The 107,978-nt window shown below is 37.8% G+C and overlaps 3 protein-coding genes across 7 annotated transcripts; all 3 read left to right on the plus strand.

Moving 5' to 3' along the window:
- The first annotated feature begins 2,732 nt into the window (after window positions 1-2,732).
- On the plus strand, window positions 2,733-41,038 carry FSD1L (fibronectin type III and SPRY domain containing 1 like). Of its 4 annotated transcripts, none has more exons than XM_039350436.1 (14): window positions 2,733-2,901; window positions 9,970-10,065; window positions 12,539-12,670; window positions 16,903-17,004; window positions 20,940-20,962; window positions 23,747-23,868; window positions 25,220-25,429; window positions 25,802-25,900; window positions 27,547-27,676; window positions 29,842-29,874; window positions 32,772-32,869; window positions 33,763-34,014; window positions 35,490-35,578; window positions 38,122-41,038. In XM_039350436.1, the coding sequence occupies exons 1-14, from the start codon at window positions 2,887-2,889 to the stop codon at window positions 38,242-38,244; spliced, it is 1,524 nt and encodes a 507-aa protein (XP_039206370.1). In that variant the 5' UTR covers window positions 2,733-2,886; the 3' UTR covers window positions 38,245-41,038. The 4 variants fall into 4 exon arrangements, with proteins under 4 accessions (XP_039206370.1, XP_039206371.1, XP_039206372.1 ...); XM_039350435.1 differs by having other exon boundaries at window positions 2,735-2,901; window positions 32,769-32,869; XM_039350437.1 differs by lacking the exon at window positions 29,842-29,874 and having other exon boundaries at window positions 32,769-32,869.
- Window positions 41,039-44,046: 3,008 nt separating this feature from the next.
- FKTN (fukutin) lies at window positions 44,047-65,069 on the plus strand. 2 transcript variants are annotated; one of them, XM_039350440.1, is made up of 10 exons: window positions 44,047-44,122; window positions 47,667-47,858; window positions 48,118-48,177; window positions 49,228-49,431; window positions 50,359-50,636; window positions 52,796-52,928; window positions 54,945-55,074; window positions 58,429-58,562; window positions 60,146-60,276; window positions 62,391-65,069. In XM_039350440.1, exons 2-10 carry the CDS (start codon window positions 47,754-47,756, stop codon window positions 62,602-62,604), a joined length of 1,389 nt encoding a protein of 462 aa, XP_039206374.1. In that variant the 5' UTR covers window positions 44,047-44,122; window positions 47,667-47,753; the 3' UTR covers window positions 62,605-65,069. The 2 variants fall into 2 exon arrangements, with proteins under 2 accessions (XP_039206374.1, XP_039206375.1); XM_039350441.1 differs by lacking the exon at window positions 44,047-44,122 and adding an exon at window positions 44,298-44,420.
- A 23,047-nt stretch (window positions 65,070-88,116) lies between these two features.
- TAL2 (TAL bHLH transcription factor 2) lies at window positions 88,117-99,458 on the plus strand. Its single transcript, XM_039350444.1, has 2 exons — window positions 88,117-88,242; window positions 97,666-99,458. The coding sequence occupies exon 2, from the start codon at window positions 97,683-97,685 to the stop codon at window positions 98,034-98,036; it is 354 nt and encodes a 117-aa protein (XP_039206378.1). The 5' UTR covers window positions 88,117-88,242; window positions 97,666-97,682; the 3' UTR covers window positions 98,037-99,458.
- The last annotated feature ends 8,520 nt before the right edge of the window (window positions 99,459-107,978 follow it).

Genomic DNA, 107,978 nt, shown 5'->3' on the forward strand with positions numbered 1-107,978 from the left:
ATGCTTTTTCTATTCTTGATTCTGGTAGCCTCCCTTGGGGTTTTAAGTCCATAGGGTCCCCCTTCGGGAATTTGATTTCTGTCGTCCTCCAATTTACCCAGGGGTTCCATTTTTTCAACCATTCCATCCCTAGAATCATTGGGCATTCCATACCTGGGGTCACCACAAACGTTAAGTCCTCTTCATGGTTGCCCAGGGAGAGATGTATTGGCAAAGTGGCTAGGGTAGCTGGCACCCCCCCTGCTATGGATCCATCTAGCTGGCCAAATGAGATTGGTTGTTCCAGTCTCCTGGATGGGATGCCCAGATTCCCCACTAGTGTTGGGCTAATGAGGCAGCGGGTACAGCCAGAGTCTATTAAGGCTTTCACCTTCACAGCTTCGGGCATGGGGGGGATTAATATAGTCACTGTTTTGAAGATGGGTGTGATGCATCCACTTACCAGGGGTTCGCCCTCCGAGCTGTCATCTGAGGCATCCACCGGCCCTGTGGTGTAGGCTGGAGTCCTTTCCCTTTGGTGAGCAGAGGTGGGGGTTTCTGCAATTTCCATCATTCTCATGGCCGTTTCTTTTGGCTTAGCTGAATACTTTCCGGGTTTGTTGATTGGGGATCTGTCTGGGTTGTGCTGGGGGGCCTTTGAGCGGCATTCTACAGCTCGATGCCCTTCTCTTCCGCACTTGAAACATCTCATTTGCTTCTTGGCTGTATCCGATGATTTCACCGGTTGGTGTGTCAGCTCAGGCGGGGGGCGGCTCCATTGTTTTCCTCGGCGGTGCCTCTTCAATATGTCGATCTCTGCTTCCTCTGCCAAGACGTACCATTCCTCAAGTCGATGTGGGTCCCCTCGGGGCAGGCAAGCATCATATAGATCATAGTTTAGTCCGTCTTTGAAATGGCCAAGGAGGATGTCTTCTGGCCAATTCAGTTTGCTGGCAATGGCCCGGAATTCTTGTGTATACTCAGCCACTGGGCGTTTGCCCTGCCTCATCGTTGTTATTTTTTCACGGGCTTTGCGATCAGCCAGGGGGTCTTCAAATCGTCTTCTCAAAGAGGACATGAAACGGTTGAAGTTACTGAGTTCTGGGGCATTGGAGTCATGCAAGTTCACTACCCAATCCGCAGCTGGTCCATCCAGGGCAGATTGCACGATCCGGATGCGGGCTTTGTCGCTGGGAATGTCCTGCCCATATTCCTCCATGTAGCTGAGGACTTGGGTTAGGAAAAATCCCAAGCGTGTTGGCTCCCCTTTGAATTTCACTTCCAACGGTGGACGTCTTGGAATGGATCGGTGCCTCTGTTGTGGGTGGTAGTGCCTTCCGTCCAGATTGCCATCTGTGGTCCGGTAGGGGGTGGGAGCTCCTGGATCAGTAGATGTCCCTGGGGTTGCAGGTTCCACGTTCCCCTCGGTGTCTCTCCCTTTGCGGCTCCAGGAACTGGGGCAGCCGTAGGGTTCAGTATTCTCCTCTCCTAGGGAGCTGAGAGTTCTCTTCATCAGGTCAATAGCTTTCTCTAGGATCCAGTCTGAGTACGGTGCCCAGCTTCCTCCCTCTTCACTTGCGTGCAGGGATTTCTCCATCTCCTGCTTCCATTCTGGTTGCTTGGTCCCCCGTCTCAGGGTCACCTTTCTTGATTCCTTTCCCCACTCACTTTTCTTTCCAACGCCCATCGACCAGCGAGGCTTGTGGTCCTGTGTCTCCACCACTTCTTCTCCTGAGGAATCTGGCCTCTCGGATCCCAACATCTGGCAAGGTTCCAACTGGGTCAGCGGCTCTCTTTCCAGGGAGTTTTCCCCCTCTTTTGCTCCATTGTCTGACATGGTAAATTTTTGCAAAATCCCCCGGCAAGGGTCTTCCTTCCAGGTGGATTAATTTTGCAAGTCCTGTCTAATGTGAGGACCCACCCCACTTTGCATCTTAAGAAGACAGAACTCTTGGAATAATTCTTCCAACAGGAATCCTTTATTAAGAGAAAATGGTTGCAGGCATGCTAGACAGGACTTGGGGTTCAAGCTCTCCCATTCAAGGTTTTAAGGGGTTCCCCAGTAGTCCCACCCAATCAACCCCCCTTCCAGTGATAGTTTCAAGTATCACAATTCCATCCCCTTTCTTCTTCCGTCTGGATGGAGACTTCAGATAACTACATGAAAGGCAATTACTCTTCTTTGATATGTTAAAGCTTAGAGGCCACAATAAACACACATTCAGTCCTTTGAAGTGTGCTGAAGGAAGTGAGGGCCATAAAGCCCCTTTGCTCTCCCCCTTTTCTCCCTCTTATGGCAGAATCCAGAGAAGGCAGAATTGGGAGTTTCTATGTTTGATAATTAAAGATGAAATATAATTGGATTCTGACACAGCCTTAGGCAACACGATCAACGTCTAGTCTGGCTGTGAAAACATTTATCACGCAACGCTGCAAAACAACCGCCTTGCAAACATCCTGGTGCTACAGTCCATTTGGCCAGAGGCAAACGGACACGCCTGGCAGCGCGCATCGGGTGTGTCCCCCTTTTGCACCGCCAGTCAGGTTAGCCGACCCCATCTCTCTTCGCCTGTCTGGAGCCCCGCCCGGGCAGCAGAGACTAGAAGTCCACGGGCTGCGCTCGACCGACTCAATCACGCAGGCTCACTAGAGGCCCCGGGGAAAGCCAGCCAGACTCAGCGCGCATGCTCAACACCGGAATCAAGCAAGGCGGGGTGGGGGTGAGGGAAGGAGGCAGGGCTTGGCTGCTGCTGCTGCTGCCGCTGCTGCTGCTGCTGCCGCTGCTGCTCCAGTGCCGGGCTTGGAGAGTGGCGGCCGTTTGATTGGTGGGAGGGTCTGCGCTGCGACGCTTCCCCTCAGCCGTCGCTCCCTCCCTTCCTCATTCACCTGCCAGGAACCGGTCTCGCCATGGAGGTGCAGAAAGTAAGTGTGTGTGGGGGGAAACCGAAGAGCGGTAGGTGTGTGTGTGTGGGGTGTGTGTGCTAAGGATCCCGCTTTAGCCTCCCTTTGGCCCGCCGGAGGACAGGGAAAAAAGCGGGGCCCGGGAGGAGGAGGAGGCCGAGAAGTGGATCATCGAGTCGAGTGGGCCTCACCCCTACGAAGGAAAGTCCTAACCATCCGAGCGTCTCGAGCAGCGTCTCGCGGCTGCTCCCTCCCAGCCCTTCCCTCTTTATTCGTTGGCCGGCGCGAGGCGACCCTCGCGGGTGACCCCTACCTGGCGAGCAGTTGATACCCCTGGAGAGAGAGTGTGTGAGTGTGTGTGTGTGTGCGTGTGTGGCGGACGCCGTTCACGGTCATTTCTCTCTCCCCCCCCCCCCCGGCGACTGAGATGCCCGCGCCTTAGAGCGCCTGGAGGACTCAATGCAATGAGACCTCGCCTTTGGAGAGCTTTTTTTTTTTTTTTTGAGGGGGGGGGAATTAGGAAACCCCGAAGCGGTTGCTTTTCTGACTGCAGAGTCAGAAAACTGGGGTTAGTGTAAGTTAGACTGCAACTCCCATTTATCCCAAAGCATGACACTGCTTTCTCCCGTCTGGGAGGGTTAGATTGTAAGTCTGCTTTCTGGGCGTGAGCCATTCACTAGTTTCCCTGGTGACAAGGGGTGATGGTGGACTTTGGATCCAACTGCTTCATGGGAAAGATCATGTGGGAAAAGGGCGCCTGGGAGCTGCGGGTTCCCTTTTAAAAAATAAGTTCCTCAAAACAGTGTGATTACTGGGTGACCTGCCAACCTTTTTCTTGCCTTTCTTCCCTTTCCAAATAGGTAAGTGGGAGATGGGTAAGATGAAAAAAGCTTTCCTTAAGTAAACTGTGTGTGTGTGTGGGGGGGAGAGGAAATAAAAATTATTTATAATCAAAGATATTCCAATAAAACCAGAACGGCTTCCTCCAATTCTACATTGCCGGACAGCAGTAGTGCTAATAGGATGTACAAGATGTTTGTAAAGCTGGCTAGCATACAGTTAAGTCCCAAAGGCATTTATTTGCACATAAATCACAATACAATTAAAAGAACTTTTATTTATTGCACTTGTATTCTCCCTATAGGAATTCCATTTCCATCCTTCAATCTCATAAAAGCTGATGTTGTAATTTAGGTAGGGGATGGTCCTAACTGAATAGTAACAAACTTGAATATTTGAAGTATTGCCTAGTCATAATTTGACACTGTGAAATTGGAGACACGTGGAACAAAACAGAAGGGAAAAAATGTTTTGCATGCAAATTCTATCACTCAAGTGCATTTGTAATATAAGCCTATTGCTTAAGAATATTCTAGTTGTTTGCAGTCTCAAACAAGACTTTTAGGTAAGGTGAAACCCAAATGGAACTTTTACATTTTAAACGTTGTGAACTCTTAGATATGATTTTTAAAATACTTAGTGAAATATTGTTTTAATTTTGAAGAAAGAAAAAATGAACAATTATTTTTCTATTTGTTCTTTTACAATACAATATGAACAATTTTCATGCGTAGTAAATTCATTAGAATGGATGGGACTTTCCCTGAAAAAGAGGAAATCCTTAAAAATCCAGCTGTTTAGTTATGGATTTGTCATCCTGTATTCATTTTTTAGTGTATGAGTGTCCTGGAACTTATTAATAGTATTAAAATTAATTTATAAACTACTTTGCTAATTTTGTCTCTCACGACCTGATATGAACTGGGAATTGGAATGGGTTTCATTATACTAGACACTACATATATTGAAGTATCAAGTTTTAGATGCTTTGTATCTAAATAGCATAATATAAGGAAATAGCATACAGGTTTTTTTCTTGATGATGACTGCTCCTATAGTGTAAATGGGTGTGTAAAAAAGGTTAAAAATTGTAAATCACCTTACAAACTATTCATTTGACTACTTGAAGTGACTTACGACCATTTTTCACACTTATGACCATTGCAGCAGCCTCATATTCACATGATCAAAATTTGGATACTTAGCAATGAACTTGTATTTATGACAGTTGCAATGTCCCTGGGTCATGTGATCACCATTTGTAATCTTCTGACAAGCAAAGTCAATGGGAAAGCCAGATGCACCTAACAACCATGTTACCATACTAACTTCACAACTACAGTGACTCACTTAACAATGTGGCAAGAAACATCATAAAATGGGTCAAAACCCACTTAGCAACTCTCTCACTTAGCAAAAGAAGTTTTAGGCTCGATTATGTAAGTTGAGAACTACCTGTATTATCTTCAGTGGCAGCAAAAAATATAATTCTGTAACATTAGCATCTGATGGCATTTTCTTCCTTTTAATGATTTTTTAAAAATGCCATTCACTACAATTTAAAATTGCCTGTTAATTTAAATAAAGTCTTAACAGCTGCTATATGCAGAAATCATTCCTTTTCTTAACAATATGCAGATGTTGCTTTTAAAAGTAATATTTTTGTTAATCAGCTTGGAATTCTTCCCAGTGTTTTTTTAAAATCTTGATTAAGATTTCTGTCATAATGTATGTCTGGAAATTTTTCAGGGTTTTGTTTTGTTCATTAGTGGAACTACACATAATTATTGCTCATCGTGATTAGCAAAATCTAGGCAAAATGATAATTTTGATTTGTCCATTAATTGCAACACTTCCTTTTTTATTCCTCCAACTGTTCAAACTTTTGTGGGTTTCAGCTTAGTATCTTTTAAATTAATTAAAACAATGCTGATCCCATTAGCAAAATAATGTTGGATTAGCTGGATAATTGAGGTCATTGCAAAGTATCTGTGTTTAGGTTCACACTATGGATTTAAAATATTGATGATGATTGCTTTGTAACCTATATAATGCGTAATTTGGGAATTACATCTGGGATATACAATAATATTAACTTTAAATAACTGCCTTCATTTGATAAACTTCAGTTTCTAGTCTAAAGAATAGTTTTTAAACTTTCATAGTGAGATAGTTGATAAGTGAAAATAACACACATTCACAACTTAAGAAAGACTATGGTGGATATTTTTAGCACATTTCAATGGAAACTTTTATCTTCAGATTACGTAGATTCTGCCTTTCTATCAAGAAAGTGTGAGTTCTAGTCCACCTTAGCCATGAAAGTATCTGGGTGACCTTGGGCCAGTCACACATACACAACTGACTTCACAGGGTTGTTGTGAGGGGAAAAAAGAAGACTGAAGATACGTTAGATATGTTTGGCACCTTGTGTTATTTGTAAAATAACAGTGGGATACAAATAAAGAAATTCTTTTCTACGTTGTAAGAACTGTAATCAAAATGAAAGTCTATAAATGTTTATTGGATCTAAAGTATAACCAAAGACCATTAGCCATTCTATTCACCTAGAGCAGTGATGGTGAACCTTTTAGAACCAAGTGCCCAAACTGTAACCCAAAACCCACTTATGTATCGTTGGGTGACAGGTGAGCGTGGCCCATTGAGTGGGCATGGCCCACTGGGTGGGCGTGGCTGCTGTGGTAACGGCAGACTGGGTGGGACTAAAAAGTTCAATCAATCAATTCCAATTTTGCGAAATCTTTCCTCCCCCCCCCCCGCAAGGTTGAAATTGATTGATTGAACTTTTTTTTTTTTTTTTTTTTTTGCACATGGCAGCGGAGGCCTAAAGTGAAAAGGTTTTAAAACCCAGCTGAAGGCCTAGGACTGGGGCAACGGCTCGCGTGCTCACAGAGAGGGCTCTGCATGCAGGTTCGCCACCACGGACCTAGAGTCTGGTAATAAAAACAGCATGTCAGCTGAAGTTGAGACAATATGATCTCTATGACATAAGTAGCAAACGTTATATAAAGTTTGAAACTGAACAGAATGTGAAAGTGTAGTACACTCTAAGTTCAGGGCTAATTAAATGTAGCAGAGGCTAAAAGTATGGCATTTTTTTAAAAAAGTATCATTACTCTATTTATTAGAATGCTAGGCTTATAATTAATTTTAAAGCAATAATGTTTCAAACAGGGATGCTACAGTAAATTCACAGCGGTGCCATAGGATATTTAGTTACTTTATAATCAGAACTGTTAACTGAGTTTTCTGTGGTGCCCCAGAGCACTGCCATGCACAGTAGGGAACTGCTAGGGGCATAATCCTAGAAAATTTTTGGAATCTCTGCAATAGAGTGAAAATCTCTTTATCCTTTGCAAACTATTTTTAGTTGTGATAGCAATACAGCAAACCTAATGATTTGGTAGCATCCTTCTTCTGCCAGAGATGATAATGTATAGTGTATACCTTAATATGAACAAGTGGGATGCTAGCACATATCTCTGATGTATCTCTGTCTCTTCCTGGGTCCGTATTAGATAAATTACCTTAGACTATGATAGGCTTTAAGGAGATCATTTTAAGACGTGGTTGGTCAAGAAGGTCAATCTTCTATACATGGACATTGTTACATGTTTTGTTCTGTTTTTAACTAATCCATCAACATGGTTTTCAAATGCATGACATATAATTTACCAATTAAATGGGATGATAATATGGTGACTCTATCTTACAATGTTTGTATCACAACAGGTCTTGCTTCAGACTAACTGTTTGGTCTGAGTTAATAGTATCCACTACCATTCAGTATTAATCGCATTAGTATCCATCATGGTTCCAGATATAATACCATAGAGCAGAAAGTCATATTATCTTTGTGACATTTCTATCAATTGGAATCAAAGGATCTTGTCTATTTCAGTTTCTCCCTTATAAGGCTGATACTATCATCTCCTTGTGTTCCCTTTATTGAAGATAAACTTTATTGATAGTTCTCAATTTACAATTGGTTCCTTAGTGACTGTTCAGAATTAAGATGGTATTTACAACCCAATTTCAAAGTTACAATGTCAGCATATTTTGGCTGCTTGGCTCACCTTTATGGTTGTTTGCAGTGTCCTGCAGTCATGCGACCATGATTTTTAACATTTTTTTATTGGTTTCTAGGATTTATTTCCAGTTTCAAAGAAAAAAAGTGCCCATGGGGTAAAATTTATATGCTTAATCACCATGGCAGTCACTTAATGACTCCTTCAAAAGCAACTGCAATGATTTACGACTGTAATTCTGGGCTCAGTTATGATTGAAAGTTGAGGACAACTTGTATTTCTTTTTTAACACTTTCCCCATTATATCAGTAATTCCATTCTTCATGTTCAGATATCCTATGTTTACTGAGAGGCAGTGTTTTAGTATCATAGCCATTTGTCAAAGGAGGCAAATAAATAACTGTGGACCATTTACTAGGTTAGCCTTTAAGGGTTTAACACCTTTAAGATCTCTAATCCACTTTAATTAAATTCTGTTTGTGTCTAATGTCAAATCAGTTTGGACCAACTGAGCATTATTTGAAGTTTTAATAATACAAATTGTCTTCAATGAAAGATGTCAAAGTAATGTTCCAGATTTGGTACAGTATGCCCAAGCCTCTTGTATGTTTTTGCTTAACAGACATTCTTGTAGCTGAGTAAGATAAAATTCTTTGCCATAAAATAAAGCTGGCTTGTAGATGAATTTTAGGGCATAATCCATATCTAGATAAGATCGGCACAGGGCATGAACAAGTCAGTATTAAGTTGCTCATAATCATTACAGTATCTTGTAAAGCAGCTTTCCCCAATGTAACACTTCTGTTATTACTGGAATTCTAATTGCCATGGCCAAAGCAGTTCTAACATTGGAAAAGAAAACTACTGTATAACTGTCAGAATTAATACATGTTTAGAGTCTGCTTGAATTTGCAGGTCCCCTACATAATGCAGTAATGAGAAAAAGAGCAGAAATTTCCTGTCTGTTTAATTTTTCAGTAATGAAGAATTTATAGGACATATTTACAAAAATAATTTGAAATAAAATATTGAATCAGATTGGAAATGCAGGCAGCCTGAAAACCTGAAAATTGCATATAATTGCTACAAATTGTATAGAATTTGAGCGTATGAGACTCGCTCCATTTTGCTTGCAAGTGTCTCTTGGAGGTTTTTCCCCACTTTGGACAACAACGGCCAATGGATAGACTTCAGTAACTTTTCAGATTCAAAGTAAATGTTATTTTAGTGAATAAATATTTAGAAATAACTTTCTAAAGTTGGCCTGAATTGTCTTTAGTAAATTTGAATGGAGTGACATTTTAGATTGTTGTGACATTTAGCAAAGGAAAATATTAATGTGGACTTAAGTTGTATATAATGTTGAAAATAAATATATTTCATAATGATGAATACATAATAAAGAGCACATGGTATACCTATCGCGTATTAAGTAGATTATAAAAGAAAAAAAATTCTCTGTTGATTTGTTCTTGCCTGTTTAGTATGGATTAAGTACTCTGCCAATTATATTTGTTATTATTGTGTGTTTCATTTTACACACGGAGACACTTTTATCATTTCCTTCATGCCTCACATTCACTTTGAGCAATTTGATGCCCTGCTCTCTTTATCACTAGTGTAGATACCATAATATTTCTTATCAGGATCATCTTTGCATATGCTCAGACCACAAAGTTAAGTTGGTAGTACAAGTGTTGCTAGACTGCCTATTATCTCTTGCTTGATATTGTAGTCTTATTGAACAATTGATTTGCAAATATCATGATCAGTAGTTGCAAGTTCACTGGACTGAAACATCCAAAAGTTATAGCTATGACAATTAGAAACTAGTGGGTCTGCTTTACAACTAAGCCCAGGCTGTATACCATTACATACCTGTCTTCAAAAGGCTGTCTTGTTTCAAGCCTTCCCATCTATCTGTATACAGAATCTTGTTATATTTTGCAACATTTTGCAACATCCCTTGTCAGGTTTGACTTATTATGTGGACTTCTGCTATGCTACAAATGTTACCACTTGTGTGTTTTTAAATCTCTTTTAATCAATTGTACATCTCATCTTTGTTTTCTTTCTTCCCTTCTTTGATCTATGTCCCCTTACATAAATAATTATGAAAATATTGTCTACTTGTTGAATTTGTTCTTCTGATTCTAACAAAATGAACCTACATATTTTGACGAATGCATTCTGTTTTTAGGAAGCGTTGCAAAGAATTATCTCCACATTGGCACATAAAAATGATGAAATCCAGAACTTTATTGAAACTTTAAATCACATTTTGGAAGGAGTACAGGTATGTTAGATCCTTGTAAACTGATTGATGTTTCTGAAATAATATAAGTAAATGAGCAATCCTGACCACTCCAGCAAGGAAAAAGCAGTGGGAGTTCTAATTGAAAAATATTTTTTAAAAATAAATAGGTGATGGTGAACCACCCCTTCTCCTTGTAGGCAAGGCTTGACTGAGATGGAAGGGAGTTGTTTGGAAAACTTAAAGAGTGGGGACACTAATTCCTAAACCCTTGGGTCTTTAAAAATTATGTACATTCATACATTTTATGTGAATAATACATAAAGAAGAAAAATATTTTGTCATGGAAATTTGTGAAATCAAGAAGCAATGTAACCATATCCCTAAACAGCATGTTCAGATGCTTTATAAAACATTGTTACCTGGATTTTTGCCATTTTCCTCATTCCCAAAGGTGACTGGGATTATGGCTAAGTTGAAATTGCTAGTAGAAGTGAAGTGGTATTCAGCCTGTCCTTCAGCAACTGTTATTTTGTTATTCTGGGCATTGAGAAGAATGCAGTACCATTAAGCAAAGGAAGTTTCTAGTACAGTAGTGGCATCAACTATATTATTTCTTTTCTACTAATTCATCACATTTTCATATTGGACATGAGAGTTAAGGTTCCTCTTAAATATCTGGCATAGAAGTATAGCAGGTTAACAGGGGTAATGAAATTTCACCTTTGTAAGGCTAGCCAACTTATTTCTGTGGTTGATATAGTGCAGTGGTTTTCAACCTTTTTAATGCCGCGACCCCCAACCGGTCGTAAGTCAGACTACTCAACCAGTCGTAAGTCGAGGACTACTCAACTGGTGCAGCACCGTTTGCAGAATGGGACTTTTGGTGGGCTCAGCAGGGCAGAGACAGCCTGGACAATTTCTATTGGCTTTTGAAAGCCAATAGAATTAGACTCTATTCAAGTGGGTCTATTCTATTGGCTTTCAAAAGCCAATAGAATAAAAGGGAGTAGCACAGCTAAGGAAAAGGGGGAAAAAATGGCAGACTGCGTTGTTTGGCGACCCCCGTGAAATGGTTGTTCGACCCCAAATGGGGTCCCGACCCACAGGTTGAGAACCACTGATATAGTGCAAGTAAACATTTGCCTCATACATCATGCAAAAGAACAACGGTCTTGTGGAGACAAGATTGAGGTGTGTACCTTTGCTGCTAGTCCACTGATTTATCTGCTGGGAATGTGACAAATTCTATTTGTATGTATTTAGTATAGAAAGCCAGTAGTCTAACAGAGAGGCCAGATAACATTTCGTTAATTCTTTATGTCTATGTTATAAATAAAAACTAATTACAATTAATTGCAGAAGTTGATTTATGAATCTTATATGGCTAACTGATCTCTGTGTCATGAAGTCAAAATTTCCATAGGTGCTAATTATCATTTGATCTCTGATACTGAAATAATTATTTCAGATGGCAAGAGTGTAGAATAACCCCCTATACACACACACACACACACACACACACACACACACACCTGTATTATCTGACAGAACCTCCATTGCTGAACTGATGGTACTCCCTCCTTCCACAGTTTTCAAAATATTGGTAGCAACTAATTTGTCTGGCATTCCACTGCTAAATCATAACAAGTCTATACAGATAGCAATTGTTTATATACTGAGACTTGGTCATGTAGGGAGAACAAATCTTGTGATACTTTGCCACAGGCATAGCAAAACCTTGCAAGAGTTGGGATTTATTGCCCTGGTTGATCCGTAGCTGCCTGGTAATGCATATAATAGTAGCAGCAAGACTAGTCCTCTGCTTTAGGCATGGATTTTAGTGAAGATTGTATATTTTGACAATACTGTTAGGTGAATTGCATTAGAACCATATTACTTGAGTAATTTTTGTAAATATTGTTGGAGAAACTGACTTGATATACATATTTTTTATTTATTATAAAAATGATGAGGTATCTGTTCAATATTAGTCAGTTCTGTGTAGTACCATGATGAAGCTTATAAACTGGGATGAAGTGATTTTTTGTGGCCTATCCAAACATTCCTTGAAGATCAGGATTTATAAATTAAATTCATAATTGACATATTTAAAATATTCTTAACTTTCTTAAATTTCTTAGATATTTATAACACTTGAACTATGCCTGTATTTTCCCTAGTTATAACTGCATAAATAAATACCCCTCCTACAAAATGTAGCAGAAGCACTAATTTCTTTTAAAGTGGGTGCTAAACAATTAATTTGCTAAATTGATTGATGGCTTGCATAGGAGATTCATGTCTTACATCTGATAAGGATGATTAAAGCAGTAAGTCAAGCCTTATGGATATGGCTAATAAACATGTGAATGTTAATACATAATATTAACTTTACTATTATGTTTAGTAAGTGCAGTATATCATTAAACTATGTTACTTTTATTTGCAATTTGTGTTGAATAAGTATATAAAAGAGCACAGATGTTTTTAAAGCATTAAAATCATTTTACAGACTAATTCTTCCAGTGTTATTTCTGAGTTGGAAGAGGAATTTGATGGCTTATACTCAATACTTGATGAAATGAAGGAGATCATGACAACTAACATCAAGCAAGAACAAGCACATAAAATCCAGGAACTTCAGGTAATTATTTATATAATAAATTCACAGAACATTTTCTTAAATTCTTCTAGGAGAATTTTAGTGATTAAAAGAAATAGTCTATTTCCTAAATATTTCTTTTTTTTTTTTTAAATTTTGACCAACAAGACAAAACAGAACAAAGGAAAACATAACACACATACACATACAATATATATACTCCTCCTTTTTTTTACAGCAATTACGTAACGGTAATCTAATATTTACATTTCCCCCTTATTCTTTTTTAGAATATTTGTCCTTATGGCCCCGTTATTTCTTATTTACATTTTTCTTCCTTCATGTTCTACTTCTTACTAAGAATAATTCATATTATTATTATTATACATTATTATACACATATTTTCACTTTTGACTTTTCCATATTTATTCTCCTCTATTATTTCTAGTCTCCAACCAGACATACAACTTGTTCCATACTATATAATACTCTGTGTCTTCCTTTTCTTTTATCTCTTTTGTTAATTTGTCCATCTTAGCACAGTCCAGGATTTTTCTTATTACTTCTTCCTCTGATGGTATATTCTCATTTTTCCAGCACTGTGCATATGCTATTCTTGCTGCTGTTATTATATGTAAAATTAAGTACCATATTTCTTTACTATATTTTCTATTTAAAATATCCAACAAAAAGATCTCTGGTTTCCAGTCTACGGGTTGGTCTATCACCTAAATATTTCTATGTATGAGTGCAATCCTAACTCTCTGCCACCTAATCTCAGAGGGTTAAATTATATTGTTTGGGAAAATAAAATTTTAATTAGGTTATGTGTACAAAAAACTTCAAGAAATAAAAAACCTGGGCGTTTTAAAGTGTTAAAGCAATTTAGTGGCTTAGTGGCTATCTGGATTGGATAGTTTCTCTTTAGAAATGTTTAGTGGTGTAATGGACTAGTTTCTGTAATATTTAGTCTCTGTGTTTGGATATTTGAATACAGAATTATTTTTAATGATTAATAGTTTTGAATTTTTTGTTGTAATATTTAAGTGAAGGGTGAGGAGGATTTATATTAAATGGAAAGGAGGATTATATACATATGCTGCTAGGTATATATGTTAATATTTACTGAGCTTGTTGGTTAATAAGGGGAGTTAAAGACCTAGAGATGGATTTATGAAAATGGGGTGAGGTATGGAATGAAAAGGTATCTGGTTGTACTTTAAGAGACTGATAAATTGTTAACGTTGACTATGCTTGCTGGGGAAGGGGGAGTTTCTTTTTCTTACTATTTGGGGGGATTTTTTTCCCCACATTTAGTCATGGTGGTATGTATGGTTTGTGTGTGAGAGAGTGCATTAGGTGTCTTAGTTTTATCTGTTTAGTATAGTTCTTAATAAAATTATTGAAAACAAAAGATGAAACACTTGTCTTGGGTAAAATCTATTGTTCCTCTTAGCGATATCTTTGTCAGTCCACAAAATAATTTTGAGTGTTACTAAAAATGCCATATGCCACCTGTGTGTTCTGGCAGTATATGAAAGTCAGTTTGTGAGACCTTTCAACGGAATCTTAGCGTTTCTAATTAAATGTTTCTTTTTTTAAATATAAATTTTATTAGTTTTAATAGGGTTAGGGATAAAATGGGGTCGGGATTAGGATTGGGGTTGGGGTTGGGGTTTTCCAAGGTAACATTTTCAATATTTAGCAAAGAGCATATTATCTGGGTACATGTATTTAACTAAGAATAATAGATGTAGTTAATTATTATAAACAGTGTTAATTAATCATTCATTAGCCTTCTTACTAATATATATTCAAAATTACATGTCACATTCCTTTCTCTCTGACTTGTTTTTCTAGCTATTGATACTAAGTAAATGTTTCTAAAGGCAACATTTACAGGTTGTCCTCACCTAACAACTATAATTGGGGCTAGAATTTCTATTGCTAAGTAATATGATTGTAACGCGTGGTATTATTGTACATGACCACAATGCTTAGCAGTGGCAGTCATATCAGCCCCCATTGTTGCCCTTAAGTGAGGATCATAGGTTTTTAAGTGAGGACCTCCTTGTAATTTCTTGCTGGCTTCCAAAAAGCAAAGTCAGCTGGGAAGCCAGCCAGAGGTCACAAATTCTGGGCTGCTTACAAGCAGATTGGCAGGCAGGTAAATGGTTGCTATAGGCAGGGGGTGGCTGCTGTCGAGTAAAGGGGTGGTGGTGGTGGTGCTACTTGTTCAGCATAATCATAATTTTGAATGGTTGCTGAATTAGTGTTCATTAACTGAGAACCACCTATTATTTCTACAATATTTCCACTTATTGTTGAACTCAAAAGGAAGATTGAAAATAGCTGAGATTCTGGATTGGTCTTCCTGCATGTAACACCATAGCAAAATCAATTGCATTGTAACTTTTAGTGTACTCAATTATATAATGAAATAAAAAGACTGAAATAATAGATTTATAACCCAAAAGAAGTCTTAAGGATACAGTACTGGAAACCTGTTTTATTGAAGCTATATTGAGCACTGAACTCTTTAATATTGCATGGCTAAAGTGTCATTTGGCAGATGATATCCTCCAAAGCTTAGCAGTAGTATACAGCCACTGCATGCAGGACAACATAAGAGAGTGGAAACATTAATGCAGTAAGACTCAAGAAACTTAAGAAGACATGTTCTAAACATTGCAAAGGCATATCTAGCCTATATTTGGAATGATTTTATTAATTAGCCAGTTTAGACCAGTTAAGACCAATGAATAGTTGTCTGTGACTTAATGTCTTAAATGCTAGGAAGAATTATAATGATCATCAGCATTTCTATGCTAGACTAAATTGTTCATTCAGAAATGGAGAATATTTCCTCCTCCCCCCGCCAAAACTCCCACCACCAACCCTATGTGCTGCCTTGCTAAGTGATTTATCAGGAATGTTTTTATACCTATGATTCTATTGTGAGGTTTGGAAGGGAGGTTGTATAGATTATCAGCAATAGAAAAGTTTGAGATTGTTCCTCTAAGATAGAGGAAAATATTTTTGTTATTATTTTTTGAGATAGTTCAAGTATCAAATTGTTTTGGAAAAAGATGACATATAATTTCCCCTGTTTTCAGGCTTCAGACTGAACTATAAACAGGAGAATTCCTGACAATGGTTGAAAAAAACTGTTACGTTATATTTATGTATTTGTTAAGTTTATGTGCTGCCTATCTTGCAATAGGACGATTTCAGGCAGCTTACAATAATAAAAAGGTAGAAAAATGAAAGGAGTGTAAACAAGAACAGAAATAGAATAATAGAACAATAAAATAAACAATGACAAAGGAACACAATGAGAATAATACATCAATATGGTAACCAAAAGGGTGGGGAGTGGGGGGGGGGAGTTGGAGTCTGCCATCAATCTATCAGCCACCTCCAGTGTGGAACTTCCCCATTTGGTCCCCAGGCCAACCAGAGAGCCAGGTATTCATGTTATATGTCTGTTATAAAGCTTTCTTATAGTCCTAATTGTTTTAAATAGTTACTATTATTTGATCACATTTACGTATCATAAAGAAACTAAAATCAGTGATTAAATTTAAGATTAGACAAGTACAGTTTCCACATTAGTAAAGTTGTCTGCTGGGAATTTGGAATAGCCATATGGAGTTGAATTAAAAGCTGCTTGCTTTGTCATAATCTTCTGAATGATTTTTATGTTAGAGGAGAAGACAAATCTTTACCTAAGTTCTGGACTAGAATTTTTATTTGGTAAGTTAAATGAAATTTACAGTAGCAGTCCCATAGGATTGAATGATAGTAAACGTATGTTCTTTATGTTGCCTTGATTATTTGGGAAATAAATTGCTAGAAGAAAATAATGTAAAGAAGATTTGTATATTACAGGAGGATTTTTTTTTTAGTGTTTGGACAAATACAGTGAAAAAAGATATGGCAAATGTGATAAAGGAAGTTTACCTATATTTGATATTTACAAATATATGCTTTTCCATTTAGGCCAGTTTTGTTTTTGGTTGATAACAAATCCCCACAGACCTGACATATGACAAAGCTGCTTAAACCTTTATCTCTACTACGAAGCTTTTATAACTCCCTGAGTTTTTCTTTATACAAAATAATCAACCTTGGGTTATTTAATAAAAGCCTATGCTTTATCACTGGACTGAAGACCTCTTTATTCTTCTGAATAAACAAATTTGGAAAAAAAGGAGTGAACCAGATATGAAATATGTTCATGAGCAGGTTTCCGTATTGTTTTCTTTCTTAGAATCAGCTTAGTCAATGTAGTAGTGCCCTGGAGAACTCTGAAGAATTGCTGGAGTTTGCTGCACGATCCTTGGATATAAAGGAGTCTGAAGAATTTTCAAAGGTATATAACAGTGATGGCGAACCTTTTAGAGACCGAGTGCCCAAACTGCAACCCAAAACCCACTTATGTATCATCTGGTGCTGGGTGGGTGTGGCCAATTGGGTGGGCATGGCTGCAGTGCTAACGGCAGACTGGGTGGGACTAAAAAGTTCAATCAATTCCAACTTTTTTTCCCCGCGAGAAGTTGAAATTGATTGATTGATTCTTTTTTTTTTTTTTTTTTTTTGCACACGGGGGTGGAGGCCTAAAGCGAAAAGGTTTTATAAAACCCAGCTGAAGGCCTAGGACTGGGGCGACGGCGCACGCGTGCCACAGGTTTGCCACAAGTAATAATAATATAATAATAATAATAATAATAGTAGTAAAGTTGGAAGAGACCTTGGAGGTCATCTAGTCCAACCCCCTGCTCGGGCAGGAAACCCTACACCATTTCGGACAAATGGCTGTCCAGTCTCTTCTTAAAAACTTCCAGTGTTGGAGCATTTACTGCTTCTGGAGGCAAGCTGTTCCACTGATTAATTGTTCTCACTGTCAGGAAGTTTCTCCTTAGTTCTAGGTTGCTTCTCTCCTTGATTAGTTTCCACCCGTTGCTTCTTGTCCTGCCTTCAGGTGCTTTGGAAAATAGCTTAATTCCCTTTCTTTATGCCAGAAATGAACAAAATATAGATTAAAAAACTATATAATATTATTTTTCTGCAGTTCAGTAATGTATAATAAAATTTTGTGGAAGAACTAGCATCTTTTAAAACATTTCATTCTTATGTATTTCAAGGGAATATATTTAAACTTACTCATGAGAAAGAATTCATAAAATGATGGGATTTGAAATCCCAGATTTATTTCATATATGTAATAAAAGAATATAACTTTAAATTTTAAAAATGATGAATTAGTTTGTTTTGTTTTAGTAAAAATACCATACAGTTTAGAAAGTTTAAAATATGTAAACCTGCATAATTATAATAAATTTCTGGATAGAACTAACCTTGTTTGTGCCGGTACTTACAATAATGCAAATACTATGCATTTTTGAATCCAAAGGAATGAGATTAGCAGTATTATTCATTTATGAAAGCATATATTTACAGCTCAATGGGCAAATCTACAAACTAGGAGTAAAATGCAAAGAATAATTTATTTTTGGATAATCAATTTATCTTGGCAATATAGGAGACTGCCACATTTAATTTTTTGGCTTTCTCTTATTAACTTTTCAGTGCTTTTGTATTTTCATCTTATTTATATTTAACAGAGCTGAATCAGCTCTCAATCCTGTATTTGTACTTTTCTTATCATTTCTTTGCATATATTGAATGCTCTCGACTAAGGCAAGCAAGAATGTATTAAAATGAATAATTAAAATAATTCTGAATCAATCAAAATACTAACCTTGGTATCTGATTTTCTTCTGTTGTGGGAAAAGAGATCTATAAGTCTAAAATGTGAGTTATTTTCCTGTAAGTTAAATGAAAAACAAAGATGTAATAGTAAAATTTACTTTATCAAGCTCCATATGTTATCTTTTTGTTCTCTATAACAACTCATTCTTTCTTTCTTTAAAATTCCATATTACTCATATAATTTTCTCCCAGATTGTAACAACTTTCCAGCTGCCTGATTACAGTATTTCCCCACCCCTACTCTCATGCCTGACAACAAAACATGATTGTTACATTCTGTTTGTTATCCCTTATTTTCTTGCCAAACAGCTTTAGATCTAAAGAATATAGATCTGTAAATTTTTGAATGCATGTTGAAATGTTGCCATTTAAGCACTTTCTTTATTGATGAACCTTTGGCTGAACTTAGCCCAGTGGTACCTGTCAGTTAATAGGCACTTTGCTTGGCTTCCAAATAATATGAAACCTTTTTGAAGGAGCAAAATCTTTATCTCTGTTGTTTTTGTAGTTAATATCTGGCATGAAACTTAATTTCATAGTTCTGTTGTGTTAATTTTTATTGCTACTCTTCAGCTTTGTCAGAAATGATTGATGTTAATGACATTACCATGAAATTTGTAGCCATTGTACATACAGTTACCTGCTGAAGTAGCAGTATATGTATTGCGTATCATTTTTCTTCTAGCTAAAGACACTGAGTAAACCAATTTTTAGGTCCATCTTCTATTAAATATTGATTTAGTAAGGAAGCTTAAATTGGGGGATGAGGAGAGATGGTGTTGTCCTATCAAAAAAGAACTTCATAAAATAATTATTTTAGTTGGAAACATAAGAAGAAAATAGTGCACAAGCATTTACGAATCAGGCAATGGTGCCACTGACAGCACTGACTCTAAGAGAGAAAGTATGTACATTGCTTAGTGCACTTGTGGCAGGTACAGGTAGTTCTTGACTTACAACAGTTCATTTACTGACCATTCAAAGTTATAATGACACTGAAAAAAGTAACTTATGACCATTTTCACACTTGCATCTTCATGGTCACGTGATCAAAATTCAGATGCTTTGGCAACTAGCATGTATTTTTAACAGTTGCAGTGTCCTGGGGTCATGTGATCCCCTTTTGTGACCTTCTGACAAGCAAAGTCAATGGGGAAGCCAGGTTCACTTAAAAACTGTTTTAACTAAATTAACAACTGCAGTGATGCACTTAATAATTGTGGCAAGAAAGATTATAAAATGGGGCAAAATTCACTTAACTCTTTCGCTTAGCCACAGAAATTTGGGGGTCAATTGTGATCATAAGTCGAAAGCTACCTGTACAGGAAAATTAAGATGTGCATATGAGATCCATAGGAACTAGCATTTTTTATTCAAACTATTTCAGGTTCCCAACTTTCGAGTATGTGTAAAAACAGCCAAGTTGAGCATCTGATTAAAAGTGATTTTGTTTTCCATATTAGTTGTTTAGTGAATATGGATGTTCTGTCAAATATCCAGAGAGGAAATTACTGATTGTAGCAATTTTTTTTCTCCTTATATTGAATTGTTCTCCTGTAAGAATATGCACTTGTGTAAAATCTACATAGAATTATTACCTGAGAATTTTTCCACAAGCAACTTCTAAGGAGAATTATAGGTTAACAAAAAAAGAATCAGAAATTCTTTAAATTTTAAATTCAACTTTAAATTTTATAGGTCTAAATTTTAAGGTTTTTACTCCCAATTTTCTGTTCTACTTTCTGTTCTACTGTTTCAAAAGATAATACTTATCTCACAACCGGAATATGTTAATAATATATTGTTTTCTGTCCAACACTAAGTAATAATATTGTTTGAGTTGCAGAATATATTTTGATTGTGCAGATAAAAAAATTTAAGTATATATGTAGCTACCCTATATAAGTGGCATTCACACAACTCTCTAGCCCAGTAATTTGCATTCATTAGGCTGCACAGAGTCTGGAAAAGATACTTGTACAAAGCACCTCTTTCCAAATAACCGAAGCAGCTCCATTGTTTTTTAGGCTTACACAGGTGCTTCAGAAACTGCTGCAGTAGATCTTTTGCTGTGATGCACAGACCTATGGAATTGGTTGAGGGCAGTTTCCAAAAAGCCACAGAAGCTTGAAAAAATACAGAGTTGCTTTATTCAAAATGGAGTGCTTAGTACATGTTCCTGCATGTTACCTCTTTTGAAATATTTGCACAGCCCTAACACTAGTTGATAACTATTGTGCCCAAGAAATCAGCAAGAATCTCTTGGATGTTCCTGAGTTGGGCGATTCCCCTTAATATCCCAGACATTTGATGGCATATTATGTACAATTATTTGTGGGTACTTTCAATGGCTTTGTTGCTTATTACTGAATGTCTAATTTGAATTAACAAAGGCTTATGATGCACAACCTTCAATTATAACCTTCCGATTGACCTTGTGAATCATTCACTAACTCTTTCTTGCATGTTACTGCAGATGAAACTTGCATGAAACCATTAACTACCTTCTCTCTCTTCTTCCTGATGCACCTCAAGGCTGCCAGACAGATCAAGGATAGGTACAGTACAAACTCATTTGATTCTGTTTGTAATTATTCTTAATTAGAGTTGAGAATTCTAGAAGCAGGTCATTTTTCTGATGTGATTTGTGCAACCAAAAGATTATGCTTTGCATGGTGACAAGATGCATTGCTCTGTTTGGCCTTATGTTTCCCTATGCCTGTGGTGTGTGTTAACTTTCACATTTAAACAGAAATGTGATTAGGATAATAATCATTTTTTCCTATGTTCCCATCTCAGGATAAATTTAAAATTTAGTTGGAGGTTCTGACAGATGATCTCAAGGTGTTTGTTTCCATGATGCTAGATATAAATATTGTAATTTGTTAGGGTTCTTCGGTGTGACCTGGAAAGCTGAATTTTGATATGGAACATATTTCAAAATAATCAGATTGCTAGAAAAGGTTTCAGGTAGTGTTTTTCTACATCTGCTCTTTATATTTGTACTTCATATGGGTGAGGAGATTATTTTTTATATATACAATATTTGGAATTTTAAATCAGTTCAGGTTATGGAACGCTGAGGTTAAAAATGAAGTGTCCATATCTACTACACAAATCAAGACAGGTTTATTTCTTAATAAGTGAGCATAGAGCAAATTAAACTCATAAAATGGGTGTTGGTCTGTGTTATGTTTAGATAACAAGAATCTGGATAACTAGAAATACCATCTTCCAATTATTTTTTATACTTGTGTTTTTAAACTTTGCCCACATATAGCTTTCTTTTTAAAATATCTTATGGGACATCCTTAATAAAAGAACAAGACTTTAAAATTAAGAGTATTACACCCCAAAAGGAAATGTAACAAACCTAAAGAAACATAAAATAAATATCTGTTAAGTGCCTAGTCTTATCAACCTAGGGTTTCTAAGTCCAACTGAAACCAATTATGAAGATGCTTGCCCTTGCAATAAATGTCCCTTTTGAGACATATTTGCATATTTGTGTGTAGACCTGTGTATGAACATATATTAATGATATATACAGTTGCATAGCATTTCTGCAGTCCTAATTAAAATATTTGTGTTCTTTTTCATGTGTCTGTACACAAGCCTTAGAAAAGAAGTTTTAAGGAGTTAGCTTAGTAAAGTGATTCTGGAAACAGTGGCATTCTTTTTTCAATTATGTGCAGAATAGTACACAATTGCTGTAATTGTGCAAGTTCCAAATCATTTTTTTCTATCCAGAAAAAGTTGTTCTAACTTTTAATTCATCTGTAATCAAAGTATAGTATAATAATTTGACCTTTCTTTATAGCTTTTGGGTACCTGTTTCAGTACTCATCATACTTTCCTGTTCTGTATTTTTAAACCTGTGACATAATTTTCTAAAATAGATTTAGCATGCCCTAAATAAGACTTAAGTAGGAACTGAGGTCTCACTCTGTAATTTCCCAGCCATGTAATACGTCCAAAATAGATTTTACAAACCTAATGTCATTTTGATATTCCACAATGCCTGTATTACACTCACTTTGTTAATTATTTTGATCTACTGGAGGGGGGTTGGGTAATAATAATTCATTGGAGCCTGCAAAGCTCTCACCCAGAGTGAGATATGATGATTTTAATATTTTTATTTTGATTGGTTCCTCAGTCCCTTGCATCACATCCTAAACTCTTCCAGATAGTTTCTCATCTTCTTAAGTATGTTAAGGACTGGCATTAACCATCCCCTTCCACTGACGGGCATTGGAAATTAACTTTATGTGAATGGAACCATGCCCATAGATTTTAATTGACTTTCTTGCTTAGTACATTTATAAAAACAAGGGAGAAATAATTTTTTGTTATAAAAGCACTTGATCCTTAATATACAATACAGATATTGTAGTTATAAGTACTGTATTTAAGTCACTGCAAATTATAAATAAATAATTTAGAATAAAAATATTTTCACTATAAGCTTTAAGCATTTCCCGTGTGACTAAATCACTTTTGCTACCTAGACAGTTTGTTTATAATATATTAGGCAGTTTGTAGATTATTTATTAAACAAATTTATGTAGTTGGCTAACTCAAACATAGGTGACTCAGGACTGTTTAGAACAGACATGTCAAACTCATGACGTCATGGAACTTTGTTCCCATTGTCGGCAATGGGGTGGGCGCGGTTTTGTCGTGACATGTCCAGCCTACGGACCAGCAGTTTTTCACCCCTGGTTTAGAAGATTTAAAAAATTTAAAAGATCCACCATATAATAAAACCATTAACACACACACACCAGCCCCCGTGGCAGCAACAATATAATTAAATCAGCCATTTGATCAGCTCCATTTCCATTTGTGATCTCCAGGCCCGCTGACAAATCTACATTATTAGGCTCCTTCAGCAGAGTGGGGGTCAACTGTAACTTGGAGGGAATGATGTTCCATAAAGAATTTTTAAATGGTATATGCAATTAACATTGAAAAAACTGAATTTTATACTGTCAGTGAATCATTTATGAAACAATTGCTCTTATGCTCATGATGCCAGTTACTTAGTATACAGTATATGGAAAAGCACATTATTTATCAATTAAGTTTTATTTATTACTTGCACTAGGTACAGGATTGCTAAAAGTTACCAAAAATATTCTACTAACTTGTCATAGTCTCTTGTCTGCCTTTAAAACTGTTCAGTAAGAGTGACTCAGAGAATGTGCTACTACCTGTAGTTTAGCACGCTTCTAGATTTCAGTGTGTTGACTAAAATATTTTCCAAGTAGTTTGCATCTTATAGAACATTAAATATTATCAGAAGTTTAAAAGTCTGTCTCTCTAATTCCTAACTTTAGAGTCACAATGGCTCCAGCATTCCGTTTGTCTTTGAAACCTAGAGTGAGTGACAATATGACACACTTGATGGTGGATTTTTCTCAGGAGAGACGAATGCTTCAGGCACTAAAGTTCTTGCCAGGTAAAAAATAGAATGTGATTTTCAGGAATGAGTTACATATAACTCTTCTTCCTCTGTAAATAAATATAATAAAGTGTTTCTTTTTTCCATAGTTTGTTTTGGAATATATCTTTAAAGTGAGGGAAATAGGGAAGTAAAGAGGTTTATAACTGCATATTGCAGTGTAGGTTGTGTTTTATAGTTTTTAAAATGCCTATTGATATAGTACCAGAGTTTATCTACACTAGTTAGCAAAGACTAAATGGCAGTGGGAATTAAACAGTCTATGATGCATTCTAGGAGATGGAAGTATTACCAAATAGATACATGAAAAATCACAACTTTATCTATTAACTTATGGTATCTAATTCCAGTAAGCTTTGCTTTAAAAGATTTTGTTTTTCACTTTTGGATAGTCAGTTTACCAAGTAGCATTTTTGTGGCATCTGTATGTTCACAAAAAAGTTGATTGAAAATTATAAGGATATTAAACCTGATATTATATTGTGGATGAATCTTTTAGCCTGGTAGTATAAAGCACCCAAATATTTAGGCAATTCTAAGCATTCAGATAACTGTAATTTTAATTCAGCACTATGAACAGTGGAATGTAAATGAACTAAGGCACAGGTGACTGCAATTTTGAAAGTTATGTTGAATGACTCACTGGAATTTCAATCCAGAATTGTCCAAAGGTTATTGGCGTGTACATTTAATTGCCATTAATGGCTGCTGCTTCTCATATTTCTTTCCACTCTATCATACTCACACAAATAATGCCAGACTTCTTCTTTCTATTTGTGACATAAAAGTACAAAACTTCAACCACTATTAATGGGTGCCTATTTTACTGGAAGCATTCACGGTATTCACTTTGCTTGGAAGATCCTTCATCTTTCTCAAGCAATCAAAGATGATGTTTAGCACTGGTGTTCAAAAACATCTATAGTTGAGAATCTGCAAGGATTGGATCTTGTTTCTCCAACAAAATGGAGTGCGAGAAGCATTTGAATCAAATTGAGGTTCCTTTTAGATTCAAGTGAGAAGCGAGCATTGCAGACTGAGGAATGGTTCATATTCAAATTTGCTGTGTAAACATCAGTGGTTTAGGGCTGGGTTCACCCCCATGGTTTATAAACCAAACCATAAACCATGATTTACAGTCTGTGGTTCAGAAAACATAATAAGCTAAAAGTAGAAAATCTACCTTGTAGCTTAGTTTCATGTTTGAAGCCAGTCATTTTGTCTAAATATATTTCAGTAGGTCTGTTAATGATCAAGTCTATATTCCTCTATCTGAATTTTCCTAAAGCATAGTTTAGAGGTAGAACTCTACTTTATCAGTGTTTTCTTTGCTTATATTATTTAACAGTTCCCAGAGCTCCAGAAATTATTTTAACAGACTGTCTGGTAGCTGACAACGCCGTAACAGTAGCGTGGCAAATGCCCGAAGAAGACAACAAAATCGATCACTATATACTTGAATTTAGAAAAACCAATTTTGATGGTCTTCCTCGCATAAAAGATGAGAGATGTTGGGAATCTATAGACTACATTAAGGGCACTGAATATACATTATCAGGTAATTATCTTTTTGTTTCCTCTTCAGATTATCTTGAGTTTTACTAGTCCTCAACTTATGACCATAACTGAGCCCAAAATTTCTCTTGCTAAGTGAGACATTTGTTAAGTGAATTTTGCCCCATTTCACCATCTTTCTTGCTACAGTTGTAAGTGAAATTACTGCAGTTGTTAAGTTAGTAATACAATTGTTAAGTGAACCTGGCTTCCCCATTGACTTTGCTTGTCAGAAAGCCTCAAACGGTGAAATATGTCCACTTCCACCGTTATAGTCAGTCGCCAAGCATCAGAATTTTGATCTTTCTTATGCCGCTAACTCTTTTTTATCATAAAATCTTGTGTGCCTCAAGGTTTTTTCTACTTCTTCTTCTAGGACTAAGATTCGATTCAAAATACATGAACTTTCGTGTCCGAGCTTGCAACAAGGCTGTGGCTGGGGATTATTCGGATCCTGTGACTTTAGAGACAAAAGGTAAAATTGCCCCCCTAAAATTAGCTTCATATATTCTCTCAAATATTGGTCAGATATGAGCTTGACTATAAAAGAACTATCTTTGGCAGTACCTTTGTCTCCATTTGATGTAACCTAGCATTTGAGTTACAGCCTTGATGCTGGACAGTATGCTTCATCAGAATTTGCAGATTCCATATACGTGAAAAGATCTACAAATAGGAGCAATTCTGCCTTAACTAGCGTTGACGTTTAAGTTTAAGAAAAGCTTGTAAATCTGGAGAAACTGAAAATACTAAGAACGTCATTTGAACCCTTTTGCTAATATCAGTTTTAATATAAGGTATTATCAGTTGACTACATATAAGAGCCGTGGTAGCACAGTGGTTAGAAAACAGTATTGCTGACTGCCGAGTCTCACCTGCTTAAGATTGACTCAGCCTTCCATCCTTTGAAAGTCGGTAAAATGAGGACCCAGATTGTTGGGGGTCATATGCTGACTCTGTAAACCACTTAGAGAGGGCTGTAAAGCACTATGAAGCAGTTTATAATCTAAGTGTTATTGCTATTGCTGCATGTTCTTTGTATAAGAAAAAATATGTGAAGCTTTTAATAGCAATTATCATTGCCACAGCATGTGCAAAAATGTTCTGAATATTATTTCTGGGATTGAAAGCCTAGGATTATTTAAGGATAACTGATCTTAAGTGTTGCTTTAAAAAGAATTTGGCTGGGGTGTGTGCATTGTGTCTATACACACATATGGTAGAATTCATTGCAGTAAGATTAGAACCTAAAGTGCTTTAGAGTGCTGCTTTTCAGCTTTACATCTACTAACTTTGAACCATTTATGGAAGATGAATTAATAATATTTTATTTATGTTACTTTTAATGGAGTGAATCATCACTTAGAATAATCTTCAAATTTAGCATTATGCAAATGTCTTGTTTTTCTAGAGTTTCTTCTTTTCTAGAGAATGTTCAAAGTTTTTCATTAAAATAAGAAATACCTGTATAATGCACTCTAATGTAATACAATATTATATTACATAATTTCTAATAAGACAAGTACAACAAAGTAGCCTAAGGTATGCCATTTTAGTGATAAAAATAAACTTCAAAGTTCCATAGAGCTTATTCCTTGAGGAATGTGATTCAGTTCTGACTTCTAGGCTATTTTAACACTTCTGGCCTCTGGGAATATTAGCAATCATTTCATGGGCACTGTAATTTTGTTGCAGTAAAAATTGGAAATATGTTTCTGAGTGTTATCATTTAAATACTAAGCTTTCTCCATTTAATACATTTATTTAATCACTGAAAGATCAGACAATAATAATGTAGTGCTCTGTCAATTAGATTAGCGTGTTTTCTGCCCTTATATCAGTTAACTTTAAAAGGCATACACTGTTTTTATTTATTTTTTATTTATAACTATTTTTTATTTATGACTGTTACCAGAACTCCCTTAATATCAAATTGTCATGGTTGTCTTTTATTTGTGTATATATCTTTGTGGATGTGTGTGTGTGTGTGTGTGTGTATGTGTGTGTGTGCGTGTATAAATAATCTAAATGGCTATTAATTTTCAGAAGAAAAAACAATGACACAGAGAAGGGAGTTTGCATTAAATAAAGATAGTAAATTTTGTTTTAATATTTGTTTAGCTCTTATATTCAATCTTGATGGTTCATCATCTCATCTTAACTTAAAAGTTGAAGATACCTATGTTGAGTGGGACTCTACTGGAGGGAAAAGCCAAGAAGGCAAAACAAAAGGAAAAGAAAACAAAGGCAGGTGAGAAGACAGAACCATTCTAAGTAATGTTTTAGAGGCAAAGTTATTGTTCATATTACTAGCAATCTGAGATATTCTTGAAATGTCCCATCTTTGGAAAAAAAATGAGAATTCTCATTTTCTGCAAAAAGTAATAATGCAATAACATTACGAGATAATACATTTCACATTTTCTGCTTAGGTGTATGGTCATAAATCTTAACTGTGCTAAATATAATGGACTATATTACTTACATATTTGGGTTCAATAATTTATTGCATTTTGTGTCTACTCGTGAATTTTACTTGTAAAATGATGCTTTATTGGAAACATTTCTGCATAAACTAAAAATATGAAAAATAATGTGAAGGTTATGAAAGTTATGTCACAATTATGGGGAAATTTTCTTATGGGAAATCTTAACTATAAACGGAAGGATAAGTTTTTCTTACCAAAGAAATAACACATGTGGAACTTTGGGGGTTTTCTAAGATCACCCTTATTAAAACCATGTTATTTTGTACCTTTTTGTAACCATGTTTTAAAAAAACATAAAAATCGAACCTAAAGTGCTAGAATTAATTCAAACCAAAGATACTTGAATAAATTTTTAAATGACACTCAGCAAACAGCACAAACACCCCTTACAGATATATGAGGCATATATTATCCTTCATCAAAGGAATGGTACTGCCTTTGATATCGTCAGAAATCTTAGTGCTCATCCAAATGACTGGAAGAAATAATACTCCATAGATTTTCAGAAAACTCACAAGAGGAGGGAATAGTCTGTAGACATTTGTTCCTGAAATTGCAATTGCAGCCATAATATAAGAACATTTTAAGAAATGAAATTATGGCTAATATTTTGTATGGTGCATATTACATCGTAAGCCATATGCAAATCCAGAATCCACTCTTGCACAGCGCTCCATTCATGTGAGTGGAAGGTGTGCATGCCCACCATAAATGGAGCTGTGCATGCATGTGTGCGCCTGCCACTCATGCCCTCCCTCCAACGGGCTGGGCTGCCAAGCTAGAAAGGTTGGGGACTGCTGTCCTAAGGGGAATAATAAAAATCAAATAAATTTATATCTATGGAGATTCTCAGTCATCCAGATCATGGTTGTCCCAAAGGTATTTTTTTCAAAAGGCAACTAGACTTTGTTTTTCCTTGAAGACATTTCTCATCCAAGAAGCTTCTTCATTTCTTAACTGAAGAAACTTCTAGGGTGAGAAGCAGAATGTCTTCAAGGAAAACAAAGTCCAGTTGCCTTTTGAAAAAGTACCTTTGAGACAAAAATTGATCTTAAAAGGCAGGCCCCTGAACAAATGCCTGACTTATCCATTATTTAAAGCAAAATTGGGGACATGGGGGAACTCTATCAAAAAGGAGTTCTATAATGGGGAGGTATTCGCATTTTATTTATTTATTTATGAGACTTAGATACCGCTTTAAGTGCAAGCACTCTCTAAGTGGTGTACACCAGTAAGCAATGTATATATATATTTACATTGCCCCCAACAATCTGGGTCCGCATCAATGCTGTTTTATAGTTTTTAAATAATAATTGTTATTTGTGTATTATTGTTTTTTAACCTTGTATGCTGTCCAGAGTCATTTTTTGTGAGAATGGTTCTTGCTGATGGAACCATAAGATTTGGGGTTTCATCAATACTTTAAATTGGTCATAGTAAATCATAACGCAGGTCATTAAAAGATTATGATTTCGCTGGTGTCACTTAGCTACACATGTAATACACTTAAAGCTGTGTCCTACCCTAGCCAGACATGATGCGTTGCTGTTGGAAAATTGTGAAAATAATTCAGCTATGAAGCAGCAAAAACTCTGCATAATAACTATATCAGCCATACTAAGAACAATAACCTCTTCTTTAACTGAGATATTGGTTTACATGGAGAGCTAACCGCAAATTCTGTCTGGCTATAATTTGCCATATTGTCTGGTAGACTGTCTATGGGTAAGTATACAAACTGTAGTGAGCACCAATTCTGGATTAATGTGTCGTGACAGTGTTACATATCATACAAGCAGATGACTTTTTAAAATAATCCTCCTCCCATAGTAGCAATTTAGAAATTGTTTTTTTAAACTACTGCTTTTTAAGTATAAAACTTTGTATAGCAGAAAATAGTCTTTAACAAACTATTTTTATCTGACAGTGGCCAGATTACTCTTCTGAAGAACAGTACAAGGTGATATTGTGCCTCCTTTTAGCCATAGGGTTTAGACTCCAGCTTTACTCTTCATTTTTTTCCCCTTTCAATTCTGTCTCTCTATAGGCTTGGCATGAATCCCACAGCCTTTACCAGTAAATAAGCCACTGTACTCCAATAGAATCTTCAGTGTGCTTTAATTTGTCACCTTTTGCATCTCCCCTCTAATTTCCTTTGTGCAAAGCATCCAAAGCACTATGTTGCTTCCAATAATTTGCAAAGTAGGGGTAATTAAATTTAAATGAAGAAGATCTGAAATAGGAACCTGCCTAGCTTGTTTTGAATTTATTTCATTAATGAATAACAACATTCTGCTAAAAATAGGCATATAAGCACTTCCTCTTTAAAAAATTTTCCTACATATGTACGTGCTCTCTCACATTCATTCATTCATACACACGTGTACACACATTTGGAGGGCAAGGGGGGCTGCCTACTATGTTAAAAATGGAGTTGACATCAATACGGACCCCACCTTTCCAAAAACTTCAATCAGCTGATGAAATGAATGGATAAACATAGAGCACTGTGTTAGCAGTTTTGGATCAATCATGATTAGAGGAGGTTGATTGGTGAAATTCTGTGTTGGCTCTGTGTCTGCTACAGTATGAATTAAAATATTGGTTTCTTTTGCCCTCTATAGACAGACTAGATAGAATTCTACATGAAAAGAATAAAGCAGACTTTCTTAATCAGATAAGTTTTTATAATTACCCTGCATGCCTTTTCATACAGAGAGAGCGTTCTAGTTAAAACACTTTTTTTTTTTGTTTGAATAAACAAAATACCCTGGAAATGAAACAGGTCAACTACAGTGGCTTATCAAATCAGTTGATTATATTCATCATGGTACTGTCCTAATACAATCACATAATTTGGCTTGTATTTATTCATATATTGATTGGTGGTTTCAAGTATGACAAATATTTAAAATTATAAATGCTGTTGAGAATACTAGTAAAGGCTGTTAATATAAAAATATTTTTGGGTGAAGGGAACTTGGAGCACATCGGAAAAATAGCATGTAACATTTTTTGGGGGAGGGAGGAGTATTAATTTTAGACTATGTTTGTTTTATACCAAACATGGCAGTGCTTTAGTAAAGTAAACTTGCTATTTTTCTGCATAACCCGACAGCAAATCTAAGATAGACTTTGCAGTAATGACTGACTTGGAGTATGAAAAGAGATGTGTGTATTAATCCTTTTGCTTGAATAAATGCTTAAATTTCTTGGCTTTGCTGTCTTTCATGCTTCACTTCTTTCTTTCTTTTTTCTTTTGGTAAGTACTTTTCTGAAATGTTTACTTGGTGAAACAATTTTTCAGTGATATATGATTAATGTTTTCAGCATCCACACTAAGGTTTTATTTTGGAAAAATAATTTCTGCTTTATGGTCTACAGAAGGGATGGGCAACTCTAGAGCTCCCTCCAACTGTCCTTCTGAATTTCAATTTTTTGCCAATTTGAGGCAGGAAACACATCAAAAGTGTAATGTAAGCCTCAAAAGAGCATATTTTATTTAAAAAAAATAAATTTCCAACCCTCCCCAAAGAAACCTAATGGGAAAATAAACTTCCAAGTATATAAATAATGTGGCCCTAATCACATTGCATCATTATCATTTCACCAAAAATGGACCTATACTCCCTAAGAAGTAATTAAGTATGATATTTGATCATCAATATGTTGTCCATAGTGGTTTATTATATTACGGATTAAATTATAGTAAATAAATTAGTCTAATTTAGTACATCTCCGGTATTTATATAATCCATTCATAAGGAAGATGTGCTGACTACAGGTAGTCCTTGCTTACAATATAATTGTAAACTGCGATGTCACATGACTGCATTGCTTAGTAACAACAATTCCCATTGCTTGTTGATTTGGGGCTGTTAAGCCGGGATGTCCAATCAGTGTCCTTCTGCTTCCAACAAAGTGAAGGGGAAGTCCTGGATGGCTTGCAAGAAGGCTGGTTCATTGGTGACTAGGTGGCTAATGCAACATGGCATGAATGTGGCCAGGCTGGGGGTGGCTGTTGCCAGCGTGAGAGGGTGTTCATCTGGCCACTACAGCACAGTACAAATATGCTCACGGTGTTGGTGAGAGAGTGCTTGTGGACTCCAATCTCACACTCCATAGCTCAGGTCCTTAAGAGAAAAAGCAGAGGGAGTAGGATTGAATGACTTACAGGAGTGACTTGCAACCTTCCCTGCTGGTTTCCCTATATATTTCACTAGTGGGAAGCCTGCAGGGAAGATTGCAAATGGCAGTCCTGTGGCTGTGGAATGCTGCAACTGTCATACACTCAAGCTGGTTGCCAAGACCAAGATCGTGGTCACGTGATGGCTAGAACTTTGAGAACTGGTCATAACTGCCACTTGTTCAGCACCATTGTAAGTTCAAACAGTTGCTGAATGAGTGATCATTAACTGAGGACTACCTGTATTGCAATGCTTTAAAGCTGGAAGATACACTAAGGGAGAAAGGGTGATGCAATATTGAAATTGGGCGTTTTTTTTATTTTAAGATACTAACATTTAAGGTATTAATATGGCCAAATTGGACATCTTCATAAGCAGACTTTTTTTGGTGTTGTTATAGAATAACCACCTAATAATTTGTCAGTAACTTTTCTGTGGTTGCAGTATGCTTTATGTTCCTCTATCCTATTATCTGCATGCCTTTTTGTTTTGAATATATAGAAATGTAAAGCATGCCTGCTTATACAGTCTTTTGTCTTAAATGTTTCTGCCAAATTTATTTCTTTTTTCAAAGTGTTCAAACTAATTTGGTGCCTTAACTCACTTATAGTCATTTTTATTTATATACTATCACAGTCAATACAAATTAATTTCTTGCATCTTACAGAAGTGGCACTCCGTCTCCAAAGCGGTCATCGGTTAGCTCACGCTCACCTTTGATAAGGGGCAGCAGAGATAGATTTACTGGGGAATCATATACAGTCTTGGGTAAGGTCTTTTATAAAAAAATTAAATTATAAATATTATAGAGTGATGCATTCCTTGATTTCTTTAAAGCTTTCTTATCCCAGTTAGGAACCCAAAAAAGTTCCAAGAGCTACTTATAAACTTCGCAAATTAGATTATTACCATCTAAGAAGCATTTCAACAGAAGAAAAGGGATTGAAAGACAGGGAAAAGAGCCAAACAAGTTAGTTCATTGCCTAGATGAATAATTGGCTAGATGCTGTCAAGTCAGGCTGAACTCCTGTTGATTGTCTGGACAAACGTTTGTTATTTTTACTATGTTACATTGCAGTTACTTCTTCCAAGGACATTACAATTTTTTAAAATCTCATTTATCCATATTATCATTTCTTTCCATGTTTCCTTCTCTCAAAATTGCCAGGAGCAATAATTTTTCTCTGGTTCATCGTCTGTTCACATCACACCCCAAAGTTCGTGACTCCTTGTTGATCAAGCATGCAGTCATTTTGTACTTAATTTAGGCCTGGAGAATTGTTCTTCTTGCAGTCTATGATGCTGTTAGTAACTGTGTCCAAATTGCTAAATTCTCATTCTTTCTCTACTTTTTGTTATATTTTCATTTGCACTACATCTGTTCTCTTCTGAGATGTTCTTTTCTGTATTGCTTCTCTTTGGGTCTTTTCATGAGTTCAAAGTTCTGAGGAATAAGAAGAATCTATAGAAGCCCTTCCAGTGACCATTGAGGGGGAGTCCAACTGGGAGTTGTATAAAATTAGGAAGATATTAACAATATGTATAAGCTCTAGTTTACACCTGTATACTTTGTGTCTGATATGTAACATATGTGTGTTCTTAATCTCTGAGGAATCTCAACTTACATGAAGTGTTAATTGATCTACTGTGTTTCCTTACAGGAGATACTACAATTGAAAATGGACAGCATTATTGGGAAGTGAAAGCCCAGAAGGACTGCAAGTCATACAGTGTAGGAGTAGCATATAAAAATTTGGGAAAATTTGATCAGCTGGGAAAGACCAGTACAAGCTGGTGTGTTCATATCAATAACTGGCTCCAGAGTACGTTTGCAGCCAAACACAATAATAAAGCAAAAACACTAGATGTCGTGGTTCCAGACAGGATAGGAGTCTATTGTGACTTTGATGGAGGTAATTTTAAGACTTCAAAGCTGTTACTGAAAAAACTGAAATAAAGTAATATAGTGGACAAGGTCTGAAAAAAACTGGGTCTGAATCTGTCTTTAAACAAAGCAAAATAAAATAATTTTTAGTATAGTTTCTAAATATTAATAGGGTAAGAACAGGAGCATTAATTGAAATGGGTTACACAAACCTATGAGTTTCCACTTTATTTCCATTCATAATCCCAAGATGAAAGGGTTTTATAGTATCTGAAGGAATAGGTGTGGGCATTTTCAGTGATAGTACATTTCCCCCCAATTTTGGAAGGCTTCCCTATGAGATATGTCTGAATTTGATTTTTTAAAATTATTCCAGGCATTTTAATCATTTGGTCTGTTGAGTTTAGCTTATTTGCTGCTTAGTAAATTTTTAATTACTGGCATTGTTGCTTTTATCATTTTAATGTTTGGAATTTTAATTACTGTGTTTTACTGTGCATTTTATTTGTTCAGAATGTCTTTGTGTTAAGCTACTGTGGATAAATCCGTTTTTGAAAAGCAGCATATATAACAAAAATGGTTTGCTGAGTATTTTTTTAGGTTAAAGTGCTGCTGCAATGTGTTGATATTGGATTAGAAATCCTATATCATATAGAATTTTATGCAAATTAGTAATGCAGAATCCTGCAGCTTTTCTAAACAACCATTCTTACCATTTATTAGACATGATTTGATCTTTTCACAATGAAACAGTATCAAACGTAAACAGAGAATAACCATTTCATTTTATTGAGATTTTTTGAATAGTCAGGGAAAAAATAGTCTTGTGTGCATTATGAAATCAATTTTTTAAATTCATTACCTTAAATTGAACATGTCAATCAAATAAAAACTTTATTATGGTCATAAACCAGAATGAAATACAATTACAAAAGAGACCTTTAGTTATTAGATGTGCAACATCTTTGATTTTCTGGATGTAATTAGTGGTATACTTAATTATTGAGACATCTATAAGCTTTCAGAGGTCTCCATAAAATATCCTACCATTTACACCCAGAAAATTTGGTTACTTAAGTAACTAGTACTGAAAGTAGTGTGGGGCTAGACTGATTGTTTGAACAGGCAAAACAGTTCAGATACGATATATGTGCTTTAAATATATAAAAATATTTGGCTATTGGGAACTCTGTGCTCTTATTCCATATTTTCTCCTTCCTAATTCATGTGGTAGTTGGCATAGAAAGCAAGTGTTAAACAACTTGGTATTCCATAGTCCATCTATTCTCTAAATCAAGAGCTACTTCTTAATTACCCATTCATGCAATAAGATTTGCTTTGTAGTCCTGGCAGCAAGATTTCTTAACACTCTTCGTGGGTGATAGCTAATGGCGTGTTAGGAAGTAATGATATCCACTTCAAAGATTATGAGCATTTCCTTATTGAAAAGACTTTAGAGGTTTGGTTTTGAATGGAAGTATTAATCTGCTTTTCTCTCTTTAGGTCAACTATCTTTCTATAATGCAAGCTCAAAACAGTTGTTATATACTTTCAAAACAAAATTTACCCAACCTCTATTACCAGGCTTTATGGTTAGTATTTATTATCTAATCAAATTGCTGCTGCAATATTTCAATTTTATTACTTCAATTACTCTTGTAAATAAAATCAAAATTTAAAATGTTATGAAGGAAAGCTGTAATATATTTTAGGCTACTTAACAAGTTTTGATGGGTATAAAAGGCTTAAAATCATCTATACTTGCTTAGATCTATTCAAGTGGCAGTTTAAATCGGGTGTCAAACTCGTCACGTCATGTGTCGCAACATATCACAACTTTTTTCCCATTGCCGGAGCTGGGGTGGGCTGGTTTTGACATGACGCATCTGGTCCACAGGCCAGCAGTTTGACACCCCCAGTCTAAATGATTTAACTCCTATGTGTTCCAAGGATTCAGAGAAACATCTAATGAATTAAAGAAGTTAAAACTGATCACCTAGACTTAAAAAAAACCCCAGTTCTTTAGCACATGCTCTTATAGCTATAAAAAATCAGGTGCATAATTTTTCTAAATAGCAGAAAAAATGTTCTGAGTATACACATTCTTATTGTTCTTTCCTTAGAAGCAAACCTGAATGGCTACTACAATAAAAAAAACTGGCTTGCTTATTCATCAAATTTATATGTTATACAACTCCCAATGACTATGGTACTAATTCTATTGAATTGAGGCTATATCTTCTCTACTTAAAAAAAACAAAAATACTCAGTTAATGCAGACTTTTCCAGCTTCCTGCCTACCAAATATGTTGAGCTACAACTCCCAGAATTTTTGGTAGGCATATCCTAGCCTACAGTGCTAAATGTGGATAAGGAATCGATGTTTCTAAATGCTATAATTAAACAATTAGAAGAAAGGCAATTCTGTAGTTTTTATTAATTTGACAACATTGCATTTTTCAGTTCTCAAATTACTTCTCTTCTAGCTGCTATTTAGGATTATTTTCCCATGGCAGTTCAGAACTTATTAAAACTATATAATTAAAGCCTGTAAAAACAGTGGAAATAAAAGGAATTTATATGTAAAATATATGTAAAGGGAAAGCAAGAATTATATATAATAGAATTAATTAAACTAGTAGTAATTAAATCCCAAATTCTGGGGGAAAGAGTTTGAAAACTTTAAATTCCATAGCAGGACCTTTTTGTAGTCTGTAGAGAAGACATTGCGAAGCATTGGGTTTTCAGCAAAACATTATGTTTAAATGCCCTCCTATCAAATTCTACTTCAGATCTAGTGTCAGGGCCTAAGCAGACTTCCATGGATGCAAATGGCCCTTTGTATGGTTGAAATCAATATTTTTATATTAACCATCAGTATTTCAAATTAAGCCTGGAAGTACATGGATAAAGAAGGAACATAAGACAAAATGGGTAATTTCAAATTGTCCTCCACAATCAACTATGCACCTGAATTTGCTGAAGCATTTTTAGTAGGATTTCAGTTAAAGTGGTTTACTATAGAAGTAAACATGGATCACAAGGCAGCTTTTTGAAATGCATGGACAATAAATCTACATCCTAGTTGCACTTGATTTAGTGGACTTAGGACAAGTGAAGAAAATAAGTCATGTAATTTCAGGATTTCTACTGAGGGCTGGAGTGTTACGGCTAATTTTTCCTGAAACTTAATTGAATCTTAAGTTTAGCCATTTGCTTACTTTATCCAAGTTTTTTTCCCCAAGTAATCAAAAAGCTTTCTTTTTCCAACTGTAATACTTAGGTATATTTCTGTTTTCACATTCTGCAAGCAGATGCAAAGAATAACAAGGTTGCAGTCTGGTAATAATAGAATCCAGATTTGTACAGGCAGAAGACCACTTTTGTAAAGGGAAACAAGTTCTCACTTGTTTTCCCCATTACAACATTCTCTACCCTGGTCAATCTCTTCTAAAATTTGAGAAATTCTGAAGGAATTAATAAGAGATAGTTGATGGACTTCAATGAGTGAGAATTTGGGAAAAATTGGGTAAAGATGGACAGTGTGTTGCTCATTCTGCTTCATGCAGTTAAATCTAGTTCTGGTGTTAAGTTGCGTCTTGCCATTTTGTATTTCCATTCTTTCAGAGACTTTATTAGAACAATATACTATTTTTTTATATGATACAAGTTTTTATATGATACATATAAGGTATACTCAATGTTAAAATAATACTGTGTTTTTCCTGATGTGTTTTACATACCAATCATTATTCTTAATAAAAAGATAAATTTGAGATAAAGTATGGTTTATCATGATAGGAACAAACTACATTGAGTTATAATTATAAGGTAAGGACTGGAAGATTTTTTTATTTTTCTTTAGTACAATGTCATGATTTATTGAAACAATTCATCTTCGAAGTGTAGGTTTCAAGTTGGCTGGTTCAGCATACCAGAATTAATATTGTAAGTACAGCTTAGGGTTAGGGCATAGTTTGGAGTCAGCTTAATAGTCAAGAAAAGAAAGGAAATGCTTGATTTTAAAGCAGCCATAATAAGACAGTGAGAAATATATGATTCTGGTGATAATCTGTTTTCTTTTTCAGAAAAAGCTTGAATAATTTTTCACTGTTCTTTATACCTTATTTTGTAGGTTTGGTGTGGTGGGCTCACATTGACAACAGGATTGCAAGTGCCAACAGCTGTGAAAACACTGCAGAAAAATGAAAATGGGTTGAGTGGTTCCACTGGTAGTCTAACCAATGTTGTCCAGTGATGTTCCTGGTTAACAGCTACAATAAGATCAAAGAACAGTTTAATGCATTCTTGCTACTTCCAATGTCTGACCACCACTAGTGCAAACTGCTTGTATTGAAACTGGCTTCTACTGAAGTATTAGCAAGAATGTATTGTGGTATAATAGGAAAATATCAGCTTTGGCAAAGGAATATTTCAGGTTACAGCTGTATGCTTCTCTTAGACTAAACATGACTACTTGTCTTATGGTTGCTTGACTGATAATTAATTTTGAATGATATGTAACAAAGACAGGTATGATCTTACTATAACTTCCCTCCACTCTATCCCACCCCCACTGCTTTTCTCCTTTCTAGGTTTCTAATAATTAGGTTTAATCTATAAGAAAAGGAGCTAAACACTGACGCTTGTAAAATGGGAGTCTTTTAATAATCAGAAAAAAATGTCCACAAACAGAAAAGGGGAGGAACATGAATTAATGTTTTGATTATTGTCCTTTCATTCAATGTAGCTCTTTTATTGCCAGACTCCAAGACTTAACTTTGTTATTGAGCCTAAGTAATTTTATGTTGATATTTTATGTCTATTCTTTTACAGAATGGAAGCTGTCATCTATATTTCACTACTGTTTATATTTACAACCAGTTTAACTTAATGAATTTTAGAGAAGCTTCTGTTTGTTTCATTATGATGTTCATTCTCATGTTTATAAATGTTGTCAATTACCAGGCCTGTTAAAATGAACTTGGTTACAAAGCACTTCTGAATCTTTAAGGATCCACTCTGTGTCAGAGGCCTATCCGAAGCTTAGAGTATACGGTCATATTTGCTTTTAGCCCTACAAAATTTTCTCCTTTTCCCCTATGCACTGTCTGTATTTAACTTTCTGTAAATCTTTTGGCTCTTTAAGAAATTGCACAAAAGAGTGTAAAGAAAGGTGCTTTTTATATCAAAGCGCATAATTTTCCTGTTTGAAAAAAAAAGATACGTGCAATCTTAGAAATTTGGGGTGGATGTTCTCAGTTGAACTGTGTCCAGGTTCTTCTTGACGGTTCCCCTTTTCAACCAACTTGAATCATGTTAAAGGTGTGTAGAAGAAAATATGTATCATGTAAACCAAGGAATTGTTTACAATGTAATATTCTATAAGCAAGACTCCCTGTATTTGTGATACTTTTTAGAGTATTTAATCTCAATTATATACTACTTGCATATTTGAGTTATGAAATAAAAATTTTCTTATAACTGGCTTGAACATCAAATGCCAAGTCCACTGGGGAGTAAAAGGATTGTTCAAAAAATGTTATTCACATTTGGAATGGTGGAAATTGGTCCAAATTAACCTAACCTATGGAAATTGAATGAAATTTAAAAGTAGAATTGATCATTTACTACTGAGAGGTACGTATGCAGACTGATATACATTGTCAATTCAATTATTCAGACTCTATTAATATTCCACAACTCAACTGCTTTCTCATTTTATTCTATTGCAGTGCTAGTATTTGGAAGTTTTTAATATGCATCTCCAAAAGTATTGAAAAAAATACTAGATTCTTATCTCTATTGTAAGGAAAATAAGCACTGTGAAATAGTTAAGGGATATTTAGTTCTGATGGTGTTCAGCAAAGTAATCCCTTATCAATTTAACAAAGTAAGACACAAGAGGAGATTTTTTTTAAGCACTTTAGACACTTTTTCTTTACTTATAAAGTACTTTGAAAAGATAATGATATAGTTCTTCTGATCAGTTCTATTTGATGGCAAGCATGCAGATATTGAATGAAAGTATTACTATAGTTTGTGTTTTGGGTAAGGAATGCTAGATCAGTAACAATTGATAGTGTTTTTTCAGTATGTACATAATTTGTCTGCTTACTTACTGTAAAATGTATTTTTGTATTATAAATAGTTTTGTTTTGTAAGTTTATGGGAAAAAACAAATCAGTTTTGCTGATTTGGTATTCAGAAAATTAGAAATTTTCATTGAGTAACTGAGTACCAAAACTTTGTAAACTAGCTTAGAAACTGAATATTTGATTAAAATTAAATGTCAAATTATGTGAATTTATTGTCAAACCAACAGGTTAAAGCCTAAGCCACATGGACAATATTATGGATGAGAATTTAATGTAGTATTATTTAAATATTACAGCATTATTATATAAGACAAATACTAAGAGTTCAATTTAATATTACAGACTTAAATAACTGGCTAAGGAAAGTAGAAATAGTCCCTTTTTCCAATGAACTGTTTTATCTGTTCCCTGCCTTGCTTCTGGGTATGCATTCTTTATGAGGAGAGCAGGTTTGAAGCAAATCATTATATGAGTACTGACATTTGAATTATGCAAATTATAATTTGGTACAGTAGCATTTCTTCTGTAGGTGGTTTCACACTTGTTGACCCTTACCTCTTCTAGCCATTTGGGGTTTGACACTAAATTGAACAGATTGAGCACAAGTGTATTCAAGATTTTGCCCTATAAGCTGACTGTTCCGTTTTTTATCACTGATAAACAGTTCTGCACGTGCCTTTTAAAACTAAGTCCATATCACTGCTGTTGGTATTAGATGCTGAGATTAGAATGAGATTAGAATGCATATTATTACTACTAGACAAGGATATTGTGGATTGATGGTTCTGCTTCCATTTGGTGCTTTAGTCTTAATCCTTGAAAAAGTATCCAAAAATAATAATCTCATCCCAACCACACTGGGTGCCTTAGAGCCCATTGAGTGTTTTTATTTGCTGTGTCTTTAACTCAATCACATCTCGGAGGGATTTTGTATTAATAAACACTGGAAAATCACTCTTGTAGTCTTTTTTTTATATATATAAACTATTCTTGTGCTACTGAAATCAGTATCTTTAAGGGTGGAATTGTTTCTCTGGTATAGGGAGCTAGTCCGGTGTAGTGAAGAGGTTAGACTGGCACTTCAGAGACCCACGTTTGTGTCCACTCAGCCACAGAAGCTCACTGGGCAACTATGGGCCAGCCACACACGCTCAGGCAAACCTACCTGGTTGTTGAGGGGGTGGGATTGGTATGCATGCCTCCTGAGCGAAAGGCAGGCTATAAACATAACAAATTACATGAAAATAGTGCCCAGTTTTCCTTTATAGCTTTCTGAAGAGACAAACTTTATCAGTGCAAGTTTGTTTACCGCTTAGTGATCAAGGGAAAAAGTTAACAATGTTCTTATGATATTGAACAGTGCTGTACTTTTTAGAGGACTTCATGCTAGAAGGAAGTAGTACTATAAAAAGTCAATAGAAATTTCCAAAACGAACTGGTGACTTTCAGTCTGAGTAAATATGGTTCTCATTCATACTCTCCTCAAATTGAACAAGTCCAATCTGCTCAATTGGGTTTTTCTAGCAAGCTCTTAATATGGCCATCTCTGATGTTATACTGCTTTTGATTACGATCTAACTATGGACAAAACAGAAATGGTCATGGATTTAATGCACCGAGGAATTTATTTTATTAAATGTATTGGTCACCCATCTTATCACAGGATGACTCTGGGTGGCTTACAATATTAAAAATAGAATATTACAAAAATACACATACAAAAATATATACAAAATACAATAGCTAAAAGATGGGTAAGGAGGGAATAGGATGGTGGGGGGAGAAGTGGGATCTGATATTAAACTATTAAGCATCCCCATCCTGGAGCCCCAAACCAAACTCATGGGCGCGCGCGCAAGATATTCCAAAGGGCAGGTGCAATAGCAGAGAAGGCTCTTGGGGACCCCAGTCAGAAATACACTGACTGACGAGGTCTGCAGCATGCCGCCTCCTGCCATGAGTGGGCGGACAAATCCCAAGTGGGATGAGGTACGTTCTATTTTTATAATCGGGTAGATGGGCAGCCCTAATCATCATGCAACTACAAGTCGCTCTCAACTTACAGCCATAATTGAGCCCAAAATTTCTGTTGCTAAGTGAGACATTTGTTAAATGAATTTTGCCCCATTTGATGAACTTTCTTGCCAAAGTTGTTAACTGAAACACTGCAGTTGCTAAGTTAGTAACATGGTTAAGTGAATCTGGCTTAACTATTGATTTTGCTTGTCAGAAGGTCGCAAAAGGGGATCCCATGACCCCAAGACACTGCAACTGTCGTATATAACAAGAACCAGTTGGCAAGAATCTGAATTTTGATCACCTGACCATGGGGATACCAAAACGGTTATAACACATTTTTCAGTGCCGTTGTAACTTCAAACGTTCACTAAATGAACTGTACTATAGATCTGCCAGTACTATAAAACAATAACGTCAGTTTGTTAAAGATATTCCAGCTGATAATCTCTCTCAAATAAATCTGCAAATAGCTTTTTCCTAACAGCAATGCAGTACTCCTGGAAACTTTTTCTATTGGCATCTTTTCGCCTTCCCAGTCCAGTCTATGCTCCCAGGTGGTCTCTTCTGCAAATTCTTATTAGACCTGATCCCGCTTTGTTTCTAAGCTTGGCAGATTTCCCTATCCTGAAACCCACAGGGCAGAGCCAGTCTTTAAGCCAGCAGTTCTCAACCTGTGGGTCGCGACCCCATTTGGGGTCGAACAACCATTTCACGGGGGTCGCCAAACAAGGCTGTCCGCCATTTTTTCCCCCTTTTCTTTACCTGTGCTACTCCCTCTTATTCTATTGGCTTTCGAAAGCCAATAGAATAGACTCTCTTGAATAGAATCTAATTCTATTGGCTTTCAAAAACCAACAGGAATTGTCCAGGCTGTCTCTGCCCTGCTGAGACCGCCAAAAGCCCCAGTCTGCAAATGGTGCTGCAAGGAAAGCTTCCCTCCCTGCTGAGCAACTACTAAAAGTAAATAAAAGAGGGCCAGGGGTGGGAGGTCGGTGAGCGCAGGGAGGATTGCTGGCACGCGTGGGGCCCGGCGGGTGCCTTAACCTGTCTGGTCTGGGCCAGCTGGTAGTCGCCCTGCGCCGTTGCTGCCGCTTGCCGTGGCTGCCCAGGAGCGCCTGGGCCTGCCTGCCACCACCCCAAATGGGCGGTGGCCAAGGTAAGGCTAGCGGGACAGCAGCGGGTGCAGGGAAGGTTGCTGCCGTGCGTGGGGCCCAGCGGGTGCCTTACCTGGCTGGGCCAGCTGGTGGCCCAGCCAGTGGTCGCCCTGCGCCGTTGCTGCCCCTTGCCAGCTAGGCCTCAGCCGGCGCAGGGGGTGGCACCACGCATGCACAGCACTCCCAGGCAGGGAAAGTCCTCGACTTACGACCAGTTGGGTAGTCCTCAACTTACGACCTGTTGGGGGTCACGGCATTAAAAAGGGTGAGAACCACTGCTTTAAGCTTCCTTCGGCTTAACCCAGGGGTAGGCAACCTTGGCTCTTTTATGACTTGTGGACTTCAACTCTCAGAATTCCTGAGCCAGCCATGCTGGCTCAGGAATTCTAGGAGTTGAAGTCCACGAGTCATAAAAGAGCCAAGATTGCCTACCCCGACTTAACCCATCACTTTCCTACACCCGCAAATCAGCACTCCCAACTACACTGATGTCTCCACCAGGGCGCCGCTATCCGTGAACCTGCAAAATACAATAACAAACTGAACCCGTCCAGCGCTAGTTGCAACGCGGGAACCTTGCGGATTAAACTAAACGTTATTTCTAAAGAGGGAGAGTGGCAAGTGAGCCTCTGCTTCAGGGTGAGACTGCTCCTCCTCAGCTGTGAACTGAGCCGCGCACGACAGAATACCACAAACACACTAAAACTCTCTTCTTTCCTTCCTTCGTACAACTTGCCCGGCATCGCTGCAAGGCGCAGCTGACGTAAAGCACGGCGGCCTTGCCTTACGGTGTGGGGGGGTAATGCCGCAAAAGCTCACCCTTTGGCGTCTTACGGTTTCCCCCACTTCGCTTCGCGCCTGGCAGGTAAGGGCATCAACGTTGTATTATTAGCCCTTATTTTATACTGCACGCAGCCTTGAAGGGATAAGCGAGAAAGAGATACTTTCGCACAACGGGGAAATAAACGTTTTAAGAAGCTGGCGTTAGCAGCTTTCTTTGCCCCGAAGCCTTCGCAGTGTAAACCTGGGCAAGAAACCGGTAGCCCTCCAGGTAGTAGTGCAATATGGCCAATGGTGAGGGATGCTGGGAATTGTAGTTCATGGGCATCTGGAGAGGAACCGGTTTTCCTTACGCAGCTTTAATTTTCAAGGTTGGAAGAGAGGTAGGGAATACATAATAAATGCCGTTCGGTATTAAGGTCTACTTAATTTAGAAAGGGCAGATATTAAATTTCATTAAAAAGGTTGCCGTGCCAGTGACCCTAACCCTATTGATATAAAAGCTTCCTTAGTTTTTGTTTAGTTTTGCCTACAATCATATTTGGAAGAGAATAGTCATTCATAGGCATATGGTTGAATTTCCATCAACCACTAGTGACTGGGTTATGCTCCTTGTTTATATAAATAATGTTTTTTCCAGCACAAGCAGGGATCTTCCATAAAATTATGAATTATGCAAATAAGTAGGAGTCACATTTGCACATTTATATTCAGAATCTGCACAAGTATTTTTGGCTATATTAGTTGATATGAAAAATGCTCCAAATCTAGCCTATTTTGTGAGGTTTGAACATTCCCTCAAAGAAACTAAAACTTTTATATGTGGGGGGGGGGGGGGGAAATAGAATATTGGAAACAACATTTGAGTACTAGGCAATAATTTAAGGAAGTATTAACACTTTTCTGTTGAAATGACTATTGGGGCATAGCATGTCTGACTTAGAATGTAACACATCTCTTTCAGGAATGCTTCTGCACATTCAACTTCATTAATAGGGCCAATTCATGAATCAAGGCTACATCTCATACTGCACAAGCCTGCTCACTATTATGTTTGTGACTGGTTATCTGGGAACAAGGAGTTTGGAAAATGGGATCCTACCTTTACAGTGTGTTCCGTTTGTTAGTTGATTCTCTTTCCTGCTTTTGGTGGAACGCTTCAAATCCTGATAGTAGGTCTTTGGGAGAAATATTATGCTGCCCATTCAGGTGTTTCAGTAAATATTAGCTTTACTACTACCTTTTTACAAGTTTCTAATTTTGATTTATATTGCAACTCATCTCACAATTTCAACTCTGGGTTGTGAAGAGGGGATTAAAACCAAAGAATAATAAATAAATGATACCAGTACACACAAATGACACAATAAATAGTGCCATGACACCAAGGGCAATCAGATTCAAATCACACAAGCACAGTCTCATAAAAAAAAATCCACACTGAAATACTGTACTTCCCCAACCTGCCTGAATATCTCAGGAATATAATAAAGAGAAGCCCTATCTCCTTTAGGATTCTTGATGGGTATTGAAATTGGTAACAGCAACTTAAATGCTCCTTCAGTTAGGATCCAAAGTTCATTCTTGTTGAGAATCTCCTTTTACATGCTTGCGGGAATAATTTGAGATATTGAATCATCTAATTAGCAACACTGCAACTGTGGAATATGTTCATTGTTGCTTTACAGTTTGCTAGTATTGTTGTCATGCATTCACATTCAATGTGTCCTTTGTAAAAAGGTTTGGGTGATGAACTAGAAAGTGAGATACAGTTAAATGGTTTATAATTTCAATATGTTCAAGGTTTTCCTCACAGAAAAAGGGATACTATTTATGCTCTGCCTCTGCTTTTTCTTGGCTTTATTATATTTTTTCTACAATAAAATTGTTTAACTGTCTTGAAGACAGCTCATAGCAGATATATATCTTGGTGGGTTTACTTTTGAGGATCCTGCCTTTTCTAGACCTGAGGTTCAAGAATGATCAAATTCCTGCAATAATATAAAGCAGTTAATACCATTATCTTTCAACTACTTCCTTCTGTTGCAAAGAACATTCTGCTGCTCAATTGTAGTTGGCTCCTGAACTATGGGATGCAGTAGGCCAGCCGAATTTGGAGATGTTCAATTTTTAAGAAGCTGCAGCAGGGAGATTTCTTTTTGATCTATTACACCAAGAGGATCCTATATAAATCATACAGGATCTGTGCCAGATCATTCATTTGGAGTGACCAACTTTAGTTTTCATCTACATGTGACTTGGGTCTGAGAAAGGGATGAGCAGAGCAGATCTTTTTCAAGCTGATCATTGGAAATGTCAGTCAAGATTGCCGGGATCAAAAGTGCATTGCACATTCAGAACCGTCTTTGACTACTTCCTGTCGGTTCAGTCCACTCATAGGTTGGAAGGGACCTCAGAGGTCTTCTAGTCCAATCTCCTTACACCATCCTTAGATCAAATGGCTGTCCAGTTTATCTTTGAAAACCTCTAGTAATCAAGCACCCACAATTATGAGAGGCAAGCTATCCCATTGATTACTTGTTTTCACTGTCAGGATGTTTCTTTTCAGTTCTAAGCTAGATTTCTCTTTAAAAAGCTTCCACCCATTACTTCTTGTCCTGCTTTCTGGTACTTTGGAGAATAAGTCAATCCCCTTTTTCTTATGATAACCCTTCCAGACAGTTATCATGTAGTAGGAAGCAGGTAGATTTCCATGGGGCAACATCATTCACTCTGTGTATAGAGAAGGAATGTTTGTTTCTTATCATTTCTCCACAATTTCTCTAGCTACTTTCCATAGAGAAAGTAGAGGATGAACGTGACAGAAAAAGGGAACATCTATTCCTAAAGAGATAGATAAATATTGCTTAAGCCAAAACCGGGGGTGGTGAGTTAAGAAAATGTCCCAGATGCCCCCCTAACTCACATGAATATAAAAGGAGGAGGAGAAGCAGCACATCCAGATTTGCAAGACTTTGTTGTTAGAGCCAATCTTAACAAAAATGGTTTATGGCATACTAGGCATCTGTTTCTTGGCATGGTCAGTGTTGTAAGGCTAACACTTTCCCTTTCTCTTCTAATCCAGACATTGAAACAAGGTACAGCCATGAAAACCCCACAATCCCCTTTTCTTTATAACTATCATCTGAAAAGCAAATATGAAGCACTTCTTAACTATGTTTTGACAGAGGAAACACTTCCATCTGGGGGGAAAATTGGACTCCATGAATAGGAATAGGAAATTAATTTTAGAAATATGAAATGATGGCTTGCACTAAGATTGATTGAATGTCTGCTTTTTCTAGCTTTCTTCGCCCAAAATGAATTTAAGTGGGTAAAACTTAGTAAGAAGGTATCTTACTTACAGGATGTCCTTCTCAGAAGATTTGCCTAGTTACACCTTCAAGGCATTGTTGTTCCAGGCATGAAATTGCTCAGAACAATATCCAAAACAAAACAACACCAAATCAGCTGTGAATCAAGAAAATAACTTTTTAATTTTGTATGCTGAGCTTTTAGTTACATCTCAGAACTTGAGTTGTAGCATAGTTATTTAAACAGAAGAACAACAGCTTTGCTTTTTTAAATTCAGCTTCTTAACTGAATTCAATTTTTTTTTGTTTTCCCAGCCTTGAAACTCACACTAGGCCATCTAAAAAAGATGAGAAGCACCAACTGCTGCTTTCTAATGAATACCAGGAGGGTTCAAAAGACCGATGCAGAGAATTAACAAAAACGTAGTATTGGGCCTTCTTACTTTGACCAGCTCAATCTTTCTCTTGTTCCAGTTGTACTATTATAAATATTATCTGTCTCCAAAGGTAATGTTTCATGATTCTTATTACTTACGATCAAACCTAAATCTGGATTTACAGATCTAAACAAATGCTTAGAGTGTTTTAAAATATGCTAGAAAAAACAAAACAAACAAGCAATCCACAACATTTATTGAAGGCAGAGATACCAAAGCCTACTTGTTTGCTAGTAAAAATCACTGAAGCTTTATTTTTTGTTATTATAATTTCATGATATGGTTTGAGAGTGGAGTTGTGGAGCTTTATTTCTCTTTGCTTTTGTTAGAATGGAGCTGTTTTCCCCAAGATTAAAGGAAGCAAAGCAGGACAAGACAATAGTCAATGGGTAAATACATCCGACTTTACTATTTCTCAAAAACAACACCCCCGAGGCCGAAGAGACAACTCAGTGAAAAAGAGGGAGGCAACGGCAAGAGGCAATTACATGCAAATAATAATTACCAAGGGGATGTTAAATACATAGCGGAATATTTGCATAAAATGTTAAATTACTGTACTTTTATTTTAACAATAGTGACTTATTTATGAGGGAGTAATGTCTACCACTTACAGTTCTTCAAGGGTCATACCTAACACCTTGAAGGAGCTTGAATGCAGCTTTCTACTCTAAAAAAGGCACCCAGCCTTAGTTTTGGCACCAAAGTTTATTCTAATCATTTGAGTTTTGTTTTGGTTTTTTAAAAAAACCTTTAGTTTGATTTTTTTTTGCCAAATATTCCAAAATAGTAGTTGTTACATTAACTATAATTATTTATACAAAAGCCCTTGATGCTCATGATCAAAATCATGATTTTAAAATGATTGTTAGGGTTACTACAAACTATTACAGGTAGTCCTCAACTTATGACAAGTTGCTTGGTGACTGAAGTTACAACTGACCTGAAAAAGGGGACTCACAACATGGATTTGAAGTTCCGATGGTTGTTTCCACCCCCACCCCCCGTATCACATGACCAAATTTTGAGGACTCGGCAACATGGCTGCATGCAAGATCATTTGCAGCATCTGGCAGTCACATAACCACATTTTATAACAGTTTTGCCCCAAACTGGCACTTCTGGTTTTGGGCAAAAGACTGCCCATAGTGAACCATTAGTTTGTTTAGCGACCACGTTGTTTGTTTAATGACCTCAGTGTTTGCCTAACGACCACTGGAAGAAAAAAAAAATAAAAAAAATCTGGTTGATCACATGGCTGACTCCTTTTACAACCATTGCAACATATAGCCATAATGGGCAGGCTCCATTATGTTTGCAAGTTGAATTCCACCTGTATTGTTTTTATTTTGGTATAGATTTTCAGCAAACATTTACTCCTGATGTTTTTTCTCTCCTCTCTCTCTCTCTCTCTCTCTCTTTTTTTTTTTTTTAAACAGCATGTGGTTAGAAAATTTCTGAATTTGGTGGCCAGCCACAACATAGTTGTGCATCTGATTGACCCTCTCCTTTTGGAACTGATTGACAGAGACTTGGAACAGCTTCAGACCTTCTCTGATGGCAGTCACTCAGAATGCAAATACTTCTGTACCCCACGGGATTATACCACCTTTGGACTACTGGACAAACCCTGGAAACTTGAAGTAAATGTCTTTTTCCAGCTTCCTCTCACTCTGCTAAAGTTTGCAGTCGTTTAATTAAGATACAGTAGAGAGAGAGAGAGAGGATCAAGAGGCCTGTTCGGGTTTTTTTTGCCCACATTTGCATGCTGTCTAATATTTTTACTTTAAGCAGTTTACAATACAGAAAAGTAAATCTTAGATTAAAAACAGGATAACAACACTGACTCAATAAAACGATTAAATCCTGTTTATAAAAAGCTGCCATTCCTTCTTACTTAAGGTCTTCCACCTGAATGCCTTTTGAAAAAGGACAGTTTGACATTTTTCTAAAGGACATGAGGGTAGGGGGGTGGGGGATATCTGACCTCCACGGTTATGCTATTCCAGAGGGAAGGGCTCTCTCTTCCCATTGTTTGAGTTCCCCCACCACCCTTTTAGGGAATAGCACCCAAAGTGTTGCCTCCCCACTAGATGAAGTAGGGCGGGTAGAGTCTACCTTCAGAAGATGGTCCTAAAGGTAGCAACAGTCCCAGCTGAATAGAGTTTATAGCAGTGGTTCTCAACCTGTGGGTCGGGACCCCATTTGGGGTCGAATGACCATTTCACGGGGGTCGCCAAACCATGCTGTCCACCATTTTTTTCCCTTTTCCCTTGCTATCCTACTCCCTCTTATTGGTGGCCATACCCACATGGGGGTCACCACAACATGGGGAACTGTATTATGGGGTCACGGCATTAGAAAGGTTGAGAATCACTGGTTTATAGATAATTACCAGCATCTTATATTGGAACCAGAAACCTATTGACAGCCAATAGCAGCTCTTGTAACGCAAATATTTTTCTTCTGAAACAACTAATACCAATCAGCAATCTAAAAGGAACTGTTGGGTGAAACATGGCTGAAGTTTGATGAAGGTGACCAGAACAAAAACTTTGTATTGGTTTCAGGTGAGTTTGTTTCAAGCGGCTGAGAGAATGGGATTCCAGTGGCTAAAACTTCAGAGTAAAGATCCACGTTTGGAAGGCATGGAAGATCTGTCTGGAACAGAAGTCCCCCTGCACTACATCTTCAAACAGGCAACTCATGCCATCCATCTAGTAGTCTTCTATGAGAGGAGTGGCAACTACCTCTGGCATGGGCCGCTCCGTCTGAAGCTACACATGGACAGGACTTTTGTGCCTTTCCAGAAACTACACTTTGGACGCTACTCTGGAGCCTATGACAAGTAAGAAACAGCAGGGCAGTATTGTTGTTGTTGTTATATATGATGATAGGGCTCCTCTTGCAAAACACAGCTGTTCTACAGTACTTGCTTCCAAAAGGCTGAGATGAAATCAGACACCCCGGAATATAAAAGTGATGAAAATTGTGTCAGAAAGTGCACTTGTACTTTTGATTAATGCTGGTAATGAGGCCATTAGATTCCTCTCCCTTCTTTATATGATGGCAGAGATGAGAATTCTCTGACAACATTATTTGGCAGTAGGTTCAGGGCAGACAAAAGAATTGCACCCTCAAAGAAATTCTATGTCAATGGCTTTAAACTATGGTAACCTCTGAACAAAGGAAGCCTGGGAATAATTTTTGGTGATTTAATAAAAACCTATGTGTTCCTTATTCTTCTATTCTGCTATCCTCTATCTGCCCCCTATTCTCCCTGTTTGAGAATATGGGAGTTGAAGTCCTCTGAATATGGAGGATGCGGATCAAGCAAGAAAAATGACACGCCACCCCATAATACATCCTAGATGAAAAAAATGCACAATTCCCCAGTGACAAGATGCATGCTTTTGTAAGAAAGTAGGGCATCTCTCTTCTTTTACTTTTGATGAGCTGCTTTTAAAATGGGAAAGTATCTAAGTCACTTAATGAAGGCAGTTATATTGAGTTACCTGATTAACAGCATTGCGATTGTGGAATATGTTCACAATTGCTTTGCAGTGTGCTTGCAATTGTTTTCATGCATTTGTAATCAATGTGTCCATCAGAAGGTTCAGCTGATGAGCTGGAAAGGTTATTATTTTATATTCCTTCCAATTATATATGCTGCCTCTCATCAGACCCATTCAAGGCAGCCTTCAAAAAAATTGTTAAAACACCATAGCCATGTTCCCTCCCTCCCATGTTGTGGAGGTCTTTTCCTGGATTATCCTTTTCCTACCACTACTAAAACTATTTTAGAGTACAGAAATTCTTTTAAGTCTCAAACAGGGAGAATACGGGGAAGATAGAGGATAGCAGAATAGAAGAATAAGGAACACATAGGTTTTTATTAAATCACCAAAAATGGATTTTAAAAAATATATTTATATCCTGTACATCAAGGGTAGTCAACCTTGGCTCTGGGAGTTGAAGTCCACGAGTCATAAAAGAGCCAAGGTTGACTACCCCTGCTGTACATACCCTGCCTGTAAAATTATTCCCAGGCTTGTGTCAGTGACACCGAGAGAGATTCCCAAACGTAGAGTCCAAGTCCAAGTCTCTCAAAACTGCCCTTCTGCCTCTATTCTAGTTACTTCTTCCTGTTGGAATAGAACCCAGGAGGCAGTACCCAAAGTTGCCTTCCGTTGATTGGCAGCTCTGCCACCCAATTGTTAACAATTGTTTTGGTTCTGTTTAGGTGTACATCTAATGCAGACATGTTAAACACAAGGCCCGGGGGCCAGATGTGGCCCGCGAAGTGGTTTCATGTGGCCTACGAAGCCATCCTGGAAACAGTGAGGGAACGGCCCCTGCTGCCTTGGCCCTGGTCCAGGCCAGCCGGGAGCCAATGTACAATTTTGTGGTGGTCATCTATGCTGAAACGCATTCAGTCTTAGCTCCACAAGGCTGTCTAGAAACAGCGAGGAAGCAGCCCCTGCTGTGTCGCCCCTGCCCCCTGGGTGCATGCTGGGGAGGTGTCACCCATTGTGAGGAATGAAGAAATGGACCGTGCCTTGGCGCTTGCCCCGGTCCCACCCCCTTCTGCCAGAGACCCTCAGATCTGTCCCATTCCTGCCTAGGCCCCCACAGGCACCCTTGACGCAAACGATGTAGAGCTGGCCATGCCCACCCAGTAGGCCACACCCACTCCATCCACGCCCAACCAGTAGGCTGCACCCATCTTGGCCACACTCACCTGGCCCCCCCGAGGGCAACCGCAGTGCTGATGCGGCCCTCAATGAAATTGAGTTTGACACCCCTGATCTAATGAATTGGATGGATCGAGAATAGATTAAGATAGACAAATGTTTTTGTGAACATGCAAGTTGTGATTGTGTGTCAGGACGAACAGCAAATGTGCATTTGTTCGCTTGCTGCCTTAATGCAAATTGGAAAGGAAATGTCTAGTTTCTGTAACATTCTCCTGGTCAGGATAACATCACTTTCCCCTTCTTGTAACAGGATGGAATTACTGACTCTTTCCATTGATGGATTAATAGTCCAGATTCCAAAAGAGCCATCTAGGTTCCTTGAAGAAAGGTCTCACTCTAGATTTGTTGAATGTCGGTACAGGGAAGCTCGATCGTTCTTCCAGGTTAGTATCATTTCGTGTTTGAATTCATTGGTTTAATAAAAATGATATATCCGTGTCACCACTGCCTCCAAAATGTGCAGTGTTTCTATTATGGTCAGCTTTCCCTTCCACACTCTGGCACTGAAATGGCAATAGTTGCTAATTCTTGTCAATTGTTCAAAATGGAGACATTATTTAAAAGGTGTCAGTGGATACATCTCTCTTTTGTAGGAAATCAGTGGTACTAAGTGAACTTGATCAATCTATTAATACAGTGGCCAGCTGGACCTTTGTAAGCCTACTAATATTGCATTTAGTTCCTCACTGCAAAGTAGAAGATATCTTGGTCTCCTGGCTGTTTGGAACTCCAAAAATCATAATTTTTGCAATTAACTTCTGGTTTACTTTTGCCTCCTTTCCAGGATTCAGAGTGAGGGGCCCAAGGTCACCCAGCTGGCTTTGTGCCTAAAGTGGCACTAAAGCTCATATGTTCCTGGGGTCTAGCTTGTTGTCTTAATCACTACATCAACTGGCGCTCTCTTACTACATAGCCTAGGACCTAGTGACCTTACTTGTAATTTGTTTCATCTCTTTCAAAAAGCAACTTTTGAAAGAGGTCTGGAAAGCCCCTCTTCAAACCCACAGTTTCTTTGGATGCCCTGAGACACATGCATGTTCTTTTGAATATTGGCCATAGTTTTGTTGAAATCCTAACCCAATCAATCTTTTCCCTCTTTGGGCAACTTGTGCTTCAGTTTTTCAGCCCAACAGCCAGCCACATTTCCATGCTTAACCCTATTTAGTGACGACCTACTAAGATTTGCTCTGCGGCTTTGACACTTGATGGCGCCAAAGAATGAATATGGAAGGCCGAGCAATTTCATTGCAAGAAATACTTTCCTACCATATGAGCACAGCAGGAAGGTAGAAAAGAACAGTTGCATTAAAAAAAGAGAAGATTTTATGTGGGTTAAGCTTCGTGTTGTGTTTTACTAAGGTATAAGTAATAGTTTGTAGCTCGCTTACTGCAAGTGCAGAAGGGAATGAAAAGTGCATTATTTAGTGAAGATGAAAATTGGATTGATTGCAATGGTGATTTTTTGATGGACTTTGGACCCAAAGCTGATCTATCTATCTGTCTGTCTGTCTATATCTCAGACACCACCCATATCAGCGTCCAAATGATTATTTATTTTTCCAACTATGGCCAGTAGTCTTTAGCACAAGCAGAGAATCGATTTCATTCCAGAGATGTCATACTGGATCAGATTTTGTTACACAAGTCTCCATAAGTTTGATTTTTAAATTCTTTATCAACTTTCCTCTGTGGTTATCATCACCAGTTTGAATTGGGCCCTTGCCTGACCCTGTGGCTCCTTGCTCCCACTTTCCAAGAGAACAAGTAATAAGGACCTTCATTTAAATACAGATTCATTGCAGATAGTCCACGCTTACCGACTACTCAGTCAGCAACTGTTTGAAGTTACAGTGATGCTAAAACAATAATTTTATGGCCATGTTACCACATTTATGGCCTTTGTAGTATCCCTCAGTCATGTGATTGCCATTATAGTCGTGCATTGTTCTCTGCTTGATTGGTGATTTTTTTTCTCTTTCAAAATTGCAGATTGGAGAGATTGAAAAGGAAGGGATTTCAAGAGAGTAAGCAGTTTAGATAGCTCCAGCCCCAGGGTTGTGGTGCAGTCTCATTGCTTTTGATGTGTATAAGGCATCCTAAGAAGCAGTTATCAGATAAACAAAAGGGAAGGGGTAAAATGACACGTCTTGTCTTTTTCCACCTTGAAGCCACATTGGCACTCAAGTCTTTTCCCGCTTAGCAGCCACTTTACTTGTAACAGTTACTTATTTCTTCTGGGGAAATTCTAAATATTGGTAAGGAAATATTAAAAATGGTCATAGAAGCTAAGGTACAGATTAGACAAATGCCTTCATTTGACTTACAACGTGCAAAGAATTTACAGTGCTATTCCTCCTTTTTTTTTCTTCTTCCCCTCCTCCTTTTTCTTTCTTTCCTAGCTGTACCCTGATGATACGTCCCCCGAGGCAGTGGAATTCAGGAAAAAAGCCAAGGCATTGCTGCGTCTTGCTGCTCTGACACTGAACACTATAGGAGTACAATTCTGGCTGAGTAGCGGGACTTGTCTAGGTAAGTCACTTGCAGTTGGTTAGAAGCCAGAACTGTTCCCTGCAATGCTGGCAGTTGAACCTGAGGGACAAGGTAACCAAACTGAGTACATGGCAGAAATACGCCATGTATGAAGATCAAATGCATGGAACCATAAAATCCACGTGAATGCAAATTAGCTTGTCTTAGACTATGATCCCAGAAGCATATGTGGCAAGAGAGTCCTTCATCGATCTCCTACCCCACTGATACTAGAACTGGGAGATTTTATAAGTATTATTCTTGACATCAAACTCCAACTGTTATTGCAATGAGTTAAACATTGCATTAATGCGCGGGCTTTTTTTTACCCTGCACTCTTTTTTTTTTAAAATGTTTTTATTCATAATACAATTAAAACAATAATGGACAAATATGACATTCCAGAATAAATTTTCCTATCAATTCCTATCATGGTACAAAAGTTTAATACATTGTTCTTAACCTCTATATAAGCCTCGTCTTCTATACCACAGGTCGGCAACCTGCGGCTCTGGAGCCGCACGTGGCTCTTTGAGCCTTCCCCTGTGGCTCCCAGCCTCCTCTGCCTTTGCAGAGAGAGACAGAGACAGAGAGAGGCAATTGCGCTTCCCTGCTCTTCTCTCTCTCTCTCTCTCTCTCTCTCTCTCTCTTTGTGTGTGTGTGTGTGTGTGTGTGTGTGTGTGTGTGTGTGTGTAAAAGAGTGCACTCACAGTGTTCTCTGAGGAGCTGAAAAGCTTGCTGGGCGGAGCTGCGTCTCTGCAGGAAGCAGGAAGCAGGAAGGTCAGGAGAGAGCTAGCTAGCCCAGCTAGGCTGACTCGGGAATTCTGGGAGTTGAAGTCCATGAGTCATAAAAGAGACGAGGTTGCTTACCCCTGAGCTTGTTGGACAACAGCTTGAAGCTTGCCAGGTGAGCAGCAGATAGGAGGGGGGGGAGAAAGAGAGAGAAGAGGGAGGGGGAGAGAGAGAGATAGAGGAAAGAGAGAGAGAAAGAAAGAGAGTGGGGGAAGAGGAGTGGCAGACCAACGGCAGATAAAGAGGAAGGGAGGGAGAGAGACAGAGAGAGAGAGAGAGACCCTTTTGACATCTAAAATGAAGATAACACTGCATATATCCTTTTTTTACCTCTGTGTGTATGTAATTTTATTCTCTTAAAGCATTCTCTTGGTGATCATTGTTTTAATAGTATGGATATTCCCAAGAGTGATATTTTTACTTTTATTTTTAATGTGTGTGTATGTGTATGTGTATGTATACACACACACACACATACATACACAAACACTCACCTATAATAAAGGTAAAAAAGGATATATGCAGTGTTATCTTCATTTTAGATATCAAAAGGGTTTTGCGGCTCCCAGTGTTTTGTTTTTGGTGGGAAACGGGTCCAAGTGGCTCTTTGAGTGTTTTGGGTTGCCTACCCCTGTTCTATACAATACAATTATATATACAATTATATGTACAGTTATATATATCTTTTAATTCTACCATTAACTTGAAGTCCGAGCAGTTCTCCTTAATTCATACCAACGGTAAAATTTGCCCCAGATTTCGAAGTATTCGTACCCTGCACTCTTCAAATGAATTAAAGAGCTCTGTAGATTAGGAGTACTAGTAGTTATAATCCAGCACGGTTGGTCCATATCTGGTTGGTTCATGTAATTACACTCTTACATAAATATAAGTAGGAGTGTTCAGTATTTCATCCCCAGAACCAAAAAGGTGCTTTGCAGCAGTGGGGATGCATACCAAATCTGCCTGCATTTCCTTAAAGAAGCTACATATTTCCTTGCTTGCATGGAAGCTGTGCAATTCCAGGAAATCATGTGTTTAAGTTGAGGAGATTCAAGAGGAGGTCCAAGGTGCTCTGGGATAAGTCTGGCCATGCTACAGGTACCTCCTTAATTCAAACACATTTTCTGGTGGGATCAGGGAGCTGTTGTCTGAACCTAATACACTGGGAAGGATTTGTAGGTGAAACTATGAAAATAATGTTCTTAATCAAGCATTAATGTGGGGAATCATCTAAGCTAAATGAAATAAATGGCCCACAAATGCCAATTGTATCCTTATCTGCAGGAAAGTAAGATGAAAGTAAGATGAAAGAAGCCCCTGTTACTCTCTTTTACCTTTTTTAAAACAAAGAGAATACTGAAAAATTGTATTAACCCTTTAATATTTCCGGGGGGGGGGGGGAATATGTGTTATTCATTTGAGATAATTCCCACAGGCATTGTTCAATTATGGAATTCAGGATTGCAGTGTCTTCAACACCATGCTGTCCAAAAATTCTAGTAAACTTCTTGCTTACCCCAAGATGTTGAATTAAACATCTTTTTGTGCTGATCCAGTAAGACCATTAAATATGGTGATTTGATTAATTATGTGCCATCTAGTTGGTATTGTCTCACAGTCACCACATTTTCTCCATGATGTCCTTAATCTGGTTGTTTAGCTCTTCCAATGGTGCACTTATCACCGCTATAACTGACTCCTTGCTATTGGTCATCTTCTTCCTCTTTTTCCTTCTATTTCTCCCATCATCATGATGGACTTGTCAAGAGAGCTAAGTCTTTTGCATTATGTTTCTAATCAGCTTGCAGTTAAGTTAGCACCTTATTTTTGTTGAGTCATACTAAAAGTATGAGGAAAGAATTACCTACAAAGTTATTGTAATTTTTACCATCATGTGGGATCAGGAAGTTACATGGCCAACTTAGTTGAGAGGCTTTTGCTGATTGCTTTGTCTGGGTTTCCTCTTGGGCACCACTGTAGATTTTTACTCTTTATTAACATTGTTTTCCTATTGCATTTACACACTAGCCACCTAGAGTTGCATTTGCAAATAAACTTACTTGCAAAAATTGGGCCCCTAAGCTTGGAAAAAATTTGTCATGAAAGAGAGGTTGCAGCTGGTTCACCAGAGATGATTCTAGTTGGATTTATGCAGACTGTGTTGAAGCTTACAGATTTTTTTTATACAGTTTCTCCCACTAATTATAAAGAAAGGAATCTCTCCAAATATGTATATCACAGAACTTCTATTTTAAAAGAAAGAAACCAGCCATTTTCATTTGTGGAAATGGGAGTTAACTCTTAAATTTAAATATTTACCAAGCAGCCTTGAGGAATGAACAGGTTGGGCAAGTAAAATTGTTCTTCTGTGCCTTTCTTCTCTACCATATAAATGCAGCAGATTGTTAGAGGAGAAGTTGAATTTTCCATCTTTCCTTAGAGTGGAAAACTTCTGGGTAAAATTTTTGTTCTTTATTTAATTACACTGTCCTCTTTTTCACCAATGTAGGGACTGCATGATTGTGTGTTAAATTTCTCATGGATTTGTTGAATATTTAGGTTGGTACAGACAGTGCAACATTATTCCTTACAGTAAAGACCTGGACTTGGGGATTTTTATTCAAGACTATAAGCCAGATATTATTACAGCATTTCAGAAGGCCGGATTACCGCTAAAACATAAATTTGGCAAGGTTAGTGAATACAGGAATATGCTTGACTCATACTTTTCTTTCTTGCCAATCTTTTTTTCCCCAATATCTGAAATATTAAAGGCATAATTAGTTTCTATTGGAACTGTGTTTTTCAAATTTGGCACTTTTAAGATGTGTCAACTTTAACTCCCAGAATTCTCCAGCCAGCATACTGACTAGTCAATTCTGGGAGCTTAAAGGTGGCTAGTTTGAAAAGCACTGGGGTCAAAGTGTGTTGGGGAGTGGGGGGGGGACCTGGTTTTGGATCTTCTCTCTGGAGCTTGCTGTTTAGTTAGGAGCAGTCAGGCTCTTTACTCAACCTACTTCACATTATTATGAGGATAAAGTAGAGAGAACAGAAAGCTGTGCAAGAATTGCTTGCTGCAATTCAACATAAAATTGACCATAACTTCCTAAATCAAAACACGTTCCTAGTCAGGCAGAGGCCCTGCATTAGTTTTCTTGCAAATTATTCTTCTTCACCAGCTGTTATTCACCCAGAAGCAATGTTTTCTGAAAACTTAAAGAGATTTGGGGTTTTTTATTTCTTTCCCCAGTGGGGCAAATGGTGCAGTCCTCAGCGCTTTGTAAATATTGAATTGTTTTATCTTGCAGATAGTCTAGAGCTAACTTGCACAGTTTTTTCTTCCATTATCATAATTATTGTACCTCTTGACTTTTTAGCCTATTAGTTTTATTGGCATCTGAGCAGTGAGTAATTTAAGACTTTCTAATCTTTTACTTCTAATTCAGCTTCTTTAGAAAAGAAATTTAAAAAAAAATTGCTGAAGACTTGTTACATTCCTGTAATGCTGTTATATACCTTAATAAGCTGGGATAAAATTAGCCTTGGCACTCTTAAGTGATTCCCCCTCCTGACCAAATTTCATTGGGAGTTGAATAATATCTGTTTTTTTCAACTGCTTTTTATTAGGGGTGCTTGGTGCTCTCTGAGCTTCCTTGTTTTCTTACAGATGTTTCATTACCCAAACTAGGTAACATCATCTGTGCTAGTGATGATGCTCAGGTAGTCTGCTGTGTTCCAGAGTACAAGGCCAACTGAGCCAACCAGCACCACCTCCAACAGTGGCTATTACTGGGCCCTGGGGAGCCACAGCTTACCCTACCTGGGAAGAGGCCGCTGAACTCAGATGAGAGAATTTGCATTTGAAAAATGAACTCCAAAGGAGGACCACAATAGTAGATAAGACAGAAGACTCAAAAGATGAAATCAGGAAACTGCAACCATCATAAATACATGTCATTGCCAAGTGTCTGAATTTAAATCATCACTAGCTAGTACACTGATGATGTTACCTACTTTGGATAATGAAACATCTGCCAAGAAAACAACCAAGCTCAGAGAGCACCGTGGACCCTTCATTTCAACCCTGAGCTACAAATATTCTCCTTTATTGCTTTTTATTAATCTTTTAAGAAGTTTTATCTTCAAAATAGTGCTAGGAAGTACTCAAACTTCAGAGTTAAGAATTACAGGAAGGGAATCAAGCATTAATTTTGATGCGTTCCAGTTTTATTATCTATGTCTTGAGTTCTTTTCCCCCCCCCCCCTTTCTTTATAGGTTGAAGATAGTTTAGAGCTCTCCTTCCAGAGAGGAGAAGATGATGTGAAGCTTGACATTTTTTTCTTCTATGAAGAGGATGACCACATGTGGAACGGAGGAACCCAGGCCAAGTCCGGCAAGAAATTTAAGTATGACTCAGAGTTGGTATTTATGGAGGGAAAGCCTTACTAAAGAACTGTTTTCATAGCTTATTGCCCAGCAAATAATTGCTTCTGCTCTAATAGGTTTTAAGCCTTTTGGAGAACATTGACCCAGTTATTAAAAAAAATAAATAATTTCAGGAAGCTTTTTAGTGGCAAGATCCTTAATGGACAACAAAAGTCTTTGAAAGATAAAGTTGACTCACATTTATCAGCCCACCTTTGCAGATATTCAGCTTCCTCGTGGTGTCTCCTTCTAGAAATATTTTGTAGAACCTTCTACAAATACCACTCTTCAATGTCTTGGTAAGGCCACACTTGGAATACTGCATCCAGTTTTGGTCACCACGATGTAAAAAAGATGTTGAGACTCTAGAAAGAGTACAGAGAAGAGCAACAAAGATGATTAGGGGACTGGAGGCTAAAACATATAAGGAACGGTTGCGAGAATTGGGTATGTCTAGTTTAACGAAGAGAAGGACAAGGGGGACATGATAGCAGTATTCCAATATCTCAGGGGCTGCCATAAAGAAGAGGGAATTAAGCTATTTTCCAAAGCACCTGAAGGCAGGACAAGAAGCAACGGGTGGAAACTAATCAAGGAGAGAAGCAACCTAGAACTAAGGAGAAACTTCCTGACAGTGAGAACAATTAACCAGTGGAACAACCTGCCTCCAGAAGCAGTAAATACTCCAACACTGGAAGTTTTTAAGAAGAGACTGGACAGCCATTTGTCCGAAATGGTGTAGGGTTTCCTGCCCGAGCAGGGGGTTGGACTAGATGACCTCCAAGGTCCCTTCCAACTTTACTACTACTACTACTACTATTATTATTATTATTATTATTATTATTATTATTATTATTATTACTACTACTACTACTACTACTACTACTACTACTACTATGTTAAACTTCCATTTCTGAGCATAGTTCAAATGGCGGCATTTATCTCTGCAAGATTCCAGCTGGCTTTGCATCTAGAAATTTTAAGTTATTTTCTCCCACATTAGCTTCTTGGAATACTCAAGAGGCCCGACTAAACTACCTTTCTGGAATCAAGAGGAATGGTGAATGGCAATGAGTGCTTGTTAGTAATTCTCTCCCCTCCCCCCCCCCCCTTTAGCTTCAGCGCAGAAAAGTTCACTTGTTTCTGAACTGTTTTTTTTTTTTTAAATAAAGCTTAACATGTTTGTATATTATTCTGGACATTTCAGATTGTCATCAGTCTTATCTAGGACTAATGTTGTTTAACTATCAGCTGTGTTTGTTGCTTAATTGTTTGTTCTTTGTTGTATCTGTAAGTGTTGCTGGGTCAATTTTACTATGTTAGAATAGGGAATATTTTTTGTATGATTGTAATCCACTCTGTAAGTAACTAAACTAGAAGGAAATAACATTATTTGAGTAAATTAAGTTGAGGAAAGGCCATCCAAGGCCAATCATTTCACCAGAAAGTTGCTATTAAGCTTGATTTCTTCTAAGGCGATAGGAAAAATGGACGTTCTTTGGATCAACACAAAGTTCTTACAAAATATGGCGGAATTTCTGGGGCACCATGTTAGTTCTTCTTCCTTGGTCAGAGATGTGATTGATTGTATCTTGATTAAAATTTGATCATTAGTGAAGAATTTTGTTTCTGTGTGGTTAATTAATTCAATCTGCAAAGCAGATACTTGGACAATTTGCGAAAATTTTAGTTCAGAAACATTTTCAGGAGCAGGTTAAAGAAATGGGTGTCCTGAAATTTAAATGTTTATGTTTATTAACAACATAGATGTCTCTAATTCTCATTATTATGCACTTCAAAATGCCTGCTTAAAGGTTAAAAAGGAGAAGAATTTACTTCCTTGGTACTTGGAGAATTTGAAGATTGCATTTCGGTGCTGTAAATAGCTCCTGATCTGTCAGTATAATTCAGCAGAATTAAAATGTGTTCAACATCTTTCCTTAATAATTAAGTATAATAATATAGCACCTGCAGAAGCTAAGTTTGCATATTGCTTATATCCAGTCTGCCACATAATGATCTAAGAACATAACCTACTTCTCATTGGTAGCATTTTAACTGCACCGTCTTTCTTATCTGTTCTTCCTTTTTGCAGGTATTTCTTTCCCAAATTTACCCTATGCTGGACTGAGTTTCTAGAACTTAAGGTACATGTGCCATGTGAAACCCTCCACTACATTGAAGCCAATTATGGCAAAGACTGGAAGGTTCCTGTGAAAGTGTGGGATTGGAAAAATTCACCCCCCAATGTCCAGCCTAATGGAATCTGGCCTATCAGTGAATGGGAAGAAGTAATTCAGCTCTACTGATTCATCTGTAAGGTGCTGGCATCAGAAGAATATTTGTTGACAATTGCATCATGCCTCACCTAGAAATCATCAGCACTGGGATGCTTCATGGATTTGCCACTGTTTCCGTGGTAGGATGCATGTGGAAATCGATGCACTGCATCATGGCTGGGTCTGAATTTGAATTTGAAGAAGCTGCAGCAGCAGAATCTATGAAATCTCAGCCTCGAATCACCTGAGGCTGATCAAACATAGGCCCTGCCTGAATAGCCAAGCAATCAGATGATGCAGCAGGCTTCCAAGCTCCCATACCTGGTGAGGAGAGCAGAAATCAAAGAATAGAATTCAGTGAGGCTCCTTGTCAAGCAAGAGAGTAAATTTCTTGATTAAAGGCAACTGGCTGCAGCCTGATTACAAGGCAACCCATTATCCCTCATTGGAATCAACTGTCTGATCTCCAGCTTTTGTGTGATGTTTGTGTGAAATTCTGCTCCTGAAATTTTGACTTCTGGATTGGCTGACAATACTGACCTGGCTCTTGGAACTCTGCATTGGAGTTTGACTGTTCTTCTGTCTGCTACTGTTAAAGAAAATCTATTCAGGCAAGCTTCTTTCAGAGGCTCTTCTTTCTGTTTGTATTCCTTGTCTGCCGTTACCTCCTCAACTTTGAGTAAACTGCTAATTTCCATAGCGACTGTATGTTGTGAGTGTAGAATTGAAACCAGAAGCAGGACACACTGCTTCAGGAGCTTATGTAGCTGAGGATGGAAGAATTCAAAAAGCATTTTGTATAAGTGTATGTTTGTATGTATATATGAAAATGAACAGTAGTAGTTATTTGGATGTTGTGTTCTGACAAACATGCTTATAGCAAGGAAGCAACATTATAAAAACTGGACAGAGAAGATATCCTAGCAGATCACTGTAAAAGAAACTTTGTCAATAGGCGGGGAATACAGGATTACCTCACCGACTGGCCATAGTTGGTCATTAAGTACAATGATAAATGATGAACTTACATCAATTCTGGCTGCAGTCATTAAGTGAATTTTGCCTGCTTATTAAGTTTGATATGACTACAATTTCCAGCTTCCTGCTGGCATCCCCATTGATGTTGCTTGTTGTAGTGTTTGGTTTGTAATACACAGAGGGTATCTTTGGATTTTCATCATTGTATATTTTAAATTAATTATGATGACCTAATTAAGGAGATTGAAACTGAAAAAAAGTGTTTAGCAAATGAATTGTTAAATGAAACAGAACTAAACCTGGGAGTTACCATATACCTAATATTTATATGTGACAAGGGTAAGGGTAGTTCTAACTACAGGTAATCCTTGACTTATGACCATTTGTTCAGCAACCATTGGAAATTATGATGGTGCTGAACAAAGAGACTTGTGATCTTTGCTCAAGAGTTATACCATTGCAGCCCATCCACACTCATGGACTGCATAGGTGCTGTAGCTCTCATTTGCCTACTGTATCTCCCCCCTCCCATCTTTGCCCTTAAACATCTGGGGAACTTTCATGGTGGGGAATGAAGCAGACACACACACACACACACACACACACACACACACACACACACACACGGCCGAGCACACAGTGGGGCCAAAAGGGAAGCTCCAAACCCCCAGGAGACTCCAAAAGAGCGAAGCAGCCCCCTCCTCTACGAAGCCTCTCTGCAAACTCTTCTCTGGCTGTGGCTGTTTCCATTTCAATGGAAATGGCTCCTTCCATTGAAGCTGCGCTCCTCTAGGAATTGGTACTTGATGGTTTAAACCCAGCAAAGTCAAGCTGAAACTTCTTAGGACTAACAGGCTTAGTAGCCATGCCCAGAGAATAGTTTGCAGAGAAGGAAAAAAAAGAAAAAAAAGCTAAATTTTTGCTTTAAGAACCTGGGGCTGCTTTGCACAGCCTTGGGATGCCATATTCTCTTCACACAGCCTTAGAAAAGTGAGGGCAGCTGGGTTTTCTCTACAAAGCCTTGCCCAGGAGCATGGGAAAAGATGCATTGTAGAATGCTGCGACTAACTGGCTGGCTTTAGCATTTATTTATTTTTGCTTCCTTTTCCTAAAGGGTGGCCTCGTGGGAAGAAGAAAATGGTTCAGGGCAGAGCAGGGCTGGGCAGAGAGGGCGGCTGGGCTGAATATTTCCCAGGTGTTTGCGACTTCATGGGGAGGCGTGGCTGCTTCAAACCTTTGGAGTTTCCCTCCACAGGGCAGCTGCTTTGCACCCCACTGTGAGGCTTCCCCGGTTGTTGGGCCTTGGGGAGAGGGGAGGGATGGCTGCTTCGTGCTCCACTGTGGAAGTTTTATGCTTCCTGAGTGAGGTGCCTTTTGCTTGCTGCTAGGCCAGGCTGGGCGGGTATAGCTACAGCTTCTTTCCCTGGCCTCCCTGCGCTCACTCCATGCTGCAGCACCCCCATAACTTGCGCATGACCTGCAATGGACCTCCCCAAGGCTCCCTCACTCTCTAAGGCCTCTGTGCTCTGCTTAACGACCCATCCCCTCGTTTAACAGCTGCATCAGGGAGAACGGGATGGAAGATGAGGCCATCTCAATGGCTGTCACCACTTGCGACTATAAAGGCAGGTTACACTTCGGTTGCATGTCAAGGACCCACCTGTATTTGGAGCTCTTTTACAAAATTCAGTAAAGTAGGAATTGCCTTTGTGGACAGAAAATGTGAGTATATTTTCCATCACTCACAAATAGACAATTTCTACATAATATAAATACTATGTATTATATATAGGAAAATCAAGTAAGAATTAATACACATCCTTTGACTAAAATAGTATTTCAGTTGTAAAGTATGATAAGGTATCTAACTTATTGACAGATAAATCTAACTTATTGACAAATGTGTTTTCTGTTTTATACCAGGTAAGTCTTAGATATTAGTTTTAGTGTCATTGAATCAAGTCTGGCCTTGATGCTCATATGGGCAAATGTCCTCCATTTTGACTAATCTCTAGTGGCAATCTCAAAGTTCTGAAGAGACATTTCAGTTATCCCTGATCATTTCATCCACTTATCTATTGTCTTTACCTTCTTTAACTTCCCTCAACCTGCCAGGGGTAGGCAGTTTAGTTAACATTTAAATCCCAATGAAATCAGTGGGAAGATAATCTCTAGATCAGGGGTAGGCAACTTTGGTCTTTTATGACTCATGGACTTCAACTCCCAGAATTCCTGAGCCAGCATGGCTCAGCTTGAAAACCTCTCTCTTTCCCCTCAGCATGGCTGGCTCAGGAATTCTGGGAGTTGAAGTCCACAAGTCATAAAAGAGCCAAGGTTGTCTACCCCTGCTCTAGACCAAGGGTCACTAAACCTAGCAAGTTTAAGACTTGTGGACTTCAACTCCCAGAATTCCTCAGGTAGCTTAGCTGGCTGACGAATTCTGGGAGTTGAAGTCCACAAGTCTTAAAGTTGCCAAGTTTGGAGACCCCCCTGCTGTAGACCACATGGAGGATATCACTGAAACCTTGATTGTGGCCCCCTAGTCAAGTGGACTTTTTCAGATGCAGAAAGTCAAAATGCATCTGCTTGAATAAGGCTCTACCATGCTAAGCCTCACAAGGATATTTCAGTTCAAGTGCTCTTTCAAAGCTTTGCATAGCCCTACAAATTTTAACTGTCCTATCTGGATTGTGGTCAAAATTCCAATGTCCTTGCTGTATTTGCCAGTGTACATTTTTGACTTTATGTTCTATCTGTTACTTATTACAAAGTTAGCTAAAGTAATCTGGGATTTTTTAAAAACCAGGATAGCACCTACCAAATGTTTCTTTGTAATAAATATCTGAAAACCAAATTATTGCATTTACTGAGAGTATCAAAGAGACTGGTGTTTTATTAGATGAAGATATTTATAATGGATAGTTTGTGCTCAATGTTACACTTGTATTTTAAGGTTCTTTTATGGGAAAAGCTGCTATTTACTCATGCAGGATAATATCTGACTATGGATAGGCAAAATCTTGAAATTAGACCTGATACCTGGGAGTCCAATTGCAAAGTGATACAGTTTTGGTGCAAAAAACAACAACCAGAAAAACAATATATGTCTCAATGGAACCTGAGCCACTCTGACTGCTCAGGAAACATATTTTGGTATCTTGGAGGAAAACATAATCGAAATGTCACGTGTGGTGTTGCTACAGTAAATTGACATAATAATTCATGTCAGAATCATCATAAGAGAAATTAAAAATAAAATTGTCGATATAGTAAATATGGCATAATAGCATTTGGAAAGCTTTTTGAAACCCTGATCAGCAGACCCTGTTGCAGTTGTGAAAAAGGTGCCAGAATGGAACTGTCCTTTGAGAACTATAGCATTCAGGGTTTTATATTTTAAAGCAAAGCAGATATGGAGGCAGGCCTATGAATATGAAAATACATGGATCAGAACCCAAGGATTGGAGTTAAACATTTTTTTCTTCCGTCACTATACTTCGTCAACCATTGCAAGAAGATTCAATTCTAAATTGATAAAATATTACACATTTTAATCATGTTATACAAAGAAGTACTGAAATGATACTGAGATTCAGTACTGATACTGAATCTCAGTATCACTTCAGTACTTCTTTCTGTAACATGATTAAAATGTGTAATATTTTGTCAATTTAGATTATTTTAAAAGTGGAATGGAGAAATTTTTCAAGTATCAGGCTGTCACTGATTAGTTCCAATGGCTGTATGGTGCTTCTGGGATCATATACTTTAAGTACCCATGTTGAAGAGCAGAAATGGGAAAGACTGTTGTCTTCCTTTGGTTGTGAACTTCCTGTATGCATCTAGTTTGCTGTTGTGCTGGGCTATTTGATCTCATATATTCTTATGAGTTTAATACATCTGCAGGCAGTCTCTTTGCTTATCTGTATCAACAAGCTGGAAATTGCAGTTCACAGCTTCCTGTGGAATGGAATACTGTTGTACCGTATATGCCGGCGTACAAGGCGACCCGGCGTATAAGACGACCCCGTCTTTGGCGCCAAGTCGCATTCCTAGAATGTCATCTTAAATGCCTGAAACTACCAGTTTTCTTCTTCTGTTAGTATCTATAAGCTACTACTGGCTTTTACTCAACCAAACTTAGAAGGCCTTTTCAAACTTCTGAGTTTCACAGACTTCTAATGGTAATGGAGATAACCTTTGTATTTATTTAGTCTTTTATTTGCTTTCTGTAAAATCTGGATTATTTTCATAATTCATTTCATTAGCGCGTTCAAAAAATTAGCTCAACCACTCTAAACTGCACATCCTCTATATTAGGAATTCCCATTATGCTATAAAATCTTCCTGTCTAAAAAAGACTAATCCAATAAAGTAGGAATTGTGAACCTATTGCTTTCCAGATTTTGCTTGCTGAAGTTCCTAGCTTTATAGCTGGTGTAACCACTGGTAAGGGATGCTGGAAACTTAACATTCAGAAAGACCACAGGTACCTTAGCAATAGCAATAGCACTTAGACTTATATACCATTTCATAGTGCTTTACAGTACAGCACTCTCTAAGTGGTTTACAGAGTCAGCATATTGACCCCAACAATCTGGTTCCTCATTTTACTGATCTTGGAAGGATGGAAGGCAGAGTCAACCCTGAGCCGGTGAGAATCAAACTGCTGGCAATCAGCAGAATTAGCCTGCAATATTGCATTCTAACCACTGTGCCACTATGGCTCTCTAGGCCTACAGTAGAACATTTACACTGACAGAAGACAAGGTGGTGAATCTTAGATTTCCCTCTTTCAATGTCATATCCTAAAAATCTATTCTAAATGGTTGGAGAATCCCCTGGAATTTTGAACAAGATGGGTCTGGAAACAGTTTTAAAACTGTTAGCTCTTCTGATACAGGTGGTTTGCAGTTTCTTTGGTGCTTTGTAGTTTTCTTGGGAGGAATGAGATTTCATTCCATAAATTTATCCCACTGATCTACATGTACCATATAGTCGTCCTCAAACAAATATAGTCTCTTTCAGATGTGTTTGATTATAAATACCATCTTTCCAATGCTGATTGAAAATTATGAAAGTCATAGTCAAACACATGGAGACCACCAGCTGGAGAAAGCTGATTTAATGTTTGATGCTGGTACAAAATTAATGATTAGATAAATCAAGGAATCTGTTACACAATTACATTTTTACTAGCCTAGATCCGTGGTGGCGAACTTATGGCACGCGTGCCACAGGCGGCACATGGAGCCATCTCTGGTGGCATGCGAGCCATTGCTGGGCCAAGCTGTTCCCTCCTCTCCGCGCATGCGCAGCTCTCTGCACATGCACAGTCTGGGAATAGGCGAGAGGCTATAAAAGGAGCAACTTTCGGCGGAAGCAGCATTTGCTGCAGACAGTGAGACAGCAATCATAAGTCGGAGCGGACAGCGAGCGACTGAGTGAGTGAGCATGAGCCGACAGCTCGGTGGCCACGCCCACTCAGTGTCCATGCCCACCTGGCACCTGACGATGCATAAGTGGGTTTGGGTTGCAGTTTGGGCACTCGGTCTCTAAAAGGTTCGCCACCACTGGCCTAGATCTAACTAAGAATGCATGTTTTGGTTTGATCTCTGCTATATCAATTTTCTCAGGACAGGAAAGAAAATCTGACTGACCACAACTACATTTTTGAAATTTACTATGGCGTGTTTTTTTTCTTTTTCAAAAATTTATATCCTACTACAGCACTGTTTCTCAACCTTGGCAGCTTGAAGATGTGTGGACGTCAACTCCTAGAATTCCCCAGAAAGCCATGAGGAATACTGGGAGTTGGCTGGCTGAGGAATACTGGCTGGCGAATTGGAGTCGGCACATCTTCAAGTTGCCAAGGTTGAGAAACACTGCCCTACCATGTATTCTTTTGATTTTAAATTTCCTATTAAATTTATCATTTCAGCCAATCCCGAAATGATAAAAGACCAGTTCTTGGACAAGGATGAGAAGAAACTAAGAAGAAGTTGCAGGGATGAGGAAGAGAAAGAAACATCTGGAAGAAGACATTGATAAACCACTTTTGTATTGCTGTCATGAAAAATAATTGATCCGTCCAGGTCAGTATGTGTGAACTTCAACTTCCAGAATTCCCCGGCCAGCATATCCACATATCTTCAAGCTGCCAAAAGTTGAGGAACACAGATCCAGATAGTCCTTAGGAGCTGATCTTGGCTTAAGGGAATTTTTAGATTGAACATTCAAATTATGCAAGTTTGCTATTGTCTTCTGCATCTTGATTATCTTGATAATGGGTCACATACTATGATGAAAACTAGTATCTGCAATCATATCTTGAAGTCAATGTCCCCGTCTCTCCCCAACACAAACACCTTATCAGGGCTTCAGTTTTAATTCAGTTTGTGAGAAATAGAGCAGGTTTAGATTTTTAGTATGGTATAGCTCTCTTTCAGTGCAAAGGATCTGAACAAGAGAAACATTCTGATTCTTCTTCTACTTTTTTTTTAAATTTTTTATTTTTCCAAACACTCCCCCATACATATACCATGATATTTATCAGATGTTAACATACATTCTTTTTACATTCATATATAAGATACTTTTAATAAAATGAAATAAATATATACACATGACTTTTGGTGTTGTTCGCCCATTTCCCCTTTCACTGTATCCACACACCTTCTGTACCTTCTTTCTCCCTTTCTTCTCTTCCTTACTTCCCTCTTCTTCCTCTCCTCTTTCCTTCACCACTCTCCTCCCCTTTCTCCCCACTTCTCCTCTTCTCCTCCAACCTTCCTACTTCCTTCTCCCCTCCTTTACTCTTTTCTCTCTCCTCTCCTTTCTTCCCTCTCATCCCTCTTCAGATACAGTTCAGGGGTAATGCCCGAGCAACTTCTCTCTCCAAATTTTCCTATCTGTATTGTATGCAATAAGATTAATTTTCTCTTACATTAATACTTCTATTTATCTAAACTTCTCGGTATATACTTCTATAAATATTTATACAACCTCCAGTTATTCCATACTGTGTCGCCTGGGTCTCCCTCCTTATCTGCTCCTTCCATCTAAATTGATGTTAACTATCTTTTAACTGTATTCTCTTTGCCTTACTGAACCTTCTTCAATGGGACTGGAAATCCACCACTTGAGTAAGTCATCCTACCTGACCTTACACCTACTGAGAAAATGTTGTCTTGCTTGGCAAAAAATTGGCCAGAGTGGAAAAATATGGATGCAATTGACAAGTGGTAAAACTATCTTAACATGCTATTCTGGAAAGCTGGGGGGGGGGTTCCACGCTACGATGACCACCATCTTTGTCTTTTTCAAACTCCTTCAGCATAACTGGAATCATTGGTTGGTACCTGGTTGCAGTCACTATAAAACCAAAACATTTGTCAAATACAGTAGTTCCTCTCTCTGGTAATTAAAGTGAAGAGTCCTTTTCCCAGGCATGTTCCGCTACACCTCCAGCTCCCTCTTTCTGCTTCCATAATGATGCTTTAAGTGGCACTTGTCCCAGCCCTATTAACTTCTTTCTCGCTCTCATGCTTGCTTCAGAAACAGCCTTTCTCTCTTCCCTCTAAATTAGCTAATTAATGCTGGGTTTGGCCTTTCAAACAGCCTGGGAAGTCAAGGTCGCTGAAGTGTCAGTGACAGTGCCATCAAACTCTATTTGACTTTTGTAGCCACTCATCTCAAACCAACATTACACCCCCTTTAGCGTGATGCTGTCCATCAGCATCTCCTCCGTTCCTGGAGCAGTTTCTTGGGGATGAAAAGCTTTCTTATTTCCTCCCTGCTTCTTGAGCAGTGTCTTTGGGATGAAAAGCTTCCCTGTTTACATTTCTGATGCTTCTAATCAGCTTCAATTGTGCGCTTTGTTCGTGTTTTGGTAACGGCGTCCTCCAGCTGCCGGGTCGAGGGAGTTCTGAGCAAACATTGGAGACCCTCATAAAAGAGACTCCTAAAGACACAAAAGTCCAGTCTGCGCTATTGCTTCCAAGGATTGTTGCCAGCAGGTTGGATGTCTGAGTCCATGGCAGATCAGATCTACAGTGCCAGGTTTCCTGGGGAATTCCTTTCCCTCGCAGCCCAATTATCATTCTCTTTAGGGAATCTTTGAAAAGCATGAGGAGAACAAAAGCTTGCAGCCAAGCAGCTACCATAATATTGTTGTTACTGGGAACATTTGTATAACTTTCACAGGACAGGATCTAATAATGTGGAACTGGCTGGTTTCTGAGATACAGCGAGGATCGTACAGTAGTCGGTATCAACTACCACTACTGCATTAAACAGCCAGGCAGAGAGATTTTCTCCAGAATGTTCTGTCCCCAGTGTGGCCCTTCAGCTTTCCTCCCATCACCACAGTAATCTATCCACCTTGCTGCTGGTCATCCTTTTCTCTTTTCTTCCATTGATACAAAAAAATGTAATAAAATGCAGGGTGCCTGCATTCTCATTGATGAACATATACCGTATTCGTCAATTCCCTAATCCCAAAAAGCTGCATTCCTTCTGTGCCAAGATCTTTCTCCACTTGTACCAACAAACAGGTTTGGCAACAAAAAAGGGAGCAAAAAAGTACACATACATCCTACACAAAAATTCTACACATGCGTGTTTAAACGAAGGAGGGGAGGAAATGAACTAGGAAAAGTACTCTTTCTTTCTTCATGTGGAATATATCCATATGTATTATATACATGGAATATATTAATATATCTGTTCTTCATATGGAGGCTAAAACATATGAAGAACAGTTGCAGGAATTGGGTATATTTAGTCTAACGAAGAGAAGGATGGGGATGTGTGACATGTCAGCAGACTTGCAATATTTGAGGGGCTGCCACAAAGAAGAGGGGGATCAACCTTTTCTCCAAAGCACTGATGGCAGGGCAAGAAGCAATAGATGGAAACTAATCAAGGAGAGAAGCAACCTAGAACTACAGAGAAATTTCCTGATAGTGAGAACAATTAACCAGTGGCATGGCTTGCCTCCAGAAGGTGTGAGTGTTATGTTACTGGAGTTTTTAAAGAAGAGATTGGACAGCCATTTGTCTGAAATGGGTCTCCTGCTTGAGCAGGGGGTTGGACTAGAAAACCTCCAAGGTCACTTCCAATTCTGTTATTCTGTTTTTATGGATGTAAGTAACTTTGGGTGGGGACTGGAGAGAGGCAGAAGAAGCCTCTTACACTCTTACAGAAGCATGTAAAGGGAAAAATACTTCATAACATTTTGCCTAGAGGCACAGGGGCATTTTTCACTAGAAATGGCATTGGTTAAAACACCCAAACAAATGTCAAAGGAGAGACATTTTAACTAAAAGTAGAAAGGATGACCATCTTGTATTCTGCACTTGTGTCACTGCAAGGTGGAGATTAGCAGCACTCTTCAGTATTTTGCTAGGCAACAGAAAGTTGCTAGACAGGGTCGAGAAAGGGTATAAATATCAACACTCACCTTGATAGGTTTGTGGGAGTGCACATCTAACAGTATTCTTTGTTGTTACAGTTTTTCCTTTTTTTTTTAGCTGAAAGTGCATTTAATTATAAATATATATATATATATATATATATATATATATATATATATATATATATATATATATATATATCTTTGGTTGTTCGGGTTTTCTCCCATGTAAAATTGGAAGTGTCTTGGCGACGTTTCGACTAAGTCCCATTCGTCATCTTCAGGTGGTATTTTCAGCTTCGTGCTGCTGAAAGCACGAAGCTGAAAACACCAGCCTGAAGATGACGAATGGGACTTCGTCGAAACGTCGCTAAGACACTTCCAATTTTACGCGGGAGAAAACCCGAACAACCAAAGACCTATATATATATATATATATATATATATATATATATATATATACACACACACATTGTTCTTTCTTTCATCACGCCCTCCTGTTTTAATTTAGCCTATGGTGCAAGAGATGGCAACCCGATTCTTTCCAAATGTTTTAGGTTTTAACTCCCAACCATTTAGTTCATTTCACTCAACATTAATTGATGGATGTCATATACAAAAATGTTTAAAAGAGCATCGGATTGGCCTTATTTTAGAGATTTCTCTGCAGGAAAGAAGTTTGAGACAACCCTCAAAGGGTATTCACTCCCTTGTGAAGCTTTCTGAACCATAAACAAAAAATTGGGATTTTTCTTCAAAGAAGTTATTTAAATTTGAAGGACTGATTCAAACAATAGGCCGGAGCTGCAGGATTCTAAGCTTGTGTTCACCCTCTCTCTGTCTCCCTCCCCCTGCTGGACACACAGACAGGTTAGTGCCTATATTACCCTTGTGAGGTTCAGCTACAAGCAGATGATATGTGTTTATAGCAAAATTGGTGGTGGCGACCGTGTGTGTGTGTGTGTGTGTGTGTGTGTGTGTGTGTGTGTGTGTGAATGGATAATGAGTTCCAGCGATAAGGCCTTTGGCTGTGTATTTTATTCCATGGAGATTCTTAACAAATAATCTTTCTGCAATGTGAGCTGCTCTTATCAAGCCTAGGCAGATTGTCTGAAATCCTTATCTCTCTGGACCAGTTAGTTGGATTGATCCCCCTTTTACAATGAATAAGGAATGAAGAGCACAGCGCAAACCCCTACTTTTCTCTCCTGAGCCCTCTTTCCTCCCACTCCATCTTCCCTTTCCCGTCTCCTCTCCATCGCTTAGCAATTGCTACTATTGACTGAGAATCAGCTGAAACCTGGGGAGGGATATGAACGGGTGGGTGGGTGGATGGGTGGGTTGGGGAACCTTCTGATTTTTCTTCTCAGCCATAGGAAGACAAATCAAGGGCTACTCAAACATTTCCGTGGCTGTGTGGACAAGTTGGCCAGAAGGAATTGGGAGAAAGCAAGCAAGCAGCCCTGTGAATGGGCCCAAATATGTAAGAGAGACAAAGGACGACTCATTTGAATGGAAGTCTGCATTGATCAGAAATTCTCCAAATTCCCTTTAAAGCTGAAGAGGATTTGCTTTTCACTGTTGTGCACTAATGTAAGCTCCTTTTGTTCATGGACGCTGTTTGTCAGATGCCGGTGTTTTTGTGAGGAAGTCACCTCAGGCAACTGCATTCGGGAAGCAAGAGAGGCATAAAGTTGTCTGCTTGTTTTATTTTCTTGTTTTATTTTTTTTTTTTAACTCCCAGAGCAAGATATGGTTGCAGTTTTCTGTCTTAGATGCCAGAAGGGTTTGAGAGACTTTGATCCTGAATTCTAGCACTTTCCAGTACTTTGGATTCAAAGGCAAAAGACAATCTGATGCATACAGAACCATGAATAATGCCCCTGTCTGCAACTTCTTATTAATTTAGCTGCCCATCTCACACTTATGACTCTGGAGGGCACACCTAATTAAACTTTAATTAAACACAAAGCTAAACACTATCAACATCATGAAAACAAAATCATTAAAATGCAACAAAAGTAGTTAGAAACTGTATTATAGCAAAAACGGGAGAGGACATTCTAAACTCACACTCAAAGCAACCATTTGATGGACTCTCAGCATCCATAGGATCTCCAGGCTGAATGCAACTTTTCTTAGGATTCCAAGACAGCTGAAGCCATAAGATTTCAGGAAAAAGTGCTGCTGCTTTAAGCAGGTGCAGTCAAGTGTGGTATTTTGCTCTCCCTAGACACTGAGTTGCCGTCAAAGCCAAACACGAACATCCCACTGTATTCCTCGACTTCAATAAGTCACCATTTGCAATTCTGCTTTAGGTGTAAAACTTTACAAATAACCCTAGAGGAAAGCCTTTAACAGGTTGTTTATCTAAAAAGATAAATTCAGATGCCAGAAGCAATAAGACCTTTCTAAACCTGTCTTCCGGGTTCATTTAAAGCTGTCCTGTGGTCTAATTTAAAAAAAAAAATTGCCCTCCAGGATCAGCTTCTGTTTGTCAGCTTAACAATTGACATTTTGTAAGCTCTTCTATGTTGGGGCTGCAGTCTTTAGTGGATTAATTAATTAGGGTACCACTGTGGCTTGTTAGTTTTTGCTCTGCGCTGCTGGTGCTTAACTGAATGAAAAAGTGGAACATTATCCAATCTGCAAGATTGCATTGCTTCCTTCAATATTTTGTTTGTGAATTTTCTGGTTTATCATGATAGAGTATCTCCCTGTGAACCATCCAGGTAATCCTCAACTTATGACCATAATTGAGCCCCAAAAGTCAAGGACTACCTATACAAGCATCTGGGTTATTGTAGAATTTATCAATTAATCATGTGTCAGTCAATGTATCAGTTCAACCAGCTCTTTCACATTCAAATTGAAAACCTTTCTGTCTCCAGGGGACTCTCAGGGCTTGTTCTTTGAGCTTTCCTTGTGCCAGTAATTAAGAGAGGAATGAGGAATTTATAGCAAACTGGAAATGGAAAAGACGGCCCTATTTCTGCCTGCTTACAGTTGATCCTCTGAAGAGGGAATGATTGATGAGTGTGTAGGTCAGCTACTGCAACTCTTCAAGCTGCTGTACCAGATGTCATAACAGATAGCTATTACAGTCACCTGGAGATTTCTTGCCAGATGAAGATTTGTTGTTTATCAGTTCCTAAGCTAACAAACCATATGTTACCATTAGGTGTGTTAAGGCTCGTATTCATTAATTACAAAAATATGGCTTGCCAGCTTTAAAGGCTGTGAACTATGATAAACGGAGGCATTACTCAGAATGGTGTCTAAGGCACTGTTGCTACTGGAAGGCAACAAAAGAAAGCAATTCTTCCCAATCCTCCAGATAGATGGGAAAAGATGCTCCTTTAGATCATTAGAGATCTAAAAGATCCCCACCTCTCAAATATTCTCCCTCTGGAGGTGAGGTCCATCCCCACACTCCTGGCCTTCCAGAAGAGCCTAAAAACTTGGCCCTGCCACTTGGCCTGGGTCCTTGAAGTGGTCGGCTACGTTGGGGGTAGCTTATTGGCTGGAAAAGATCCCCATCCCCAGGCCTCCCATCAGGTTGGTTTTTACCTTTCCTATTTAATTCTTCTAATTTTAATTGTTTTGTAATAGCATTTTTTTTTATCATATTGTAAGCCACCCAGTGTCGCTGTATCAGTGAGATCGATGGCATAGGAATTTGATAAATAAACAGAGTCTTCGACAGTTTTGGTCAGCTTTCCCTAGCACAGTGTTTTAGGAGGGCAGGAGATTGAAAAATTTGAATGGGAAGGAAAACCATCCTGCAAGAGAAATTTATAGATTTGGAGACTTCAAAATCTAGTAAGGATGTTATTTATTTAATAAATATACATAGCTTCCCATCTCACAAAAAATGATTCTGGGCAGCTTACAAACAGACTGTGGTAACAATAAAACCCCCATCACAATATAAAAAACATCAAATATAAATAACAACAAAAACAAAGAATAAAAATGTAAAAGAACCCCGAGAGAACAAGAGAACAACCATCATTTAGCCTCACCTAACCACGCTACAGGCTCACCATGACATCTCCAGGATTGATAGATGAACATTTTCAAGGCTTGTTAGGAGGTTAACAGAAATGGGGCTAACATACATACATGTTACATATGTGTTTTGGCTTTTTTTCCCCAGAGGTAATGATTGACAAATTGTTTTTCTGGTGATTTTGTGTGACAAATTAGTCTGAGAAAGAACAGTTTGCTGTATGCAATCCATTAGCATTTCAGTTCTGTTTTTTTAGATCCAAATGTGGCATTCAGCAAAATAACAGGCTTTTTTTTTTTAACCAAAGTACTTACTGAAATAACTTTTTCTGCACAGATTTTCCAAGACAGAGATAATTGCAACTGAAGGTGGGAGTGGAAACAGTCCACCAACATCCCAGTTGGGTGAACATTTTGAAATGGCCACCCTGGGCTGCAATAGATGTGCTTCTTGGCCAGGCGTGTCCGTTCCTTGTCTTTTTTTGTGGAGTGTGAGAACAGTACCACTTGTCTGCTGACATGCATAGGTTGAGAATTTATGGTGAGAAAAATAGCTACTGTACAAATCAATCTTTTCTTTATCGGCAAGGGTTTTGTGTCTGCAACTGAATCGGAGGTAGGAGGGCAGGTGGTAAAAGGCCGCCTGGAGCTTTTCCGAAAAGGCAGCACACACTTTCCAACTGCATTTATTTAAGAGCAAAAGGAATGTTTCTCTTTCGTGTTTTAGTTGCTGGGATTTAGCAAAAGGACAAGTGCTTTTACTGCAGGGTATTGTTCATCCTTGTCTCCTTAGTGAGTAGCATTCTAGTTTTATATATGTCTTTTTAAATAAACACTTCTTGCCAGGAAAAGATAAAAGATTTTATCAGCGCATCTGTGACTTTGGAAAGCTCACCCCCCCACACACACATATTGGAAATTTGTCTAATAAAAACTTCTTCTCCTTCTCCTTCTTTCCTTCTTTCTTCTCCTCCTTGGTTAATTTGTACTCTCAAAAGGCATGAGTGCCAAATGTGTTTCTCAGCAATCTACCCTCTTTCCCTTGTACACATATTACGTTGGGGGCTTTAAAATAGTTTCTTAAGACAAAAATGAAGGCAAGTGAATCCTAGTCCTGGCCTAAAACCAGCAGTGTTTCTCAGCCTCAATAGCTTTAAGTTGTGTGGACTTCAACTCCCAGAATTCCCCAGCTAGCACTGAGTTGGCAATTGTGGGAGTTGAAGTCCACATATCTTAAAGTTGTTGAGGCTGGAAAAGAGTGTGTTAGAGCATTACCAATGTTTAACAGTTAATGGGGAAAAGGTTCCCAGGATTTTTTGGGGGGGGGGTGAAATCAGATCTATAAAGGTGTAGGAAATGTCCCTTTTCTCAACCCAAGTAAAAATGTAACTGAATTAATGCAGAGGTTCTTGCTATGTTAAGCCAATGGAAAATCTGATAGTTTGGTAATGTGTTGTGGGTACAGATAGTCTTCGACTGGCCACAATTCATTTAGTGACTGTTCAAAGTTACAATCTTGCTGGAAAAAAAAGTGACTTACAACCGGTCCTTGCGCTTACAAATCATCACAGCCTCCCCATGGTCACATGATCAAAATTCAGGCACTTGGCAACTGGCATACATTTGTACAATAGTTGCCGTGTCCTGGGGTTGTGTAATCACCATTTGCAGCCTTCTCAGCCCGCTTCCAACAAGCAAAGTAAATGGGGAAAACCGGATTCACTTAACAACTAATATGATTAACTTAGAAACTGTGACAAAAAAGGTCATAAAAATTGGTCATGAATCACTTAAAGGGCCTGGCTTAGCAACGAAAATTCCAGTCCCAAATGTGACTGTAAGTCAAGAGCTGCCTGTACTCAAAGAAAAGGGTTGGCTTGAGAGAAGTTGAATAAGTAGCCACAGCCCAGCGCCAAATGCATATTCATCAGAAGACTAATTAGATTGTTCTGTTTTGCCTGGTTTTATTCCCAATATTGCCCAATTTACAGTTGTCTGGACAGCATTTACAAAGCGTTGATTGAGCTAGAGCTATTTCCCATTTTTAATTTCTAAGAATTCCTTGGGAGTTATGTGGATGCTGCTTCTTAGTTTTATATGGTGGCTGCCTTGGTTAATGTTGGCCTTTCCTTCCTGTTCTTCTCCAATGTATCCTCAGAGATGCTATAAGAAGCAGGTTTGCTCAATAGACACAAGCAAAACTAGGGCAGCCTTATCTTCTAATCCAGAATTTCAGGAAAATTAGAAAGTGCTACACAACAGTCCCAACATAGCCCTTTCTGATTGTTCAAAAGGCTATATAGCATGGAACACAGGACCTGAGTCTTTTTTTAAAGCTGATTTTTGAATAGGGTCAATTTTATCTTTTATTAATCATGATCACATGATCATTATTTCTCTTCTGTAGATTTTTGAGACTCCCTTAGAAAAAGCTGCTTGGGCTACTCTTGAGTAATTCATGACCAGGTCTTTATACGCTCAGAATCCACTTTGCCAGATCAACATTTTGAAAAAGGGGGGGGGGAAGAATCAAGGGGGCAACATCTCATTCCCATCCGTGCCCACTGCCAGCTCTAGGCTTTTTTGTCTCTCAGCTACCCAACTTGAACACAAAATATGAAATAGAGCCGAGACTTTCACCTTTAGATGTTAGCGTGTCAGGAAGCCAGTGGAACAATGCCTTGAAATATCCAGGTAAGATGGCAGACAAAAGACATATATCAAGTAACATTTTGCCATTTTGTTGTTTTTGTTAGAGAGCCTGGCTACTTTTCTTACTTCTGAGACTGGTGAATAAGGGGGGGGGGTGTGTTGATGGAAGAATTTGCATAATCTGATTAACGGGGGATTATCCAAGGGCGTCTGAATGGCCTCCATGTGCTTGAGCTAAAATCTTTACTATTCATAACTCTTACCATATTGGAGAGAGACTGCACCTGCAGGCTGTCAAGACCTTCAAGATCTTTGGGGAGGGGATCGGTGGGAAGCAGTGTGGAGCAGTGAGCAGATCCAAAAGGCAGAGAGGTGGCCCATCAGAGTCCAATGAGCTAATGTGGATGCAATCTTTAATTGATCTGTTTGAATTATCGTGGAAGATGCAACAATAAAAGCTTGAACGAGTACAAATGAAGGCAGGTATACTGCTATTCCAGAGATTATGCCAACACAGACATTTATTTAGGCAGTGCTGGCATATTTTGCTCTGTACCACTCCCATCGTTTAGTATGTGACTCTGATTTCTTTTAGAAGCTGCTAGACACAAAAACATGGCTCATGCTTCATTTTTGCAGAGAGAGGTACTATCTAGGCTTCAAAATGATGTATAGGGAACATCTGTGAATCTCTTCCTCCACCAGAAATGTGTGTGTTGGTTGGATTGAGATTTCAATCCTTATTATTTTCTAACCCACCATGAAGTTTTTCAAAAGAGAAATCTCAATGAAACACACACATATTTAAGTGCCAGTAATTCTATGCAGTCATAAGTGTGTAATTATACAGTAGATGAATCACTTCGGAATAAACCTGCATAGCATTATGGATCACAGCAGAGAAAATAAATTAGGAAAAGGGTTGTGATCAGCCATAATCTCTGTTTAAACCATGATTGTTAGCCAAGCTCCTTATGAAAATATTACTGTATCTAACAGCTCTAGGCCTTCTGAAAAGGATCACTTTACATTCCTTCTACAAATGTTGGATGACCATTTTCATCCTGTTTGGGCAAGAAGGCTGGGGATGATGGGAACTGTAATTCAATCCTGGAGAACCCCAAGTTCTTTGATCTAACATTGAGATTGTCAAGCCTGTTCTACATTCTCTGAGGTCTTCAGATAAGGATTTTGAGAAATAGCTGGGAAGAGTCATGGGTTCTTTGGAGGCCTGTCTCCTCCATAATTTCTCTCACATTTTAGATCCATTTCCCTTTGTGGAAACTGGAAATGATTCATATGTAAGAGCAAGCCTTAGTTTGTCTTTCAGACTTGCAGGTCTAGCCAAAGTAAAAGAAATTATATGACACAACTTGAACCATGGCAAAACAATACAGGAGAAAAAAAACTGAGGTCCCTTCTGTATTGACATTGTTTCCATTCTACAACCCTTAAAAGCCCTTTCAAATCAACCTATGGCTTTCTTTGCTATAGTTGAACTTGAAACACTAGGAACCCCACGAGAACTTGCTGATGCTCTTTGCAGCTGACCAATGATAGAGAGTAAAAAACAACAACCCTCGAACAACAGCCTGAATCTTCGGTGTACTAAAAAGGGAGATTTCCAGATAGCCAAGAGAGGCGAATGATATTGCAAATACCCACAAATCATGGACCTCAGATATTGGAACACAACCACATAATGGTGGCTTCTGTGTGATGCCTTCATTGTATGATGCCATTACTGCACATGTATCATGATGGCATTACAGGTAGTCCTTGAACTTATGACTGAAATTCCTGTTGCTAAGCGAGAGAGTTGTTAAATTAGTCACACACAATTTTACGATTTTGTTAGCCACAGTTAAGTGATTCTCTGGAGTTGTTAAGTAAATTGTGTGGTTGTTAAGTGAATTTGGCTTCACCCATTGACTTTGCTTGTTGGAAGTCGGCTGGGAAAGTCACAAATGGTGATCACCTGACTCCACATCACATAAATATTTTTGTAAGGGCAAGGATTGGTTGTATGTCCCTTTTTTCAGTGTCTGTAACTATGAACAGTCGCTAAATGAATGGTTACAGGTCAAGGACTACCTATGCCCCAGTTTTCTATGGACGTTGTTGATACCCTAGTGCAGGGATGTCAAACTATCAGCCTGTGGGCTGGTTGCATTATATGGAGGCTGCACCCACCTCAGATCCAGCAATGCGAAAAAAGTTTTGACACGTCGCGACACATCATATGATGCAGTGAATTTGACACCCGTGCCCTAGTGTGTGAACTCTGCAGGGAAAGAAGAGATTCCCCTCAATGGGAGAAAAATAGCCTATTCTCAGCAGTGTTTTCTGTTGTAGGCATCACAGCGGAGCTGAAAGAAAACATGCTCAGCTGCCCTGAAGGGATGAAGGCTATGGAATCACAGGAAAATTAAGCTAGACTTTGAACAGCACAGACTCTGTGTGTGAGTGTGCCCTGAGTTTGAAAGCTGGCACTGTGAGTTATAGCTGAGCATATTTATTTAAGCTGCTTGCTAAATTGTTATGACCTTGTTATTTTTGATGGAGAAAATCTATTATCTCATAAACTTTGAGCAACCAGTGCTTGCTGTGGAAAGGACTTAATCTTTTTCCTCTTCTTGCTTTTCTTCTTCATTAAATTTTAGCAACTCTTTAGTCGCCTCAGATACGCTCTCGTTGGTAATCCCCATTAGCATTTCTTGGTTCTTTGAATCCAGCCAAAAAAAATGTGAAAAGTTTTAAGGTCAGAAATTAAATTGAACTATATATCCCCACATACTCACTCCTGTTTGGGTATCTTAATGTCAGTGAATTTTAACGATTAAAAGGTTATGACTGAAATTCAGTTTTGCAGTAGGCAGGTGCAGCTGTTATATTACTTGCTATTTTTTTTGTTTGAGAATGGGTTTATATTTACATTTCTTTGAAGGACAAATCCAGATTTATTATAATCTGGATTTTTGTTGGTTACATCTACTAACAGATGGTCAAAGTTTATTTCATTTTATTTCCTCTAATATAAGCTTATAAAGCCCTGATCTTTAATCTGAACATTACTGTTTATTTTGTTAAAATAGGCAATATTTTAAAAATCACAGTATATAACATAGAAAAAAAAAATCAAAGCTGCCTCTTGAAACCTCTTCGGAGAGTATGTTGCTAACCCTATGTACCATTTCTAACTCCTTCAGATGTTTTACATATCCTTCCTTCCTTCCTTCCTTCCTTCCTTCCTTCCTTCCTTCCTTCCTTCCTTCCTTCCTTCCTTCCCTCCTTCCCTCCCTCCCTCCCTCCCTCCTTCCCTCCTTCCTTCCTTCCTTCCTTCCTTCCTTCCTTCCCTCCCTCCCTCCCTCCCTCCTTCCTTCTTCTCAAATATGACTCTGGGAAGATCACAATAATTAAAATATGAAATATATGATATAAATATTATATAAATATATAATGTAAAATATAAAACAATAAAAAAATTAAAAATTCAAATTCAAACAAAAGTTTTTAAAAAACATAAAAATACGGTATTTGGGATGAGCCACTGGAGTGCTAAAATAGGATATAAATTATTTCATACAAATAGCTGCGCAACAGGAAGGCATAAGTTCAGATGAAAAGTTATTCAGTATTTGTGAGCCTGTTCCCACAACACACTTAACCCCCCACAAATCTCTTTAGTAGTTTTTTCCCCAAAAACATATTAACTGCCTTAAAAATAACCATTTGGGGAATAAAGTCCCTGCTTACATATTTGTGCAAATGTGTCAGATTCTCTGGAACTTTACATCAGGAAAATAGCCTGGCATTTGTTGACATCATTAGTCCCTTTCCAGAAGTGAAGCAGATGGCAGTAGGCGGGACTTACAGGCTGCAGTCAATCAATGTTTGGGAAATGTTTTCTGAGTTGCCCACCTTTGGCAACAATTTCAAAAAAGTTGGTTTTTTCGACTATTTTTTTTAAAGTTTTGTTATTTTTTTAAAAAACAGAGTTCAATAATAATTATTCAACAAAAACACGTTGTCTGAGTATCTTATTCACTAATACAAGTTAAATTCCTGATCCCTAAATCTTTTCTCTAACCATTGATAAAATAGGTCCCAAGTTTGAAAATATTCTGTTTCTTCTTTTTCTTTCAACCTTAAAATAAATCTGTCCATTTCCGCACAGTCTAATATTTTTTTGATTATTTCTCCTTCTGGTGGTATTTCTTCTTCGTTTTTCCAATATTGTGAAAATATAATTCTTGCCACTGTTATCACATGTAGAATCAATAATGTACTTTGCTTATCAAGTTTTTCTGGCATTATACCTAATAAAAAAAAATTCAGGTTTATAGTCTATGAGTTTCTCTAACATTTTTTCTAATCAAGTGTATATTATTGTCCAATACTGTTGGTTTTTTCGACTATTTTTTTTCTCTCCAGATCTTTTTTTTTTTTTCTTAGAGGGTTAGTCCAGTTATCCAAGCTCACTGTTGCTTAGCTTGTTCCAACAACATAACTGACTGGGTAGAATTAGTTTAACCCTGCATGTGAATGGCTCTGTTTAGGGTTATGTTTAATCTCCTAGGACTTTGTGGGATCAAGTGAGCTCCATATATCCTCCTATAACAGTGATGGCAAACTAGGACACACGTCACCGGTGATATACCATGTCATTTATGGTGACACACCAGTCCTCCAGGCAGTCTTGCATGGCCTCTGGAACCCCCCAAAAGTACCCCCAAACAGGGTGTGCTTTCCTGCCCTTTTCGGAGGCTGCAAGGCCACATAGGAGCATTCTTCAATTTCCAGACTTTGTGTGACCCAGAGCTGCCTCGGATAGGCATTTTGAAAAATATTCACAATTATATACTTATTTATTTGTTTGTTTATCTGATGATGAATTTAAATAATTGAACTGAATTGAATTTATTACTCTTTCTTATGAATTGTTTCTTTTTAATCCAGGGGGAGTGGGAGGTGACATGTCAGCAGAGTCAAGTTAGGCATTTTCTGAATTTTTGACCATCACTGTCACTGTCCTGTAACATATTAACCCCTCTCCTGGTCCAGTGAAGTGTGTTGTGGGAACAGGCTGAGGTGTTCTCTATTATCTCTCTAAATATTAGTGCATGGCACAAACATTTCTTTAAAGCAAATGCATCTCAGCAATTGCTGTCAGAAAGTAATTTTTTATCTAGCACTTCCAGGACACTGCTTTGAATGTCTTTTCAAGGACATTGCATCATTAGCGCTTAAGTTGGTTAGCACTGTCCTAATACTGCACATTGCGGTGAGGGAGGTTCAAAAGACATTAGGAATCAAAGTTTACCTACAGTTCGTGGAAACTGGATACTTCCTCCTTGGAAGCCCGCTTAGCCACCTTTGTAAACACCTCTTGTGAAGGGCCACTAAAGGATTGAGCAATCCAATACAAGAGGGACAAACAACGGCCCTATGCAATAAATATCACTGAATTGGTGTCAAGTGCACCTCTGATTACCACCAGAATGTTTCCATTCATAAAATAAATTCTGTATAATGCTTTAGCTTGAGATTAATGGTTTTCATTTTGATTCAACACAAATCCATTCCCTCAGCAAATGTTACACGGGCAGCAGATGAATGGATGCATTTATTTGGGGGAGTTTTCTGCACCTTGAGAGATATAAACGGGTCCTAGAGGAACATTCCCTCCAACGTTAGAGACTACTGGCCGGAATATCCCTCTGCTATAGGCAAGGGATAAATAACGGCCTGGAGGAGGTTGCGAAGGTGAAGGCAGGCGCTTCGGGCAACTTTCCAATGTAAATTACATGGAAATGAGACTTCTGTGAGGCCAAAGGCCTCTTCCAAATGGGGCAGTGAGGGATTTAGTTAACATAACACTTGTGCTAAATGAAGCGGTTGACAGAGCTTTCAGCAGGCAGCTCTGTGGCTTTAATTTACCATGAGAAAAGAACAGCCTCCAGTTTAGTCCTTCAGGAGAGGAACTCACAAACCCATGAATGTGTGGCCTGTTTTTCCAAGCCACTGAAATTTTAAGTGTTCACATTCTTGGGCCATGTTAATTTTTTTTTTTTTTTTTTTAAAAAAGATTGTTTAACTCCTGAAAAAAGATTGGTTAATGTCTTTAAACTCCCTTGCAGGTGAGAATTGTTTCCCCTCCAATTTTATTTTATTACTTATTGTATGTATATTGTTACTGATGCCTTATTCCTGTTCAGGATGCATAATCTCACAGAATAATATTCACAAGTACTAGAAATGATTACATTAATTTGCTGGACTTTTGAGATTCTTTAGCACTTTTGAAATGGTGGTGGTGAGGAGAGGGTTTTTCTTTTTTTTTTTGTCATTTTTTGAGAGAAGCACCGATTTTATTATTATCCACTGTGGACAGAAATCCTGAGATTTGGTTCAGAAAATTTGAGGGCGCCTGGTTGGGGAAGACTGTCTAACTTAGGTTTGCTAGTCTTACAGATCTCACAATGTTCTGAAATTTATAGTTCATCATCTGTTGACAAGTTGAAGGGAAAAAAATTAAGAAAAACAAATCAGCAATGATAAGACAACCTGGAGGAGATTCTGAATAAAAACATGAGGCAGAAAAGGAATATATTTGTATATAAGGCAAGGTTGCGAACCCAGCCAGCAGTTTGTAGTTTAGCAGTTAATTTTGGGACATTTTTCAGGGGCTCAGCAAAGGCTATTTTTGCTGTGTGTCTGGGTCTATTCTTCCTTTGGTAAATTAGAAGAGTGAAAGAGTATGGAATAGGATTTGATAACCAGACCTGTTTTCTTGTCTTCCTGCAAGAGGGCTGCTTCTTAGCATTCCTGTCAGGTCAATTATTCGTTCCAAGATAACGTAATAATAAAAGTTAAACGAAAATATGTACTATAATGGTATGTGAAATTGATTTTGGGAGATAGGAGGAAGAGCTGCAGATTGGACAACCATCATGTAAAAGATATATTAGTCCCCAAAAGATTGGGGAGCATAGGAAGTGTTTCAGAGGAGACCCTTTCCTAGTTTTCTGGAAAATAAAAGTAAAGGAGGGGAGAAATATTTTCAATTTTGCAAGATTCTGTTGATGAAACCTTATGATAGAGTTAGTACTCATAATTGTATTTCTTGTCTAAACTACCTTGAAGAGATAACAAGATACTAGTTCTGTTCAAGTCCTACTCAACCTTCCACACGTAATTGCCATAGTGTGTGTGTGTGTGTGTGTGTGTGTGTGTGTTTGTATGTGTGTGTGTGTTTGTGTGTGTGCATGTGTGTGTGTGTGTGTGTGTGTGTGTGTGCAATCCTTAAGCTTTTTAAAGAGAGATGTTTTGCACTTCCACAAAACTTGGACTTTCCTGCAACGTATTAATTCGGCCTTCTTTTTCCTCAAGATACGAGATACAATGCCTAGCTGAAGCTACTATATAGGTGGACAAATCAGAATAGGAGGCTTGTTCCAACTGAACCAAAGGTTCAAAGGGCAGTTTTGGGAGTTGCCAGACCAATGCATCTGGAAATCACCAATTGGTATGGTAGGTACACTGTACCATCAATTGGTATGGAGGCATATAACCACTAGATGGCAGAAAGAGATATGAGACACCCCACCCTCTGGCTCTCTGGTGGTCATTTGTATATTTACAGCCTATGGTGACTCCATAAACCACCAGCCTCCTCCAATTCAGCTTTGAAATTAGGGGAACTGCTCTTGTTCCATATGTGAAATGCTCTGAACCTGAGATTTTTTTGCCCATGGACTTCTGTGGACCAGTAGATCATCTCTCCCCTAGCTCCTTCATTTTCAGTTGGACATTTAAACATACTTGCAATTGATATGAAATGTTTTACTGTCTGCACGGGTATCAGATGCAAAAATGTTGTCTATTTCATAAAAGGAAGAGCAGCCATGGTGAAAAGGTTTCTTTTCATAAAGCATCTAATTGATGTTATATTAATTTTGGACAAGATCACTCAGCTTCCTCTCTTGTAAAAGCTAGACCTTCCAATCCTGCTCTCTCCCCCAAATCTGTAATCTAATTGTTGTGATACTTAATGAGGAGTACTTGACACTGCCTGTTGATTTGATGTTTGATGCATCATATCCATAGCTGAACAGCCCCCCCCACGCACACAAACACACACACCTTTCCTGCTAGATTCCAAAGCAAAATTCAACCTTGGCCTGGCCCAGACATAAAGCTGCCAGAATTTGCTGAGTGTTAGATTTTTGCTAAACTCATGCTTCCAGGCTTTCTCCTAAGTGTCCTGGATCTGAAGGAACCCTTGTGTTTTGGAACAAAGCATTGCACTGCTGGTTCCATCTATTCCCACTTGGGAGTAAGTAGGGAAGAAGATCGCAGCATGAAAAGGATCTCCCAGGAGATGTGGAATAAGCTGCCAAGATCAGCCACATTAGTGCTGACACGCGCCAGACAAAGGAGCCCAGATTCTATAAATGAGACGGCAGGCTGGGATTGGCATTTGGCTGGATTGTAAGGAAAGAGGCTCTGGCGATTTGAAGCTGAAGACCCAAGAGCTGCGAAGAGGAAACCTTGCTGACTTCAACCGCTGTGAATATTTCTCTACAGCCAGCCTGTGCAGTTTGGAAAAGGTAAGTTGCGAACGACTCGTATTTTTTTCCACCTTTTCCCGCCCAGCATTTGGAGAACTTTGTCTTCTGAAAACTTTTCTAAATGAAGGCACGCTCAGGGTTTTCAGGTGCACTACAAGTTGCAGCATTTCATCTTTTCCTGGAAATGCCCTTTGCCCTCACTGCATGTTTGGTTTTTGTTTGTTTAAAAGTGAGGACTCTGGTCTTCCCTATTTTGACATGCGTGACACAAAACCCCTGTGTGATCTTGCTTAGGCAATGTAGGAAATGCCTCTGCTTAACAGATGATTGCCTGCCTCAATTATTTTCCACATTGTTGTTGGGCTGTAAATGCTGTAATTACAGACTTAACTAGTTGTAGGTCTGAATAACATCCCATAAATGGGTACATAAAGATAAAACAGCAACTTTAGGAAATCACATCGTGAGCTTTAGCTTAAAGCTTAAGCTTTATAACCTCTTAAGATTTTATCATTCATTGCATATAAAATGAACAAACAAACAAACAACTAAACTGGAGAAGTATTATATATATATATATATATATATATATATATATATATATATATATATATATATATATATATATACCACATTGTGAATTCAGTATAATATGAAAGGTGTATTGCTTTTATTCACAGTTTATTAATTCTTTTATGAGCCTGTCTGCTCATTTTATTATTATTTTTAGATGAACCACTTTTTTACATTTTACTATGAAATCTTGCTAGTTCCTGAGACAAATTTGTATATTTAGAGTATTTCGGCTAAGCTTTAAATTATTCCAAGAGATTGACTATAAATTTGCAATGCGGCATTTCATATAAATTCCTATAAAGCTGTCCTGATGTTAAAACCGCTCTAATAATGGCTCTGTATGAAATGAGTGCTATTGAATGCTACTGAAACAATAGTAATTCTTTCGGAGCATATTTCTTTGTTACATTGGAAGAATTGGGTACTTCTGATTAGAATAATAAAAAAAACAACCATATCTATTCCATCAACAATGTGGAATTGACCAAATTTAAAAAATAGCCCCCAGGCTATTAAAAATGTACCAATGACAACCAAACAAAACTCTATTTGGAATTTTGCCTCACAGCATGACAGCAATCAAACAAAATCCATATATATTCAAAAGCCATTTTGATATTATGGCCAAAAAAAAAAGCAATGCAGAGGTGCTAATATAATCACCAACAGCTTAGATTAATGGAAAAGCTTGTCAAAATATTTGCCTTATAGCAATATGTTACTACAGGCACATAGGAATTTGTTGAATATATGCCACATATTTTATCCAATCAAGAGGCATGATGATTTCAGCAAGAATGATTTAAGCACATCTTTAATTCTCTCCCTGAAACTGACGGGCATGAACAAGAAATTTAACATGGAGGAATCTTCTCAACACCTTTCCCTAAATATCTTAGATTGGCTTTGCTCATCAGAATTCTAAAACCCAAACCTGACCTATTCACAAAAAAAAGACACTTCTAGAAACATATCTAACTGAAACCTGAAATTTTCAAATTGCAAATTATGAAGTTTGCAATCCAGACAGTGCAAGATACCACATAAAAGCACTCCTGCTACTCATTGCTCTGCTAAGGAGAAGCAATGTCAGGTGACCGAGTAGTAATTTTTATGGAGAAAAGCATGAACAGGGAAGGGATTATTTCCTATCTCCTGTATCTTGGTCTTGATATGAATCCCTTCCACTATACACATACCTGAAGCTGAAGTTTGCAAAACCCTTAAAATATTCTTATATCTTCATTGTCACTTTTTGTTTGATTGCACCTAAGTTGAATTTACATAGGACTGTGGTATGTGTATCTTTGAGGTTAAAGATAGTCTGGTTTGAAATTCTGCTGTTGGAGACAGAGGTAATTGTTCCCTGGAACTATTGTATATAAATAGCTTCTGGGGGTGATTTGGTTAGAAAAAAGGAAGAAAGAGTTAAACTATTTTTTCCTCTATATTGGGAACAAGAAGGGGCTACATATATTTCACCTTGGTTAGTTATTATTCCACTCTTCTTTGTTCAGAAATGCTTTCCTCTACATAATTAATATTATTTTGAGGAGGACTGCATGCTAATTTTGATTTATAGTATACATTTATATGGATCAAAGAATGAATTTACAAAAACACTTACTGGAAACAGTGAAGAAATTATTTTAGAATAGATGGATTTGCAAATGGGTGTCTCTTCTAAACACTACCAAATGATTGCTTCCTTCTGTTTTGTATAGTGAATGTTATTTTTTTAAATTTAGCTTGTTTTGCCAGGTTTTTTAATTGTTATGTTTCTAGTAATTCAGATAAAAGCAGGCCATTAGGTGAATTTAAGTATCACTTTGAATGCAGTTCCATTAATTTCAGTAGTAACTTAATTGCTGCATGATTACTCTAATCTAAAATTCTGCAAGTTTTTCTTTTTTTAAGTATACCATGATAAGAAATGGAAGGACAAGTTCTGAAGCCTCTGACTTGAAGAAAATATATTTACTTTTTTATTTTTGTTTTAGATTTTAAAATGTAACTGCTTAAAAATTTATCCTTATAATTTGTACATAATTACTCTTATTGCTTGTTTATAATTGAATTTCCGTGTGTTCAAATCAAGATAAAATAGGAACGTAATTAAAAAAAACATGCCTCAAGAGCTGACCCTACGAAGAACGGCTAAGACTGAAGTTGTGATTGGATCAGATACAGAACCAGTATTCTCAATGATATGATAGAGTTTTACCAACAGAAGAGAAGATACGTAGTTCAGAATTGAATTGTGGAGTCCTTGGTGTCTTCTGAGATGGTAGCTTGGCTACTGGCATTTTATTACCCAACTAGGTAACATCTTTAGTGTTCGAAGCGAGTGAGGTTTACTCTTTCTTTATATACAACAGCTTGCCCTATCAGAGTTAGTGCAAGTGTTATTTTCTTAGTGTTATTTTCTTCATGAGGAAAAGGAGGGGCTTCTCCAGGGGGTTTCAAAGGAGACATAGGGTGCAGCCCATCCTTCTGTGTGGTCCCAGGCATGGCTCAACATTTTTCTTCCCAATCAGATCATTTGCTGACTCCATGGGCCAGTCTTCCTCGGCTATTGTTCAGACAGAGCAGACTCCTCCCCATTTTGGCTGGCTTGGATCCTCCCAGAGTGCTTGAATCCTCATTTGGGTGGCTCTCCATCTGCCTGCATTCCACTCGGCCAAAGAGTTCTGTCAGCCTGGCGTCCTTAAACATAGGGTGCAGTCATTGTTAATGGTAGGCTCCTGTGATGGTGCTGCCAAGTGTACATATGCAGCATGCCATAAACTAACCCTTTCCTACCTTCTCCTGACTTCTCCTACTAGGGACCATTAGAGTTGTGGATACGTTTGTTCACATTGGTGAAGGTCTGTCACTCAAAAATTTGTAAGCAATGTCTACATATGCTATGGGTTATTATTATTTTTTTGGTACATTATCAAGTTGGTGTTTATTGTTAAGCGAGCATACACCTAGATTGTCTCCAGAACATCTGTTCCTAATCTTGTCCTTCAGGTCTTCTACTAAGTAATCCATCATAGCTGAAACTGAGTCCATCCCACCTTATTATTGGTTATACTCCTTTCTTCCACTTTTTCCAGCATTAGAGCCTTCTCCAGAGAGCTAGGTCTTTGCATAATGTATGTGAAGTAGAATAATTTGAGCCTGATGATTAGTGCTTTGAGATAAAACTCTGGGTTGTTTTGTTCAATGATCCATTTGTTTGCTTCCTTGGCTGTCCATGGTATTCTCAGGAGTCTTCTCAAGAAAAGTTCAAAACCATCAATACTCATTTTATCTTGCTTCTTCAAAGTCCAGCTGTGATTTTCCAGATTTTTATTACATTGTGATTTTAAATTGCTTTCTGAATTTTAAAAATGGTTACTTTTAATTGTTTATGAATTGATTCTTTGCTCACAAAAGCTGCTTTAAGGAAAAGTTCTTGAGATGTATCTTTTAAGTAGATATGCCTTCAATTGAGTTAGAAACATTTTATGCTTGAGGTATGTTTTGTATTGAACAAAAGAACTAAAACAGTGTTGGGATTTACTGAGAATATACAATTCTTTCTCATAGATGCTGCCCTAAAAACATTCAACACAAATTCCCTTGATCTGAGTCTTCAGAAAGAGAAGTGGGGAATTCCACAAAATTTATTCCTTGTTTAAGACACACAACAAAATACCCTTTCTTCCAGAGATTCCAGTGTATGTCCTTCCTTGAGTAACCACTGCTGTTCTTTAAAATATATGATAAATAGGAAACAGCTTCCCTGGAAGGCCTACAAGGGTTATGTATGTATATCTATTAGATCTATTTCTCCTCCCTGACTGCTTTCATTCCAACAACAATCAAAAACGCCTCACACTGTTAAAAATGTTTAATTTTTACTTACATTATTACCAGATATGTTTTTGGAATCGCGTACTTTGGCCATCAGTCAGCTAAATGCTGCTACAATATTTTTTACTGAACTGTGAAGCAGAAAGAAATAACTAGTTCCTTCTAGTTTTGGTATATTTTTGGCATATTTTGTAACAGAAGCAGATAAAAGGCTTTTAGATACTCTGTTTTCTTAATACAGGAAAGCAAGGAGCGCTGCCACAAAACGGTGCAATCTGAGTGTGTTGCTCAGCCTTCTAAAGAACTATACTCAGTCTTCATTATCCATGCATTCAGCTTCCACAGATTTGCTTACAAGCTTCTATAAACATGTATGTAGCCCATTTTTTTATTAAATATGGGTTACATGCATCTATGCACAGCCATGTCCAGTCAGGAAAAAAGAGGCTTATTATGCAGCTTCAATACAAGCTACACTAATGGAAACCACATTCTTGTTCTTGCATGTTTGTTGCGTTAACAAGTCTCTACATCATTATAATAATAGGTCATGTGATCTCATTAGGGCCAACACTTCAATAATCTCAGTTTCCATTTCTATGGCAGGTTTTCAAGAATGTAAAACCCATGGACAATGAGGATTGAGTGTGTATTGTATGTTCATTTCCATAGCATTTCATTCTGTTCCATCATTCCCATCTCATCCACATTTATTTAATTATTCTGTAGTCTCTGACTAGGCTCATTTCTCTATGAGTTGTTCTGGGGTGCTTTCTTAATTTGTTCCATCTGTATGTTATTTATTTATTTGGATATTCAGTATTGTTGTTGCACCCCCTATAGAGCTTCAAAGAGGTACCGTACCATTTTGGTTCCTTTGGTATTTAGACCAGAATCAGTTTGGTGCAGTGTTTAAGACATGAGCTTAGAAACCCAAAGACAATGAGTTCTAGTCCTCTCTTAGGCACAAAGCCAGCTAAGTGACTTTGTGCTAGTTATTCTCTCTCTCAGCCCTAGGAAGAAGGCAATCACAAATTACTTCTGAAAAACCTTGCTAAGAAAACTGAAGAGACCGGTCTGGACACTCTGTGAGAATCCGACACCATTGAATGGGAGAGGAAAAAAAAAAGGATAGCAAAATATGTTACTTCCTCTTAAATAGTTACACAGTCCCCCCTCTCTTTAAGTGATTATGTTTTAAGAGGTTTTAAGAGGTTTGGTGAGCCCACTTTGTTCTTGAGAAGTACAAGCTTTATGTAAAGCTTGGACCTGGGTGGTAGTTCTGGAGAACTTCCCTGTCTGTTTTCTGGCTGCCATATAAGTCTTATTGTACAGGACTCTTGGAAATCCTTGCCTGATGTCTCTTTGGGAGGGATTCTCCCTAAAAAGAAGACAAGGGCCTGAATAGTTGGGATGCTTCTCTGCCAGTAGAAAACCCAACCAGACTTTCCAACTATTCTCTTGGTGTGCCGTCTGAACCAATACAAGGAATACATGTGCAACACTTTATTAGAATATATTACATGCTGTTAGCGTTTAATGAATACCCTTAGATACTGCCTTTCAAATAAATTGTTTTTAGAGTTCACAAGCAGTATTTGTATAGCACAGCCTATCTCAATCTTATTTGCATTAACGGAGTTGTAAATTGGTCATTCTTAATTCTTTTTACGGTGCTTCTCGGGAGTAACTTAATTTAAATTCTACATTCACTACAATTATAATTTTGAAATTCAGCATCACAATAGAACAGGGAAGCAGAAAAACAGCTATTTGTGAGGATGGGTCAGAAGACCCCAAATAACCAATCTAATTTAGGCCATGTTGGAGTCTCAACATCACTTGAAAATTACTGCACGACTTGGGAATATATACTGCAGTTGCTCTGTAGTTTTCTGCTGGGATAGAACAATTAGGCAAACTCAAAATTTCTGGGAAGCGCAACCAGGATAAATGGTTTTGGTTTCATGCCTGGTTGCCATAAAAGTTCTCCTACTCCCCATCTTATGAAACAGCAATCAGGAATAGCTCTTTATGAAAGATACCCAAGATGGAGAGAGAGGGTATTACTGTTTGCCGATCTTGTTCAAATGTCAGAGATACAAGGGTGCATTTTTTTAAAACATGCCATCTAATGGAGGAAATCACAAAGGCTGCTATTTGCTCTCAGGGCTTGTATTGACAAAAGAAGAGCACCGAAGAAAGAAAGCGAGGCAGCTCTTGCTGCCCTTCTACAAATATTGCTGCTTACACTGGAGTGCTGTGCTAATGGGAAGTTACAGAGTTTTCATTTATTACAGTATTTAATGTGTTTATGATGCATATTAACTTGGCACCTAAGCACGTTAACTTGATACCTAAGTAAAAGGACAGGAGTACTGGCATTCTGGATTTCAGTTATAATTATTTGTTCACTTGTTTAATTCTCCAATGGAATTAGTGAATCCAATTGTGCTGCTCTGCACTGGTCTTATCCTTTTCGGATTAATCTTACATATCCATATAATACTCTGGTTTCTGTTCAGATTGTATAAATCCATGTAACAGAGTTTATAAATTAAGGGCAGTCCAACCTTGGAAACTTTGAGACTTGTGGACTTCAACTCCCAGAATTCCCCAGCCAGCATGAGGAATTCTGGGAGTTGAAGTACACAGGTCTTGCAGTTACAGTGTATACCTCTGCTATAAAGCTTTGTCTAACTACATTTTCCCCATTGGGGCCAAACCTGATTCCCTACAAACAAATTACTAATGATTGAGCTCATGTTAATTTCCATTATCCTCAAAATATTGATAGTAGGCAGGGAATATCATGAGTCAATCAATGCTCCTGCCAGTTGACCAATTGGGGGTACAGAAAATGGCACACCATATAGCCATTTTCTGCTGCACCTATTGGAATTACAAAAACCCTTGGATCTCTACCCAATCCATAAAAGGAATAAAAAAATTAGGCCCCATATCCCACATTTTCAGACCCCATTGTATTTATCCACTTTTCTTGAAAATCTCTACAGTTGCTAAGAGAGAATGCATATTATAAAGCTGCTAAGCCATACTTTCTCCACTGTATAGAACAACTCCTGTGAGTTATGGCTGTGAAAAGATAACATATTGGCATTTTTTCAATAAGGCACATTTCTCACTGATTGTAATTGTAGCCACATGCTGCTGTGATGACTTGAGAGGGAATATGTTTTAAATAAACAGAACACACATATTTTTTTTTTTGAGGTAGGAGAACTGAATCAGGAGTTGGGTGTTGATTATGGAAAATAAACTTGCTCAGGATTTAGAGTTGTCGTTGGCATTATTATTACTAAATGTTTGATCTACCTACCTACCTACCTACCTATCTATCTTAATCTATCTATTTAAAATGAAAGTGAAGATGGCAAACAAGCCTAATACTTCTGCCTTCTGTTTTCCTCTTCAGCAACAGCCTTGTATAGTAACTTGGACCAAAAGAGACTGATTTGCCCTAAATCACCCAACCAGCTTTCATGCTTAAGGAAGGATTAGAAACCACGGTCTCCTGGTTTCTAGGCTTAACCACTACACCAAACAGTCTAGATCTGAACAAACAGCTGTATGAACTGTTTTTGTTTTGTTTTGCTTTGGTTTTTTGTACCAGAGTGATTCTGAAGCAATGCAAAACTGTCAATGTTTTTCTGACAAGAAAACACAGAACATGCGATAGCCTGAAGTGTTTCTCATAATTCAGGTAATTTTTTAGTAATTTACTACTTCACGAAGATTGGTACATCTTAAATATATTCCATTTCAGCAGCAGTTCAGTGCCAGCTGCTATTAAGCAAATATACTTAGCTAGTAGAAGTGAAGGAAAAACAAGTGACAAACCTGAATACATGGCGTACCCATTTGTTATTGTTTAAGGTCAGTAACACATCCTAATTTATACTACAAGTTGTTTAGCAACTGCCTCTTTAGGAACCATATGTTATACAGTTATGAAGTGATGAAAACGTAATTTTGTGACCAATTCTTGCATTTATGACAAAGGAGAAGGAAAGATGAAGTAAAATTGTAAAGCAGAGGAGAGATGAAGTAAAATCATAAGCGTAGCAATGGCTTCATTTAACAACTGCTTTGCTTAAAAAAATAAGCTGCTAGTCCCAACTGTGCTGCTAAAAGAGGACGATTTGTACGTTTTAAGAATCTTAGGCACATGTAGTTACCCCTGAACAACCATTTGGTGAGGAACACTAGAAACCTCTTATATGTAATGCACAATATCCATTCACAAGCCGACCTTCAGTTTTATCATGGTTTAAACATTTGGCTTAATTTTGTACTTTCTTGCATTTTTCTGAATTTTGCCTTATGAAGCATTCTGGAGAAATTCTTTATGGACGTTTTGCTGAAAACAGAAAAAATGAATTAGTGATTTATGGATTTGATTATTAGAAAGGCTAAAATATGGGAAGAAGGGAATCAAAATGTAAGTTAAAGAGGAAGGACTGACGATAAATTTATTTATACTACTGTGAAGATTGAAAGCCACTTCTTTATATTTTTTCTTTTTCTTCCTTGTTCCTTTCTTTACTTATTCACTATTTTTTTTCACTCTTTTTCTCAAAATTTGTACTGCTTTTATTATTGTACAAAATTCTTCCATGAAAATAAAATAATACATCTGGAGAATGCTTATACATCCTTTTGTGCATGTTGGTTGGTCTCAATAAAGGGAACACCATGCTTTTGGCATAAGGAAACTAATAGATCTACAATATCTACAATATGTCTATGTTTGAGCATAGATGCTACAATTCTAATAGTACTCTTTGCTTAGAATCTGATTCCTCTGAATACATATGCAAGGGGAATACTACATTTGTATCAGGTAGGGTATCTCTTGCTGGGGGGCTCTGTTATTAAGAAGCTTTCATTTTCAACATCAAGTACCATAACTCAACACTTGAAGTCACACCTTCTACCTCATGGTTGCAGCTGAATGAACCGTTTTGTCCTTTTATTATGTCTTTCCTAATGTTCTCCCAACTCCTGTCATTCTCTTCCTAGCTCTTCCAGTCTTGAGGATGACCAGAAAAATCTTCACCAACAGCAGGGAGAGGTGGAGGCAACAAAATGTCAACAGTGCCTTTGCCAAGCTGAGAAAGCTGATTCCCACCCATCCTCCTGACAAAAAGTTGAGCAAGAATGAGACTCTTCGCTTAGCCATGAGATACATCAACTTCCTCGTCAAGGTCCTTGGGGATCAAGGGCTGCAGCAAACAGGTGTGAATCCACGAGAAAGGATACTGGGTCTGTTCCAGCAGAATCCACATTTGGAACGCATGGAAGAACTGACTCTCCTTGAAGACTCTGAGGTCCCTTCTCCCAATACAAGCAGCAACATCCCAGAATGCTGGTCAGAAACATCATCTCCATAATCAGTCAGTCAGGATAATCATCCTGATTGCAATTTGATAGTTCCCCTTGATATCAGTTGTGGTAGTTGTTTGCTTCCATACAGTGTTTATCTATTTATTTATTTATTTGGTCCATCTTGGTCTTTTTAAACTCAAACGTACTTTATGTAAACTTTTCTGAGGAAAAACATTGTTTTCAATAATTAAAAAGAATTCCAATGGCCTAATTGGCTATAAAGGGCTTTGAGTCCAAGGGACTTTGACTGGGCCTACTGAAAGTTGCCAATGGACCTTGCCCTTTATTGTGACATACCTGTGAAAATTGTCAGGATCAGTAGTTTGTGACTGAGTGACACTGTAAGTTTTAAAACAGCTGGCTAGGAGCTCTGGGAATTTCAGTTCCCGTTGATTTGGCTGCTGAATTGACAAAGGTTAATTGAAGATCTAAGTCAAACAAATTCTCCAGTGTTGCATCTTCTCCTATGTAGAATGAATCCCTTTCCACTTCCTGTAACACCATAGTGAATAATTTATTTCTTTCCCACTTCCTTTCTTAAGGAGAGAAACCACATAAATTGAGCAGCCACATCTACAACTACAACTGTGAGCATCTCATTGTATCCATTTCATGAGATGTGATAATGTTGCCTACTATAAATTGGGTATTGTACACAACCATAAATTGGGTATTGTAAAAGAAAATATCTCGAGTTCTGGAGCCAAGGCTACTCATTTAAAAAAACTTTTTTCATTTAAGATACATTAATATCAAAATTAGTTGAGCACTGCTAAGATTCTCTTCTCCTTTGCCCACATTGCCCAGGTCAGTGCAATCTTCGTGCTAGGATGTGTGCATTTCATTTACTACTTTTCCTCCAGTATTTGTCAAAACCTGAGGTAGATAAAAATTTAAGCAAAACAAATGCATAAGGAATGCATCTGAATAGTTGAGAATGGATTATGCCCACTATGCTTGCTCAGATATAACCAACAGTGGAATTTAGTTATTTCTGAAATATTCAAAGATGCCTACCTTAAAAATATGGATTTAAGTATTATTTCAACTAGATTTATAATGTGAGGAAAAAACTCTTAAATTTGGCTTCAATTAGACTTTCCAGAACGTTTGCACAGATAAAAATAACTAAATAACTTCAAAAGCACAGCTGAATAGAAAAACAACTGTTTTATTTGTTGTTAGTGGCATTTTATAAACCAGATGCACTATTTAATTGTCTCTGAAATAAATATAGGATCACATGCATCACTTATGGATTTCTTTCCATGAGGGATTCCACTGCACCTAACTTTCTGCATATACTATCCCAAACTAGCAGTCATTCATTCACTTAATTCTCATAATTGGATACAGCCACTCCCAAGTTTCTGTTTTTTTTAAAGACTTCATAGTTAAAAATCACAGGTCTCCTTGAGTTAAACACCACTATTCGAACTCTAAAATTAGCTACCAATATTATGTATTTTCAGTTAAACAACAAAGCAAAACCTTTAAATGGGGGAGGAGGGACAAAACTCTGTGGCATGCATGTTTCTAGCTAGGTGGGTTTTTATTTTATCATTTTCCATTTCTGTCACTGCAACTATGATATCATTGCCCCTGTCAAGGGCCTCAACCTTCTATATATACATCCTGAAAACTATATAGTGGAAAAGCAGAGGTGAACTCATGCTTCTAGAGGGCAAATTTGAGCAAAATTATTGATAAAGCACTTTGCCACTTACAAAATTATCTAAAGCCCATTGATAATTAATATTCTGCTCCCTGGCATATTTCTTTCATCTTTCATGCCAAGATTTTATTTGTTCATAGGCCCATTTGATTTATGAAGGCTAAGGATACAAATGCATATTTGTAAAGGCATGAAGGTTGAATTGTACATTTGAATTAATGGGTAGCATGTAAATAAATGAATTAAATTTCAGCTAATTAAAAAAAATCACTCCTAATACATTTTAGAGCATATATTCTCAGTCATAACCTTCTTAAACCCCCTATAATCACTTTATTTAAAAAATATGCTTCAAGGAGATGGGAAATAACAGGCATGGTAAGCCTTAGCCTAGAACTAAATTAATAGAGGGGGCATCTTTTTTATACAAGTAACACTGTTCTACCTCACCAGTACTATTGTTACTGCATTCCAGCTGAGCCAAATGAGTTTGGTTTAGTTTATTAAAATACAGTCATAGACCAAATATACAGAATATACAGAAATGAACAAATACATTATTCTGCATCCAATTATTAAAGGAAAAAAAGCTATTCACACCTGACAATATACACCTAGAAAAAAAATAAAATCCAAAAACCTCTGATTGACATAAGGATGTTACAAAATTTGTGAAGACTTCTCCATCCTGATTGTTAGTAGGTAGTGCAAAATTGCCATATCTAATAATTTCTAAAAAGAATGAAAATTAACTCTGCCCTTCAAAAATGATAGGACATTTCAGAAGCTGGGATTAGACTGACATTGAGCCTAGGTTCTGACTTTATGTATTTGGCTGAGCAGGTAATGAGGTGAAGCTACTCCCTGTAAGATTATGGTTGAATGCCAAATGAGACATAGAGTCCCTAATGTTGGGTTGCTCATCAAGTTGTGAAGGCTCTCATAGGATTACTGTGAAGGAAATAAACAGCTTGCGCTGATTATACTATTTGCTCTTTTCCAACTCCCATGAATGATTTTACATAATTTCAAGATGGGGCAAAACTTATTGTAGTAATAGCAAGATATAATAGAGGTAGGAGTAATAGCAAGGCATAATGGAAGTTTTTTTGGAACTCCTATGGCACTTAGCAGCTAGTGTTCTTCACTAGCTGTAGACCTTTAACATGGATATGGGATAAACAATCATTGTGTATTTTCTAACACATAACTTATGGTTTAGCATTGTGGGCAAAGGAAATAATGATGCTTCTTTCAACGCAGTTTGGTTGCAATATATGAACTGAGCCACAAAAATTTCCTTCCTTGAGTTATTGTTAACTTAACATTGGGTTTAAATTAGTGGAGTGGGGTGTGGGAGAGACTGGGAATGTTTTAAGAAACTCCCCTTGTGAGGATTTCTGGAATTCTGGTCGCCTCAAAAAGGGCCAAGTTTATTAGGGCTCTAGTGCCAAATTCTTTTCCCAAGTTTAGAGCCTTCATCTACAATATTACCAGAATTGTGAGGATCTTAAAACACTATCCCAGGGGCCCAAGGTCTATATTTTAAGACAGCAGCAATGCTAGTGCAGAACACTTTATTTCAAAGTAAATCCTGCTGAATTAGATATTAACAATTTTGCATTTGAAGTAAAGATGTAATCCTGAGAATTGAATAGTGACTGCAGAAGTTATTATGTCTGTATTTAAAAAAGAACAAAAGAGAGAAATCTTTGAAACATGTCTTTAGGTCTGAGAAGGAAGAATGAGAAGGAAGAAGACAGCATGGTGGAGGGAGAATAGAATGGAACTATTGGCAACCTACTGAGTCCATCTCTGTCTTCCTTCCAAATGCACTGGTAGATTTGTCCCATTTTTTTCCTCTCTGGAGAGGATTCCGTTCATTTTGGAAGTCAATTTTTCTTTTGTCATAGAACAGTGGTGGCGAACCTATGGCACGGGTGCCAGAGGCGGCACTCAGAGCCCTCTCTGTGGGCACGCACGCCATCTCCCCAGTCCTAGGCCTCCAGCTGGGTTTTATAAAACCTTTTTGCTTTAGGCCTCCGCCGCCATGTACAAAAAAAAAGGTTGAATCAATCAGTCAATTTCAACTTCTCGGGGGGGGGAAGATCTTGCAAAGTTGGAATTGATTGATTGAACTTTTTAGTCCCACCCAGTCTGCCGTTACCACTGCAGCCATGCCCACCCAATGGGCCACATCCAGCCAATGGGCCACACCCACCTGGCACCCGACGATGCATAAGTGGGTTTTGGGTTGCAGTTTGGGCACTCAGTCTGTAAAAGATTCGCCATCACTGTCATAGAAAATACAGTTCTGTTCTGTTCAATTTTCAGAGAGTTACTCTGCTGATGGACAGAATCTGAAGTCTTTTTATATATTTTTCAGCATTCTGTTGTGTTGGAAATAATTAAAAAGGTTAATATTTTTATTATTATTCTTGTCTAAACACACCGTAGTCACATCTTTTGTGACTATAGTTAAATATGAGGATTTGATGTGTGAAAACATAATAATGATTCATGAGATTCTGGTACTTTTGGCAACAATGCAAAATGCAAAGAATGTATGAAGAAATTCTAAAACTGCTGTTCGATCTACACATCGTACAACTTACTGGTTAAATAATATCAGTCATGTCTCAAAATATCCATGTTTGTATTGGCACTGTCCATTTTAACTTTTATTTCTGACGATTCAAACTTTCCAAATACACTAAGCAAATGAAAAAAATATTAATTTTCTTAGCAAAACAATGTTCTGATGCAAAAGCAAAAGATAAATATTTCATGTTATAGTGAGAAAAGTAAATGTAGTATTTATTAAGTATCCTGTTATTACTGTATATCTTCTTTCTATTAATATACAATGTTTGTTTTTAACTAAATGTCTCTACCAAAGATTTATTTTGTTGGCACTTTTTATGTTTTGTAAGCCCCCTTTGTTTGACCAAGAATCTTTTATATATTTTCTTGTACATTTCCTTATTTAATCCTTATATATTAAAAAAAGATTTGCAAAATCAGTCTTTCTTATATTAAAAATGCAATGTCTTAACTGACATTTTGTTAATAGGAGTTGAACTGATTTTCTATTTTTTCTCTGCTATTGAAAATAACAGAAGCAAGTAAATATTAAGTTATCTTTTACAAGGAAAAAACCACTGGATGCTTTGTAATTTTGCAATTCTTTAAAAAGAAATATACAAGCTTAGTGGATAAGCAAGCAAGAAGACAGTATTACTTTGAAAGCGCTATTGGTTCTGGGAATTACTTTTGTCAGGCAGAAACCAATTATCTACACATTTCACATTTCTCCATCCTGGGCAACAAAAACAGATTCTTTTGAATCTGCTAAGCAATCAAATATGAATACCATAAAGTAGTCTAGATTAATAATCAGTTTTCAGAAATATAAATTATATAGACGTACTAGATGAAATTTAAAGAGTGCTAATTTGTATATTCAAATAATGTTTATTAAATAGTGCTAATACTTTACATTACACATTAAATACATTGAAAACAACCATTGCCCAATCTTTATGATCACCTGTAGTAGAAACCCACTTTGGGTATAGTAACCATATTTTCTTAAAAAACAAAACGGGCCAATCTGGAAAAAAAAAATCAGAAGGATTAAAATGGTATGTTTATAACTTTGCTTCACAAAGGAAAATTCAAGAGCAAAACCAAGAGAAACTTTACCAAAATGCATATTCTAATAAAAATATCTAAAATCAAACCACTATTGTGTAATTAAAAACACCCAAAACAATTCAGTCTGCATATATTGCATAGTGGGGACTAGAACTGCTATCACTAAGCAGTCAAAGACTAATGTCACGTGAGCAGGTCATTTAGTACTGGCAGTTCTGGTTGCTCCCGTTGCTGTCATTCAGAGAGAGGACCACATAGATCTTTAAGTAAGAATCTCATATGACTGCAACTTCTGACTTTTGCCAACTTCCTTATTGACTTTCTGAGTAGATAGCAGGGATTCTTGAAAATCATGATCATATGACTATGGCTCTTCGCAACAGCTGGAACTATGAGGACCTGTGGTAAGTACCATTTGTTCAGCACCATTGTAAAGCTGAATGAATGGTTGTATCCTGAGGACTAGCGGTAAAAGTCTGTCCATTATAGTAATAAAAAAATCATATTGTCCCTGTAACTATAGGCAAACTGAGAAGAAATGAATAAACTAGTAAGTATGAGATCTTTATAAAGTTTTTCAGTCACTAGTGCTAGATGAACATACCTTTTTCCACTTTACATTACTATTTTATTTTTTTAAAAATGGAAGTTTATTGCTCATAAGAAAAGTAAATCATGACAGAACAAACCATATTTTAGGCCACTTCGGTGGTAGCAAGCTTTTGAGTTCTCCAGATCTCTTCAGCGGGCAAAATGCTTAAAAAATTAGAAAGCGAGAACTCAAAAGGCTCATCTGATATTACAATGATGAAGTCTGCATGAGATATAATATATATATAATAGCTGCTCAAATGACACTCTGCCTTGAAGGCTGCACCTACAGTCTCCCTAGAACTGCTGGGGTGAAGAAACAAACAACAGTTAATTTCTTCCCTTCACAGTTTTTGAAAATATAAAATCCAGTTGTTAGTCAAACTCTTATGCACCCTGAAATCAAACATCTTGTTTCCTTTGTAGGTGGCAAACAGCCACAAAGGCAAATAAGGTATGTTTTGTACCTAATGCATCTGAGGGACTTTTCAGAAGGCGTACTGGAGAGAAAAGTACATAAAAGCCACCAGAGAATTGTTGGAGATGACTAAGTGATAGGAGTAAACAGCACACATCTGATATATTCTTTTATCATGCCATCAGAAAAGGAAAACAGGAGAACAGACAGCTTAACTTTTGACCCCTGAGGTCAGAGGTTGTTTAAAAGTCACCTCGGACATCCTTTTTCATAGTAATGATTGTACTTTTAAAACAGCAGGTGCGTAAACCAGAAACCGGAGGAGGAAGGTGAATGTGAACTTTAATATTTTAGATACATCCACCTTTTTGTGTGTAATGGTCAAGTGTTGTATATTTTAACAAGCAACTACCATGTTTCTTGTTGCGGCTTAGCAAAAACTATAAAATATTGCATAGCTATAGGAAGGCCATACCTCCAAAGCTGGGGTCCAGATCATAGAATTGAAAAGGAACATTAAGCCACTGGTTTCAATGCAAGAGAAGGCCAAGTATGTCAAGGTTCAAGGTAAACATAACTTCATAAATATTTTTCATTTTTTTCAACACATCCTAATACCTCACAATATTCACAGAAAGATATCTTCTGTTCATGAATCATCAGAACATCTCTCTCTTTCTGTCTTTCTCTAGCTATCTATTAATAACCCTTCTGATATGAACACCCCTAGAATAGTAGCTGAAAGAATATCTAATACAAGCTATTAGATCAGGGGTCCCCAACCTCCGGTCCGTGGATCTGCACCGGTCCACGGCGTGCCAGAAAACAGGCTGCACAAACCAGCAAAGCCCCATCCACGGGATGCAGGCAGCACACAAAACCACGCCCCCTCCAGTCCTCTCTCCACAAAACCGGTCCCTGATTGGGGTTGGGGGCCGCTGTATTAGATAACAGGTTACCTAACACTGTGATTACATATGCTATGCTAAGATTCAAATATAACCCATAAAAAGTTTTTAAGCTTTTGTTAAGAAGGCATGAGGAAAGTCTTTAAAATATCTGCTGATGATTTTACCATTTGTGACATTTTGATACACGTAATTATTTAAATATGAGGTGTATATTTTTGCATCTGGATAGCTTGACTTTTGCAACAATGTTTTATGTCTGAAACAAATGTAAAGCCACAAAAGCAGAATGACATACAGAAATGCAGAGGTTAACCAGGAACTGTGATTAGACCACACGTACCATGGATTTCAAATTATTCCCAATGCAGCTTAATATTGCTGAGTATTTCTTTCCCTTTCTTTTAAGTACATAATTTCCTGCTTAGGATTTCTCCCTAGGCTGTTGTGAGACTATGAAGTAGTGGAGGTGGTAGGTATTACAGTCTCCCCCCCCCAAAAAAATAACCACCAACATAGAAGAAATGCCATGGAAATACAATCTATTTGGTTCTCTTATTCTATAAATATAGAGGCAGCCAATCTTTAGAGGCTCAGAAGCAAATCTGAAATATTGAAAATCTATTCATGGAGGTCTCACCTAATGGATAACTAGGATTGTTTTATTTATTTATACCTCTCTCTCTCTCTCTCTCTCTCTCTCTCTCACACACACACACACACACACACACACACACACTTGCCTGACCATTGAGAAAAATAAAAGCAAGGTTTTCCATCAACCCAAAACAAATGCATAAACCCTAAATAAAACCACATTGAAGCTCAGTAAAATCCCAAAATCATTAATCACATACATCCACACCAAAGCCCCTGTATTATTAACAACCCAGTCCTGCGTCCTGGGGAAAAAGCCACTCTTCAGAGCCTTGCAAAAAGCCAAATGCAATGGGACCATCCATATTTTGGGTGGGAAGCCGTTCCATAGGGGAGGCTCCGTGACAGGGAAGGTACACTTTCTGGGACCCATTAGGTGACATTATTTCTCCCAAGGTACCCTGAGCACGTCCACTTTGCTAAATGTAGTGGGATAGGCAGATACTACCAGAGAAAGACAGTCCCAGAACCTTTTTGCTTATTCACAAAACGATGCCATAGCCAGTTACCAAAGTAAATTGCAGAATTTTTCCCTCAGCAGTCTAGTAATAACGCTACTCAACTTTTCAAGTGGGGTTAAATCAGTCATTCTTCATAACAAAACAGAGTCAATCATTCCAAAATTAGCAAGTAACTAGAGCTATTCTGCAGAAACTCTCCAAATAAGTTTTGATGCCTGAAATTTTGGGGGTGTAAACTCAAAAAAGTTTGAGCAGAAGTTTGATCACTGGCAAGCTGCTCTCTTTTTATTGGTCTCCCAACATCTGCTGCCCGAAGCAGGCAAGCTTGCCTCTATAGTCTTTCTCTTTCTTTGGCATTTTAAAAGTTTATTTTTAAGTCACAGAAACAAAGCAAGAAAAAGAAAGAGCAGAGGAGAAGGAATGATTTTGTCCTGCCTTATGAGTTTATTTGGATAATTTCTAAGCTCCTGGCTGCAACTTTAATTTTCAAATATCACCAATGAAAATGTAATTCTTTTTGTTGTCCTAGATGTTGTGTTATTCCTCAATGAATAAAAATGATTATGAGGATAATTATAAATAGAATTATTTCAGCTCCATTTGAAAAATAATAATGCCAAAAATGCAGCTCTAAATGTCTACTGGGATTTTGGCAATTTCTTATCACTCTGTTGCAGAGGCTCTGAAACTCTTATCTCAATAGACCAGATTATTTGGCTGATCTCCTCTCCATGCTGAGTAGAAATCACACGGCCGTTTTACCACTGTCAGCCATTTGCACATTTTCTATCCCGATAAATCAATTAATGGGATGCAGGATGATTCATTCAGCCCCTCTTGCATTCAGCCTGTTTTTCTTTTCTTTCCCTCCCTCCCATGTTTTAATACCATCTAAGGGTCCTTCCCTAGAAGAGGACTTGTTCACCATGCAGGTGCAAAGCATTCAGCGCTGCAGCCTAACAGCAATAAACCCTTTCTGTCCTACTTAGGGTTTCCCTTTGTTGAAATACTTTTTCCTTTTGTTTCTTCCACCCCTCCCCTTGTCCTTTTCAAATGTATGGCTCCATGCAGTTAATCTGATTATGTTAATTTGGACGTCATGATCCCAAAGACTACATTGGGATCTATAGATAGTGCCCCACACCAGGAATAGGTAGAAGATGGTGGTGGCAAGGGAGGACAATGTGCTATTAATAAGGAAGCAACTTCTGTTTTGGAAGACAAAGCCTCTGATGATATTGAGAGTGTTCCAAACAGGCTGGAGTTCAATTATGTAGGGAAGTTGTGATGGTCAGTTCATGGAGAGAAGCATAATGTTAACACTGTTTCCTGTTTACATGTTCTTTTTCTTTCCTTAGCATAAAAATAATGAGAAGTCTAACCCTTGTCAACTCTCAGCATGCATATCAGTGTGGACCCCAAACCAGACTAAACATTCAGTCTTCCTTAAAGATGTTCACACATTTCTCATTGGAATAAAGGGAAGATGGCAACTTACGCCACCCACAAAGGCTGACATCTTGTGAAAGGACAACATCTTCTGAGTTTTGGTAGGATTTTGCGTGGGAACAGTGGAAGTT

This window comes from Crotalus tigris, unplaced genomic scaffold (genome assembly GCF_016545835.1).
Source record: "Crotalus tigris isolate CLP2741 ecotype Arizona unplaced genomic scaffold, ASM1654583v1 scf7180000018334.392729, whole genome shotgun sequence".
NCBI lineage: Eukaryota > Metazoa > Chordata > Lepidosauria > Squamata > Viperidae > Crotalus > Crotalus tigris.

What these genes read in the sequence shown, in the direction of transcription:
- FSD1L (XM_039350435.1), top strand. An exon ending in GGCACTAAAGTTCTTGCCAG is followed by an intron (nt 23,869 to 25,219) that starts GTAAAAAATAGA and finishes ATTATTTAACAG; the next exon opens with TTCCCAGAGCTCCAGAAATT. An exon ending in GGAAAAGAAAACAAAGGCAG is followed by an intron (nt 27,677 to 29,841) that starts GTGAGAAGACAG and finishes TTTATCTGACAG; the next exon opens with TGGCCAGATTACTCTTCTGA.
- FKTN (XM_039350440.1), top strand. Translation starts at nt 47,754, where the DNA reads ATGCAGAGAATTAACAAAAACGTAGTATTGGGCCTTCTTACTTTGACC. An exon ending in TAAAACATAAATTTGGCAAG is followed by an intron (nt 58,563 to 60,145) that starts GTTAGTGAATAC and finishes CTTTCTTTATAG; the next exon opens with GTTGAAGATAGTTTAGAGCT. An exon ending in AAGTCCGGCAAGAAATTTAA is followed by an intron (nt 60,277 to 62,390) that starts GTATGACTCAGA and finishes TCCTTTTTGCAG; the next exon opens with GTATTTCTTTCCCAAATTTA.
- TAL2 (XM_039350444.1), top strand. Translation starts at nt 97,683, where the DNA reads ATGACCAGAAAAATCTTCACCAACAGCAGGGAGAGGTGGAGGCAACAA.